Genomic DNA, 144179 nt, shown 5'->3' with positions numbered 1-144179 from the left:
GTGGTTTTTTTCTGCATTTTTATGATTTTCTGTGACCATTGGGCCACTCTGCTGTTTTTTTAAAAAAAATAATCTGGATTTGAATTTCTGTGTTGTGGGTGGCTGGGGGAACAGTTGAGGAGGGGTTTGCAAGAATCTGGGAGCTTGTGTGGTTTTTTTCTGCATTTTTTCTGCATTTTTATGATTTTCTGGGCCACTCTGCTGTTTTTTAAAAAAATTCTGGATTTGAATTTCTGTGTTGTGGATGGCTGGGGGAACAGTTGAGGAGAGGGTTTTTCAGCAAGAGGCAAAGAGTGGAAGAGGAACCTTCTTTGAGTTGTCCCCTAGAGCAGTGTTTCCCAACCCTTTTTGGGCAAAGGCACACTTGTTTGATGAAAAAAATCTCGAGGCACACCACCATTACAGCCCCGTGATGTCAGCGCGCAGCGTCACGCCTGGAGGGACGCACGAAAGTGTAAGTTTCAATTTTTTTCCCTCCCCTCCTGTGTAAAGGGGAATGCACTCTGCTAAGTAAAGGCACTTGCCACAGCAGCGTCAACGTCACAGCACCCACCGGCACCCAAGAGAGAAGGGGTCTCAGCAGCCCTTTTGCCAGGAAGAGGAGCAAGAACGAGAGGAGGAGGAGGAAGAGAAAGAGAGTCCCCCCCCCAAAAAAAACATTCTCCTTTTGATCTTCCTTATTTGCAATTCCTCATTGCAAAACAGCGGTTGATATACAGCTGATTTTTTTGTTATTACAGTCCCCACCCCCTCACCTAGAAAAACACCACCTGTCAATTTTATCATCATCATCATCGTCATTATTATTATTATTATTATTATTATTATTATTATTATTATTCCCCGCCACTCTGGGAGGCTGAAGCCCTTTAAGGCTTCCTTCTGTCCACTCTCTGTGAATTACCTGCCCGGAGCGGGTTTCTGGGGGGGGGCTGCTGCCGGTGTCCTCCCCGTCGAGTCTCGCCTTGCCTGGCGCGTGGCGGCCGCCCTTTCCCACACTCTGCCGGCTGCGCTGCGAAGCCCCGCGGCTCGGCCTGTCAGCGTTACCGGGCTCGGCGGGCGGTAATTCCCAAAGAAAGCTGGCGGCGCTTGAAGAGCTGGCAAGCCCCCATTGGCATGTCTGTTTTCCTCAGCCCTTGGAGAGGATTAAGTTCCCTCCTTCCTGCCGGGGAACCTCCAAGCTTTGGGGGTGGGGGGGGGAGGAGGCAGCAAAGCGAGGCAGGAAGGAGAGCGCGGCTTGGCTCCTCGCCCTCGCCGCCCCGCCTCTCGCCGCCGGACTCGCCCGCCTCCCTCCAGGCAACATCTCGCGGCACACCAGGCAACATCTCGCGGCACACTAGTGTGCCGCGGAACAGTGGTTGGGAAACACTGCCCTAGAGTCTTAGAAAATGTATTGTAGACTTTGTTGATTTTTAAATGTTTTTCTGTCATGTTTAGAAACTTAATTTATTGTTCCTTCAATTTTTGAAATGCTCTTTACAGTATGTGTGACTTTAAAGAGCACTTAATAAACTCTTGTTGTACCAAATTTGGCTTTGCTTGGACTTTTTTTGACCATAGGAACGCATTAATTGTATTTCAATGCATTCCTATGGGATTTGGTGCTTCGCAAGATGAAAAATTCGCTATTAATTAATTTCATCTTGCGAGGCACCACTGTATTAAAGATATTTAATAACGGTCAGGTCTGAAGGCATCTGAAGCCACCACCTTGCTGAAACGATGCAAGTTTTCTGTTTGATCAACTCCTGCGGACCGTGTGTATGCTGCCTTGGGCTCCATGAGGCAAGAGAGGTGGGATACAAATGTAAAAAAAATGAATAAACTGTTTCAAATACTGATGTGCCACACTACTCGCAGAGCGGCTTGCATATGGATAAAAAGGCATCAAGAAATAAATTATACCTAACGTCTGATTTGCATGCAGAAGGTCCCAGGTTCAATCCCCAGCATTTATAGGGTTAAAAAAGACTCCATGTCTGAAATCCTGAAGAGCCCCTGCCAGTCAGTGTTGACAACAGTGAGTTAGATGGACCCAGTGGTCTGACCTAGACAGCGTCTTAAAAAGCAGAGACATTACCTTGCCAACAAAGGTCTGTATAGTTAAAGATATGGTTTTCCCAGTAGTGATGTATGGAAGTGAGAGCTGGACCATCAAGAAGGCTGATTGCCAAAGAATTGATGCTTTTGAATTATGGTGCTGGAGGAGACTCTTGAGAGTCCCATGGACTGCAAGAAGATCAAACCTCTCCATTCTGAAGGAAATCAGCCCTGAGTGCTCACTGGAAGGACAGATCCTGAAGCTGAGGCTCCAATACTTTGGCCACCTCATGAGAAGAGAAGACTCTCTGGAAAAGACCCTGGTGCTAGGAAAGATGGAAGGAACAAGGAGAAGAGGACAACAGAGGACGAGATGGTTAGACAGTGTTCTTGAAGCTACCAGCATGAGTTTGACTAAACTGTGGGAGGCAGTGGAAGACAGAAGTGCCTGGCTTGCTCTGGTCCATGGGGTCACGAAGAGTCAGACACGACTAAACAACTAAACAACAACAACAATGGTCTGACTCAATATAGGACAGCTTTTCATGTTCTTGTGACATGCTGACCAACAAAGTTGCAAATACAATCCCTGATCATGGAGATAGATCTACAGTTACATATAATAGCTAATACCCTCCATGTTCAGAGGCAGTATAGTTGCAAGTAGGGATGGAAGAGACTACAAATTTTAATTTCCTCACTTGCCCATTTTTCCAATCTTAAATTCAGTTCTCCACATTTCTGCAGCAACTTGTGATTTTTTATTTTAAAAAATCCCCATGAAAGTACACCAGCATTTTTGTTCAAATTTCTTCTATTTGTTTGCATGCAATTGTTTTGACTAACATACACAATTTTTGCAAGCAATTTTCCCTAATACAATGCGTTTTTGCATGTTTTTTTCACATTTTTATGCACATTTTCCTCTAATTTTATTGATGATTGATGGATTTTATTTATATACCACCTTTATCTTCTAAGGTGGTGTACATTGTTCTCTTCCCCAGTTCATCCTCACAACAACCCTTTGAGGTAGGTTAGGCTAAGAAATGGTGACTGGCCCAAGGTCACCTAGTGATCTTCATGGCTGAGTGGGGATGAAAACCCTGGTCTCAATGGTCACACTCTAACCATTATGCCACACTGGCATTCTTGGCGCTGTGGGTTAAACCACTGAGCCTAGGACTTGCCGATCGGAAGGTTGGCGGTTCGAATCCCAGTGACAGGGTGAGCTCCCATTGCTTGATCCCTGCTCCTGCCAACCTAGCAGTTTGAAAGCACGTCAAAGTGCAAGTAGATAAATAGGTACCACTCCGGCGGGAAGATAAACGGTGTTTCCGTGTGCTGCTCTGGTTCACCAGAGGCGGCTTAGTCATGCTGGCCACATGACCCGGAAGCTGTATGCCTGCTCCCTCGGCCAGTAAAGCGAGATGAGCGCTGCAACCCCAGAGTCGGCCACGACTGGACCTAATGGTCAGGGGTCCCTTTACCTTTACCTGTTTGGTTGGAGACCTGTATACCAAAATTCAGATAAGTGCAAATTTCAAGGATTTCTGTGTTTCAGTTCTCATATTGTTTTGGAAAGGGAATTTGATAGATTGGCTTCAAATGCAAACCGAATCCTAATTCTCCCCCCTCCCTACCTGCAGGCAACAGCTCCTAGGAACAAAACAAAAAGCTGCACCTTCCTTCCTACTCTCCCTGTGGAAGCATCTTTATGGTACGTTTTGGAAACGCCAGATGGACCTTGGCTGAACCGACAAGGCTTTTTAAATATTCTGATTCTAGGTTTGATATGACCCTGATTTACATGAGGCAAAACTAGTTTTCTTGGGAAATCATGCTGTGAGAAATTACTTTCTCTTTTTGTAACATCTGGAGCACCAGCATTTTTTGACGTTATTTTTTACGTAACAGATTTCAGCAGGTATCTGAGCAGGAATCTGGTAAGATATTTCAGGTAAAGAGAGATACCAGTAATTATAACAAGATTCCATTTTGCCCTGCAGAGACAACTGTTTTCTTAAAAATGGAACAAGACTCTGAAAAGTCTGTGCAAATATTTTCGGATTGAGACCCCTCCATGTGAGAAGTCCAGTCGTTGTTTAATTTTGTAGATGAGGTCATTTAGAGTCCTGTTTTCTTTAAAAGTCAAACTGATGTCATTGAAGAAACATGTCAAGGCAGGAGGCTTTTGTGAGTTCACAAGCGTCACCTCAATTAATTAATGAGACTACAAATTTATGAGGTGATATAAGGCTTAATACAACAAATACAAAGAAAAACTACTTTCTTCCCAAAGGCAAGTGGGGTTTTCATGCTTGGTTTCCGAAGAAGACAACTCTGTCACTCGACACAAATTTAGCCCATGAGTTTGAATTTACCATCTTATTCTAGCCAAATCCCACCGCTCCCTCCCTACTCCACCCAAACATTCTTGTCTGCAGGATCACCCTCCTTTAAGCCATCAGGGTGGGGTGTTGGTCATTAGGGTTCAGACAAAGCACATCTTTTGTCATAACTGAATCTCAGCCCCCATGTGCTCTATACATTTGAAGCAAGATCATACCACTTGAATGTAGGAATGATCGCTGGGTTGTGGAGCACACTCCCGCCCGCGGGCAGCCTCAGCGGCATGCGTGTCTGGTGCGTGACCTTGGGGTGCGGAGCACACTCCCCCTCACAGATTGAATTATTCTGTTTGCAGATTTTATAGTTGTTATATTTTTATAAATATAACCCGTTGCCCATCTTTCTTGTCTTGAGCCTTCTTGTGTGTGTTGGCAATACCTTATGAAGTTACTTGGGAGAAGAAACACTTAAGAATTTTCTTCCCTAGGGGAAATATTGCAGGTTCTTTTAACTAGAAGTGTTCACAAACCTGAAGATTCAGTTTGGATCCCAACCCAGCCATCAAACCTGGCCTGTGGGGATTTATGGAGCTGAGAGCTAAAAAGATTCCTCTTGTCTGGGATAATTCAGCATCCATTTTTTTAAAAAATAATGAAACTTTTTGGTCTTTCACTTGACACTGAGACTTCCACCCCCATATTTTGAAATATGTGGTACCGTTTTGAAAAAAAAAAAAAAACCTTTCTGCCTCAGGCCAATTTAAATGTGATGCTTTTCAAATGCTGTCGTGTGAAATAGCCCCCTGGTCTCTTTATGTTTAAAAGATCCTTATGCCATGCATTAGCCTATATAGGTACAAGATCTGGAAAGGAATTAGCCCATAGGATAAAAATCTTTAACACACTGTTATAGCTACAAACTGAGAAAAATATGACTCTCTTAGGTTCAATATCCCATCTTGTGACGGTACTAGAAACTATAGAACTACAGATTATATCAGAGGAGAAAAACCCTCTCTGTCCACAATCGTTTTAATTTCCCAGCCAGAAGCAACAGAGGTGCAGCAATACATAAAAGAAACAGGAGTGGGAAAACCCATAGTTGTCATCGAAGATTCATTTTACTTTCATGAAAATAGCCAGGATATTTTTGAACTTGCTTCCGTTTCTCAATGATTCTGCAAAAAATAAAATTAAAAAATAGGGCAGACTCATAGAAAACAAACTTTTTAAATTGATTTCAATGCTTTGACTAATGTCGGATATCACTGATGCATTTAGAAATTAAGTACAGTAGTGCAATTTAAATCAGATGGGTCAGGTGGGGTCCACCTAGAGCAGGGGTCTGCAACCCGCGGCTCCGGAGCTGCATGTGGCTCTTTTACACCTTTGCCGTGGCTCCGGGGCGGATACTAGCGAGGGGAGGAGGCGCATTGTGCGCCCCGACACTCCCCACTGTGGCGGGCGCTGTACTGGCTGTGATGTCGCATGGGGGTGGTGCCTGTGTTAGTCACGCACCGTCCCGACGTCACCGTCCCGCCCGTCCGCCCGCTACATTGTAAGGGGCATGTACGCTGGTCACTGTTTTGAAGGGGAGTGAAGAACACACACACAAAAGGTAACTTGTTAATTTAACGTTTATTTCTATGAGGAGGAGTAATTCTGAGGGGTCAAACAAAGAAATAATTAAAAAGTGACAAAAAAGTTATTTTTATAATGACGAGTTTTGCGGCTCCCAGTTTGTTTTTCCTTCGGAAACGGGTCCAAGTGGCTCTTTTTGTCTCAAAGGTTGCAGACCCCTGACCTAGAGCAATCTGGGCTCTCAAAGTGGGGTGGGCAGGTGAGGGAGTGAGGGGGCAGGTGGGCAGGGAGCCATTGGCAGCCTGCTTGTATCGCTTTCTCTCTGACCCAACTCCACGGCATGAATATTTACGGGGTTGCTCAGTTTTGTTTGTTTGGGTTTTCTTTTTTTTAAAAAGTTTGATAGTATAAAGCAGAAATCTTGGTCTAGGTATTTTATATAATGATAATATATAAATTGGTATAGTTATTGTGTGTGTGTGTATACATACCGCAGCGAGTTCAAAGTGCATTGAGTAATTTTCTTTAAAAGTTAAACATAAATCTTCTTTAGATGTTCTCCTCCTCCTTATTGCGCTTCTTAGTTTCCATTTATATTATTTTCTCAAATGCTTCTTAGCTCATTGATTCATTTTAAGAGGGAAATGTCAATCCTGCAGCTAAACTCAGTCCAATTTTATCCATTTTTACCAACACATACATTCAGTCCTTTTTTTCTTTCTTAAAAAATCTTCAGGCGTACTCTCATTTTCCTACTCATATTGAAATACTGCCCCTTGATGAGGCCAAGCTTAGATTCACAAAATGTTTAGGGGTATGTGTACCCCCACATACCCCCAGAAATAAAAGCACTGCATACATAAGCAGGCCAGCATTAATGAAGCACTATCTGTTGTGCTAGTTGCATGATATAGGGTAGTAAATGATGCCCTTTTTTCATACGATTTGGCAAACTACAGTGAGTGCGAGAGAAGAAATATACACCATACCATCTATGCAAGATCAGTTTTTAATAAAACCAAAAGGGAAGAATATCAAGTCATTTACCATGATATAAAGCAGCCTTCATATATCACTGATTCTCCAAACCTAGGCAAAAAATTCAGAAAGAGTACAGAAAACTCTGGCGTCCGAAAAGGAAACCATATTGGATCTTTCACCTGTTCCTTCTGTGGGCGTTAAAGCCAGTCCCAAGTCATCTAACAAAAATAAGCAGTTTCCAACCCTGCCCAGTAAAAGGAAAATTGAAGGAATGCTCAAGAGCGAATTGTGGTCAAGGTCATGAACGTTTAAACAATACCTTTTCCTAAGCAAACTAGTTTGTGGCATTTAAAACTTGCCCATAGCAACCCTGTTCTGATGCCCTCCTGTTTGTAGTGATAAGCACTTGTGCATTTAGCTTTTCTCGGAAAAACTGGGTGGTTCCTAATCTGTGATACACATGATATTCAGGTAATGAGCATTCAATGGCACCTTCTCTGCGTCCACTATTAAAGCTGAGTTTCTGCCTTTGCATAGCTTAGCAGAATTGAGTTTTAATGGAATCCCTTCAAGCAATAGGATGGTGATGGTAACTTAGATGACAGCTGAGGAGTCTGGCCTTAGGAAGAACAACCAGCTATCTTTTTTTCTGTTCATTTATTTAGAAGGGTACAAAACTGATGGGATGGTGTGTGCTGTGGTCTAAACCACAGAGCCTAGGGCTTGCTGATCAGAAGGTTGGCGGTTCGAATCCCCGCAACGGGGTGAGCTCCCGTTGTTTGGTCCCAGCTCCTGCCCACCTAGCAGTTCGAAAGCACATCAGTGCAAGTAGATAAATAGGTACCGCTCCAGCAGGAAGGTAAACGGCGTTTCCGTGCACTGCTCTGGTTTGCCAGAAGTGGCTTAGTCATGCTGGCCACATGACCCGGAAGCTGTCTGCAAACAAACGCCGGCTCCCTCGGACAGTAAAGCAAGATGAGCAACCCCAGAGTCGTTTGCAACTGGACTTAATTGTCAGGGGTACCTTTTCCTTTACAAAACTGATACCAGCAGTTCTGCATAGAATGACCCTCTGTATAGTGACCAGCTGCAAATGGAACTAAAACAAGCTCACTTGTAAATGGCACTGGTTTCCATATACTCAATGCACTCCCTCTATACAGAGAAATACATATATTGGAATATTAATTTAAAACAAAACAGAATACAGTGGTACCTTGGTTCTCAAATGCTGAAAACCTGGAAGTAAGTGTTCTGGATTTCAAACATTTTTCAGAAGCCGAACATCTGATGTGGCTGTCGGCTATTGTTTCCGGGGCGCCTGCACCAATCAGAAGCTGAACCTTGGTTTTCAAACATTTCACAAATCAAATGGACTTCCGGAAAAGATTAAGTTTGGCACTTTTGTTTTTGCTATTTATCTTGCATTTTTGTTTTTGAGGCTTTTTCGGTCAATTTGTTTTTGTGACTTTGTGGAACCCAGTTCAGTTACTGATTTTGATTGTTTGACTGAGGAAATGGATAAAAGCCCCCCATCTAAACTATGACTATCATCGGTGCAGGTAAGGAAAAAAATTGATTTTAATTATTATCACCTACAATACTGTCTTACTTATTTTATAGTACAGTACATTGTTTATTGCTTTCATTTTATGGATCAATGGTCTCGTTAGTCTCTAACGAGAGACTCTCGTTGGTCTCTGTTTTAGGGGTTGTTTTTAAAGGTCTGGAACAGATTAATCCGTTTTGCATTACTTTCTATGGGAAAGCGTGCCTTGGTTTTGGAACGCTTTGGTTTTGGAATGGGCCTCCGGAACGGATTAAGTTTAAGAACCAAGGTACCACTCTACTGAATGATTGAGCATAACTTTTTTAAGTGGTAGGACAGGACTTGAAATGTAAGGTGTGCCACATGGCCTGAGTTGCAGACAGCTTTGTGCTCGGAATCTGATAAATCTGAGTTTTTCTCCAGTGTTTGAGGAGAGATTGAATAAATATACTACACTTTCAACGTCATGATACTAAACAGTTGATTTGCTTACTCTGTAGCATAGGAACGTACACACATCTATATATACACAAATAGAGTCCTCTCACCTCCTTCCCCACCACACTTATGACATCTTATGATAAATACACTTTCAGTTTGTAGGATAATAATATTTTCAAAACTATTTACTAGGGCAAGTTTCCAGTTCTCTGGGAAGGGTCTTACTCAATTCTGTTTCTGGGTCTCTTTCTTCATTCCAAATAAAACAGGACCCACCCACCCCCATTTGTCTTATGTCAAATGATGGGAGACCATAATAAAGCCCTCATTTTGTCTAGGGATCTGGTCTTCTGAATCCTTTCCAGAAATAGATGCATTTTTTCCATTTTATTTGTAATCATATTGGAATGGAGTGTCTTAGAAGGTAAAGGATCTTTCCTTTCCTCAATGACAATGTAAACTTTATACAACCAGGGATTTATTTGCGTGTTCAGACCCAGAGACCTCCCCCCTAAATAAATACACATTTGACTCAAATTTTAGTTTTGGTTTTTGGCAGAATTTAGGCCACAACTTTATTGATTACAGAAAAGTGAGTGGTTGCATAGGCTCTGGTTCGACTAGTTCCCTGCACCCTTGCAGGCAGCGCTGACCCAGGGCACCAGCATAGGTCAGCCAAGGGTGAACACCTGAGGCAGGTGAAAAGCCCGGGAACAGACTCTGTTCACTCCCCAGATGCTCCCCCGGACTCAGGCATGGCCACAACCCTTTTTAGGGGGTTGGCCAAACCAAGTTGAGTCCCTGGATTCCTTCAATGGAATACCCTTCACATAGGGATGGCAAGACCGCTCCCCCATCCCTATCACCTGAACCAGTGCCTATCCGCAACCTTACAAGTTGTGATGATTTTCTATGCGGCAGGTGAAACCCAAATGGTGACAGCCAATCAGCCAAGTGGGGAAAATTCCTGCCGTGCCCCTGTCCCAATGACAGACGACACACGACGGCATGGCAAGGTCAAGCGCACAGCCCTAAATATAGGGAGAGGTGGGTGGGTGTTCTGATGCACAAGCCGAAAGAGGAAGCTCTAGGTCATGCGCATATATAGGTCCCTTGACCCATTAAGACTGCGTCCCATTGGCCAGATTCAACCCAACATCGAGGGACCTACCAATCGGGTGTTGTGGCTGTCCAAGAGACCCACCCACAACCAGGAGGTCAGTCTCTAGGTCTCACCACAACACGTCCCCTCTTTTAGGGAGGACATGATTTATTTATTGGGTGAAGGCAGGAAATCAAGACACATGGAAATATTGGCCTGGGACATTGACAGAACAGAGTAACACAATCAGAACTGTTGTTCTTCTATTAAATAAATAGAGCACTTTTTCATTACCTACAAATTAATATTTCATTGAAGAAATGTAAACACAGACCTCTTCCAAGCCATCCATGTTTTGGCTTTTAAAATAGCACAATTTTAGGTGAAGGCAGGCACTTCTTATATCAATCGTACTCAGCCAAATTCTTCTATGAGCTTGTGTTAACAGGAGTCAGATTGATTTAGCTTAAAATGCAACAACTTCCAACAGCTTGGTTTTGGTTTCTACACTGCGCCCTATCTCTCCATCTTCCATGCAACTAAAGAAGAGGCATTCTTAAATTCAAGGACCAATTCAAGCCAGGCAAAAGTTCTCAAAGCAGGTGTGGATCAGGGCTGGTGAATGGTTGGCCTGGAGACTGAATACAGATACCTGAAGGTCCTGCATTCATCCACAAAGACCCAAGGCTCCGCAGTCTTTTAAAAGGTTGGCAACCAAGTCCCCTCCATTTCCCCCCTCAGCTCACACAAAATCCATCACTGTGGCTTCAATCTAAATTCCACAGTTATCTTGGCTATTTTGTTTCGTCCTTCGTCTTATCCTGCCTCTGGCAAATGAGTCTCTCCTCTCCTCTGCTCCACAGACGTCTTCACTTTGCAAAAATATTCTCTGTATGAAATATTTGGGTTTCTAAACGATTATCATAAATTAGACCACTGTTTTGTTTTCTGCTTCTTTGAAAAGAATGGATCGGCGGTACCTTGATAGTCTTGCCCAAAAGCATTCTTTTCTGTGTACACTTGGGCAACTGTGTTCTATCAAAATGATATCCACTGGTCTCGGCGGAATTCAAACAGAGAAATAGAACAGCGATGCAGAAGAAGATTTAGCACATGTGGACATGATGTTCAGTGAGAGGGTTTTAGCAGTCACACCAGGAAACAGAGATTTCTCATAATTCATGCTAGTGGTATTCTCAATGGAACATAGTCGAAAAAAAGTGGTGTTTATGATAGAAGAGGAGCGGGCACATCACCTGCCTTTTTCTCTCACACTGCAACAAACTTGGCTCCTTGACCATGGCAATGGGAATCCGCTGTGGGAAGCTTCTATTCCCCTAGCCAAAATTTGTCTGGGGGGGGGGTGCGAGCCTTGCTTAACAACTGAGATGCTTACATAGTGTGCGCACAGAGAAGTGGGAATGAAAATATTTGGCTGGGCATGAGGACAACAATTTGTGATTAAAGTCCGTGGAAACCAATGACCCTGAAAATTATAAAGCAACAACTTTCACTATGCACTACGCCTGATCTATTTACAAGACTCAGCGATGATTCCAGGCATTTTGTTTATGGCCTTTGAAGAAAACGAATGCCAAGAAATTCATTACAGGGTTCGCAGAAGGTTAAAACCCAACCACATTTGACAGCTTTCTATAATACAAAATCCAAGGGAAACCATCAAACATAAGGCATTCCCTTTCAACTTGTTCATTCTTCAGCTTTGTGGTCCTCTGTGTTAGTGTTCATACTTTTTGTTTTTCTTTAGTGGGATCATTCCTTTCAGCATGGGGCAGTCAGGACCACAGGAAATGCCACACAAACAGACTGTACAACTCCTAGGAGACTAGATGGAAACTATTGACTGGAGATCTTTGGGGCAAATCTGCCCCATCAAACGAACCATCTGCCACACCTCCAAAATGCCAAACCAGAGGGAAAGCAAGATAGCACAAATGTATGTAACTGTAGAAGCACAAATGTATGTAAGTGTAGAAGGATGGAGTCTTGACATTGTCCCTTACTTCATTGTCAGAGAAGCCACCCCCTAACCTGGACAGCAACTCCAGAAGGATACCATGGTCAATGGTATCGTTGAAATCAAGGAGAATTAAACAGCCCCAGCCAGTATACCTGAAGGAGTGTCTCCACCCCCATCGTTCTGCCCAGACACTGAGGTCCAGCGCTGAGGGTCTTCTGGTGGTTCCCTCACTGCAAGAAGCAAAGCTACAGGGAACCAGGCAGAGGGCCTTCTCGGTAGTGGCACCTGCCCTGTGGAACGCCCTCCCATCAGATGTCAAAGAGATAAACAACTACCTGACATTTAGAACACATCTGAAGGCAGCCCTGTTCAGGGAAGCTTTTAATGTGTGACATTTTAATGTATTTTTAATCTTTGTTGGAAGCCGCCCAGAGTGGCTAGGGAAGCCCAGCCAGATGGGTGGGGTACAAATAAATTATTATTATTATTATTATTATTATTATTATTATTATTATTACAGGGACACATTTCCCCTGTCTCTCTGCCTGTTATTTTTCAACATCTTTATAAACAAACTGGATGACGGAACTAAGAGGATGCTCAGCAAATTTCAGATATGCACCAATCTGAGAGAAGGAGCTAATGCCGCAGAAGACGGAATCGGGATTTTAATTGACCTTTACAGATTGGAAGACTGGGCCAAAGCTGGAAAAAAATGCATTTCAATAGGGACAAATGGTAGATTCTGCACTTAGGTGAACCAAATGCACAAGTATAGGATGGGGGACTCCTGACTTACTAGCAGTGCGTATGGAAATGAACTAGGGGTCTTGGTGGATGAACATGTGTCAACAGTGTGATGCAGCAGCCAAAAAGGGCTACTGTTATTCTAGCCTACATCAACAGAAGTATAGTATCCAGATCAAGGGAAGTAAGAGTCCCACTCTGTTCTGCCTTGGTCAGACCATACTGACCACAATTTAAGAAAGATATTGATGCGGGTGGTGCTGTGGTATAAACCACAGAGCCTAGGACTTGCCGATCAGAAGGTCGGTGGTTCGAATCCCCGCGACGGGGTGAGCTCCCGTTGCTCGGTCCCTGCTCCTGCCAACCTAGCAGTTCAAAAGCACGTGAAAGTGCAAGTAGATAAATAGGTACAGCTCCGGCGGGAAGGTAAACAGTGTTTCTGTGCGCTGCTCTGATTCGCCAGAAGCGGCTTACTCATGCTGGCCACATGACCCGGAAGCTGTACGCCGGCTCCCTCGGCCAGTGAGATGAGCGCCGCAACCCCAGAGTCGGCCACGACTGGACCTAATGATTGGGGGTCCCTTTACCTTTACCTATTGACAAGCTGGAACATGTACATAGGGGGGCAACGTAGATGATCAAGGGTCTGAAAACCAAACCTTATATGGAACTATTGAAGGAGCTGGGGATGTTTAGCCTAGAAAAGAGGAGACTGAGAGGAGATATGATAGCCATCTTGAAATATCTCTGAAGGGCTGTCACATGGAAGAGTGAACATGCGTGTTTTCTCCTGCTGTGGAGGGTAGGACACAAACCAATGGCTTCAAGTTACAAGAAATGAGATTCTGACTAAATATCAGGAAGAACCTTGTGACAGTAAGAGCTATTCAACAGTGGAACAGACTCCCACAAGAGTTGGTGGACTCTCCTTCCTTGGAGGATTTTAAGCAGAGGTCGGATGGCCATCTGTCATGGATGCTTTAGCTGAGATTCCTGCATTGCAGGGGGTTGGACTAGATGACCCTCGGGGTCCCTTCCAACTTTACGATTCTATGATGTGCATTAAAATAATATATTTGTGAAAATAACATGGGAAATGCACAGCAATGGGCACAATTGTGTACAAGAGAGAATGTGTGTGTGCGTTCATGCGTGTATTTTTGTAAAGATTTTTAAAAAATATTTGCCATTTAGAATATTTTTAAAATATTTAAAAAATCATCACCATCATCATTTTATTTGTATGCCGCCTTTTCATAGTTAAAAGATAACAAGATTTACATAATTACCAACATAACAAAAGTTATAAACAATAAACAAAACACATCAAAAGGTACACAACCAAATGGAAAACAATTCCCACACAAATCATAAAATCTAAAATTAAAAATGCAATTTAAAAATATTTGATGTGGAAGTGTGGTAAACTAAGCTGACATTTGGAAAAATCACAAACTGAGAGAAACTGAAACTGACCGATTCCTCCTTGCTACACATGCCACACAGAAAACCGTTAAGCTCTCCAAAACAGAGGCTACAACATATCTGACTAAACATGAGCTATTTTGCAGCATGTGGATGTGTTGGGCATCCATATACCTCAGTCCATAGGTGCCAACTCCCTGAGGCCCTGGTTGCCCGAGCACCCACAAAATTCCCCAGGAGGGGTCCGGGCACCCACAAATTTTGGGGCGAGGGCTATGCGCGCGGCATTGCACCCACATGGTCGCAGGGCCAAGCTGGCACTCCTGCCTCAGTCCTACAAACTTTGCATTGGTAGGTGAAGCACCAGCTGGTCCGAAAGCAGATGAGAAACAAAGCAGAAACGCAATTGGGGTGGCAGAGAAAAAGGAATTTCATGAATTTGGTTTGTTTTCCCCTTTCCCCTGGCCTTGTTTGTGGAACAGTCAGCCTAGTCCTGAAAGCCTGTGGAGTCTCTTGTGCCAAGTTAACTGTCAAAATTTTAGTGGAGAAGCTGGCATCCTTGATGGGAACAATCGAAGGAAAACCACTGAGGAAAATTATTTCCAAATAATCCTGCTGTTGGAATTCTCTAAAGCAGTTCATATTCCCTCACCCATCTGGCATTAACATTTCTGGCTGACCAGTAGCACTTACGATTTCCTGGATTACATTAGAACAAATGATGAAGGAATGAAGAAACCTTGGTAGATCAGACCTGGATTTTGAACACTAATGCCATTATTTACGGATTACACAACCGACAATAATTATTTTAAAAGTGTAGATTAAAGGTTTTCCAATTCCTTGTAAGTAACATGCAATGGAGCTTTTGTTCAGTTTCTGTGACATCCAAGTCTCTGCTTGGTTGCAGTTATCCACATAGAAATAATCTGCATTCCTCCTCTCATTGCTCTTGTTTTTATTTTGTGGGGCCAACAGGGCTGTGCTGTGATTCAGCTTGAAATTTCACAGGGCTAGAAAATTCACCCCAGTGATGAAAATGCAGTTCATTTCTCTTCCTCTCTTTGCTAGAGCAATACTGAATTGATGGCTCACTAGTCCTAATGACTTTAACATCAGAAAGCTTTTCCAGCCACTTCTGCCAACAGCTTCTACTTTCATAGTTAAGCAACCTAGGAGAAATATTTTGAATCTTTGGATACAAATGTGAAACAGAGGAAATGCTTATAAAACATAGCAAACTGAGTCTTTGAATGTTTTAGGTGACATATTTAAGGCTGGAAACAGAGACATGGGTGGCACTGTGGTCTAAACCACTGAGCCTCTCAGGCTTGCTGTTCGTAAGGTCGGCAGTTCGAATTTGCACAGCAGGGTGAGCTCCTGTTGCTTTGTCCCAGCTCCTGCCAACCTAGCAGTTTGAAAGCGAGCAGATAAATAGGAATTGCCGCAACAGGAAGGCAAACGGCGTTTCCATGTGCTCTGGCTTCTGTCTCGGTGTCCCGTTGTGCCAGAAGCAGCTCAGTCATGCTGGCCACATGACCCAGAAAGCTGTCTGCAGACAAACGCTGGCTCCCTTGGCCTGAAGCAAGATGAGTGCCGCACCCCATAGCCAAATCTGACTGGACGTAACTGTCTGGGGGTCCTTTACCTTTTTACTTACAACTAATCCAGAATGCGGCAGCTAGACTGGTGACTGGGAGTGGCCGCCGAGACCACATAACACCGGTCTTGAAAGACCTACATTGGCTCCCAGTACATTTCCGAGCACAATTCAAAGTGTTGGTGCTGACCTTTAAAGCCCTAAAAGGCCTCGGTCCAGTATACCTGAAGGAGCGTCTCCACCCCCATCGTTCTGCCCAGACGCTGAGGTCCAGTGCCGAGGGCCTTCTGGCGGTTCCATCACTGCGAGAAGCCAAGTTACAGGAAACCAGGAAGAGGGCCTTCTTGGTAGTGGCACCCTCCCTGTGGAACGCCCTCCCACCAGATGTCAAAGAGAAAAACAACTACCAGACTTTTAGAAGACATCTGAAGGCAGCCCTCTTTAGGGAAGCTTTTAATGTTTGATGCATTACTGTATTTTAATATATTGTTGGAAGCCGCCCAGAGTGGCTGGGAGTGGCGGGGTATAAATAATAATAATAATAATAATAATAATAATAATAATAATAATAATGGTTATTATTATTATTACATCAATCAATATGTCTTGTTGTGATTGCAGCTTCTATTACACACCCTCGAACACTTGCAAATGAAAACAGAGCCATTCTTGGGACCTTCTGATCGGCCAGCCGAAGAGGCTCAGTGGTTTAGGCCACAGTGCCGCACCTCGCGGATGGGTGTGGACAGCAGAAAGCAGGACATTCTGCCCCATGAAAAAGGCTAGAGTGGTTCTGAGCATGTGTAGAGTACCTTGCCCTTCTCACAAAGAAACTGCAGCTTGTCCAAACATATCTGAAATGGAGGCAGGGAGAGATTTTTTAGGCCAAAGGGCAAGAGTTCCCTGCAGGCTTCAATCATTTTCTTAGAAAGCAGTTTCCAAATGATAGACTTAAATAAAACAGAATAACAATGGGTTGTTTAAATTAAATTATGTACAAGGATGTCTTGGGTTTAATTTGAAATGTTTCTCTCAACATGTTGTAGGCATGGAATTAATTCTCATGCATAAAGAAAGAAAAAATAAAATTAACTATGATTTGTTTCTGTGGTGTGTGTGTGTTTTTTAAAAGAATACTTTGTCACAAAGAACAGGATAATGCAGAACACAGGCAACAGAATGGGGGCAGGAGAATGTAAAGAGTGAATTCTTCAAATAATCTATCCCAGCAGCAAAATGGAATTGTTCATAATGTGTATCAGAACAGTTAGCAGAAAAAGACATTCAACTTCCAAATTGATGGGGGTATTTGCGATTGTGTCTCAGGTCTTCAGTGCACTCTACCTGTAACTGAAGAGAGACAAAATTCAATTCAAGTTGGGTATTGTGCTTTTGTTGTTTGAATCTGCCTCTTTGGACAAAATGGAGGAGTGCGCCTTTGGGAATGAAGTCAAAGTGTTGGAAGGTTACATAATGAAAATATATGATCTGTGTTCTTTTGTTTTCCTTTGATGTTTTCCTTTCCATGTTTCAAGTATGGAGAAATAATAAAATAATAATAAAAAGGGAGAAAACACACACCTGAGTTGATGTAGTCAGGTGAATGTGAGCAGAAACAGGAAAGCTGTTCCATTCATTCCCATACATAATAGGAGACTTCTGCAAAATAAAGTTATAACCAGTTATTGTCATTAATTCCGATTGCTCATTGTTCTTGGGGTTGCAATATAGTACTGAAGTTATCTAATATGCTGACTCCTTCGCACTGTTGGCATCAAAATCTGAATTTCCTGTGGTCAGAAATATGATACGCATCATTAAAAGATCTAAAGCAAAGGTGATATCCACGGAATGAATGAGGCACTTCAGTTTGCTCTTCTGCTCTTTCCATTAAGGCTGAAATAGCTCTACAATGGCAGTGAAAGATACATAAAACATTAATGGATGTTTGGAAAACCCTCCTGATTGGTTCACTGGGAGGGCTGTTCCATCAGATGCTACAGCCCTGAGGGATTTGTGCCCATTTTCATAAAATTTAAATCTGGACCCTACCAGGAATTACTTTCTACCAAGGCGCACTAAAAAATATTAACCCATAATTGCTGTATTTCCAAGTACTAAATATACAGAGCAGCGAGGGGGGAGAACTTCAGGCCTGGGAGCCCTCTCTCTCTGGCCCTTGATGCCTTCCCCAGGTTATACCTCATTCTGAACCATAGCCCTTTCCCCCAGCCCGACCCATCACTATGCAGGAACATACCTTCTTTGAGTGTTTCTGCCTAACTGGACTGTCTTTGAACTCTTGCGCACCTGGACAGAGAACGGCAAGGAGCAGGAGAGTCTGTATATATACCAGTCTACTGTTGTCGTTGGCACTGAGAGACAATGGAGTGCACCTCCTGTGGTGATGTCAGATTGCTGGAGAATCACAGTACCTCCCTTGGGTGCAGAGATTACTGGGTAGATAACTGCTACCTCCCACATTCTTTTGGCTGCTTTGTTGTTGTTGTTATCGTTTAGTCGTTTGGTTGTGTCCAACTCTTCATGACCCCATGGACCAGAGCACGCCAGGCACTCCTGTCTTCCACTGCCTCCCGCAGTTTCGTCAAACTCATGCTGGTAGCTTTGAGAACACTGTCCAACCATCTCATCCTCTGTCGTCCCCTTCTCCTTGTGCCCTCCATCTTTCCCAACATCAGGGTCTTTTCCAGGGAGTCTTCTCTTCTCATGAGGTGGCCAAAGTATTGGAGTCTCAGCTTTAGGATCTGTCCTTCCAGTGAGCACTCAGGGCTAGTTTCCTTAAGAATGGATAGGTTTGATCTTCTTGCAGTCCATGGGACTCTCAAGAGTCTCCTCCAGCACCATATGCAGAATTCATCATGCGAAAGGCTGGGCTGGATAAATCCCTAGCCAGAATTAAGATTGCTGGAAGAAAATCTCAGATATGCAGATGACACAACATCAATGGCAGAAAGTGAGGAGGAATTAAAGAACCTTTTAATGAGGGTGAAAGAGGAGAGCGCAAAATATGGTTTGAAGCTCAACATTAAAAAAATGAAGATCATGGCCACTGGGCCCATCACCTCCTGGCAAATAGAAGGGGAAGAAATGGAGGCAGTGAGAGATTTTACTTTCTTGGGCTCCATGATCACTGCAGATGGTGACAGCAGCCACAAAATTAAAAGACGCCTGCTCCTTGGGAGAAAAGCAATGACAAACCTAGACAGCATCTTAAAAAGCAGAGACATCACCTTGCCGACAAAGTTCCGTATAGTTAAAGCTATGGTTTTCCCAGTAGTGATGTATGGAAGTGAGAGCTGGATCATAAAGAAGGCTGATCGCCGAAGAATTGATGCTTAGCAGCACCAAAACAACTTCCCTGGGTTACCCAGATGACAAGACCCCCCCCCTTTTGGCCTTGCTGATGGGTCCCAAAATCTACCACAGACACCTCACAATCTACCTGTTGGGCATCCCTGTCCTAGATGGGCTATGTTCCCAGGTTGATACGATACGATACAATAATCTTTATTGTCATTGTCCCATCCAGAACAACAAAATTGAAAATATCTACATCAGACATTCAAAAAACAACAAGCCTGCTATCCCAGCTATCCCAGCCTGGTTAGCCCCCTAAAAACTCTGATACCCCATAATTAAATACAATATACTCCCATAGAGACTACCTTACACTGTGTTTAAAACCAAAATTCGCATTTGGATAGAAACTGTTTCTCAGGCGGCTAGTCCTAGTCTTTATAAGCCTGTACCTTCTTCCAGAAGGCAGAAGCTGAAAGAGATAATTTCCGGGGTGCGCACTATCTTGCACTATCTCTGCAGCTTTCTTATGGCACCTGGAAGCATAGATTTGATCCAAGGTAGGAAGAGTGCACCCAATTATTCTCTCCACAGTCTTTACAACCCTGGACAGCATTGTTTTTCCCCTGACCGTGCAGCTCCCAAACCACACACACAGACCGTAAGTTAATACACTCTCAACAGTACAATGGTAAAATACCATCAACAGGTCCTTTGAGAGATTATTTTTCTGAAGGATTCTCATTCTGTGACCCCCATCATAGGAAGTCCCAAACTCACTGGGGATTACAGGCCCATCAGATACTCTCACCTGTTTTAGCCAGCCAGTTGAAGTCATTTTCCAGGGTGTGGCCGCTGCCACATGCTGACAGCTTCTAAGAGCCACAGGTGAAAGCTGAGAGCAGGGTGGGGACCAAAGGCGGACAAACTACCCCAGAAGGAGAAAAATGCACTGGTGATACTACCCCCTCCCTAACACCACATGTTGTTGTTGTTTAGTCGTTTGTCGTGTCCGACTCTTCGTGACCCCCTGGACCAGAGCACGCCAGGCACTTCTGTCTTCCACTGCCTCCCGCAGTTTGTTCAAACTCATGCTGGTAGTTTTGAGAACACTATCCAACCATCTCGTCCTCTGTCGTCCCCTTCTCCTTGTGCCCTCCATCTTTCCCAACATCAGGGTCTTTTCCAGAGAGTCTTCTCTTCTCATGAGGTGGCCAAAGTATTGGAGTCTCAGCTTCGGGATCTGTCCTTCCAGTGAGCACTCAGGGCTGATTTCCTTCAGAATGGAGAGGTTTGATCTTCTTGCAGTCCATGGGACTCTCAAGAGTCTCCTCCAGCACCATAATTCAAAAGCATCCATTCTTTGGCGATCAGCCTTTTTATGGTCCAGCTTTCACTTCCATACATCACCACTGGGAAAACACCACATACACTGTACAAATATAAAATTGATAGATGTTGCGTCACCCACTCAGCTAAATATGACAAGTGGTGTATTGTTGAGGGAGCAGTAGCCATTTTTTAAGGAAGATGTAGTGAATTATCTGCACATTTATCAGAATGGCTTTCGAATCAAAGGAGCTTAAAAACTTAAATTCTGACACAATAGTCTATGTGTTACTAACCATTTCCTGTAGTTTGAAAAGTTTAAATGTTTAAGAGGGAGAACAAAGGACTGCCCCCATGCTTTCCAGTGTTGGGGATAGGTATTGATTTCCAAAGGGAAGAAAGAACTTGCTCACAATCTGTGATTGCCCACCTGCCAATATCCAGATCACTTGTATAGATCAAGTATATCTACGACATACACATTGCACTATATGAAGAATGAAAAAGTCTTGGCTCTCATTTTCATTTAGCAAGTGACCGCAAATGTAAATTTACAAAGAGCCATTGAAAAGAGATGCCCCTCTGCTATTTTCTTTCCAGGCTCTCAAAATTAAATGAAAAGGAGCTGAAACACTTGAAAAATCCTAACTTGAGTTCCCAAGACTGGCTAAAGTTTGCCATCTTGAGGCAAAAAAATAGTATCTTTTTTTAAGCATAGCATTTATAAGCAGAAGTGCTGCTCTCGTAAGAACTTTCTATAGTCTTCAAAAGAAAACGATAATGAAGATTTTCATCATTGTAGATTAAGACAATCTTTGTAAAAATGAGTGTAACTATGGGGGCAGTTCCTGCCCACCCCCAACACAAATCCTGGCTACAACCACGTTTGTAAACTGGATGATGCTGTCTACTTGACTTGAAATATATCAGAGATTTTAATATCATCTTAGAATCATAAGAACTTAACTGATACCTGTGCACAAACAATTTCCATTTCTTCACATTGCCCCATCAACCACAACACTTTTGGGGAGCATGAACCAGACAAACCTCTCCACATTTGCACATCTTTTGAGTTTCTTTTGAGTTTCATAACAATTCACCAGCATTTTAGTTCAAGTACCTCATAATATGGGACGCAGGTGGCGCTGTGGGTTAAACCACAGAGCCTAGGGCTTGCCGATCAGAAGGTCGGCGGTTCGAATCCCCGCGATGGAGTGAGCTCCTGTTGCTCGGTCCCAGCTCCTGCCAACCTAGCAGTTTGAAAGCACGTCAAAGTGCAAGTAGATAAATAGATACCGCTCCAGCGGGAAGGTAAACGGCGTTTCCGTGCGCTGCTCTGGTTCGCCAGAAGCAGCTTAGTCATGCTGGCCACATGACCCGGAAGCTGTACGCCGGCTCCCTCAGCCAATAAAGCGAGATGAGTGCCGCAACCCCAGAGTCGTCCGCAACTGGACCTAACAGTCAGGGGTCTCTTTACCTTTACCTTTACTGTCCTTCATCCACAGATCTCAGGGCAGTTTACAACATAAAATTACAATATGAAAAACTATAAAAGACATTTCCCAAAATAAAATGCATTTTTGTATTTTAGATTCAATAATGGACAGTAGAGGCATTTTTTTTTGCACACATGGAGTACTGCATTGAACAATTCAGAAAGTGTGATTTTTGAAGGACAGTTGCCTTTCCTTTTCTGTATTGTTTCAGGAAGTACCATTTAGGTAGGTTCACCTTTAAATGTGGACCGAACTGAATTTCTCACCAGTCTTTAAAGGAAGTGATAGGAAATAGCACTAAAAAGTGTTTGATAACAACAGGTTGATGCAGCAACATCAACAATAAAAACAACAACAAACAAACCAGCGACGACAACAATATTACTGAGATAGCCAGAAAGGAAAAAAAAGTGCACCTGAGACAAGACGAGCCAGGATCCAACCCCCAGAAAAAGAAGCCCTGTACAGGGATATCTGTGGTGTTTGTTTTATTAGGCTTTTAATGTTATAAAGGAATATGTAAAAATGGATTGTTAACAGGTGATAATCTAAAGTTATAATATATTAAGATAAAAGATTAAGATAAAATCAAAGAGGGAAAGCATTTGCTGAATTAACTAATTGAACTGGAATACAAAAAAGGGAGGTGTGAGGAGGTCAGGAAAGCAAGGAAATGAAGGACAAGATATGGAAAGACTGATCTGTTTTTAACTGTTTTTACCCTGTATTTTCATTTTCTTTCCCCCCCTTTTTTTCCTTCTCTCTTTTTTCTTTTATTTTTGTAATATGTTGAAACTTTAATAAATATCTTTTTTTAAAAAATAGGCTTTTAGATTTGTTAAAACTTGGAAGCTGCCCATAGGGGGATGAGGCAACCCAGTACAAATAATAAAATTATTATCAATTATTACTGTGTCTCTCCCCCCCCCCCCCATTCTCCTTCCCTTGAGGAAAGGCAGCTCTGCAATCCAGGCCCTGTCCTGAAAAGCCCAAATTTATTTATTTTATATAAATTTATGTAATTGGATTTCAAATTTACAAACAATCGTGAAGCAACCTGAAAAGAGATTTTTAATATATATATATATAAATTTATTTAATTTTCTAATTTTCAAAAGATCATCAAGAAAAGCCCAGATTTATTAGTTGGGACATGCTCTGGGAGCCCACAAACCACATGAGATGGCCTTTGCACCTCCCTTTGGGCTCAAGAGGAGACGTGAGGACGTTGGATAGGCTGCTTCGGCAAGGAGTGCAGATAAAGTGCCTCTGGCACTGGAGGCTCCATCAAGGAGTAGCCAAGACCAAGGATCTCTGCCGAATGGGGAGCAAGGAAGCCACGGACAGGGACCCCCTTTTCCCGAGGGAGGGCAGAGAGAACGCGTTGGACTCTGGGTAGGCGATGTGGTCAGCAGCCCAGGTGAGGACCCCTCCCCCCAAAAAGGGGACAGGTGATTCTGCGGCAATGGCCCCGAAGGCATGAAAACGGGCCCTTCTCCATGGGAACAAGCAGGGAGGGGAAAGAGGAGTACCTATCTATCTATCTATCTATCTATCTATTGGTGAGTCCATATCAGAGTCTGTATATCTATGTATTGGTCTGTATATGTGTAGGTGTGTCTCTGTGTGTGTTCCTATCTCCGTACCAGGTATATGTGTGTGTGTATTTTTGTTTTGTTTTGTTTTGGTTTTTTTATTTTAAAAGATTGCTTTATTTCTATTTCTTTTTTTGTTGTTGTTTTTATAATTTGTATCTTATGTTTTTCTTTATTCTCCTTTGTTTGTGAAAATTAATAAAAAGCATTTTTTTAAAAAAAAAAGTGTGTGCGTATTTGTGTGTGTGTGTGTGTGAGTTTACATCTGTGCATCTATGTTTGTACGTCTCTGCAGTGGCCGGCCCCTGCTTTGGGGACTTCTGTTCCACGACAGATCACCATCCTTTTTTTAAAAAAAGAAAAGAAATAGCATATCAGATCTGGATAAAAGGACTGTGCTGGCTGTCCAAGTTCCTTGGAGCCAAGAAACATGCCTGATGCCCAGTGCCTTTTTTCTGGGGGTACGCATACGCCTAAACATTTTGTGAATCTTTGTACTTTTGCCCACTTACTGTATTTACTTTTCCCGATTTGAACTATAAAATGGTGATTTTCTGGAGTCAAAATGAGAATAATCCCTAAACATTTTTTTTTAGGGAAAAAAGCACTGCTGATGTCTATAGTTTCTGCACCCCGCCTTGGGCAAAAGATGCCTGCCTTGTAGAGGGTTGAACTAGATCAGGCATCTCCAACCAGATGTTTTCGACTACAATTCCCATGATCCCTAGCTAACAGGACCAGTGGTCAGGGATGATGGGAATTGTAGTCCAAAACATCAGGAGGGCCAAAGGTTGGGGACGCCTGAACTAGATGACCCTGACCCATCATTCTAGCAACATCCTCGCCAGGTCCTTTTCTGGAGATGAGATGCGGGAAGAACGGAAGCTCTTCCACCGAGGCAGCTCCTGCGCTAGTGACTCTCCAGCTTTGGGATGGGCGAAAGAGGCTGGCCGGCGCCATCTTAGGAGAGGCAGAAAGAATAGGCGGAAGCGGAAACTGCGCGGTCGCCATGTTGGGCCCGAGGGCGCCGTCTTAGGAGAGGCACAAAGGGCGACCGGAAGCGGAAATGGTGCTGCCGCCATGCTGGGCCCAAAGGCGCCATCTTAGGAGAGGCAGAAAGGGCGACTGGAAGCGGAAATGGTGCTGGCGCCATGCTGGGCCCGAAGGCGCCATCTTAGGAGAGGCACAAAGGGCGGCCAGAAGCGGAAATGGCGCTGGCGCCATGTTGGGCCCGAAGGCGCCATCTTAGGAGAGGCACAAACGGCAGCCGGAAGCGGAAATGGTGCTGGCGCCATGCTGGGCCCGAAGGCGCCATCTTAGGAGAGGCAAAAGAGCAGCCGGAGGCGGAAATGGTGCTGGCGCCATGCTGGGCCCGAAGGCGCCATCTTAGGAGAGGCAAGTGCTCTCAGCAAGTGCTGCCTTCCTGGCACTTCTGAGCTCTCCTCTCTCTTCGCAGGGAAGGGTGCCAGTCCCGGGTGCTTCCGCTTCGTGGAAGGGGAGAAGCCCCCTCCAAAAAAAAACCCTTCAGGGAAGAGCCCGGAAGAACGTCCCTTTGGGAGTGACAGGGAGGAAATCTTCCGTGGCTCCCTGCCAGGGAGGATCAGGGTTGAAATGGCAGGTGTGAAAAATGCAAGTTTGGTAGGATTGCTCCATTTCACAACAGAGCCATCGGTTTAAACAGAGTAAAAAGGAAAGACGTGAAATAGAATCCTGGAATGGGCTCCCGCGGGGTCATCTAGTCTGACCCCCGCGATGCAAGAGTCTCAGCAAAAGCATCCGGGGCAGATGGCCGTCCAGCCTCTGCTTCAAAACCTCCCAGGAAGGAGAGTCCGCAAAATGGGCAGGTTGAATGCTTAAATTGTGGAGGAAGAGCCAGTTTTTTTCCAGATATTTTGGGGGGCTAAGTGAACCCCTCAGGTGACCACATCAAATTGTGCCGGGAAATGAATTGGCCAAGGCGGTGGCTGTTTTCAAAGAGTGTTCTCCAGGGTGGTTGGGGGGGGGAATTCAGTGGGGAGGAGGAGACCCATGGCTGCCATCATGAGATGTCTAAATTCAACTAAGAATCAGCGCTCTCTGGCACTAAAAATTTTCTGCTGTACCATTTCGACCACCTTGCAAAGCGCTTCCTTGTCAGGGTAGCTGGAGTGGGAAGGGCACTCACAGGGACACTGAAATATACTCAGAGTCGCAAAGTGATTTCATGCTCTTTATTCAGCTCATAGTGGTGAGGAGGAATGAATAAAAGTCCCCTCAAAGTATCTGCTTTATATACATTATTTACACAATGGGCTGCACATGATTGGCTAATTCCGGAATTCTACTGTAAGCCAATCAGGTTGTGGATTCACTTCTATCTGGAGCAGGATTGGGTAGTTCCTGCCAACCGATCATACTGCTGCATTGTTCTAGGACCAATCAGACTGCTGCATTCTGAATCCTATTGTTCTAGGACCAATCAGATTGCTGCATTTTGGATCCTATTGTTCTAGGACCAATCAGACTGCTGCAGTTTGGATCCTATTCAACTCAGTACATAACAGACACCTTTTAATTTTCCAAATAACGTTTGGACTTTCACATTGACATTGCATCCATGTTTAGGCCTTTGGATGTTTCTGCTCGTTAATTATTTCAATTTAAATGTTGCTGTTTAATTCAAATGCTTTAAATTGTTTTATTATTTCTAGCAAGCCGCTTACAGGTTTTATTGCCATCAAGTGTCAAATACATTTTCTTAAGAAGAAATAAATAAATCCTACCCCACATGTGGGTTTTTTAAAAAAGAAAGAAAGAAACCTCTTTTCTGAGGAACGCGTGCCATAGGGACTCCTTGCTCAGCCAAAGTGTGAAATAAATGACTGCTTTTTTTGGCTACTTGTGCCCAAAAAAGGTAAACGAGACTGAAATAAAGCAGGAATTGAGAAGCACTGGCAGAACTGGGGGTGCACTCCATGGTTTTGGGAGATGTTGATTTCTTGGCCAAAGGAAAAGAAGCCTGTTGCAATTCACACCCGCTTATTAATTGAAGCCTCCTAAAATTAAAATTGTACTCAGCCATGAGAAGGTTTCCCCTCACACACTGTTTTAATTCTACCAATGCCCAGGCCTTTTACAATGTAGGCTTCAGAGTTGTTAGGCGAGCAGAAGGAGAGAGTTGCTCTTATGCGCCAATCTTTACCCAACTGCGTCCCCAACTCCGTACTTCTGTTAGAAGCTGGTGAATGCCCAATTTCAACTAAAGCGTGGTGGGCTAAACATTGGCTCAGGATTTCAGTGTTTGATCTAGGGAAGGGTTTGTACCAACACCTGACCAATGAGGAATTTGTCAGCAAATGGCAGAAAACCATGGCTAAAAAAGCCACCTCTTTGGTCTGTCATCCCCCCCCCCAACTGTATTACCTGGGTTATGAAGGCGCCCAAAAGATGTTAAAGCAAAGATTATGGGATAATACGCACAGTGACTTGCGATCTCAATCACACGCAGTCTGTAGTCCGCTGGCAGTAGGCCATGTCTTTAAATTAACATCTTACATTAAAAACCTGACAGTACCAAACTATCGAAGGCTTTTCACCAAAGCCAGACTAAACGTCTTTCCTTCTGCAGTGTTGGATGGCAGGTTGAGAGGAGTTCCCTACCAGGACAGACTTTGCTCGTGTGCTCAAGACATCGATTCCATAAAACATATTTTATTGCATTGTGCAAAATATGAGCAAGCCAGGGCTGAACTGATACTACCCTTGCTGGTACCTTTCCCAGGAAAATCGGAGGCTCCCTGTGTCAGGTTCCTATTGGAAGACCAGACAAATGCTAGAACATTAGCAGTGGCAAAGTTTTTATTGGTGGTTGCAAGAACAAATAATCCCTATATTCTGAACAAAATGCTTGTTTAACCTGGAGGTAGGCTGTATGAATTGTGTATTGCTTTGTAATGATTTGTTGGGTCTCTGGACCGTAATAAAGATTGATTGATTGATATTTTATTATTTTATTTATTAAATTTATATGCTGCTGTTGATCATAAGATCACAGGGTCGTTCAATGAATGAGATACTGGTGGGCTTCCCAGAAGAGGCACCTGCTTAGCCTTGGTGAGAACAGCAGGCTGGACTAACTAGAGGGCTTTTGGCCAGATCCTGTGGGATTCCTCTTACATTTGGATACCCAAATGAGTCAGAATCTCTTTTCTTATATCTTGAAACCATCTATTTGGGACCCATCCTCTGGAGCAGGAGAAAGCAAGGAACATCACCAATGTGCAGCCTGGACACAAATTGCTCAGCATTAACGGTGACTTCATCAGCGTTGCCCAACAGCTCTCGACGCTCTCCTCAGATGTGATGTCAAGAAGCTATTCCAACACCTTGGCCAATGACTTAACACCTCGCAGATCTTGGAACATTGTATGAAGAACTGTTGGGCAATGGGTGTGCATTTTATGGTCTTGAAAGACAAGTTGGACTCATTTGCTGGGTCACTGAAGGAAAACAACACTGTTGCAATCTTTACACGCATACTAATTAAAGTTTTGCTCATCTTTGCTCTCAGGAAGCCAACAAGTGATCCGAGGGAATCGTGCCAGCAAATCCTACAAAGCAAATACATTATTCTGTTATAACAAAAGAGAAGGCTTATAGATATTTTTAGAACAGATTTACTTTACTCATTTACTCATCTGTGAAAAAACATAAGACCAGGCCAGTTTTTTACCAGGCCGCCAGATGAAGGATAATATAAGGAATGTAATTGATATAATAGAATATCTGAAGGTCAGAAATGACAAGCAAGCGGCATTGATGTTTATAGACTCAGAGAAGGCCTTTGACAATGTTTCATGGACTTTTATGAAAAAGAACTTCGGAGAGTCATTCCTTAGAGGAATTGACGCAATTTATTCCAACCAACAGGCTATGCTGATAGTAAATATTGTAATAACAGAAAAATGCAAAATAACGAAGGGGATGAGACAGGAATGCCCCCTGTTACCATTATTGTTAATTTTAGTTGTAGAGACCTTGGCTAGAAGTATAAGATCAGAGGAAGAAATAAAAGGGATAAAAGCAGGTTACAAAGCATATACACTTAAGGCATTTGCAGATGACCTTGTGGTAACTTTAGAAGACCCTATGGCTAGTATACCAAGGGTCTTGGATCAGATTCTCAAGTTTGGAGAAATAGCAGGTTTAAATTAAATAAAAGTAAAACGAAAGTATTGGTGAAAAATGTGACTGAGCAATATAAAAAAGACTTAACAGAATTGAGAATTGAAAAGAATAGTAAATATTTAGTATGGATAACAGCTAAGAATATGAATATTTTTAAGGATAACTATAATAAAGCAAAATGAGCGCCGCAACCCGAGAGTTGGTCACAAATGGACCTAATGGTCAGGGGTCCCTTTACCTTTACCTTTTATACAAAAGCCTAGAGACAAATAAAGAAAAACTTAAAGATGTGGAGAAGGGTGAACTTATCATTATTGGGAACGATATCGGTAATTAAAATGAATGTACTACCCAAAATGTTATTTTTATTTCAATCAATATCCTTGATCAGCAATGCAGGACACTTCAGAGAATGGCAAAAAGATACTACTAGATTTGTCTGGCAGGAGAAGAAGGCAAGAATAAAGTATAAATTGCTGGTAGATTCTAAGGACAGAGGCGGATTCTCCTACCAGATCTAAGATTATATTATGATGCATCCTGTCTATGCTTGCTAAGGGAATGGATATTATTAAAAAAACACTGATGTTTCAGACCTTGAAGATCATGCTAATAGATATGGTTTGCATGCATATTTGTGGTATGAGAAGGTTAAAGTACATAGAGCTTTCTTAAATCATGTAGTAGGAAAATCGTTTTACAAAGTTTGGGGGAAATATAAAAATCTACTAGAACAAAAAACACCATGGTGGCTGTCCCCACTAGAGGCAATATCTAAAAAAACAAAACAAAAAACTGAATATGAGAAATGACTGGGCAACGTATAAAGAGCTGTTGATGGACGTAGAACACTGATCAAAATTGAAGAGGTTTGAGGATGTAAGAGAATTATTAACTGACTGGTTACAATACCATCAATTAAATGATATATTTAAGATGGACAAGAAGAATAGTGGTTTTTTTTAATGAAGCCCCTAAATTTGAAAAAGAGCTGTTAAAGAACAAAACATAATTACTCTCAAAAATGTATAAACTAATGCTAGAATGGCAAACAAAAGATGAACAGGTCAAATCAGTAATGACACACTGGGCAAGAAACTTTGGGTATAGTGTACTACTTACAGCATGGGAGAAGTTATGTTATAGCATGTTACAGTTTGAAAGAAAACTATGTGAAAATGGTGTACCCTTGGTATTTAACTCCCAGTAAATTAGCAAAAATGTATAAAACAGGGTCAAATATATGTTGGAAATGTAAGGGAAAAGAAGGCATCTTTTATCATATGTGATGGACATGTAAGGTAGTAAAATAATTTTGGGAAATGATATATAATGAATTGGGGAAATAATGTTTAAGAAAACCTTTTCTAAAAAACAAACAAAAAAAACACCCTGAAGCTTTTCTTTAGGAATTCTAGGTGCCGAAATCCTAACAGAGCAGAAAATACTATGTATGCGACCACAGCTGCTCGGATGTTAATGGCCCAGAGATGGAAAGACTACATTCCTCACCAGAGAAGAATGGCAGGTTAAGATGGCAGATTATACTAAAATGGCAAAAGTAACCGGAAGAGTCAGAAACCAGGAGGACCATATTTTTAATAAGGAATGGGGGAAATCTATAATTTATCTTAAAAACCATTGCAAACAGCTAAAATCATTAGTAGGATTGGAATAACACTTGTAGTTTAAGGTTGAATTTTGGATATAATGGAGATGTAAAAGATTTGGATTATTATAAAAGATGGAGGAGGAAATGCTTAACAAAAGGACCCACAAATGGGAGGTGGGAAGTTCAGGAGATGCTTGGGAATCTTGTTTTTTATGTTGGTTGTTGGATATTGGATTGTAAAACTTTAAACTGAAAAACTAAATTTTTTATTTTTGAAAAGATATATGGAAATAAATGTTTCCTAAAAAAATTAAAATGTAATGTTCCATCTGAACAGATCAGCTGGAGAAGCTATTATGAAGGATTCCCATGGAGAGAAGGGAGTACTACCCATAAACCCTTCTTCCTTTACAGCAGATCACCCAGCATGCAAAGTGCATGGAAGCACACCACCAAAGGAGAACTTGGAGGTGAAGTACAGCATGCATCCATCCTCCATGTGCACAAACTTCAGCATGGAGAGCCCATGTTCAGCAGCATTAAAAAGATAAAGGTAAAGGACTCCTGACAGTTAAGTCCAGTTGCAAAAGACTCTGGGGTTGTGGCGCTCATCTCGCTTTACTGGCCGAGGTAGCTGACGTTTGTCCGCAGACAGTTTTTCCGGGTCATGTAACCAGCATGACTAAGCCGCTTCCGGCGAAACCAGAGCAGTGCACGGAAACGCCGTTTACCTTCCCGCCGGAGCGGTACCTATTTATCTACTTGCACTTTGACGTGCTTTCGAATTGCTAGGTTGGCAGGAGCAGGGACCGAGCAACGGGAGCTCACCCCGTTACAGGGATTCGAACCGCCGACCTTCTGATCAGCAAGCTCTAGGCTCAGTGGTTTAGACCACAGCGCCACCCGCGGTTCCCGAAGCAGCATTAAATCAGCTTAAATCCAAGTGCTTTGGCTTAGCAAAGGTTCAGACCAGGTGAACTCCTGTTTGACTCAGTATGTCACAACAGAGCTGATTATATGCACATCTAAGAGCTCCCATAGAGTGAACTTCATCCACTGCAGATGGAAGCATAGCTCTGCCCCAATCCTTTCTGCACATGCCTATTTTCAGCTAGAGCAGACTTCAAAATTTCCACAAGAGAAAATTCCTGAGAAATGTAGAGGGAAGCCACCCCTGATTAAGTGAGTCTCACAAATATGCCTACATTTATGACTTTGTTGCCCTTAAAGCATAGTTCAAAGAAAAGTTGGGGATTTTTCTAGACGTTCCTTAGAACATCTGACAAATGGAAAGTTAAAACAGCAGAATATCTCAGGAAAGGGAAGCTTACATGTCCCTAGAAGCTTTGGCTCAGTCCCCCTTCTCTGCAAGGCACAAATCTAAAAAGTTCTGTACATGGTGAATAGGGATGGGCAAATTTGTCAATTTCCCTAATGGACACCATCTTTTGAATCTAGTAAAATGGAGCCAGATGGGACAACACAGAAAGTAAACAATAAAATGTAATGACCTAGTGCACTTTGGTCTTGGGGTGAACTGTTTTAACGTGTCTTATTTTTGCAACTAATGGCACTAAGAAGCAGTTAGCTCAATATTTTTAAAGTTTGTCCTATTATCATAGAATCCTAGAATTCTCCATCCAAGTAATGCATAGATTTGGGGGAAGTGTGACTAAAAACGAGTATATTTGTGAAAGTAGCATTATACTAGGGAAAAATGATTTGTAAAAATGTGTTTATTAGGGGAAATTACATACAAAAAAAATGTACATAAGGAGAAATAATTTTCACTAAATTCACAACTGATATGGAAATGGGGAGAACTGAACTAAATATTAGAAAAATGAGAAACTGAAATAAACCAAAACTGACTATATGGAGATGCAGCTGGAACAGAATAGGGATGGAACAATCTCATTTTTCCAATCTTAAATTTGGTTCTCCACCTTTTTGCAGCAATTTGCAAATTTTCTTTTTAAAAATCCGTATGTAAATTCTGCAACAGTTTAGTGTGACTATTACTGCTAATTTCTCCTAATAAACACTTTTGTATGTAGTTTTGACCAGTGCATACATGTTTACAAACAATTGAGATATATGCATTTTTGTAAACATTTGCCAGTTGGGGAATTGCATTGCAAAATTCAGACAAGTGTGGTTATTGAAGGATGACTGTATTCTGGTTATCTTATTGTTTTAGAAAGTGTGAATTTAATGAATTCAGCTTTAAATATGAACAGAATCCAAATTCTGCCCCATCACTAGTGCAGAATGAGACAGCTAGCCTGTTAAGTGGTGTATCTTAAGGGATGTAACTCCTAATTATACAAGACAAATTAATGCATAGATTAATTGTAGATAAAGCTATTGAGGTAGTCGGAGCCCACAAAGAATCCAAAAAGCAAATGCAAGTAGCATACAGGTATCAGGTGATACACACTGTAAAACAAGGCAGGGTATTAGCCACAGAAGCGTAAAAAGAAAGATGCATATGTTACAACATACAAGAAAAATTGAATGTCCAGCGCTAGAGTTGATATGCAGGAAGTGTCAGAAAGAAAATACCTGCTCAAGAGCATGCAGTTCATTTACCTTATTCAAAGAGAAAGTAAAGCAAAGGGCATGTAATGCCATACAGTAAAGCATTTCTAAGATGATGTCAGTGACTCAGCTGCAACACTATGCCTATTTACAGCACGTAGGCAGGAATTCAGAAAGGGGAGATATTTGTTACAATTCACAGAGAACACAAGGAAGTAATGATGACGTTTAAGACAGGTACTGTATAAAAAGCAAACTCCCCAGTAAGAGAGAATACATGAGAATAGCCACAAACATGGAATCTTGTCTCTATCAGATAAACTAATGGGAAACAGCACCAAATACGGTATACCATTCATAACATAGTGTTTCAGAAAAATGGTCCTCCACATAGGCATCTTCCAAAGAAAAGTGCACAAAATCTTAGAAAAGACTTGGTGATATCACTGACTTCCTACTACACATAAATTCCAGCAAGTCTCACAATCAAGATAAACAGAGAACAATGTTAAGTCAAACGCCAATAAAATAGAAACTTCTGTGGAACAGGTGATAATACTTTTATTCATTCTAGAATTGGAAGCACTATGCCAGACACAAAGTAGAAGTAGGTTTTTGTTTGTTTTTAAAGGCACGCTAAAGGTACTGTCCACCCACCTGGAACTTATCCTAGGGATTATGACCTATTTGCCAAGAGTCACACTCAGATTGGCAGCCTTCACAGAATAACAGCAGGCCTGTCCAGTTTCTCAGTAGAAAGCTTAAATCTGTTAAAAAAGTAAAGGAAACATTTTGTCCCCAAAAGTCACAAATCATGAGAAGATGAATCAGAGCAAAAGAGAAGAGAGATGAAAAACACAAAATACCTGTAGGGACAGAAATGCAAGATCACCTACAACTCTTGGAAGATACTTCAAAGTTTCTAATGGGACGACACCTCAAGTCATAAATAGTATACAGAACGTAACAATGTTAAAGCACAATCTAATACATCACATGTATATGGATACATCAATGTATCCATTCTTAAGGAAATCAGCCCTGAGTGCTCACTGGAAGGACAGATCGTGAAGCTGAGGCTCCAATACTTTGGCCACCTCATGAGAAGAGAAGACTCCCTGGAAAAGACCCTGATGTTGGAAAAGATGGAGGGCACAAGGAGAAGGGGACAACAGAGGCCGAGATGGTTGGACAGTGTTCTCGAAGCTACAAACATGAGTCTGACCAAACTGCGGGAGGCAGTGGAAGACAGGGGGGCCTGGCGTGCTCTGGTCCATGGGGTCACGAAGAGTCGGACACGACTAAACGACTTGTTTACCGGCAAGCCACTCCAGTATCCCTGCCAAGAAAACTCCATGGACTAAACGACTAAACAACAACAAAATACATCACACTTAAATGTCAGAAAACAGAGGTGACTCTGGTGCCTTAGAACCAGAAGACAATGGTCAGAACCCCCATTGGAACCATACAAGGAGCAAAGGTACACTCAATAAGCACAGGTAATATCTTTTTTAGACAACACAGCAATTAAGTAGAAGCCCTAAAAGGTAAAGGTACCCCTGACTGTTAGGTCCAGTCGTGGACAACTCTGGGGTTGCGGCACTCATCTTGCTCTATAGGCCAAGGAAGCCGGCATTTGTCTGTAGACAGTTTACGGGTCATATGGCCAGCATGACTAAGCCGCTTCTGGCAAAACCAGAGCAGCGCATGGAAACGCCATTTACCTTCCTGCCGGAGTGGTACCTATTTATCTACTTGCACTTTGACATGCTTTCGAACTGCTAGGTGGCCAGGAGCAGGGACCAAACAATAGGAGCTCACCCCATCGTGGGGATTCGAACTGCTGACCTTCCAATCGGCAAGCCCTAGGCTCTGTGGTTTAGACCACAAGGTCCCTAGTTGAAGCCCTATACATTCCAAATAAGGGAGATATTTCAAGCCCCAAAATTGAAGGACTAGGATACAAACTGCTAATGTAAACAGAGACACCACCAGAAACATGCTGCTCCTTTCCTGTTAATAGAGACATGTATGCCGCACAGTGAATTAATAGTACTCTATCTCCTCAAGTGCCATCCAGACTCCCTGCTCTTCCATTGGCTATCTGTGATCCTAAGCTGCATTCCGCTGTTAATAAAAACCAGTTGCCATTACAGACACACATGTAGAGTCTGGCAAAGCCACTTCCGACGTAGAAGGAGGTGGGGTTGCGGGCTTCACCCTCCCACCATGCGCGCGGGGGCTGGCTCTCAGCCTCTGCGCGATTGAGGGAATCCCGATCGCATCATCCCCTGGCCAGCCAATCAGCTGGCCTGGGGGATGTGGCCTGCTCCATTTAACACAGGGGCGGTCTGGGATATCCCTCTTTGCCACTTCCAGCTGCTCCAGTTTCCCACCCTCCCGCCCTTTAAGGTTTTTTCGTCTTTGACCTTGCTATGGACCTCGGTTGGTCGCCGTTAAGGGGCCTGGTAGGAATTTTTCCACTTGGCAAATTGGCACCAGCCACTTGGTTTCTCGCCTACCTCGTAGCAAATCATCACAAATTCCTTGGTATTGGCGGTTAGGCATTGGTATTGCTATTGTTTTGTAGATGGAAGAGGGGAGGAAGCGCCATCACCTGCCCCGCATATTGAAGGGTAGTCCGATAAAGGATTCCGGGAGGCGTGGCCCTGTCCAAAGCCTATGGAGGTGAGGACCTAAGGCACTCCCCCGAGCGGTGACCCTGGGGGAGTTCCTAGTTGATGTGCATTAGCAGGACTCCCCCTACTGGGGGTTAACCCTTCCCAGACTTCAAGCAAACAGGCTGAAGCAGGATAGTCGGTTAGGACCAATGCCTAAGCCAATACCGCTCATCACCTGTAATAAGCAATAAAGTTGTGGCCATATTTAGCCCATTAACCTTAAATATCTGTGTCATGTGTCTTTATTTCCACTGGGGGGAGGTGGGAACTCGCCACGCAATGAAGACCCCTCGGAGGAATTAATTAACAGCATCTCGGTAATTGCTGCCACCGTGTCTCTGGGTCCTTGCTGGCATCAGTTCAGTGTCCACAGGATCTCGCTGTTGCTGGATGCCATAACGCAGTTCTTAAAGTGGTGCAAAGGGTGGGTCACCCAGATACCTTCACAACCCACTCCTTCACTAAGTAGAACAAGGGAGGAAAGTTTCATGCCACCCTAACTTGTTCCTTACTATGGGGTGGCAGGGACAGGAAGGCACCCCCTTCCTGTTTTAATTCTCTATAAGGACCAGGCGTAATGCATGAGAAGTTATGCAAACCCAACCCAACCCAGATAAATTAGAGGAGCACTTCCAAGCAGATCCTGATTATTTTAGTGGGACATTTTCATGTAAACTTCCCAGTAGATTGATGGGAAGGTGAGACTGCTGTTTGGATTTTCCTGTCCAGGCACCAATATTTTTAAAATCAAACCCAGTGAAAGCACATGTGTGTGTAACTCTGTGTGTGTGTGTGTGTGTGTGTGTGTGTGTGAGAGAGAGAGAGAGAGAGAGAGAGAGAGGCAGGCTTTGTAAACCAGGCATGGCCAAACTTGGCTCTCCAGCTGTTTTGGGACTACAATTCCCATCATCCCTGACCACTGGTCCTGTTAGCTAGGGATGATGGAAGTTGTAGTCCCAAAACATCTGGAGGGCCAAGTTTGGCCATGTCTGTACTAAACAGACATCTATGAGTATCTCTCCTTCATTGTTCCTATTTAGGGAGAAGCAGCATACTTCATTTTTGCTTGATGCTTCTTTGTCAAGTGCTATGTACATTGATGGCACTATGCTGATCAATAATAACAATCCGGAAATCTCTTACAAAGAGGCATCTCATGGACTCCTCCTCCCTGCAAAGTATTGGTGTGTTTCAGTTTCCACTCAACTGAGAGATAGAAGTCAGTGATCTCTGACTTGCCTCCGCTGCTTTTCTTTGTGCTCTGTTTCCCTCCCTCCTCTCCCCACCTGGCTGAGGAGTCTCTGTTTCCTCACTAGACTCTGTACTCTGAAGCAGACCAATCAGCTTGTGGCTCTCCTAACTTCCTGTCTTTCCCAGCTCAGGAAGGTGTGCTCATTTGTACTCACCTGAACAAGTTAGACACAGACAAAAATACCTCCAGCCTCGGGGAAACCAGGAGAAAAAACTTTAGCCTGGCCCCAGGAGCAGCAGCGAGGATCCACACCAGATCTACGGGAAAAGACCCTTTCAAAGTTCAAGATGTGACACCAGTCAGGTAAGGGAATTTGATCTTGTCTCTAAGTTACGATACAAGGAGGGAAAGTCTGCTCTGTTGCAACATTCCTGGGAGAAGAATAGGAGAGAAAGAGAAAGAGGGAGAGAGGCTCCCGTGGGGCCTTGTACAGGAATTCCAGCTGAGCTGTGTCACATTTAATCAAGACTGTAATGGGGTCTGACAGGCAATTTCGGGAGAAGAAAAGGACCCACCATTTTAAAATGTAGAGTGAAGTTCATTCCTTTTTTTTAATTATGCTATCGAGTGACTAATAACTCTGGACTTGGGTTTGATCTTTGTTGTTGTGGATATATCCTGTAAAGGTCTTATGGGCGTGCTGGATTTGTTTCTTAGCGTTCCCCTCTGCCAGGGGCATCAGGTGGGTCCTCGTCTCCAGTGGCGTAGCGTGGGGGGTGCAGGGGGGGCCGGCCGCACCGGGCGCAACATCTGGGGGTTAGGGTTAGGGGGCGCAAATCCACGGGTTAGGGGACGCAAATTACTTGCCTTGCCCCGGGTGCTGACAACCCATGCTACGCCACTGCTCGTCTCATCTACCTTGAAGAAAACTGGCAGTCGGGAATAAGTCACAACCTTTGTCTTTCCGTGTAGTAGCTACACAGCTTGAGCTCAGCCTCTTGCTAGTAAAGATTTTTAACAAGAAAGGAGTCGGATCTAATGATAAACAAGTTTCCTGGGACTAATGCAGTGTTTGAAAAGTTTGTGTCCGGTAGTTGCTAAGTAGATCTCTTGTCAGCCTCTTGTCCGTAGACAGGACCTGAAGTTGAGGCCTGCCTGATCCCCACATCAAAGTGGATTTCTTCCCACTGGGCAGCAGCTTCTGGTCCCAACTGAAGGGGCTGCTGAGGACAACAGCTTCAGGTCAAATGGACTGCCTGAACTCTGGACTTCTTCCCTTGCTTCATTTGTGAACGTCTTATGACTTTTATGGTATGCAAAGGTGATTACTGCAGTGACAAAGAGGCAAAGGGGTTCGTCTCACCCCATATACTCACAACCACCGCGAGATAAACATAAAGTGCAGTTTTATGGTTTCTAAGGTATTCTGGTTTCAAAGAATGGATCCCCAAGCCACCGTGGAAGAGAGAGATCCGTGTGCTTGACCTTTGTTGGCTGTTGAAGTATAGAGATACAAGCATTTGATAGGTGACATCTGAAGGGGCCATTCAGAAAGAATAGCTTTGGGGGAAGCCCAGGATGTTCGGCAGCTGAATTGCACCAAGGTGTTGGAGGGCCATTCCAGAAATTTAAGCTTGATCCAGCAAGAGAGAATTGAGTGTGCAGGCATTGCGCATCTGTATTTTGAAATTCATCCAGGTTCTCTTAAATTGAAAAATGCATCTGGCGACGCAGGCAGATACGTTTTTCTCCGATCGATGGCCAGTAGCTGTAACCAACGCACAAAACCAGTGATTAATTGCAGCCAGTGTATATTATTTTTAGCACTAAATATGAACTTTTCATTCACTTCCCCTGTAGAATTCATGCCATCATGGCTGATGAGTGATACAAGGCATCACTTTGTGCCTGTCATTTTGTGAGTTTTAGAAAACGTGTGTGTGTATATATATATATGGGTTCCACCTGAACTGGATACACACACAATAGCGAGTTGCTGCATGTGCAGTGCTTGACATTAAGAATACAGTAGTGTGCATGTGCAGGTCCTACATGTGATCTAATAATAATAATAATAATAATAATAATAATAATAATAATAATAATAATAATAATTTATTATTTATACCCTGCCCATCTGGCTGAGTTTCCCCAGCCACTCTGGGCGGCTTCCAATCAAGTGTTAAAAACAATACAGCATTAAATATTAAAAACTTCCCTAAACAGGGCTGCCTTCAGATGTCTTGTAAAAAGAAGATAGCTGCTTATTTCCTTCACATATGAAGGGAGGGCATTCCACAGGGCGGGCGCCACTACCAAGAAGGCCCTCTGCCTGGTTCCCTGTAACCTCACTTCTCGCAATGGGGGAACCGCCAGAAGGCCCTCGGCGCTGGATCTCAGTGTCTGGGCTGAACGATGGGGGTGGAGATGCTCCTTCAGGTATACAGGACCAAGGCCTGTATCTGTTAGAGGGAGACCCAATCTAGTTACCTTCAGTGAACATCTCTCCTGGTAAAAAGAAAAGAAATGGCAAAGTTAAGTCCAGTTGTCTACCACAGCATAAAGAGTCCTCCACCCATCATACGTAGATGGGATATGATGCTTTGGGACTCAGTTGACTGGACATAATTTATTGGTTGGCCCTTTGTCAAAACTAAATGGGTAACCCAGTTATAGATAGCATGGTTCATCCTTCAGTAATGGCCTTGGTGGGAACTAAAAACACTGAGATAACCAAAAGGTTGCAGATGTTTGCACCAGTTGTTTATCAAATTATGTAAGGCATTCTTCAATTTAAAATGTTTTATTTTTGTTACCATGCATTACTGATCCAATTTTGTCATGTTATCTTACATGGCAAAATGTGTTAATTGACTGATGTGTATTTAGCAAATTACGTCATTCTCTGTAACATGTTGTAGCACCTCCTCTGTTTAAGCATCACGGTGTCCTACATTTCTCCTTTCCTACACGGTGTCATTAGCTGCTGGGGGCAGAATAGCACCCAGTGTTCTGAGAGGGCAGAGGGAACACCCTGATGCAGGTCTAGAATCATAGAATCATAGAATCATAGAGTTGGAAGAGACCACAAGGGCCATCGAGTCCAACCCCCTGCCAAGCAGGAAACACCATCAGAGCACTCCTGACATATGGTTGTCAAGCCTCTGCTTAAAGACCTCCAAAGGAGGAGACTCCACCACACTCCTTGGCAGCAAATTCCACTGTCAAACAGCTCTTACTGTCAGGAAGTTCTTCCTAATGTTTAGGTGGAATCTTCTTTCTTGTAGTTTGGATCCATTGCTCCGTGTCCGCTTCTCTGGAGCAGCAGAAAACAACCTTTCTCCCTCCTCTATGTGACATCCTTTTATATATTTGAACATGGCTATCATATCACCCCTTAACCTCCTCTTCTCCAGGCTAAACATGCCCAGCTCCCTTAGCCGTTCCTCATAAGGCATCGTTTCCAGGCCTTTGACCATTTTGGTTGCCCTCCTCTGGACATGTTCCAGTTTGTCAGTGTCCTTCTTGAACTGTGGTGCCCAGAACTGGACACAGTACTCCAGGTGAGGTCTGACCAGAGCAGAATACAGTGGCACTATTACTTCCCTTGATCTAGATGCTATACTCCTATTGATGCAGCCCAGAATTGCATTGGCTTTTTTAGCTGCCGCGTCACACTGTTGGCTCATGCCAAGTTTGTGGTCAACCAAGACTCCTATGTTTACAGGAAACGTGGACTGGCCCTGAAATGTGTAGTACCAGCCTGAGTAAATTTACTTATATTTGCCACAGGCCTTGGCGATAAATCCTACCATTTCTTTCATTCCTATGTCCCCCATAATAAAATGCATTTCTGCTCGTATTCAGGTTCAGTTCATAGCTGTGCTTCATTCCATATTTATTGCAATAGGAAAGAATTTCCCCTCCATCATGTCTAGTACAAATGTCCTAATACGATATTCTGCGTTCCCCCATCTTGGCTCTATATCAGTGACTGCAGCTAGTTGCATATTAAGGTCCCCCAAGCCACCCCTAAATAAATCACAATTCACACAGAATGTTTGTTTTTGGCATAAATTTGGCTGTATTAAAATACATAAATGTGAGTGGTTGCTTAGGCATTGGTTCCGAGATCTGTCCCCGCCCCAGGACAGAACTGACTTCCGGATTCCAGCGAAAGACAGTAAGGGAAAACAATATTGGGGAGAGCATGGAGCCAGGCACCAGACCCTCACCCCCACCAGTGGCGTAGCGTGGGGGGTGCAGGGGGGGCCGGCCGCACCGGGCGCAACATCTGGGGGTTAGGGTTAGGGGGCGCAAATCCATGTGTTAGGGGGCGCAAATCCATGGGATAGGGGGCGCAAATTACTTGCCTTGCCCTGGGTGCTGAAAACCCACGCTACGCCACTGACCCCCACTCATGCTCCCTGGGGCTTGCACAGCCCTAAGCCCCCTGCAGGGGTATGGACGAAAGAATGGAAAGCCCCTGGATTCCTTTAACGGAATTCCCTTTCCGCAGCAGCATTGGAGGGGCAGGCACCGCCAATCCTTACCCCTCCACCAACCAGTTTTTAAACCAATGCCTAACCGCAACCTTACAAGTTGTGATGTAGGCAAAAACCAAATGGCACCAGCCAATCAGCCAAATGGACAAAATTCCTACCAGGCCCCTGCCCCAAAAGCAGACAACCCCATGACAGGCATAGCAAAGTCAACGCAAGAGCCCTAAATTAGGGAGGGTGGGCGGGTGATCCGATGCACACAGCAAAAGAGCCCAGTCAGTGCTGCGTGACCTAATTATATAACCTTTGGTCTGTCCCCCTAAATGGCAACACCAAGATTTCCCCAGTAACCCAACCGCCCAATCACTGCGGATGGTCATCCAAACTATCCTGCCCAGCAACAGAGGGGTGGCCTGTCAGACCCCACCACAACACGTGCTCTCTATGAAGGAGAACACGCTATGAAGGAGAACACGCTTTGCAGAACATGTGGCATCAGGTTATCCCATGTCAGTCTTCTTCAACTTTGGGTTCCCAGAGATTGGAATGCAACTCCCACAATGCCCAGCCAGTTGAGGCAATGAACAAGAGTTGTAGTCCAACAGCATGTGGAGACCCAGAGTTGAATTACACTGTCCTAGATCCTCCTCCCCCAACTTGGGACCCATCAGATGTTTTGAACTCCTGCTCCTCATCAGCCCCACCCAGCTTGGTTGTGGATGGAGAGAGGGAGCCAAGCGTAGGGCTGCCATTTTTGTTCCATGCAGATCTGCACAATCTGTGGCTGGACAGCCTGAATGCGGTTCATTAGCAGTGTGCTGTGGCTTGCTGGCTATTTGACATTGACCTTTTTAAATACAGTACTGTCCCGGGAGATTTCTGAACTCATCGATTCCTAATGCCTTGCAGTGGGCTTGGTGCGTCACAAGTTGCACAAGCCAGGTTTTTAGCCTAGCATCTACTTTGGTCCTCAGAGCTGCTTTTCAGGCATTTAAGGTCTGAAACTTGACCTGCACCAAGAGTACAGTGGTGCCTCGCGAGTCGAAAAGAATCCGTTCTGTGATTCTCTTCGTCTAGCGGTTTTTTCATCTTGCGAAGCAAGCCCACTGATGGATTAGCGGATTAGCGCTATTAGCGCTATTAGCGGCTTTTAGCGGCTTATCTGCTGATCGGATCAGCTGATAAGCGGCTTAGCGGCTTAGAAAAAAGGGGGGAGGGGAAAAAACCAGCAGGAACTCGCAAGACATTGTCGTCTTGCAAAGCAAGCCCATAGGAAATTCGTTTTGCGAAGCACCTCCAAAACGGAAAACTCTTTTGTCTAGCGAGTTTTCCGTCTTGCGAGGCATTCGTCTTGCGGGGCACCACTGTATAGAACTACTTCTATACTAATTACTTCATGCTGCGACTGGGATATTGTATCCCAGTATCATGCTGCAACTGGGATATTGTTCCTCCATATCAACCCCTCATTTTCCCCCCAACCTCCCTAGCATATCAGGGAAAAGGTTAGACTGCAGTTCTTTTCCATCACATGAAATCTCCAATGTATTTTCTGTCTCTTTCTCTCTCGTTACACAGGCCTTGTGAGAGCTACTACAGCATTGTTGTTGTTGTTGTTGTTAAATTTGTATACCGTTCTTCATTCGAAGATCTCAGGCAGTTCACAGCATAAAAATACAAGAAAAAAACACAAAATACGTGTTGTGTCAAAAATCAAAATGCACCTGCTGGTCTAAGAAGGTTGGCAACTCATGCTCCTCTCCAGTGATGTTTTGCAACTTGCAAATTCTCTTTTGTATTCCAGGAAGGTTTCTCTGAATAAACAGGCTGCTTAATGCTCCTATCACTTTTGGTTGGCTTCACAACCAATACTGCAGTCTTTCTAACCCCAACGCACATTTCTAATTCACGTGCTGCTGGGGTGAAAGATCTGAAGCTGCAGCCAATCCATTTGTCTCATTCACACATTACATTTTAAGTGTTCATGTACAACATCCTAGGTGTAAGCCTAAACTGCAATGTTTGGAGTAGTAACTCTTTAGTCGGTGGCTCTTGTCCTCCAAACTGAATGAGCCAAACTTACCAGACAATCGTACACAAGACATGAATCCCTTTGCTCCAAAAAGGATGCCTGTCTTGGGTTGAAGATATTGCTGTGGATAAATTGAGGTATATAAGCAAGAATACAGCTAATATAAAGACTTAAACTGCAAAAGGAGTGTATTTTTAACTTTGCAACAAAATTGAATATTTTTGCATTTCACTGAAAATTGTGTTACCCATAGGTTGCCCCTGATTTCTTGGCTAGTCTATTTTAACAGAAAGCGGAAGTCCTCAGTGATTTCAGTCCTCTGCACTCTTAATTTGAGAGTAAGTCCTATCGAAGTTGATGACTCTTCTTTCCAAGTAGAAAAACTATACTTCACTTTGCTTCCATTCACTACTTAGGAAAATTAGAGCAAGGAATGAATCCTGGTAGATATTTATCTTTGCAGAGAAATACTGCTTCATTTTCTTTTTAAAAAAATCCTTTAGAAGCCTCTGAATGCATGAACAGGATAGGAATGAAACAGGGTGTCTCCAGATTGTCACTATTTTGCGGGAGGGAGTTAAACACATACTGTAAGTTTGGGTCAGCACATCTGACTCAAGGGCTCTGTCATCCAAGTACAACGCCCACTTTAAAAAAAGAACCTGACTTTTCGAAGTTTGGAAAGTGATCAGGAAATGCACTGAAAAGTGTGGGATAAAGGAATGATTAATAGGAAGACATATAAACACCTTGCAAGCAAATTACGATTAATACAGGATGAACGCTCATAGTTTGTATAACCTCATCACAAACAAATGAGAATGAGTGCTCAATAAATAGATTGTTAGGGGGAACCCATGGTTGCTAATGAATAGCCCTTACTACATTGCCCAAAGGTGAAGGCAGACTGGTGGAGCAGTGGCTATAGCTGGGAAGCGCCCTCACTGGGTTCAGTGAAAACGTAATGTTTTCACCTCTGGCGCATGGTTTGAAGAACTCCGCTGTGCAGCTTTCGGTTTGTCTCCATGGCAAAAAGCTGGATATGGATGTTTCTCATTAGTTGCTAGTGTTTTTCATGACAACAGAGCCAACCTCCAATACTTGAAAGTTTAAAAATTAAATATAATTACCAGTCAAAACACAACCCAGCCGGTTGGACGGGTTATAAATAATAAATTGTTACTGTTTTGTTATTATAATTATATTATAACCCAAGTCCAAAACATTCGGTTCAGCAAGTATGACCCTCAAAGGCTCTTGAGGCCATGTTCAATGCTTGCCTGAGTGGATTGCCATAGCCTAGGCTTCCTCAACCTCGGCCCTCCAGATGTTTTTGGCCTACAATTCCCATGATCCCTAGCTAGCAGGACCAGTGGTCAGGGATGATGGGAATTGTAGTCTCAAAAGATCTGGAGGGCCGAGGTTGAGGAAACCTGTCATAGCCTCAGCCTTTATTCTATCTTGTCATTCTACTTAAGGCTGCCATCTGCCTGGGAAAAACTAACCTGACCTAAATTTTACGTGTTCATTTATGTAAATATATGTCTTTGAGAAACTATCACTCAGTCTGTAATTTGCCATTATTAAGGAAGGCGCTGGAGTGGGTGGTGTTTTGTTAACTCTTGAGTTAACTTTGAATCTGGCTTCCATCATGGCTTTGAGACAGAAACTGCCTTGGCAGATGATTTAAACTGGGGAATGGATGGGAGGAATGTTCTCCTTGACTTCTCAATGGTTTCCAGTACCATTGTGTTCTCCTTCCAGAATATCTCTCTGGGATGAGGCTTGAGGGCACCGTACTGCAGTAGATCTAATTCAGTGTGGATGAAGGTTCTCAAGAACCTTTCTTTCCTTTCTTGGCTACTGGCCTTTGGAGTGCCTCAAGGCTCAACTGACCCTCCAAACATTTCAACACCTACATGAAACCAGAGGGCAAAGTCACCAGAAGGTATGACCTCCTGATAATAAATATGCAGATAACTATCTACCTCTCTTTTTCACCATGGTGGAAATCTTAATCTAGGCAAGATGTATGTACTGTAGACCAGGAAATCTGCCGATCTGGATGTGGTTGCCGGCCCCTAAAGAGCCAAGGACGGGGTTTGGGAGATCTCTGCATTATCTTTGGGATGTCAGGTGGTATCAAAGGCCAGAAGCACTTTTATCAACCCTAGTTGTTTTGCTAGCTGCAGCCTTATTTTGAGAAGGCAGATCTTACCTCAGTGATTTACCCAGGCTACATTACTGCAATGGGTTAATCATGGGACTCCCCTTTTAAATAATTAGGGAACTTCAATTGGTGCAGAATGTGGCCACTATAATGCTTGTAGAAACTAGACATTTGGATTATATTTCACCCAGTCTGTGCGTGGCTGCCTGTTTAATTCTGGCCCAGTTTAAGGTCTTGGTTTTATGCTTTAAACAATTTGGGAGTGGGTTATTTGAAGGATCACTTGCACCCATATGAACCTCCTCTTATTTTAAGGCTGGCTAACTATTTTATAATGTTAATGAGATTGTATTAAACAATTGGTATATTATTTTTATATGATGATGTAGTGAACCACCTTGTGAGAGAAGATTCCCGAAAAGCGAGTTTAAAAAATAAAATAAAAATGGAACAAATGAAGTTGTAAGTAGGCCATTTCTCAGTAAAAATGTGATGCTTAAAATAGTTAATAAAGGGGTGATTCCAACCAGCAAAGCCAGTTTAAAACTAGTCTAACAACCTGGGGTAAGTACATGGAATAAGGGTGTAGTCATACATGCACCCGAATGTTCTTTAGACAGACAGATTAATCTCTTCCGATTCAACTATGTAAGGTCACGCTATACAATGTCATAGTGCATAGAACTTGGGGACAGTTCTGGAGGACTCATCTCTATGGCTGGCACTCACAAGGTTGTAGAGGTGCATATTCAGATGTATAAAATATTGTGGCAAAATGAAGAAGTCATGCGTTTTCTGGATGTGGTCTCCTCCTCCACTTGTCAGTAGCATTGCAAAATCGTAATTCATGAGTTAGCACCTTTTTGCGGTTGCACTGGTGGTCTTGTAGAAGACGACCAGGACCACTAGGTCCTGTAGAAGAGAATTACATTATAAATATAGAGCCACCTTCTCTAATTTTCCAGTGGAGGCAGGGAAAGCTAAGGGTTTCTACTAGCTAGAGTTGAGAGGGGTTTGCTGTCAGAATTCTCACTTGCAGATTCCAGTGTAAAATATCAACTGGATTTTCTCTGAACATTTCCTTAATATTAGATACCTGCATTTGCAACTGACGTTATATTTTTTCATATTATGGAAGATTGCTGCCACCTCTCCACAGAGCCTCTCCAGATTCCTCACTAATCACAGTTCCAAGGGTACCCCTTCTAGGCAGCAGCCTCTCTACTTTATTTCTTGTTATACACCTGCCTCTCTCTGTCTCTCTTGCATCTTCCTTTCTGGGTGCCTTTAAGAGATTCTGCCCTCCCAGGATGCCTACCTCGCTTGAGAAGGTGGACCCAGCAGCTGGCAGGTGTGCCATTTGCTGAGAGTGCCACCCACCCTTTCCTCCTCTGCTCTGGTACTCCTCTCTATGGAAGATACACCAGTTTGGCTGTCAGGATATGTGTGCGAAGAGAGAGATGTGTGCAACTAATGTATCGAAAGCCCAGTGTGGGCAGTGGGAGAGTGCCTCTTCAGAGGTGAAGGCAAGCTGTTGGAGAGTTACAGCACCTGCTATGGCTGTAGCATCCGATATGGAAGAGCAGGCATAGGCAAACTTGGTCCTCCAGACATTTTGGGACTACAACTCCCATCATCCCCCTGACCACTGGTCCTGTTAGCTAAGGATGATGGGAGTTGTAGTCCCAAAACATCTGTAGGGCCAAGTTTGCCTATGCCTGTGAGAAAGACATGTTCTGTTGCTGCTGAGGCAGATGAAGGTGTTCAGCTGTGCTGCTACAGGTGCACCATGGCATTCTCTCTGCACTCCTTCCACAGTCCTAGCTCTGGGCTTTTGCCTCCCTTCTCCTCAAGGGACTTGAAATTGTCCATAGTTGCCACAGGATGGCAGAGTAAATATGAACAGTGGTTATACAATTTTGTTGTGGCAAAAGTTTTTGAATATCGATATCTTATGTCATGGAACATTAAAGCAGCATCTAATAATGAAATGAGAATAAAACATATCCATGGACCTGCAATCCTGAAGGCCTCTTGCTAATATAGACTCACTCTGGAGTAATTATCTTTTTGAGTAAACATGGCTGAATTTTTAAAAGGCAAATAAATAAAAAAGTAACCTGATGCAAATGAATAAAATCTAGCCAATAAGCAAAACAGTAAGCAGATGATAACCATATACCCCAAAATCTGAATATTTCAGCTTGAATAGGATAAGCATCTCATTGATCATTACTTAAAAGTCCATCCTAAGTCATTCTGCTGAATACTGTTTTGGGACAACTTAATAGCTGAATAACGTTTCAGTAGTTTGAAGGGACGGATGCCCTCAAAATACTTCAGACTTATGGAACTTCTGGAGAGCAGGGAAGTAACAAATGAGGGGAGAGGCCCAAAACACACTCCTACTTTTGACTAGCAAATACAATTTCATACGTTATGCAAAATAAGGTGGAAATATGCAAGTATCTGTATAATTGATACAAGATGCAAACTCCATCTTTTCTTAGCGCAGAACCCGAGTAATCTTGGCACATTTTTGTTTTATTTATTATTTTCCTTTTTACTTAACAAAATATAAATAACACTTACTAGGACAAAATACCTCTGAGCACTTTATAGCCATGCAGGACACACAGTTCTGCTGTGTGCTCAGATGGACGCATGAATTTTAAAATGTTAACAATGCAAGTCTCTCACAAGCATTGTTTATAAAGTTTTACATCTTGCATTGGAGGGACAAACAATTCTAAGCTGGAAACCTCTTCTTGAGTTAGCAATAGTCAGTAGTTGTGTCTGGAAAGGCACATGCTCTTAAAATCATGCGCCTAACTTTTGTGGCTAAGTGAACACAAGTGAAATAGACTTGCTTCAGTGTCTGAATAAACTGTAGGCCTACTTTTTTTTCCTTTAGACAATCTTAGCCTACCACCAAGAGCTGTCCAACTTGTTTACAAAAGCCAATCAAAATTTATGAGGTCTTGACTTAATTAACAGGCATGGTCTAAGAACCTCAGCTATAGAAACACGACACTGATGGTTGCTAAAAATGAAACCACTGCATACACTTGCAGAGTTGCAAAGGAATAAGGCAGTAATTAAATCTTAGCAATTACACTGCATTTCATTTTATATGAGCACATTCTTGCAACTTCGCACGAACAGCAGATGTCCCTCTCCCCATTAGTAAAGTGGTAAATGAGCTGACCTTTTCATACCTCCCCCAGCCAAATGATAAAATAAAGGGGACTCTTAACATACTTCTGTTGTGTCTCCCCCCTCACACTAGGCTTCATTGCCTGAGCCCGCTCTTTCTACTTGCCCTCCCACCATTACATATTGCTGAAATCTCTTCTCCACTTGTTGCCTGAACCTATTAAGGGACCCCCTGACCATTAGGTCCAGTCGTGACCGACTCTGGGGTTGTGGTGCTCATCTCGCTTTATTGGCCGAGGGAGCCGGTGTACAGCTTATGGGTCATGTGGCCAGCATGACTAAGCTGCTTCTGGCGAACCAGAGCAGCACACGGAAACGCCGTTTACCTTCCCGCCAGAGCGGTACCTATTTATCTATTTGCACTTTGAGGTGCTTTCAAACTGCTAGGTTGGCAGGAGCAGGGACCGAGCAATGGGAGCTCACCCCGTTGCAGGGATTTGAACCACCGACCTTCTGATCGGCAAGTCCTAGGCTCCGTGGTTTAACCCACAGCGCCACCTGCGTCTCAGAACCTATTAAGCAACATTAAACATAAATTTGCTTTTCCCACGATTGCAAAAGATTCCCACTGAGCACATACTCCATGTCATGCACAGTCAGCACTAAGAGTAGAGTGATGTTTAGGCTGATAACTTCCCCATATTGCCTGATGAGATTCAACTACTTTGCAGAGGCGCTTTCATCTCCAGTGAAGTATCAATGCCCAGTGATAGGCATCTCTTTTCAGCCAGGCAGGCAGTATCTACCTGGTTCCCATGATCTCAAGCACATGCACACATACGCAGACAAGGAAAAGGTGGTTTTATAGGTATGGAATATGGTAGGGTGCTTTTTGCAAATGTGGCTAAGGATGGTTCAAAGCTCAGTGGTTAAAACCTTGACTCTACTGTGAGCATAATGGACAGCCTTTAGAGAATCATTCTTCTTTCACCCCACCCCATCCCCACCCCCTGCAATAGTGTCATTTGTGAGCTGGGATCAGTCGTGCCAAAAATCAGATGAAGTCAATACAAAATCACATTTCAATCTGCCTTCTGGATTCAAAATCGCTCCCAGTACCTCAACGTCATTGAAGTCCCCCATCCCCAGCTCAGAAACCTTCATGCCAAGTTTGGTGGCGGTATATACTGCCCCATGCCCACAGGTTTCAGGGTGGTTCACATGATAAAATCAGAATTTAAACCACAAGGTATATAATCAAAATAAAAACAAGAACAACTGAATGACCACCACCACCCCATGTCAAAAAATGGGTGAAGTCACACAAGAGTGATGTTTCCATCTTGAATCAAAATGGTGGCAGGCTTCCAAATATCAACAAAGATCACCACCCCTACCTTGGGAACCTTCCTGCCAATTCATATCTTGAAAGGCAGTCAAACCTATAGAGAACAAATGTACAAACCAATTTCCAAAATATATTCAATATGTTGCCCGTAAAACTCAAGTAAAAGCGTTCCACCAAGCCACCACCAAGCAATGGCTTTAAAAGAGGATTAGACAAATTCATGGAGGAGAAAGAGCTACCTTCAAATACCTGTTGCAACAGGCAGCTGCATGCCCACTGCGAGATCAAGAGGCTGCACCAAATGGGCCATGGGCCTGATCCACCAGGCTCTAGATCGTATGCTCTATCTGGGTGAATTATCACATTTTCCTGGATTAAAAAACATAAACAGTCGTATGTTCCCGTATTCACCAAGGAGATGCCACTTCCCAAAACCAAAGTGCAAACTCAAGGTAAATTTGAGCAAACTGTGCACCACAAATAGGAAACGGAGGAACATTTGTGACATAAAAAACTAGTTGTGTGGAATGAATGAACTGGCAGCAACTCTCGAGTCTCTTGGGTCCTTCCCTGTCATGCTGCAACTTGAGTCTCTTGTACTTGGAGGTGCTGGGGGAATTTGAATCTGAGACACCAAAGCATGTTTGTGGCCCTTTAAAGAAAGGGTATTTATGGTATTTTTTTTAATTAGATTTATGTACCACCCGTCATAGGGATGCGGGTGGTGCTGTGGGTTAAACCACAGAGCCTAGGGCTTGCCGATCAAAAGGTTGGCGGTTCAAATCCCCGCAACGGGGTGAGCTCCCGTTGCTCGGTCCCTGCTCCTGCCAACCTAGCAGTTTGAAAGCACATCAAGGGAGGGAGAGAAGGAAGGAGCAAGTGAGGTTTCACAGCTCCTTCCTGGCAAACGACTGCGTCCTCTGCTTCCATCATCTCTCCCTGAAGAACAAACAGCTAGAACCATCTTCAAAGTTTCAGGTTTTAACTGGTTCTGCCCTCATTCACCCATATTCAAGCAGGGCGATACCTTAGCAACGTGTACACAGCCACACACTCACGTTCACACAAATAGCACTTGAGCTTAAGTGCACTATACTTCCTACCTCAGATCGCGTGTGTCTGTGTCAGGGAGGGGTGGGGTGGGGTGAGAATTCATGGTAGAGTACTGACTCGTTGGGATGCGGGTGGCATTGTGGGTTAAACCACAGAGCCTAGGGCTTGCCGATCAGAAGGTCGGTGGTTCAAATCCCCGCAACGGGGTGAGCTCCCGTTGCTCGGTCCCTGCTCCTGCCAACCTAGCAGTTTGAAAGCACATCAAAGTGCAAGTAGATAAATAGGTACCACTTCAGCGGGAAGGTAAACGCCATTTCCGTGGGCTGCCCTGGTTTGCCAGAAACGGCTTAGTCATGCTGGCCACATGATTGTATGCCAGCTCCCTCGGCCAATAAAGCAAGATGAGCGCCGCAACCCCAGAGTCGGTCACGACTTGACCTAATGGTCAGGGGTCCCTTTATCTTTACCTTTTACCACCCTTCATCTAAGGATCACAGGGCAGTATACTGCACAAGGAACTATTTTATGTTTGAAAGAGAGTGGATGCACTTTTGAGAGATCAGTTCCGCTTCTGAGTGGGACCGGGTTACGCTCATGCCGCCAGGCCCCACCCCCACCTCAGCATGGTGCGGGATAGCGTCCCGCTGAGGGTGAGCCAGCCATGCCATTTGCCAGGCGGCCAATCAGGGCGCTGAGGGGGCCCGTGGTGCGATTCTGGCAGCTTCTCTTTCAGCCTCACGCCGCAGATCTCCTGCCCTCCCACCCTCTTTTAGGTAGGGGCACTGGCCTTGCTATGGACTTCAGTTGGCTGCCGTTAAGGGGCCTGGTAGGACTTTTTCCACTTGGCAAATTGGCACCAGCCACTTGGTTTTTGCCTACCACGTAGCTAACGTCACAACTTTGTAAGGTTTGGAGGTTAGCCATTGGAATAGCGATCACCTGTCCCTCCATGCGGAAGGGTATTCCATTAAAGGAATCCAGGAGTATGGATCTCATCCGAAGCCCGGGGAGGGGCTAGGGCCATGCCACGACCCCAGCGGGAGCCCAGGGGATGCTCAAGTCGATCCACATTGGCAGGGCTTCCCCTGCTGGTGGTTTACCCTTACCAGACTCCCGGCAAGGCGGGCAGGAATCAGATATAGTCTGTTGATGCTGAATGCCTAAGCCAATACCGCTCACATTCTGTAACCAATAAAGTGGTGGCCTAAATTTGCCCAATAATATTAACCTAAATTCTGTGTCCTTGTGTCTTTATTCTCCTGGGGTGGCTTGGGGTTCTTAAAGCACAACCAAACCTATACCTTAAGAACTGCAGGTGTATTGTTGGAAACACAATATTCAACCACAGTATAATAATAAATTAAGCCCATTGATTAGTCCCATTGATTGCAGTGGGGAAAGGTGTGAATGTTAACTGTCGCCTGTTGAAATGAGCATAGCTATTGACTGGAGCACTTTTTAGTACAGTGGTACCTCGGGTTAAGTACTTAATTCATTCCGGAGGTCCATAATTAACCTGAAACTGTTCTTAACCTGAAGCACTGCTTTAGCTAATGGGGCTTCCTGCTGCTGCTGTGCCGCTTCTGCACGATTTCTGTTCTCATCCTGAAGCAAAGTTCTTAACCTGAAGCACTATTTCTGGGTTAGCGGAGTCTGTAACCTGAAGCGTATGTAACCTGAAGCGTATGTAACCTGAGGTACCACTGTATATAAAAAGATGGGTAAATAGAAGTTTGCACAACATTTTCCCAATCCAGAGCCCTGGATGCCACCTCGAATTCTGACAGTATTGATAAGCTTGAAAGTTCACCCATTCTTAATGTATGCTATCTTTTCTCTCCTGCATTCACATAGCTATACAGTGGTACCTCGGGTTAAGAACTTAATTCGTTCTGGAGGTCCGTACTTAACCTGAAACTGTTCTTAACCTGAAGCACCGCTTTAGCTAATGGGGCCTCCTGCTGCTGCTGTGCCGCTTCTGCACGATTTCTGTTCTCATCCTGAAGCAAAGTTTTTAACCCGAGGTACTATTTCTGGGTTAGCGGAGTTTGTAACCTGAAGTGTATGTAACCTGAAGCGTATGTAACCCGAGGTACCACTGTACATGAGTTGCTCTGCACATAGGGAGAGATATGCCGAAAGATATACCACAAAGCCAATCCTAGGAGCCCTCAGCCATATGCATTGACACACAGGTGGTGGTTGCCCATAATGGGAGGCTAGTTTGTGCCTCGCGTCTGAGCATCTGGCATGCTCCCAACAAGTAACGCTTCTTGCAGGAGAATGCCGTGTCCCAGGGAGAAGTGATTTACTGGCTATTGCCTGTCAGTTGCAGGAAAGCCTGATCCATATCTACTGGAGAGAGACAAATCTGTCACTTACTGTTTCTCTACATTTCTCATTTTTCCACTCTTAAGTTCAGCAAACTTCCAAATCTATTTGTAAACCTTTATTTGTTTTTGTTTTTTTAAGTCTGCACAAAAATTGTATTCATTTTTCGGTGCCTGTCTCCTCATATTGACATTTTATACACCATTGTGCCTAATATATGCATTTGGGAGAGGGAGCCGCTAAAACAATGCATTCTTATGCATATTGGTTGGCTGTAGAGCTGCGTTATAAAATATGATGGCAAATATGCTTACTGGGAAAGGATGTGCAGATTAGGTTGGTTTGGACTAAAATACAGGCCAAATGCATTTCCCATCCCTGAAGTCCTCTGACAAGCGGTGTGAGGTGGATAGCTAGGAAAATGAGGGACTTCTCGGTGGTGGCACCTTCCTTTTGGAACAATTAGTGATGTTAAATTCTCGAGAAAAATACAAAAGATTATTCTCAGGAATTTAACATCACTAGGAACATCCTCCCCGGGGGAGGGCCACCTAAGACATTCTTCATCTTCTTATTCATTCACTTCATTTACTCAGGCCTTTCAAGTTTGCATTTTTAAAATCAACCCTGCACTTTCAAAAATGTGGTTTTAAACAACTCTTTGTGTGGTTTTATGCTGAGTTGCGCATGGTTTTATTCCGTCTCCGCTGGAAGGAAAGCTTTATGCCGTTGGTTTTTACCGTCTTAATCATTATACTTTGTGTTTTGTTTTGTACGTATGGTGTTTGTTTTTTGCTTTCTAAGCCACCTAGATTATTTTTTGATGATCAGCCAAATACATTTAATAAATCACTATCCTTCCAGCTGTCATGACATAGCATGCCCTGCCCAGAGCCCAGCTGAGGGATGCTGAGGGAGGAGAGAACACCCTGGTCTCTGGCAGGGGTGTTTCAGCCAGAGGGCTGCATTCCATCATGCCCTGCATGCCGCTGGTGGGTGAGGCGAGAGGCAAAGGTGGGCAGAGCAAGGGAAACATCTTTTGCCTTCGTACCATGGGCTGCATTCCAGCCATGCAACAGAGGTGTGCACGCATGTAAACACATACAAACACACACACCGCCACGTGCCTTTCAGCCAAGGAAAAAGCATTGCCACAGCCCAAGGATGCATTCTGCACAGGCAAAAGCACTTGAGCAGGGCCAGAGAGGGGCATGGCCTGAGGAGAGGGGAGTGTGGCTTGGAGAGAGTCGCCAAGGCTGGCTAGAGTTTCTTGAAGGGCTGTACTCACCCATTAGACAGGCGGTTCATCACCCCTGATCTAGGGGGTCCTGTTGGTGGTGCAGGGAGAGTGCATGAAGACTGATTGGTTGTCATGAAGATAATTACTGCTTGAATGCTTCTCCCTAAGTCAGTGGTTGAGGGACACGGGTGGCACTGTGGTCTAAACCACAGAGCCTAAGGCTTGCCGGTCAGAAGGTCGGCAGTTCGAATCCCCGTGACAGGGTGAGCTCCCGTTGCTCCTGCCAACCTAGCAGTTCAAAAGCACATCAAAGTGCAAGTAGATAAATAGGTACCGCTCCGGCCGGAAGGTAAACGGCGTTTCTGTGCGCTGCTCTGCTTCACCAGAAGAGGCTTAGTCATGTTGGCCACATGACCCAGAAGCTGTCTGTGGACAAACGCTGGCTCCCTCGGCCTATAGAGCGAGATGAGCGCGCAACCCCAGAGTCCTCCACAACTAGACCTAGTAGGGGTACCTTTACTCTGGGGTTGCATGCTCATCTCGCTCTATAGGCCGAGGGAGCCAGCGTTTGTCCACCTTTAAGTCAGTGGTTATCGACCTGTGTCTCGTGGCACCCTGGGGTGCCTTGAATGATGGTCAGGGGTGCCGTGGGCAACACTGGCCTCTGTCCCTTTTTCCTGAGAGCCAGTGTGGTGTAGTGGTTAAGAGTGGTAGATTCGTAATCTGGGGAACCGGGTTCGCGTCTCCGCTCCTCCACATGCAGCTGCTGGGTGACCTTGGGCCAGTCACACTTCTGTGAAGTCTCTCAGCCCCACTCACCTCACAGAGTGTTTGTTGTGAGGGAGGAAGGGAAAGGAGACTGTTAGCCACTTTGAGACTCCTTAAAGGGAGTGAAAGGCGGGATATCAAATCCAAACTCTTCTTCTTTTTCTTCTTCTTCCCTCCCTCCTCTGATGCCCTCTCATGTCTCTGCCTCTCAAAGGCTTGCACAGCTGTTTATTGCAGCAGCCCTGGCTATAAGCTCTGCAGGCGAATGGTTGCACTCCATGTTCTCTTTGGGGCAGGGGCAGCTCAGAGACTCAGGGACAGAAGCAGCTGCCCGTCCAGAGGACTCCCAAGAAGAGGGGAGAGGAGTGGAGGCTGAGGGAACACTCCCCAGGGGAGGGTGTTCGAAAAAGGGTGAGAGGCTACCAGCTCTGCAGGCAATGGGTGACATAACCAGGCTTCTGAGCCCCACAGGGGTGCCACAGATAGAATGTACTTGGTAAAGGAAGCCTTGGACCCCAGAAGGTTGAAACCTCTGACCTAAGTGATGCTTGTGACCTCGGTGTTGGCTGCCTGGAGTTTCAGTGTGTGTCGCCTCTGCACAATGCAACAGGCAGTGATGGTGAACAAGACTTGCAAGTCAATGTCAGGCCGCTCATGGCTGGCTTCAGCAGCAGAAACTGACGAATCTCTCAATTTCAGTTTCCCATTTTTCCATTTCTGCATCAGCTGGCTATTTGTTCCTTTTAAAAAAAAAAGTTCACATGAAAATTCGCACACTTTTTGTGCATTTCTGCAAGCAATTTCCCAGCATATAATGCGATATTGTGCATTTTTTCCAGTAATGTGTGTATTTTTGTACAGACTTTCCCTCAATGTATATTTTTTCCACACTTTGGAGAGCTGCACTGCAAAACTGGAAGAAGTCCTACTTTCAAAAGTTCATTTCAGTTTGTGTATTTTGATGAGAAGCACAGATTATATTCAAATTGTGAACTGGGTGACTTTCTGCTCATTCCCTATTCAGTGTGGAAAGTTTCCTATTTACCAACCGATTGTTCTTTTTCCTGTGCTCCCCCCTCCCCCACCGTCTGCTGCAGCCACAAACGTGGAGTGCAGCTCAGTGTGGTGAAATTTCCTGACGCTGATGATGATGTCACAGGAGGAGGAAAAAACCCTCCAAGAATAGAAATGGCATATACTTTTAATGCAACTTACTCATAGCTTGCTGGTGTTTAGACTCGACCTTCGGAGTTGCCCAATGTCCTGGCTTCCGCTCAGGCACAATGAAGGAGTGGCTCAAGAAGGAGCTGTAAGCAAACAGAGCTGGATTCCTTTATTTCCCTGTTCGGATGTGATGCAGGAAGACGGGGGAGAGAACAACTCCGCAACGGTGGCTTCTGAAGATTCTGCTGGCTACGAGCCCTTTCCCAGGCTCCCTCTTGGTTTATCCTGAAGGACCCCCAGGAGCCACACTCACGGATACCTTGCATACAAAACCCCGTGTGCTTGCATCAACTACCAAGCCCCCCTTCCTCTGCCAAGCAGTGGAGTAAGACTGTCTCGCTGATGCAGGCCTGGCCACTAAACCCTTGCTTAGGGGCAAGGGGAAGTCCTCTGGAGTTCTCATAGACCTCATTGTGTGTGTGTGGCTTGTGTGCATTACTGGATTAGAGCAAATGGGATACAAAGGAACAAAGAACAGGATGGATTGCTATTGGAGACGGCCAAAGAAGGTAACAAGTATTTTGAATTACTCGGCTGGGGTCTCAGCTTTTGAGTTAATTGCTTTGTACAGGGTGTGAGTCGCATACTGAAGAACTCTGTGCTTCTTATAGGCATGGGGAACCTCATGTTCAGGAGCAACATGCCTATAAGTATTGCCCACTGATGGAAATACATAAGAAGAGAAGGCCGTATCTCTTGCCTGAGCCTGGTGGTTGTTGCAGACAAACTGTTGAGTTGGATGGACTTTTGGTCTGACCCGGCAAGGCATTAGGACAACTGCTGTAGCACAATGGCTAAGCTATGTTTCATAATACTCAGAAGAAGCCTTTGCTACTTCAATGAAACATTTTGAACCCCTGAATGTGCTTATATACATGATAAGTATAATTTATCATGAGAATTAGCATCATAGTACTCAGAACAAATCCTGGTGCTTTCTGGTCCAGCTATGAACCGGAAAACCCATCATGCAAATCCTACTTCTAGCATAAAAGTTACTAGATAGGCTCAGGTAAGCCTTCCTTGTCTCTGTTTCAGTGTTTATGGGGAAAATAATACAGTGGTATCTCGGGTTACATATGCTTCAGGTTACAGGCTCCGCTAACCCAGAAATAGTGCTTCAGGTTAAGAACTTTGCTTCAGGATGAGAACAGAAATCGTGCTCTGGCGGCGCGACAGCAGCAGCAGGAGGCCCCATTACCTAAAGTGGTGCTTCAGGTTAAGAACAGTTTCAGGTTAAGTACGGACCTCCGGAACAAATTAAGTACTTAACCCGAGGTACCACTGTACTTGCAAGCTTTACAGGGTGCTGTTAAGTGTTGCTGAAATAATGTATGTGAAACATTTTGAACGGATATGGCATGTTTTATTATCCATCCACTTGGTGCTTTTTAACCTGCTGTTTAGTAAGAGAGGTTGCTTTGAGATGGAAAATAAACATTCTCCATCATTTTGCTGAGCAGGGGTAAAGAATTTAGTGAGCAAAATCCAGCTGCCCACAGTACTAGAGGCTAGTGAACAAAGCAGAAACTTATGGTACTTGGCTTGTATACGATTGTGGCTAAGACACTGAGCTATGTCAATTGGAGGAGGTCCATACTTCAAAGCTCACTTCTTCTATAAACTCACTTTACACACTCACTTTTTGCCCCGTGTGTCACATGCACAAGCCTGTGCTTTCCTGGTCCATGTCTGAGTGCTTTCCCCCACCCCTGCCACTTTCCTCAAGGAAAAGCTGCTCTTTACTGCTGAATCGGAACAAGTGGCCATTCAGGTTTTCCGCAGATTGCCATTTGCACTGATTCAGCAGCAATGAGTAAGCTTTTGTGAGGAAAGCAGTGCCTCCCACAAAAAAAGCACTCAGGCAGGGAGCTTTAAAGCACAGATCTGTACCTAGAAATGTGGAGCAAGGCTAAGTGTGCATGAGTTGTTAGAGTAGCTATACTATCTGCCTTGGCCCCCTTCGTGCAATATGGGATTGATAGTGCCCTGCTTTGTAGGAGTGTTGTAATGATTACACTTGAAGCCTTTTGAACACCTGAAGGTGCTCTCTACATGCTAAGTATCACAGTTGGAAGGACTTTTGCTGCTCTTTGGTCCACCAAGTCTGGGTCTCATGCCAGGTTCCTGAGGCAGACAAGACACGGTGTGAGAGTGTATATTGGGCAAGAGGCCTAGCAACTTTCTTCACGCTTCCTTCCAGAAGCATTTTCATGCCAACGAGAGGCCTTGAGCATTCATTGGCTGTCTGAATTAGCAGCTACCAAAGACCATCCCATAAACAGGATGGCTTTGGAGGAGCAGCTCAGATCACCAGCAAGTGTAACTGATGTTGGATCTCTTGAAGCTTCCTAGCAATGGTGATGTAGCTCGTGGGGTCTATATCCCTTCAGTTGGTAATATGTACTGCAGGCATAAGGACTGAGGTCCAGTGCTGAGGGCCATCTGGAGGTTTCCTTGCTGTGAGAAGCCAAGTTACAGGGAACCAGCCAGAGGGCCTTCTCGATAGTTGAACCTGCCCTGTGGAACGCCCTTCCACCAGATGTCAAAGAGAAAAACAACTACCAGACTTTTAGAAGACATTTGAAGGCAGCCCTGTTTAGGGAAGCTTTTAATGTTTAATAGACTATTGTACAGTGGTACCTTGGGTTAAGTACTTAATTCGTTCCGGAGGTCCGTTCTTAACCTGAAACTGTTCTTAACCTGAAGCACCACTTTAGCTAATGGGGCCTCCTGCTGCCACCGCACCGCCGGAGCCCGATTTCTGTTCTTATCCTGAAGCAAAGTTCTTAACCTGAAGCACTATTTCTGGGTTAGCAGAGTGTGTAACCTGAGGCGTATGTAACCCGAAGCATATGTAACCCGAGGTACCACTGTATTTTAATATTCTGTTGGAAGAGTGGCTGAGAAAACACAGCCGGATGGGTGGGGTATAAATAATAAATTACTATTATTATTAGTATCATTATTATTATTATTACTGAGAGTGCTGATAACGTGGAATAGATCTCAGTGGTCACGGATTGAAATTCTATCTCTGGATAGAATTCTATCTCCGGAGAGTGATGTGGGGAGTGTGACCTTGCTAGTTTTTCCTGGCATCTCAGTGGCTTTCAATACCATTGACCATGGTGTCCTTTAAGGAGGTGGGGGTTGTGGGCACTGTACTACAGTGTTTCTTCTGCTACCTCCAGAGCTGCTTCCAGAAAGCAATTGTCTCTTGGTACAATTTCTCCAATTGCACCTTTATAGATATGGCCCTGGTAGGACCCTGGTTGTTGCTGTTGTTTAGTCATTTAGTCGTATCCGACTCTTTGTGACCCCATGGACCAGAGCATGCCAGGCACTCCTGTCTTCCACTGACTCCCACAGTTTGGTCAAACTCATTCTGGTAGCTTTGAGAACACTATCCAACCATCTCCTCCTCTGTCATCCCCTTCTCCTTGTGCCCTCCATCTTTCCCAACATCAGGGTCTTTTCCAGGGAGTCTTCTCTTCTCGTGAGGTGGCCAAAGTATTGGAGCGTCAGCTTCACGATCTGTCCCTCCAGTGAGCACTCAGGGCTGATTTCCTTCAGAATGGAGAGGTTTGATTTTCTTGCAGTCCATGGGACTCTCAAGAGTCTCCTCCAGCACCAGAATTCAAAAGCATCAATTCTTCGGCGATCAGCCTTCTTGATGGTCCAGCTCTCACTTCCATACATCACTACTGGGAAAACCATAGCTTTTAACTATATGGATCGCTTCATGGATCACTGCCTTGCTGTGGCGAAGGGGCTTGAATAACTCAGAGAAGCTATGAACTATGCCAAGCAGGACCCTGGCAGGGATTGATATTACCTGGTTTCCAAACAACTCATTTATCCCTTGCAGCTCTTCACTTCACTCATTGGCTAAAAACACTGATGAATCGTGATCTGTCATTTCCATAGACAGTTCCCACTACCCTGGATCTCCTGCTTTCCTTTCTTCCAGGGCCCAGGATGATACGCCTCTTTTCCATTTCTCCCCCTCAAATCATAATGGCACATATTTTGCTAGTGATCTTTATCCACTTCAGCAGATTCCAACTGCAGCCATGACATGTAAAGAACATGTTTATTGCTGAATTACACACACAAAAGGATTGTCCACGATTGTCCACAAGGCTCCTGATCTATGGAGATTTCACAAGCACAGTTTATCACTACAGGATGACAAGCAGCTGAATGTGTGAAATGCAAAACACGGCATTTGAGGTGACGTGAGGTGATTTGTGACGGCTGAGTCACAAATGCCTAGCCACAGTAACTCAGGTGTCGCTTACTGAAAGAATGGATTACTGCAATGTGCTTGATGTGGGGCTTCCCATGCGCTTGATCAGGCGGCTTCAGTTAGTGAAGAATGCTGCAGCACAATTGCTGACAGGAGTGAGGCCCTGTCACGTATAACACCTGTGCTCAGCACTGGTTGCTGATTTGCTGCCCGGCCAATTTCAAGGTGTTATTACAGTGGTACCTTGGGATGTGAACAGGATCCGTTCCAGAGCCCCATTTGCATCCAGAAGCAAACATAACTAACAATGGCACGTCTGCGCACACACGCATTGCTTTTCGTTGCTTCTGCGCATGCGCGTTACATCATTTTGAGCGTCTGCACATGCGTGAGCGGCAAAACCCAGAAGTAACATGCTCCGTTACTTCTGGGTTGCCGCGGAGCGCAACTTGAAAGTGCTCAACATGAAGCATATTCAACCTGAGGTATGACTGTATTAGCATATGTAATCATAACAACTGGGGACTACTTTACCTACGACATCACATTGTCCCACATGTGCCCACTTGACCTCTTTGATTGGCATTCCTACAAGTGCAACATAAATAGCCATTCTGCATTTGTAAAAGCTTTGGAACTCCCTGCTTATTGAGCAGACGCCTTCCTTCTGCTCTTTTTTTGGTGCCTGCCATAAACATTCTTCCTTAAAGAAGCCTACCCAGATGCATAGAAAGTTGAGGTAATTTTAATGTTTTAGTATTTTCACTTTTGTATGTTTTAAAGTAGGGTTGTATTTTTTTCTTGCTTTCCTTTTTATCTTTATCTTGAAAGGATTTTAAAAATAAATTTAAAAAATCGAGCAATGTATAATGTTTATGAAAGAAAGAAAGGGAACTTATTCACCTGATGCTACAGATAATCATCAAGTGTGTGAACCATTCCGTTGCCAGGGTAGAAAGAAAACTCAAGTCGAGTTTGACCAAATCTGTGTCAGGAAATGGACAAAGTTGAGCCAAAGTCACGTTTTGGTATGTCATCTTGATTCAAAATGGCAGCCAGCATCCCAATGTTGACAGAGTGCTGTGCCCACCTTGGAAACCCTCGTAAGGTGGTGCACTCTCCTTCATTAGAACTTTAAAGCAGTTTGATTGCCATCTGTCATGGATGCTTTGGTTGCATGGCTGGGAGTTGACCTAGATCAGGCATAGGCAATCTCGGCCCTCCAGATGTTTTGGGACTACAACTCCCATCATCCCTAGCTAACAGCACCAGTGGTCAGGGGGATGATGGGAACTGTAGTCTCAAAACATCTGGAGGGCCGAGTTTGCCTATGCCTGACCTACATGACCCTCCGGGTCTCTTCCAACTCTACAGTTCTATGAGTCTATGAATACAGCCTATGGATTCTTCTATGAAGCTTCCATGTCATTGTTGCCACCATGGCCAGAGTTGGCAGAATTGCTGCCAGACTTACTCTTGTCGCCCAGTCAGGCTGAAAGGCCAGTGGTCCAGCTGCCAGGAGATTGTTTCAGGAGGCAGGAAGCAATAGAAGCAGCAGCAAGCTGACAGGACCATTGGTGGGAGAGAAGAGGGGTCCTCACCCTCACCCACTGATGGACAGCAGGCAACAGTGCTTCTGTCAAGAGCATAGTGGAGCAGCTGGGACCCTCTCCAGTGCCATCAGGAGATACCCCAATGGTCTTGTGATGACACACACCCATCCGTGACTAAGCCCTACACTGGTCCTCTGCTGAGCCTCCAGACTGAGAGTAGTCACCAGCCTGATTCTCCACACAAGCGGCAGAGCATGATGTGGGTCTCCTGCAAGGTGGGAATGGATCCCACCATTGATATCTGCCATCACTGCAAGAAGACTTTGAACGGGGGAAGTAGCAGGGCATTACACCACCAACAATTTGCTCCAGCACTTGAAGAGGCTTCACCGGTCAATCTCACTTAGGCCAGAGGGCAGCCATGTCCCAGCTATCAGGCAACAATGGCAAAATAGTGGTAATGCAGCAGATTTCCCCCCCAGCTAGCTCTCAGATTCCCATTCCCAAGAGGCTAAGGTGGCCAACCATGGAATTCAGGAAGCATGAGGTCATGCGGGGGGGGGGGAGAGACCACACAGCTGGGCCTACCTGTCTGGAAATTTGCAGGATTAATCCCCCCCTTGAGGAGCTACAGTTTCCCCAAATGTCATGTACCAATTGCAAAAACCAGCAGTTCATTGTTGTCTTGATTTTCCCAATGAAAGTCAATGGGAGGATTGAATATTTGGATTTCCAAATATTGCTCCTATGCGGGGTCTGAGGCAGGGACCCTTCGAAGCAAGGTGGGGCCCGACCCAGAGCTCTGACCATGAGGCTGCTATTCTTATTCATTGCATTTATATCTTGCCCTTCCCAAAGGAGCCTGGGGCGGCAAGGCAGGGCCGCCTCACACATCCCCCGTTGACATTGTAAGCATACATATTAGGAAGGAAGTGAATCCTACTGAACTCAGTGGAACTTGCTTCTCTGTAAACATTGCTAGGATTGGACTGTAAATTTTCTTTTGGCAGTGCAAGGGAAGGCTTAGATATTCTGTACAATTACTGCGATTGTGCATGTGAAGTGTTTTGAATGCTCTAAAATGTTGCACAAATGCACAAAGTATTATTATCCTCTTTATTGCCTATTAAGCCCTTCATCTTCCTAGGCAACACAGTGCGAGTGGAATGGATGACAGCTGAGCTGTGCTAAGTTTGGTTTTACTCAGTGCTATTTTTCTAGAAAAAGAGGTGCACCGAACTCACCTTGAACACCTCCCTTGTTCTCTTATAATGGCAATGGTGCCCACCTGAGAGATGCTGGAACTTAGTTCCGGCAAGTTCCGGCTGGAAAAAAGCCCTGGTTTTACAGGCCTTCTGGCTGTCAGGTTCACTTTTAGTTCATGACCTGCTCACCATATTTCACTTGCATGAGTGTGAGACTTTTGAACAGGGTAAAATGTTGTCCGATTCAGAAATGAAGCTACACGGCAACCAGCCTGCTTTGAAAACATTTGAATGCAGGTTACCTTTCTCCAAAAAACCCACAAGGGGAATTGCAAGGGTGGAGCTTAGGTAGCGGTGTGGAATGTGAAGTAACAAATACAATATGTGAAACCACACCCTTTGGTTAATGAACTCCAAGGACAGGGTTTGGCTTAAACCGAAAGAAGTGTTGAGGGAGGGAGAGAGGGAGAGAAGGAAGGAACAAGTGAGGTTTCACAGCTCCTTCCTGGCAAACGACTGCGTCCTCTGCTTCCATCATCTCTCCCTGAAGAACAAACAGCTAGAACCATCTTCAAAGTTTCAGGTTTTAACTGGTTCTGCCCTCATTCACCCATATTCAAGCAGGGCGAGACCTTAGCAACGTGTACACAGCCACACACTCACGTTCACACAAATAGCACTTGAGCTTAAGTGCACTATACCTCCGATCGCGTGTGTCTGTGTCAGGGAGGGGTGGGGTGAGAATTCATGGTAGAGTACTGACTCGTTGGGATGCGGGTGGCATTGTGGGTTAAACCACTGAGCCTAGGGCTTGCCGATCAGAAGGTCGGCGGTTCAAATCCCCGTGACGTGGTGAGCTCCCGTTGCTCGGTCCCAGCTCCTGCCAACCTAGCAATTCGAAAGCACATCAAAGTGCAAGTAGATAAATAGGTACCACTCCGGCAGGAAGGTAAACGGCGTTTCCGTGCGCTGCTCTGGTTCGCCAGAAGCGGCTTAGTCATGCTGGCCACATGACCCGGAAGCTGTACGCTGGCTCCCTCAGCCAATAAAGCGAGATGAGCGCCGCAATCCCAGAGTCAGTCGCGACTGGACCTAATGGTCAGGGGTCCCTTTACCTTTACTGACTCGTTAAGAACAATTTCTTGCAATTGAAAAGCAAGCATCCTGGGATGACTCCTAGGCCAGAATCCTTCTCCCTGTAATTCTAGTGTCGGATCGCCCCTTCTTGGGACTAAGATTATTCTGTTTCCCTGACCTTACCCTAACTGTTAATTTGTGCAGTACATTGTTACGAGTTTGAGAGGGTAGGCTCTATTCCTGGATCCAACACAGATTCAATTGCTGGAATAGCCAGGCAGTGATACTAAGCGCTGCAAATCCTCCAACATCCTGCTGAAATTCTGCAACTTTTCATACCATGAATGTTTGGAGTTCTTTTTCGTCTGACTGTGGTTGTGCTATAGTCTCCCTGGACAGCAGTGATGTGCTAGCATTAGGAAACCATGACAGAACAACTAAGACTGTGTCCATTCATGCCGCTTCACATCCACATTCAACTCCAGTGTGGATGAGTCCTAATAAAGCAGAATAAACCCACCACTAAACACACATGTGGTACCCACAATAAACACCATTCCGAGGGCTCATCATTCCGTGTCAATTTGCTGCCCACTCTTCCTCTTTCCCTGTGAGAAAGAGGAGGCGCACAGCAAGCCAGCAAAGACCACTTTGCACAGGGTGCCTGAGAAAGGAGGCGGTGATGCCATGTCTTCCTTTCCAGGAAGTCTAGGGTGAAGTGAAAGCATTGCTTCACTTGCCCTTCTCTGTTTCATGCATGGGACAGAAGATGACTATGGTCTCAGTCCTTTAGCTTTGCACAAGGCTCCGCAAGAGGGGTACAATGAGAGAGACTGAGATGATGGAACAGGGATATAGCCACACACAGAAATCCCAACCCCACCCACTGGGGAACTGGTGGGCTAAGCCAGACGCAGTGGTTTCTCCTTTTCTGGAACTTTTACATATCCTAAAGGTAAAGGTAAAGGGACCCCTGACCATTAGGTCCAGTCGTGACCAACTCTGGGGTTGCGGCACTCATCTCGTTTTATTGGCCGAGGGAGCCGGCGTACAGCTTCCGGGTCATGTGGCCAGCATGACTAAGCCACTTCTGGTGAACCAGAGCAGCACACGGAAACGCCATTTACCTTCCCACCAGAGCGGTACCTATTTATCTATTTGCACTCTGACATGCTTTTGAACTTCTAGGTTGGCAGGAGCAGGGACCGGATAATGGGAGCTCACCCCGTTGCAGGGATTTGAACCGCTGACCTTCTGATTGGCAAGTCCTAGGCTCTGTGGTTTAACCCACAGCGCCACCCGTGTCCCTTTACATATCCTAGGTATCCTTGAAAAAAACTTCAAGGCTAATGTGACAGGAAAAGGGGCCAAGAGGCCAAGAGGTTTATTCTGAGTCCATGACTTGAAATTGCATAGTAGTGCCAGTAAGTTCCTGTTTCCACAGTGCCTAGCAAATGGAAGGTACTTTATGGAAACAACTCCATTTTTTTTTTTAAAAAAAGTCATTCCATGGGGCAGAATATTGTGCTACTGGTACTGGACTGGGGCTTGTGAGGGTGTCGTGTACAATAACTGAAAAAAGAATTCATAAATACCCATCTATGTTAAATCAAAAGTACAGGGAAGAACATAATCAAAGTTACAATACATAGGAGCAGGATAGAGGTTGTCTTTTCCAAACAAACAAAGAGCAGATAATATTTAAAAAAATCAAATTTCACAATTTGGTGGGGGAAGAGAGTTTTGTATATCTGAATTTGACATATAAGAAATTAAACTCCACCAAACAGCATAAAAATGTTGGGTTATGTTCCTTCCTGTTTGTACCTTTGATTTTACATTAATAAAAGTATTTAATGAAAAATAAACACTCATTTATGGATCGTCTAGAAAAATCCTCAGAAAATTCATCTTGTTAAGTTTTACAGGCTAGAGGATTTTGTTTACAAGTTTGTAAAGCACCTCCGGTTTTTGTTAATTAAGCAGCAAAGAAGCTGTTGTTTGTAATGACCGCTCCCCACCTTTTTACAGGTATGTGGGTGCTGCTATGGTCATTGATGGTTGCTGTCGAGGGACCGGGAAGGAATTTCCCTGCATTGGCAGGTTTTGCCTTCCCCGTAGCAAAAATGTCATAACTTTGGTGGTTTCAGGCCTTGGGCAGAATCCTTTAGTCTATCTTCCCCAAATGGGGTGGGGGTGGGGGCGTGAAGCGGTGACCCATACCCCCCTGCAGTGGTGATCCCAGGGTTCCCCATTAAAGGGGTTGTGTGGAAGGGAGTCACTGGCCATATGCTGTTAGGTTATCAGTGCTCTCCCCTGCGTTGTGGCAAAATGGGGGGTGGGCTCTCTGCTTGAACAGACGTTTTCCAGAGCCAGCCCAATCCCCACACAGTTTGGATAACCCTGATGTTCCCCAGATCCCCGGACGGGGGCCGGGAGGGATAAACGCCTAATGCCTAAGCCAAGGTCTCCCTACACCTGAATGTTTTATAAAGTTGTGGCCAATTTTAATCCCATAACATGTTGTCATGAGTCATTATTCCTCCTGGGGGTCAGCTGGGGTCGGGGGGGGGGGTCTTCGCCTGGCCACACAAAAAGAACTCTGCTTTAAACTAACGGTTCAGCTTTGTAAAGATCTTTTAGGTAAAGGTAAAGGGACCCCTGACCGTTAGGTCCAGTCATGACCGACTCTGGGATTGCCGCGGCTCATCTCACTTTATTGGCCGAGGGAGCTGGCATACAGCTTCCAGGTCATGTGGCCAGCAGGACTAAGCCGCTTCTGGCAAACCAGAGCAGCGCACAGAAATGTCGTTTACCTTCCCGCTTACCTTTATCTACTTGCACTTTGATGTGCTTTCAAACTGCTAGGTTGGCAGGAGCAGGGACCGAGCAATGGGAGCTCACCCTGTCACGGGGATTTGAACCGCCGACCTTCTGATCGGCAACTCCTAGGCTCTGTGGTTTAACCCACAGTGCCACCCGCGTCCCTTTTACTCCACCATAATTTCCAGTCACAGTGAAGCATTTTTATAATGCCTTGGATGAAGCTAAGCACGCAAGCAAACAGAAAGGAAGAGTAGTAAAATCTCAGAGTGGTGGGGGGGTTACATTCAGCCTTGTGCTCCCCCTTCCAGTGAAAATAAGCCTGGGCTCTGCTACCCCATTAACTCCCCTCTTGAGCCACATGCCCTTACAGCTGCCTGTGTTGCAAGAGGCTGCAGGAGCAATCCTTGCAGGGTCATTCTCACGAATCATCTTCCTCCAGCTGATTACCCTCATTTTTTCCCTTCTGAATTGCAGTTGACAGGAAAGGGCGGGGGGGGGGGGAGAGAGAGCCAGCCACAGCTTAAAGGGAAAAGTGTGAGTTGTAACACGGTAATTTCCCATTGGTTCCCTATTGTCTTTTATTGTGTTCTAAACGGTGTGCAAAATTAATGGAAGAGTATTCTTTAAAGAAATGTAATAAACAGAAACATTGTGTGTAGAATTTCCTAAGGTTTTAGAACCGCCACCGTTTTCTTATTACCAGTGAGACTTTAAACATGTATAAAATGGGTGTTAGTAAAGTGCAGCTCCCAACCCTTAGGACATGGGTAGGCAAACTAAGGCCTGGGGGCTGGATCCGGCCCAATCGCCTTCTAAATCCGGCCTGCGGACGGTCCGTGAATCAGCGTGTTTTTACATGAGTAGAATGTGTCCTTTTATTTAAAATGCATCTCTGGGTTATTTGTGGGGCATAGGAATGCGTTCATTTTCCCCCCTTCAAAATATAGTCTGGCCCCCCACAAAGTCTGAGGGACAGTGGACCGCCCCCCCTGCTGTAAAGGTTTGCTGACCCCTGCCTTAGGAGGTCATACTGACTGGCATCTATGCTGTTTTGATTTAATCTCAGCTACGACCTAATACTCCAGTATTAAATCAAAGGCTTACACTTCCTTTCTGCAGAACTCTAGCTTGACTCAGCAGCAGCGGCGACAACTTCACCCAGAGCAAAGCTGGGTTTGCCAGTGCAAAAATGGTTACGTTTACTATCCTTTTTCTGTGAAAACAATGATCCCGGGGGCCACTTTGAGGCAATATTGGGCTAGTGTTTTGGACCTGATGGAGTATTAACATCCGGTGATATTTATTTGTTTTACTCCATTTATGAATCATTTCCCATAAAGTATCTCAAATTGATGTCAGAGTTTTCCTGTTGTGTGTTTCCATGGGATCTGCTAGACAATTCTCCTTAAATCTTCTGAATGGTTAGGAAATATCTGAAAGGAGGGGGGGCGTGCCTTTGTCCCCAACCCACCTTGCCATAAGGATGACATAATCTGTGTGAAATGAACCATGCACTACAGTTTTTGAATGAGAGACAGGGCTTATCTGGTCCTGCTAGGTTTTATCTGAATTGACGTTTGCTGTGATTTAGCACCAAAGAATGGGTTTTCTCTGTGAAAGGAGTAGGTCGAGAGGCAAGACCCAAGCTTTCTAGGCATGCGGAAGTGTGGATGAACCCACAGAGAGCTAAGTTTGCATTTTGTAAGCTAACAGCATTTTTGAGTTGCTGGTTGCTTCTGCCTAGAGATCTGATGTGAAGCAGTAGAACTTGGTGTCTTGGAGTGCTTAAACTCTGCTTCCACCTATGCTCAACCTCTTTATTTGTAGACAAATGTTACTAAGCATCATAAACCTCAACTGACCTCTTTCCGAAGGAAACCAAACATGGCGAAGCACTGTGCTTCCTGGAACCTGTCACTGCTTGGGAGAGTCACATAACAGTATATTCAACAGAGAAGCTAAGGCAAACTTGGACATTTTACAAGTTTTGCCTCCTCATGTCTCTGACGGTCTTTTCAAATGAAGTTGGTTTTGCATGAGGAATGTGGATCTGGCCTCCATTTCTGGAGTAGTGCTGAATTCCTGAGAATCAGTGATTAGTGTTGCAGGTCTCTCCTTTCCTAAGGAATGCCTCTTGAGGGTTTTCAATGTCTGGTCATTTCCTAAAAAAATAAGAGCCATGCTAGTTTTGCATCCTCTTTCTACACTAGCCAACCAGGTGCCCACTGGAAGCCAGCAAGCTGGACCTGATTCCCAGCAACTGGCATCTGACAGGATGTAGCCTTCTCCTTCATTCGTTTGTCTAGTCCTCTTTTAAAGCCATCCAAGTTGTGGCTGTTTCTTGTTACCTTGTTGTTGGTGTTGTTATAGGTAAAGGTAAAGGGACCCCTGACCATTAGGTCCAGTCGTAACCGACTCTGGGGTTGCGGTGCTCATCTCGCTTTATTGGCCGAGGGAGCTGGCGTACAGCTTCCGGGTCATGTGGCCGGCATGACTAAGCCACTTCTGGCGAACCAGAGCAGCGCACGGAAACACCGTTTACCTTCCCGCTGGAGTGGTACCTATTTATCTACTTGCACTTTGACGTGCTTTTGAACTGCAAGGTGGGCAGGAGCAGGGACTGAACAACGGGAGCTCACCCCTTTGTGGGGATTCGAACCGCCAACCTTCTGATTGGCAAGTCCTAGGCTCTGTGGTTTAACCCACAGCACCACCCGTGTCCCTGGTGGTGGTGTTATGGCCTCCCCCTAAAATTTTGTTCCAAGACATAATAGACCCATAAATTTTATTCTTTGTTGAGAAAGAGCATGTCTTTGCAAATTTTTCACCATGAAAAACTTCTGATTTCATTGTGCCCTGATGCTGAAAATTTAGGTTTTCTAAACCTAGTTTTTCCACCAAAAAAGCTACATTTATACATTTTTTAAGGCATTTATAAAATCTTTTGTGTGCTGGTGTATTTTTTTCCTGAAATGCTCATCATGTTATTGATCTCTGTGTAAAATTTCAAAGAGATCTGATTATTGGTTATGGAGGGGGAAAAATAAAATGCACACAAGCCCAAGTTCTCAAGAGGGACAGAAACACAGATTTCACGAAACCTTGAAGTGCTATAAAATTAAAACTGTTTGAGATAGAGTGGGGAAATTAAGGAGGGTTCTTTCAAGCATAAGGGAAGGGTGTATACCAAGTTTCATCAAAATGCGAGACGGTGGGTGGCGAATCCCTTGTTTTTTTTGCATTGATTTGATGTGGAATGACCCTTCTGAATAATGCAAGTTGTGTGAATTTACATAATTTATCTGGTTTGGGGGAAGGACAGAGAGCTATGCAAGGCTTGTGGAAGCACCACCCCAACTACTAGAAACTGTAATTCAGCCATCCTTCTGGCTTCTGAGATTTCAATAAATGCTCATGTATGTTTAAGATTTTTTCAAACAAGAAACCTGAGACTGCAGAGCAAGTACCTGATTCTGAAAGAGTTCCATGATTCTTTCATCCTTATTGCTTTTAAGCCAAAGCATCCTGACTGGAGAAAAGATGGGCAGAGACAGACCTTCCTCTCCAGCTGTCTGCAACTCAAGATTGTCATTGAAGGGGTTGAAATAGGTGATCTCCTCCTTAGCCTCTCTGGACCTTTCCTTCCATGGGTGTAAAACGAAGTTAGAATCATTATTCCCAATGCGTTTTTTAAAGTTTGGAATGATGATTCTAAGCTGGGAAGTTACCAGAGAGAAAGGAGCTCACCCTTCTTCTGTTCAGACTTGCAGCTTGTTTTGGCTGGGGAGAAAAATATGTCAAGGAAAGAATCATTGAACTCTGCATAATAGGTAGTTTGAGCCTCAGGTAGTTGGAGTCCACATTCTTTGCTCTCTTTCTTTTCATTTCTTTTTACACACCTGAATGCAAGTTGTCTGCCCACCTTTCCCCTCCGACTTCTCTTCTTCTTCTTCTTCTTCTTCTTCTTCTTCTTCTTCTTCTTCTTCTTCTTCTTCCTGTTGATTAAGTGTGTGGCTGAATGCTTTTAAGTGTAACATTTCCTGGTCAGCCATAGCCTTATAGTAATTCTTCCTCTTCTTCTTCTGATTTTCAGGATGTGCCACTGATGGAGTCTGAAAAAATCAAAGGGGAAGATCCTTTCCCCTCAGCAACCCACAAATTCAATGAATCGTCTAATCCTGCACCAGCCAGAAGGCACCATGATGTCACAGAATTTTTCACCAGGAGCGATGTTTCTGAAGAGAGGGTGGCAGTGAGAGCAGAGGATAAAAAGAACTCTTTTTCTCAAGCCCTGCCACTTCTCTTTGTCATGGAAGAACAGATATGGGGCAGATTCCCTAGCCCTGTGGAAAGAGAGACATCCATGGGACTAGAAAGAGGCCAGAGAGATCCAGAGAATTGGGGAGGATTTTCCGAGCAAGAAAATCTTCTCAATATACAAGAAGTCACTTTGGAGGATAACAAGGAGGCCCCTTTTGATTCCCGTCAGAGAGAACTTGAAGCTGCTCATTCCTTAAGTGATCATGAATCTTCCCTTTTCAGTACAGCAACTCTTGAACAGATCTCAAGTATTCCCAGTGAGGTCGTGGTGGGAGAGATAAAAGGTGAAACCTTTGTTCTTGGATTTCCCCAAGCTCTGAACCCTCGTGATGCATTTTCTCAGACACTGTGTGAGGAAACACATTTAACAGGCACTTTTTCTGCTAGTGAGGAATCAGCCTATGACTGTCCCCTGGTGAGTCATGATGTTTCAGAGCATCACCAGAATGCTGAGCCTTCCAAAGGCAGATCAGATGAAAATCACTCATCGGAACTAGAGCCTCAATATGAACTAGACAAGAGCCATATGCCAAATATGGAAGTCACAGCGGAGATTGATGAGAAGATGTCCCCTAAGACCGAAGGAGCCGGCCAGATACACCCAGATACCTCCATAGTGAATGAAGAGGGGAAAGTAAGAGAGTTAAAGGGACAAAGAGAGGGTGTGAAATCTTCTGCACTTTTCCAGCCAAGTTTTGAATTTTCTAAGGGTGGGGAAATACATTATGATGTGCAACAACCAAAGCCTAAAGAAATTTTGTCTCTGCCAGACTCCAATAGAGTAGACAGTAATTCAGATATAGGAGAAGAAGTGGAAGAATCGGGACAAAATTCATTTATTTGCACTGTCCTCCATCTTGAGGAGGAGGATGGCATAGGAGGAAGCAAGACTCGTTCACTAAAGGAGACGGTGAAAACAAAGCATGCTACTGATTGTGATGAAGCAGAATCATCTCAGGTATCAAAATCATTGGAGTCAGGGCCTGCAGAATTGGACCCACCAGAGTTGGAAGACACTGAACTAAATGAGGAATGCCTGGAATGGAAGGGAATGGAGAAAAAAGTGGAAACAGAGCAGAATAATCTAGAATTGAGACACAAAGGTCAGGAACAACAAGACTGTTGTGTGCAGATAAGTCAAGCATCAAAGCAAGGGGTAGAGAGAGAGAGAACTGCCCCACTAGGTTTAAACGCACTGCAAATGAACGTGGATCTTCCTGATTTAAACAAGAACTGTTCTTTGGTTGAGGCCGAAGCATCTAATTTCACTTTCAAGGAGCTCTCATCTCCAAATCACGGTCCAAAGTCAGTCTGGACACAGGACTCTGGTAACCCACAAATAGCAAAGGCAAGAGCTATGTCGATATCTGAAGGTATCCCAGTGTGTGAGAGCCCAAGGAAACAGGCTCCAACATGCCATGATTCTAGACAACTGGAATCCTCTGGCATCGTTGACCAAGCTGGCCATAATAGCCAAGGCAGTGAGCAACCCCCTGAGGAAGACAGAAGAGCTATTGAAAGAGAGGACAGCGAATATGGTGGTGAAGAGACAAGTGTTATGAGTCTTGATGGTGAAGGAAGACCACCATCCTGTAGATATTTAATAGTAACACCTGATTCACAGATTTATGATTCTCAGCCTGTGGATCACCCTATTGATGGTGAAATCCATATCACTGCCTCATCACTGGGGACCTCAACAGAGGAAGATTCTCTGGAGGAAGGTGCTGGCAAGAGAGCCAGAGATGGTACTATTGTGCCATGTAAAGAATCAGAATCTACACAAGAGCCAGAAAACCAGAATATGCTTAAGCCATGTCAGCTGAACAGAATGGATTGTGGAGAAGTATTGAGCAGTGATGCAGACATATGGGCTTCCAGCAAAAATGACATATCTGGTAAAGACTTATATGAAGTTGCTCAGGGTACTGCTTCTGAGATCCTTCAAAGTATACCATCAGAGGAGGGTCTGTCCAACACAGACAGACAGAGTGTAGAATTCAGCCCTGATCCAGAATCATTCCAGGCACAAGACACTACCATAAGTTATTTGGAAACCCCAATGAGGAGCCTTGAGATTCCAGAAAAGGAAGCAGGAGGAGATACACTTTGCATGGAACAACAAACTTTAATCAGTGAGTCACCATGTTCATTAGTTCTTGAAGAGGGTGGAACAGAAGGTGGCAACACGGAGACCTCAGATGTGGCTCAGCCAGCAAAGCCTTTGACCCCAACACCTGCCTCGGATCAGGCCATTCCTCCAGAGCCTGCTTCCAGCCGCTTAAATCAGCTCATGCCAACTGTGTCAGACTACAGCAACTCTGCTCAGTTTTTAAGCCCTGCACCTAATGCAGACACCCTTCCTCAGCCCCTCACTCCTGCTCTTGCACCCAGTCAACCCAGTCAGCTCCTAGAACAACTGCCCTCTCCCAGTGAAGCTTGCCAGTTTTTAGCCCCAAAGTCCACTGCCGTTAAGGCGCCACAGTCTTCAGTCCCGACACCTGACAATGAACTATTTAATCAGCCCCCAGCGACAGAATGCAATTCCAACCAACATATGCCACATCCACTCCATTCTGATTCGGTGTTTCCTGCCGATCACCCCATTCAACTAGCAAACTCTAGCCAAACCAGGGAATCTGTAGCTCCTGAGTTTAACTCCAATCCCACAGCCTTTGCTCTTAACAGGGACCTTCAGCTTCCACGTCCAGCTTCCAGCTCCAACATACCTCCAGCTCCTGATGGTGATCAGTTTGCCCAACAACCAGTTGAAGCACCAGAGTCTACTCTACCTGTTAACTCTATAGATGGGAGTGGTTGTGTGTTTGTTGCCGACTGCATCTCTCAGACCATATCCTATGCTGCTGAAGCCAAAAAGCTTGCCCAGGCTCCAAACATAGACAGCAGAGTTGAAGAATTCCCTGTTGTACAGTTGGACAATTCAGAAGGGGCAGGTACTTCACAAGGCCAGAAGGGCAGGAATATACACGAAGCATCCAGTCTATTGGAGATACACACAGATGTTGGCATTTCGGGAAACAGTGGGCCAGTGGAAGACTCCTCCTGCAACATTCCTGATACTATGGATATATGCGATGGGAAGTCATCAAATAAATACAGCCTCCATCCCTCAGTAAGGAGTCAGAAAATGTCTGAAGTTGCAGAGGCCAGAAGTCCAATGCAACCTTCACTTATAGCTTTCACCAACCCAATACACTTTTTCCAGCAAGGCCCTCCATCTCCACCAACTATCAGACACCCATGCAGAGAACAGGCTGCCTGTCAAGGGCCACAGTGGTGGCAGCAGTCCCAGAGAGAAGATGCTAAGAGAGATGCAGAGGACACAGTCCCACCTGTGCTTCCCAGAAAGGAAGGCGGAGCCAGGCACCTACCCTTAGAGAAATGTACTAGTTGTCCAAATAAAAGTGCAGACGCAAAAGAACCAACATCCAGTTCAAAGAAGCAGGAAGTGCTAAGCAAACACCGGGCAAAAAGCAAAGACTGGCATCGGCAGGGTTTGAGGAAGATCTCAATACCAACGGACAATGAATTAGGTGAGTGACTTTTAATCCCTGTTCCTTATCAAAATGACAAGAAAAGTGAAAGGAGGTTGCCCCCCGGCCACGCCCCCAGCTGTGCCGATTGGACGGCTGGGGGTTTGACATGGCCGGGAGTACCCATGACGTGGGTGGCATGCCTCCGCCCTCCAGCCAGGTCACTGGGGGGTCCCGGATGCCAGTCCGCAACACCGCCCCCCAGGGAAGGAGAGCAGACCTGTTATAGACTAACATCAGTCTACAGTGGTACCTCGGGTTACATATGCTTCAGGTTACATACACTTCGGGTTACAGACTCCGCTAACCCAGAAATAGTGCTTCAGGTTAAGAACTTTGCTTCAGGATGAGTACAGAAATCGTGCTCCGGCGGTGCGGTGGCAGCAGGAGGCCCCATTAGATAAAGTGGTGCTTCAGGTTAAGAACAGTTTCAGGTTAAGAACGGACCTCCAGAACGAATTAAGTACTTAACCCGAGGTACCACTGTATCTGAAAGCCAGCTCCCAACTTTAAAAGAAATGAGTCCTGCTCATCCAAATATCCGTCTAATCAAGCATCCCATTTACAACAGTTGCCAGCTAGATTTCTGCAGAGCATGTAAGCAACAGACTTTCTCACTATGTCCCAAGCACCTGAAAATCTGAGGTATACGGTCTTTGAACATGGAGGTTCCATTTAGTTACCATGGCTACTGATCATTGATATATCTGTCTTTAGATTTCACTTTTGAAACCGTCTAAGCCATGGGCGGGCCTTTCGCACATCGTATAGCAGTGCTGATGGTCACCACCTTTGGCAGATTCACAGAGGATAGAGTGATCAGTATCAGAGAACTGGAACAGAGAGAGGCTCTGTTGTCCACATGCTCTGCTTTTGGGCTTCCGGCAAGGATCTGGCTAGGCATAGTTGGAAAATGAGATGAACATGATATAACCCAGCAGGGTCATCTTGTGTGCTTAATGCTGGGAACTGGACTTCAGATAAATACAGTGGTACCTCGGTTTTCAAACATAATCTGTTCCGGAAGTCCATTTGAGTTCCGAAACTTTCAAAAACCGAAAGTGGAAGCCTTAATACCGAAAACTCAAAACGGAAGCCACATTTCCTGTTCAAGTTCTGAGGCGCATTCGAAAACCAAGGCACTTCCGGGTTTTCGGCGTTCGAGTTCCGAAATGTTTGTCTACAGAGGCGTTCAAAAACTGAGGTACCGCTGTATCAAGAAAAGCATGAAAAGGAATGCAAGTATGGTCAGAAACTAAAATGATGCTGTGCAGATAGCAGGTAGCGTTTGTGATAATGAACTGGGAAGCCCTTGTGAGTGGTTTGGAACCACGAAAGCCACCTGAATCACATGGGGAGATATTTTGTGCACCATCTTAGTGATGTGGGAATAACTATAGGTCCCAGTGCCACTACAGTGCTATTTACATTGGGCTGTTGTGGACTGCAAGACTCTTGGCAAAATCTGTGCCTCCCATGAAATTAGGAGCAAATGGAACAGAAGGAAGGCTACCACACCTAGTTCAACCCTCTGCAGTGCAGGATCACACCTAAGAGAAGAGATGCAAAACACTGCTCTTGGAGACAGTCGTATTGAGAGCAAAACATATTGCCTTTCCCCCTGTGGGGGACTGACCACTGAAAGGGAACAGACACACCATGTATCTCCGTGCACAGAGACATGTTGTCCTCCCATTGGCTCTTTCCTGCAGTATACAGTGGTACCTTGGTTTAAGAACAGCTTCGTTTATGAACAACTTGGATTAAGAACGCTGCAAACACGGAAGTAGGGGTTTTGGTTTGTGAACTTTGCCTTGGAAGCAGAACATGTTTGCTTCCTGTTGAGTGTGTTCCATTTGTAAATTGGGTCCCCCGCTGCTATGGGAAAGCACACCTTGGTTTAAGAACGCTTTGGTTTAAGAACGGACTTCTGGAAGGGATTAAGTTCGTAAACCAAGGTACCACTGTATAGTCCTTCTCTCCACCTGCTGCAATGAGCTACATTTCCATTTTTGCAGCTGAGAAGTTGTGACTGAATTACAAGCACTTCAGCACGTAATTTTTTTTGGAATAAGGCAACCCCACTATCTTTTCCATTTTCAGAGTTTATAGCATCTCTTATCTCGTCAAAGGAGGAAGCCCCTGCACACAGAGAAAAATCAGACCATTTCGACAGAGCGAAATTTGGGTGAGTCTCTTCCCATAAGCATTTTTGTACTGAGCCACTGGACAGCCTCTTGTGACAGTGGAATTAAATTCCTTCTAGTGCTTTCTGAATGTTCACGCTATGTCACAGGAACTAAGAACCAGTGTGGTATATCAGCAATTACAATGTTGGGTTTCCAATTAGTGAAATGCAGGTTCAAATCATTCCTTGGCTATGAAGCTGACTGGGTGACCTGCCTTGGACAAATAAATTAAGCCCCCCTGAAATACTTAATTGCCTTCACCCCCAGTTCAGGTATGCAAAAAAGCTTCTGCCCACATGGTTCATTCTGGCCCAATGTTTATGCTCAACCCCTCAAGAGATCTGTAAATAAAACATTAGACATGTTGGGAAAGCTTGCTGAGCTTGGATATGGGATTCAGGAGCTCATTGATGCTCACCTCAAAGAAGAGGGGAACCTTACGAGAACCCCAAGTTCTCCAGCGCAAATTAAAATCCACCCTCAAGAACAACAGCTTTGCACAGTTTGAGGAGACCCTGCAAAGGACCGTAAATTAGAGCAACTTAGAGAAGCTCCAGCAGGCTGCTAACCTATTGAACTGCTCAGGGGAAGAGACAGCATCTCTGAACTACACTGCTTGTGGGGGGCTTCAGGAAGTGTTTTGAGGTTCTGCAGGCTCTTTATCCCCCTTGGGCTGCAGATGTGGAACCATAATCTGCAGTGAGGATATTGCAGTTTTGTAAGCCTCCATGAATTCACTGTGGCTGCAAATGACAGCTTTGGGGCTGGGTGGGGCAGGGCGTTAAGTGGTTGAATTCAGATAGCCTGACCTATTTACCAGCCAATTACCCTATTTTAAAAGCTCAGCTTATTTCCAGGTCAATCCAATGTGAGCTGTGGAAAGCTCCCCCTTCTGTATAGGGCAGGGGTGCCCAAACTTTTTCCAAAGAGGGCCAGATTTGATGAAATTAACATGCGTGAGGGCTGACCAAAGTTGTTGGGCTTTTTTTTAGGATTTTACCCCAGGAGATAAACTGCCACAGAGGCCGGATTAAGATTGAGGCCGGATGTGGGGCTATGGCATGTCTAACTTGCCTCACAGAGTTGTTGTAAAGATAAATGTTATGTACTGAAGTTCTCACCCTGGGCCAGCAGGGGGATACTGTAGATAGTTATGTAAATGAAGGATCGAAAGTGACGTTCAGTGATTGGCTAGTTTGTATGCAAATGAAGGATTGAAAGTGATGTTCAGTGATTGGATAGTTTTAGAAAGTTGCAACAGTTACGTTGTTCTGGAGCTCTATATAAGCAGGCTGACTGAGCTCCTCAGTTCAGTTCTGTTCTGGCATCTGAATAAAGAAGAGCTGCTTGAAGAATCGCTGTGTTGTCTGATATGTTCACCCACAACTTAACAATAAATTAACCTGAAGAAATCTGCCAAATGCTCCTTGGAAGAGCAAACTTCCAAGAAGCTTTATCGTGGTTTCTGCCTTGCCATTTTCCTCAGCAAGAGTAGGCAATGTAGGCTATGAACCCAGCTTTAAAATGGTAGCTGTAACTGATGAGATCCAATGCTCAGGTTATACTACCCTCTTTGTAGACCTTATCGATTTTCCTCATATTTGTATACTACTCACATCTTGTTGTTTTCCATTCCCTGAAAGAGAGAAGAAACTACTAGAGACAGCAGAAACCATCAAACGGCGGCGCTCCAAATTAATCAACTCATGTAAGTACTTCCTGCCTAATGAAGTTCTCTCTGTGCTAAAAAACACTCTGCAGGTGCAGAATAATAGCAATAATAATAATAATAATAATAATAAAATTAGTATTTATATCCCGCCTCATCTAGCTGGGTTTCCACAGCCACTCTGGGCAGCTCCCAACAGATTAAAAACAGAAAATAAAATACTAATACTAATACTACTACTAATAATAATTTATTTGTACCCCGCCCATCTGGCTGGGTTTCCCCAGTCACTCTGGGCGGCTTCCAACAAAGATTAAAAATACATTAAAATGTCACACATTAAAAACTTCCCTAAACAGGGCTGCCTTCAGATGTCTTCTAAAAGTCAGATAGTTGTTTATTTCCTTGACATCTGATGGGAGGGTGTTCCACAGGGCGGGCACCACCACCGAGAAGGCCCTCTGCCTGGTTCAAGCCTCTAAATGTGGGCTTCATTAAAATTTTCCCAGGGTTAACAACAGACAGAGTATTTAACTGAGGAACAATGAAAACATAAAAGTTGTGTCTGACGTGAATGTGATTAGAACTAGTAAGATCCATCCTAACCCCATTCCCACCCAGCTAATCCCATCTACCCCCCACTCTAACTGACAAAACTCCCTGCTGTGATTCCATGCTCCCTTCAGTTCCTCCTCCCCACTATTTCATTCTACCCCCTCCAAACATGGTTTGGATGTGACTACATACACATTAAATTATATATGCTTTTACAAAAGTGTGCTCAGACCAGCCATTTATATTTTGGAGGAAGAGCAGTCATAGGTCCCTGTTCTGGAATGTCTTCCTATTATAGATTGGAGCCCTCGTTCAGGTTTCTGGATCCTTCAATGTTATTTTCAACGAAAGAGAGATGGTAAAGAGATCCTAAAGCATTTCAGCGGCAGCAGCGTAGCCTGAGAGGGGATATCAAACGTGAGCCTAAAGCAGAGTGTTATTCTCCCTGCTTTTTCTTCTTTTTGCAGAAAATGGGAGTAGATATAGAAACAACCCTAGCATCTTACTTAATTTATCTCCTTATTTTTGTTCTCAGAGCTGGGTTGGCCTGAGAGAAAAGTGCTGATGCGGGATGGATTTATTTTAAAAAATAAAATAAATCCATAAATTCATTAGTAACAATGAATTGGATGCTAACTGCAGATTCAGCAAGCTTGGCAATTTCAAAAGTTTTAGCTTTGCTTACTAAATACAAGTAAGATAAAAATGCTAAATTAGACCTCTCTCTAGGGCATCTACGGACGCGGGTGGCGCTGTGGGTTAAACCACAGAGCCTAGGACTTGCTGATCAGAAGGTCGGCGGTTCGAATCCCCGCGATGGAGTGAGCTCCCATTGCTCTGTCCCTGCTCCTGCCAACCTAGCAGTTTGAAAGCACGTCAAAGTGCAAGTAGATAAATAGGTACCGCTCCAGCGGGAAGGTAAACGGCGTTTCCGTGCGCTGCTCTGGTTCGCCAGAAGCGGCTTAGTCATGCCGGCCACATGACCCGGAAGCTGTACGCCGGCTCCCTCGGCCAATAAAGCAAGATGAGCGCCGCAACCCTAGAGTCGTCCACGACTGGACCTAATGGTCAGGGGTCCCTTTACCCTTCACCTTTACCTAGGGCATCAAAAAAATATTCAAACACAAACTAAATATCAGCCTATTCTGCACAGGAAAAAATATTTCAGAGAAAACCACATCACTGCAGCAGTCTTCAGAGGGAAAAGGTGATGTTGGGGCTGTGGAACATTTTATTCCCTTATCCAACTGCCCCTTTTGTTGCTAAAGTCTAGTCACCAGATCCCACTTTATACATGAATTGGGAAGTCATGTAAACAACAAACGTGGCTGCCCTCATTATGCCTACTTTGCCCCAGTGTCGTCCAGTGAAATGCTAATAATATATCTATTGCTTAAAGAAAAGCCCCAGGTGTTCTAGAAATTATCTGTTTTGTCAGCCATGGTGAAAGGGTCCATATGGGTCCATATGACCAGCGAATGGAAATTTCAGGCCCCTTCTCAGAATTTTAGCTTTCAGGTTTTAAAAAAAGTCTTACATAGGAATGCCAGAGAATTCTATCAGAAACAGAAATAGGAGAAGAAATGGACACAATTTGCATGTGTGTACAAGGTCAGGAATGGAAACCACACAAATAAATATAAGTGGTCTGAGCTGTTGTTGTATTTTTACTCCACAAGGATGGAGATGCAAATAACTTATGTTTTGGCAGAAGCCAGCCTGCAAATGAATGGAAACCGTGCTGTTTGTGACAAACAGAGATAGGATGCAGGAAAGAATTCTTCCCTTTTGCTCAGAAATGATGTAAAGCTGCAAATACACCTGTTCTATTGACAAGCTGTTGGTACTTATTTTTAAGTATCAGGTAACATTTCTGGGACGCGGGTGGTGCTGTGGGTTAAACCACAGAGCCTAGGGCTTGCCGATCAGAAGGTCGGCGGTTCGAATCCCTGCGACGGGCTGAGCTCCCGTTGCTCGGTCACTGCTCCTGCCAACCTAGCAGTTTGAAAGCACATCAAAGTGCAAGTAGATAAATAGGTACCGCTCCGGCAGGAAGGTAAACGGCGTTTCCGTGCGCTGCTCTGGTTCGCCAGAAGTGGCTTAATCATGCTGGTCACATGACTCGGAAACTGTACGCCAGCTCCCTTGGCCAATAAAGTGAGATGAGCGCCGCAACCCCAAAGTCGGTCACGACTGGACCTAATGGTCAGGGGTCCCTTTACCTTTACCTTAACATTTCCAATGTTATGAAAATTAAACACCATCATTTTACATGTATAAATGGAAGTATATTCTTGCTGGTCCAAGGCCAATAGCAGCAGAAATAGCCTTACCCTTTTCAGAATCTTCCTACTACAGTCGTATCTTGGTTGCTGAATGCCTTGGAACTCGTACGTTTCAGCTCCTGAACAATCGAAAACCGGAAGGGAATGATTCTGAATGATTTTCAGAAGCTGAACATCCTCCGTTGCTTCCGTGGCTTCTGATTGGCTACAGGACGCTCCTGCAGCCAATCAGAAGGTGCGTCTTGGTTTTCGAACAGTTCCAGAAGTCAAACGGACTCCTGGAATGCATTCTGTTTGAGAACCAAGGTACGACTGTACATATCTGTTTCTATCCGGTCATTTCATTTTAATGTTTATTTTTTCTATGTTTATACAACAACATTTGAGTGTAAGTTGTTTAACTTCAGGCTGTTTGGAATTTAAAATACAGTGTGTTTACTGCTTCACACTGACAAATTAAACCTTGTCCCTTCCTCTCCTCAGTGTGCCCTAACCCCACCACAACCACCTCACCACCCGCATAATAGCTCTGGTTGCAGGCCTGGTGCATTGAGTCAGAATTGTTAAGACTTGGTGGTTTTTCTTCACAGCGAAGTTGCTCTACCAGGAATACAGTGATGTTGCGCTGAACAAAGCCATTCAAAGTCAAAAGAGAGCAGATTCCTTGACCGAAGATTTGGAGTATAAATCCACAGACTCCCCAAGGTTACGAAGAAAAAACATCTCCCCTCAGGATTCCTACCTGCAACGCTTGTCCGTCTCATCCTCGACGTCCCTGTGGCAGGACATCCCCATGGTCCGAGAGAGCACTGTGCTACTGAGCATGACCCGTGAGGAGCAGAAGTTGCAGGAGGTAATATAGGAGGAGCACAGCCAGGCATATTTGACTAGAGAGGAGGCTAACTCAATATGGCTAGTGGTAGAACCAGCAGGCCTAGAGGAGGCGAGCTGGAAGATGGAGCGAACCAGACGAATGGGGTAAGAGTCCAAATGGAAAACTGAAGCGAGAGGATGGACAGAGAGCTGCAGAATCAGAATCAGGGAAGTTGGCATGCTGGTTTGAAATAAGCAACTAGCAGCCAACAGGTCTGCAGCATTAATTTACTTTATCAGAGTTCTTTGGGGATTACTCTCGAGATAGACGGATGCCCACAACCAATGCCGTATTTACGTATAAGCTAAACAAGCTATAGCTTAAGGCCCCACTCTCTTAAAGGTAAAGGTAAAGGGACCCCTGACCATTAGGTCCAGTCGTGACCGACTCTGGGGTTGCGGCGCTCATCTCGCTTTACTGGCCGAGGGAGCCGACGTTTGTCCGCAGACAGTTTTTTTGGGTCATGTGGCCAGCATGACTAAGCCGCTTCTGGCGAACCAGAGCAGCGCATGGAAACGCCGTTTACCTTCCCACCGGAGCGGTACCTATTTATCTACTTGCACTTTGACGTGGTTTCGAACTCTCTTAGGGGCTCCCCCAAAAAAATTATTAACCACTCAGCAGTGGATCCAAACATGCCATTAGAGCAGGCATCCCCAAACTTGGGGGACGCGGGTGGCGCTGTGGGTTAAACCACAGAGCCTAGGACTTGCCGATCAGAAGGTCGGTGGTTCGAATCCCCACGATGGGGTGAGCTCCTGTTGCTCGGTCCCTGCTCCTGCCAACCTAGCAGTTCGAAAGCATGTCAAAGTGCGAAATGACTGGCAGAATCCGAGATCAGGGAGAAGAGGCGGTGGAAGAAGACTGGAAGAAATTTAAAGACTACCTGGAGAAATACTGTAAAATTAATGAATGTTGAAGTGATGTTGGATTGAAAATAAGCGGTATTGGTAAAAAGACGAATAAGAATATGTAAATGTAGATTGACAATGGTTGGAAATATATAGTTATAAAAGGTTAAGATAATAAGTAAAGATAAATGATAGAGGGTAAGGATTTGCTGAACTAACTATGTGAGCTGGAATACAGAAAAGGGGTGTGTGAGGAGGTCAGGAAATAAGTAAATGAAAGATATGACATGAAAATATTGACTGTTTTTCTCTTTTTTATTAATTTTCTTCTTTATTGTCTATTTTTGTATTTTTTTCTTTCTCTTTTAATATTGTTATGTTTTTTTTATTTTCTTATCTACAATTTTGTAATTTTTACTGTCTGGAAAAGCTTAATAAATATTATTAAAAAAAACAAAACCAAACCAAAAGCATGCCCAAGTGCAAGTAGATAAATAGGTACCACTCCAGCGGGAAGGTAAACGGCTTTTCCGTGCGCTGCTCTGGTTCTCCAGAAGTGGCTTAGTCATGCTGGCCACATGACCCGGAAGCTGTACGCTGGCTCCCTTGGCCAATAAAGCGAGATGAGCACCACAACCCCAGAGTCGGCCAAGACTGCACCTAATGGTCAGGAGTCCCTTTACCTTACCCCAAACTCGGCCCTCCAGGTGTTTTGGGACTACAACTCCCATGATCCCTAGCTAGCAGGACCAGTGGTCAGGGATGATGGGAGTTGTAGTCCCAAAACATTTGGAGGGCCGAAGGTTGAGGATGCTTGCATTAGAGAGAAACAAGACATTGTACTCCTGATTTTTCTTTGACAGCAGAACCTGCAGTTAGCACTGTCTAAATTCAGAATGCAAACCCCACTGAGGAATGCATTTGGCTCCAAATTTAAACAGTGCCAGTTGCAAACCCCACTGCCAAAGGAACAATTGGAAGCCTGTGGGCCAGTGGGCCTCTGACTGTTTCTTGGCAGCAGGCTTGTATCTAAAGATAAAGGTAAAGGGACCCCTGACCATTAGGTCCAGTCGTGACCGACTCTGGGGTTGCGGCGCTCATCTCGCTTTACTGGCCGAGGGAGCTGGCGTACAGCTTCCGGGTCATGTGGCCAGCATGACAAAGCCGCTTCTGGAGAACCAGAGCAGCGCACCGAAACGCCGTTTACCTTCCCACTGGAGCAGTACCTATTTATCTCCTTGCACTTTGACGTGCGTATCTGGTGCTGTTTAAATTCAGTGCCAAATGCAACCCTCGCTGCTTTGGGCAAGGAATATGTGCCCACCCTATTTTAAGGTGCATGTGAAGAAATGGGGAAATAAGGGGAAATCAAGCTTCTGAAATGGATAGTATTATATGGACTACTGCAGTGCGCTCTGCGTGGGGCTACCTTTGAAGGTGACCCGGAAATCACAACTAATCCAGAATGTGGCTGCTAGACTGGTGACTGGGAGCGGCCGCCGAGACCACATAACACCAGTCCCAAGAGACCTACATTGGCTCCCAGTACATTTCCGAGCACAATTCAAAGTGTTGGTGCTGACCTTTGAAGCCCTAAACAGCCTCGGTTCAGTATAGCTGAAGGAGCATCTCCACCCCCTTCGTCCAGCCCAGACACTGAGGTCCAGCTCCAAGGGCCTTCTGGCTGTTCCCTCACTGCGAGAAGTGAGGTTACAGGGAGCCAGACAGAGGGCCTTCTTGGTGGTGGTGCCCTCCATGTGGAACACCCTCCCATCAGATGTCAAGGAAATAAACAGCTATCTGGCTTTGAGAAGACATCTGAAGGCAGCCCTGTTTAGGGAAGCTTTTAATATTTGATGAACTATTGTATTTTAATATTTTGCTGGAAGCCGCCCAGAGTAGCCAGATGGGCATACAGTAAATAAATAATTATTATTATTATTATTATTATTATTATTATTATTATTATTATTATTATTATTAGATTGCATATATGTGGCTTTCTGAGGGAGGGAGAAGGTTAAAGAGGGGCCATGGGAGAAGTTTTTAAGCTCTTAAAGGACTGTTGTAAATAAAAAGGTAGTTGTGACCAAGTGCCACTCAAATTGGTAGTACTCTAATGCATTGCAAAGCTGTTATTTTCTGTTTAGAGAGCCAGAAATGTTAAGTGTCCACATAGAAAATCAAAGTAAGTCAGTCCTGTCCTAAGAGGGAGCATGAAGTTTTGCACTGACCTCCAGCGTCTCTCTGGGAAAAGGTCACCAAAAGATAAGGCAAAGTAGGAACTCAGCAAACTCATACTCAGAGTAAACCCATTTAAATCAAGAGGCTTACCTTACCCACGGCCCATTAATTTCAGTGGGTCTGCTCCAAGTAAGACTTCGTTGGAGTCAACCCTCTGTTGGAACGAGCAAAGCAAGAAAAAAATCTAGCTATTTACACAGCATCTTAACAAGCAGAGACATCACCTTGCCAACAAAGGTCCGTATAGTTAAAGCTATGGTTTTCCCAGTAGTGATTTATGGAAGTGAGAGCTGGACCATAAAGAAGGCTGATTGCCGAATAATTGATGCTTTTGAATTATGGTGCTGGAGGAGACTCTTGAGAGTCCCATGGACTGCAAGAAGATCAAACCTATCCATTCTTAAGGAAATCAGCCCTGAGTGCTCACTGGAAGGACAGATCGTGAAGCTGAGACTCCAATACTTTGGCCACCTCATGAGAAGCGAAGACTCACTGGAAAAGACCCTGATGTTGGGAAAGATGTTGGGAAACAAGGAGAAGGGGACAACAGAGGACTAGATGGTTGGACAGTGTTCTCGAAGCTAACAGCATGAGTCTGACCAAACTGTGGGAGGCAGTGGAAGACAGGAGTGCCTGGCGTGCTCTGGTCCATGGGGTCACGAAGAGTCGGACACCACTAAATGACTAAACAACAACAATTTACACCATTGCTACCCAAATCGTTTCTTGGAGATGATACACACTGGCTGGTTCTGTAAGAGTTTGGAGGACAGAAGAAGTTCTGCAGGGGCAGCTCAGTGTGGGTAATCTGCATTGGTTAAAGGTGGTTTTCTGGTCTTCAGCTGGACAATTATCCATGTGGCAATTAAATAAATCATGGGTCCAATCAGTCAGGAGACATCTTGTGGCAACAAAGGTGTGACTTCATGATGGCAACCTAATCTTTTCCCATCTTCAGCATCCGCTGAAATCTGAGGCCTCCTCCCTGCGCTGTCCCTTTAACGGCCATCTGCTTATCAAGGTATCTAAAGAAAACAGGAGTGCAAGTCACTTAACACAGATGGAAGGAGACTTTCCCAGCTCGGCTAGGGAGGAGCTGAACGGGCAGGCGGGACTGAGGTGAAACCCAACATCAAAGACGGAAAAGGGGTTGTCAGCACATTTAACTTCACAGAAACTCTCCTCCTAATAAAAAATGAGTGACCTCGTTACTGCAGACACTAACAGTTCCCAGGGGAAACCCTTCAAGGCTGCAGACGGCACTTTTAATATTCTCTCTGCAAACAAATGAGGAAACCTTGGAATTATGTCATTGTTGTTCTTGTTAACAGTGTTGGGTTCTGGTGTGGGGGTGTGAGAGAGGAGGGGGAATTTGTGCAAAATGAATTTAGCTTTTGGTTGACATATGTGTGTGTGTGTATTAAATCTTCCCTGGCCAAGCATCCTATCCAAGAGAATTGTAGAAGGGACCCAAGTGTCTTCTGTTCCAACCCCCAGCAGTGCAGGGATCTCAGCTAAAGCACCCATGATAGATGGCCATCCAACCTCTACTTCAAAATCTCCAAGGAAGGAGAGTCCACAACCTCCTGAAGGCATCCATTCTTCTGTTGAACAGCTCTTACTATCAGAAAGTTATTCCTGGTGTTTAGTCAAAGTCTCCTTTCTTGTAAGCTGAAGTCGCTGGTTTGAGTTCTGTCCTCCAGAGCAGGAGAAAACAAGCTTGCTCCCTCTTCCAGCCCTTGAGATATTTGTTTTTTTAAAAAAATAATGTTTATTAAAGTTTCACAAACAATAAAAAGTTTCAAAGTTTAAACATAAGAACAACTTCAAGAATAAAAACATACAAGAACAAAACATATAAAAAATACACAATAAAAAACAATTAGCAAAAGAAAAGAAGAAAAGAAGGAAGAAAAGAAAGGGAAAAACGAACAACCAAAAAGCAAAACAGAAAATAGATTAATAGATTAATATTTTCATCTCTTATACTTCATTCACTAGTTTCTTGACCTCCTCGCACCTCCCATTTTGTATTCCAGTTCAGATATTAAATTCAGCAAATCCTTACTGTCAGGGCTGCCTCAGGTCTCAGCTCACAAAAGACCAACGCCAGGTTCTTCTTATATACAAGGCTGTTTATTGCAGTTCATTGTTGCTTTCACAACCGAGGCGCGCAGCCCCGCGTCTCTTAGCCTAGACATTTTAAGTCCCCTCTGAATCGGTCCCGCCCCTACACCAGCTTAAGAGGCTTGTGCTAGTCCACCTCTTCCTGTCTTTCCTTTTCCGCAGGGTCTTTCTGCCCCCCTGGGTCCCTTCTCTCCTGCTCTCTCCTGAAGCGGATTCCTCAGATGCCTGTTCCCCCCTCCTTCGTGCTTTGGGGCCAGGCTCCTCCTCCGGGCTCTCTCCATTTCCGCGCGCCTCCACATTTGAACTTGGTGCGCGTTCGCTACCCCTGACCTTCCTCTTGACACTTACACTACTCCCTGTACTACTCTCCGCCTCTTCCGGCAGGACGTTCTGCCCCGATCTCCTTCCCCTGTCTCCTTCCTGCTCTGCTCCGTGTGTCACACTGGGAACTCCACTCTCTTCACTTCGTTCCTGCTGGGAAGCCGGCCCCGATCTCCCACTCCCACTCGGGGTTTCCCTGCTGCTTCCCTGCCCCTGGCATGTCCCCCCTGTGAACCCCCTTGGCCTGACTAGGGGCGCCCCCTTCTGGGAATCCTCCGATTCACTTGAGAGACTCATGGAAGACCTCAAGTCATTGTCCTCCTCTTCCTCACAGTCCTGGGATTCTTCCCCATCGCTCTCCGTCTCCCCCCTCACCTGTGCCTCTGTCCCTGAACCCCTGACACTTACCCTCTAGCATTTATCCTTTATCAATCCCCATTTACATTTTCTTAAAAATCTTTTTACCAATACCACTTCTTTTCAATCAGACATCATTTTAACATTCCTTAATTTTACAGTGCTTCTGCAAGTAGTCTTTAAATTTCTTCCAGTCTTCCTCCACCGACTCTTCTCCCTGGTCACGAATTCTGCCAGTCATTTCTGCCAATTCCATGTAGTCCATCACTTTCATCTGCCATTCTTCCAGTGTGGGTAGCTCCTGGGTCTTCCAATACTTCACGATAAGTAGTCTTGCTGCTGTTGTTGCATACATAAAGAAAGTTCTTGAGATATTTGAGAAGTGCCAGATTTACGTATAAGCTAAACAAGCTATAGCTTAGGGCCCCACTCTCTTGAGGCCCCCCAAAAGATTTAAAGGAAAAAAACCTGGATGTACATTTCCAAAATATAAGATAAAAAACAAATAAATTAAACCTACATACAGCAACAGTGTTTTGTGTTGTGTAGGCTCCTATGATATAATATTTTGTTATGTGCAAATGGCTTTAGATGCCTATTAGGTCCATGAATTACCTCATAGCATATATTCAACACAAAGAAACTGTGACAGTTTGTTGTTGACAGAGGACAGCTGGACATATAAAGGGCCCCATTGCCTTCAGTAGCTTAGGGCCTCATCAAACCTAAATCCAGCCCTGCCCACAACATAACTCACAGGCAACGTAGGATTGCAACCTTTGAATGCACAAGGAAGGGGTGACAAATTGTTTGAAATCATTCAGAAGGGTTGCATGTAAGATGAAAATGAAGGAAAAGATGTTAAGGACCAATAGGCTGGCAAAAACAATCAAACAGGTTTTCCTTTAGGAGTGGATCCAGGAGGAAAGGACAAAAAGGAAAGGAGACAGTGACGGGGAGATGGAGCAAGAGAGCAGCAAATGTTCATTATCCCAAATCTAGGCAGGTGGAAGGATGGAGGTTTCCAAGGTTGACCCCTGAGACATTCATAGCATGTTTGGTTGTGTGGTGCTGAATGTTATGTACTGAAGTTCTCACCCTGGGCCAGCAGGGGGATACTGTAGATAGTTATGCAAATAAGGGATCGAAAGTGTCCTTCAGTGATTGGATAGTTTTAGAAAGTTGTTACAGTTACATTGTACTGGAGCTCTATATAAGCAGGCTGACCGAACCCTTCAGTTCAGTTCAGAGTTCAGTTCTGACCTGTGAATAAAGAAGAGCTGTTTGAAGAATCGCTGTGTCGTCTGATATGTTCACCCACAACTTAACACTGAATACAATTCTTGATCGGCTGGTTTGGATAGACCAGTTCCCGGCCTCTCTTCTGATGGACAATGAAGCGAGAGATACAGTTGCTAGCTGTTTCTCCATCAAGAACATGCAGATACGATCTACTCCCCGTGAGGGTTTTCCTTTCCCGTTTAATTCCATCTCAAATAATTCATTGCTTCTCGAAGTATCCTGTGCTCTAAAGCTTATGTTCTCCACATTATTAACAGGCCAAGTTTGAACTGATTGTATCAGAAGCCTCATACCTGCGGAGCTTAAATGTGGCCGTGGACCACTTCCAGCACTGCCACGAACTCCAAGCTGTCTTAACGAATCAAGATAAACAGTGGCTTTTCTCCCGCCTTCAGGATGTACGTGACGTTAGTGCCAAGTGAGTTCTGGTCTTCCTGTTCTGCTTGTACAGCTATCACACTGGAACCCTGGATGTCTCAAGCCAATGCAATCACTAGATACTTGCCTGTGCCTCATAACCACATAGTACTTTGTGCTAGACTATAGAATGTGGGTGGGCAGAACACTGTCAGCATCAGTTTTTGGAACTGAAATTTGGAATATATATATTCCAAATTTCCTGTTTCCAAATTAATCTGCAACTTTTTTAAAAAAAGCCAAATGAAAATTCATATATGAATGCATATTTTATTTTTTATTTATTTATTTATATGGCCATTTATAAACTGCCAACTCGTAAAAATATTATGGCAGTGTATAATAAGATAATTAGAGCGTTTAAAATGCAGACTAAAACTGAATCGAATTAATTATTTTAAAATGCTTGTTGAAACCAACATTTTCAGCAGGCAGCAAAATACTAGAATTGGAGGTGCCTGTCTGCTTTCAACAGAACCAGCATTCCAAATGACTGTTCATGAAATACGCATTTCTAAAAATATTTCAATGCACATTTTATCATAAAATGCACGCGTTTAATACCTTTTGAGCTGATAACACTAAAGCTAGAGAAGTGCAAAATGCCCAGGGCAGCTATACTGCAATCCACACATTAGTCCATAAATTCCTCAAGCCTGCCTACTATGCACACATTCAGGCTGATATTTCTATTATCACATACAAATAATTAGCCATGACGTAGGAAATACTTCCTGTCATTTTGGAGTAAAACCTGGATTCTGGTCTCCATGTTTATGTAGCCCTGAAAAAAAACAACACGACGACACAACTAAAAGTTTTGTTAGTATTTAATGTTGTAACATTGTTTAACATTGTGTTTTGATTTTTTATCTGGTTGCACATTTGCCTAGAATGCTGTTCAGCAGATGAATAGAATAGAAATGACTGAAGGGTTTGTCCGTGCTTCTACTTGTCCCCTGTCTAGAAAGCACAGGTCTGAGCAGTTTTCCCCTTGCCCTGCTCCTTTTCCAGGGAAAGCCTGCTTTTTGGTGCCAAATCAGAGCAAACACCAATCCAAGTGAACACTAAAAAGTAGTTTTCCCTGGGGCAATAAGCCCTAAATCTTTATATGATCACCCAAGCAAGGTGCAACAAGCACTCCTCCCTTGGTCTCCCAGAACCAGAAGAGTTATGCAGTGAGAGGAGCAAAGACAGTCATGCAGGCACAGTCTCAGATTGCTTGGGGGAAACCCTGGCGATGAGGGGACTTAGGCAGCTGTGGGGAGGCTTTCAGCCTCAGCAACTGCTTCATGGGGGAAAGACCTGTCAGAAATGAGTTGCTGTGCTCATTAGGCCTCACACTCCTGTGCAGATCCTGTTGCTGCTAATAAGGAGTTAACTGCAACTTGCTTGGGTGATTTACTCCAAGCTCACTCCTGTCACACAATGAGTAAGAATTTCCCTGCATCTTGCATGCAGGTATAGTTATTTTGATAGAGAAGGAGAAAGGTTAAAAAGTTGGGGGAAGTGCTGTAATTCTGGTCACCATGTCTCATTATTCTCTTCTGGGGGGTTCCTGCAGCTTCCTATTTGACCTGGAGGAGAAGCTTGAGGAGAACATGTTCACCTTCAATGTGTGTGATGTGGCTCTGAGGCATGCACCAGAATTCCGGAGGGTTTACCTGCCGTATGTGACAAACCAGACGTACCAGGAGCAGACCTTTCGGCGACTACTGTAAGAAACCTAAATATGCCCCCTTTCCTGTATTTTTATCCTCTTTGTAACACCCCACAAAATGTCCTTTGTGGCATATCTACATCACAGACAAGTTGTCTCCTCTCTTGGGAACTATCGCTCTGAAAAGGGGTGGGGTGATAAGGCTCTCTAGCAGACAATGCTCAAGGTTCTGCAGGGGAACCCAGGACAGTTAAACTGGAACAAAACCTCATCTAGAGGTGGACAGTTAGGAGAGATCCACACCACACATTTAAAGCACATCTAATAAACATTCAGTAGGGACGCGGGTGGCGCTGTGGGTTAAACCACAGAGCCTAGGACTTGCTGATCAGAAGGTCGGCGGTTCAAATCCCCGTGACCGGGTGAGCTCCCGTTGCTCGGTCCCAGCTCCTGCCAACCTAGCAGTTCGAAAGGACATCAAAGTGCAAGTAGATAAATAGGTACTGCTCCGGCGGGAAGGTAAACGGTCTTTCCGTACACTGCTCTGGTTCACCAGAAGCGGCTTAGTCATGCTGGCCACATGACCCGGAAGCTGTACGCCGGCTCCCTTGGCCAATAAAGCAAGATGAGCGCCGCAACCCCAGAGTTGGCCACAACTGGACCTAATGGTCAGGGGTCCCTTTACCTTTACTTAATACACATTCAAAGCATATGATTCCTCCCAAAGAATCCTGGGAACTGTAGCTGCCCCCCTCACAGAGCTATAGTTCCCAAGACACTTAACAGAAGAGCCCTATTTCAATGGGCCACACCTGATTCAGTTCGTAAGTGTTTAAGATACCCAAAACAGATGTTGGTACATGATTTAGTTCAGGTTCCAGGTTAGAGGAAGCGCTGGGCCATTCCAATCTCATATAGATTTTATAGATAAATTCGCCTATAAAGAGGCAAATTCCAGGGGAAATGATGTTTGCTGCAATTGGCCAATGGATCCTGGCCCTTCCAAGGAGATTCCAGGGTATTGTCAGAGGAATGGCAATCAACTAAGATGCATCGTTTAGTTGTGTCCGACTCTTCGTGACCCCATGGACCAGAGCACGCCAGGCACTCCTGGCCTCCACTGCCTCCCGCAGTTTGGTCAAACTCATGCTGGTAGCTTTGAGAACACTGTCCAACCATCTCGTCCTCTGTCGTCCCCTTCTCCTTGTGCCCTCCATCTTTCCCAACATCAGGGTCTTTACCAGGGAGTCTTCTCTTCTCATGAGGTGGCCAAAGTACTGGAGCCTCAGCTTCAGGATCTATCCTTCCAGTGAGCACTCAGGGCTGATTTCCTTGAGAATGGATAGGTTTGATCTTCTTGCAGTCCATGGGACTCTCAAGAGTCTCCTCCAGCACCATAATTCAAAAGCATCAGTTCTTCAGCGATCAGCCTTCTTTATGGTCCAGCTCTCACTTCCATACATCCCTACCGGGAAAATCATAGCTTTTACTATACGGACCTTTGTTGGCAAGGGGATGTCTCTGCTTTTTAAGATGCTGTCTAGGTTTGTCATTCTAGCGCAATTTAAATAGAATGAAAGCCCCAAAGAGGTTGATGCATAATAGTCAGCATTTTGTTTTATTTTTCTTACTTTATTTGGGACATTTTCACACCGTTCTTCAGCCAGCCAGAGAGGCTTACATAAAGTGGATAAAAACAGTAGGAAGCAGGAAAACAATAAAAACAAATAAGAACAAATAATCAGCAGTGAAACCAAGATCTTTCTTTTGAACTGCCCTGAGATCTCGTGATGAAGGGTGGTATATAAATAAATAAGAGGTCTAAAAAGGCCTCACACACATAAGCTCTAAAAATAAAGATAAAAAAAGATTAATATCCCTCCCAACACCACCCCAGCCCAAGATTCTGTTCAGCCCAGTGGCGTAGCGTGGATTGTTAGCACCCGGGGCAAGGCAAGTAATTTGCGCCCCCTAACCCCTAACCTGCCGCCGCTGCCAGCTTCTTCTTGCTGCTGCCTGGTCCGGTCTGGTGTGGTTCTCTCCCGCGCTCAGCGCTGCGCTGGGCGGCCGCTGCACTGTCCCTCCCCCAGATAGTCCCTCGCTCTCTCTCCGCACCGCACGCCTGGCACCCACCCCCTCCACAGTGGGCGGCCACCCAGCGGCTCGGATCGGATTCGCACAGCCAGCACTGCAGTGAGAGAGAGTGAGTGAGCCAGGTAGGGGCAGAGAGATGGGAGTGCGAGCGCCCCCCCCCCAGATGTTGCGCCCGGTGCGGCCGGCCCCCCCTGCACCCCCACGCTACACCACTGGTTCAGCCTCCCAGGCCAGGTGGGAAAGGCCCACAAGGCAGGGAGCAACTCTTCAGGACTCACTGCCAAGATGGTCTCTGAACTTTTCAGCAGCCTCAGCTTTTCTAGTTGGGAGTCAATCTAATCTGCCGCCTCTTCTCTCTGGCAGGAATGATGTCCCTGCCTTCCAACAGGTTTTGGAGAGACTAGAAAGTGATCCTGTTTGCCAGCGCCTCTCTCTCAAATCCTTCCTCATCCTCCCGTTCCAGCGCATCACAAGACTTAAACTCCTTCTCCAGGTAAAAGTGTTGGGGACCCAGGACTCGCCTTTCCTTGGGCTGGCCAGCCTCATAATTAAATCGACAGTTTTCCTGGCAATAAAAATGTACGCAGCAGGAAAGGAATTGGTGCCCACTTCTTTATTGCAAAGATATTTGCCATTTACATCATAATAATATTAATAATTTATTATTTATACCCCGCCCATCTGGCTGGGCTTCCCCAGCCACTCTGGGCGGCTTCCAAAAGAATATTAAAATACTGTGATACATCAAACATTAAAAGCTTCCCTAAACAGGGCTGACTTCAGGTGTCTTCTAAAAGTCTGGTAGTTGTTGTTCTCTTTGACATCTGGTGGGAGGGCGTTCCACAGGGAGGGCGCCACTACCGAGAAGGCCCTCTGCCTGGTTCCCTGTAACTTGGCTTCTCGCAGTGAGGGAACTGCCAGAAGGCCCTCGGCGCTGGACCTCAGTGTCCCGGCAGAATGTTGGGGGTGGAGACGCTCCTTCAGGTATACTGGACCGAGGCCGTTTAGGGCTTTAAAGGTCAGCACCAACACTTTGAATTGTGCTCGGAAACGTACATGCATGCAATGGCAGCAAACCAGAGCTTTGCCATGTAGAAGTGTGACTCAGTCCAAAAGGTATTTTCCAGGAGCTTCTGTTTGAAGTTGTTTTTGTGGAGGTGGCAGGAATTTTAACCTCCTGTATTTTCCAAACCTGTGCTCTGCCATTCCGCACTCACCTCTTCCCCAGGAGCATGGCTTAATTCCAATATTTATACCAGGCATAGGCAAACTCAGCCCTCCAGCTGTTTTGGGACTACAATTCCCATCATCCCTGACCACTGGTCCTGCTAGCTAGGGAATATGAGAGTTGTAGGCCAAAAACATCTGGAGGGCCAAGTTTGCCTGTGCCTGATTTATACCCATTTCTTTTGGACTCTGGGAAGTTTTAGGAGGAGTGCTGAAACTTGGTCCATGGAAGCACAACTTCAAAGGGAGTTTGAAAAACTTGTTTCTCAAATAAGTTTAAAAACTGGAACCCCTGAAAGGTCCTGCCGCCTTCCCTTAGTTCTCTGTTATCAGCCTAAAGGTGTGGAGCACATAGTATCTGTGGCAAGAAAACTTTCTGGCAAATCTCTGTGGGGGGTGGAAGTTGAGGGATTGACCAACACCTTCTCTCAAAATTGTCCCCTATAAAAACTAGCTGCTGACCAGAGGGATCACCTTTAATTTACCACTGCCTGAAAATAAATCCATAAATTAGTCAAGTATTTAATCTCTTACCAAAAACCCTTTGCTTCCCTCCTGCAGAACATACTGAAGAGAACTCGGCCCGGTGCCGATGAAGAGGTGCAGGCCACTCAAGCATATGATGCACTTGAGAAGGTAAAGGGTGTTGAAACCCATTCTTCAGCTCTCTCACCACTTCTGGCTGTCTCACACAAATGGTTCGAAAGTTTTCTCAGCTCTTCCGGGCCACAAATTCCCAGTAGCTAGAAGCTGAGGTACCCATGCTGTTGTTTTCTGAGACACATGAGATATGAATTCCTTAGATACCCGAGCGACTTCTCTTCCCCTATTAATTAAAAACATGCAGCAAATAATGGTCTGGAAGTGGCTCCAAGTGGCTACAATGATGTGCAGTAATGCATGCATGTAACCCAACACTGTGGTTTGGATGCACAATGTATCCATTCACTGTGTGAATCAACTGTGTTTTTACTGAGCCAATGCCATCTAGTGAGATTCTGGGGTGAGGGGTGATTTGAACCTGGGTCTCCTCAGTCTTAAGTCCAGCACTCTGGCCAAGACACAACTGGCAGTAGAATATTCTGAAGTTATATGTTCTATAAAGGTAAAGGGACCCCTGACCATTAGGTCCAGTCATGGCCAACTCTGGGGTTGCGGCGCTCATCTCGCTTTATTGGCCATGGGAGCTGGCGCACAGCTTCTGGGTCATGTGGCCAGCATGACTAAGTCGCTTCTGACAAACCAGAGCAGCGCACGGAAACACTGTTTACCTTCCCGCCGGAGTGGTACCTATTTATCTACTTGCACTTTGATGTGCTTTCGAACTGCTAGGTGGGCAGGAGCTGGGACTGAGCAACGGGAGCTCACCCCGTCGCGGGGATTCGAACTGCTGACCTTCTGATCAGCAAGCCCTAGGCTCTGTGGTTTAGACCACAGCGCCACCCACATCCGTATATGTTCGATATTTAACCACAAATGTTTGAGTATTCCCCTCTAAATAGAGGGTGCCTGGTAAAGTTTAGACCCAAAGGGATGTAACTTCCAGCATGGGTAATGAGACCCAGATGCGTATCTTGAACGCTAAAGAAATCTAGCTGGTGAGCCTTTTCCTGAAAAAGTGGTTGATCCAAAGTACAGTCCTTTTGCGTCCGCCCCGTTTAGGGTCCATTTTGTTGAATGTCCACAGCAAACCCGGAAGTACCGGAACAGGTTACTTCCAGGTTTGCCACTTGCACACTTGCAGAAGTGCTAAATCGTGCTTCGCGCTTTGTCGAGCGTCCCTTTCGTCGTGCGTCTAGGGCTCCGGAACGGATCCCGGACACAAAAGGAGGTACAACTGTAACCAGTTCCCTCAACATCAAGCCCTAACCACAAAAGGAACAGTTCTGTCTATGTAACCTCTCCCTTAAGATCGGTCTCTGCCTGCACTGTTGCTTTTCGTCATTAGTGAGGCCACACACAGATGGACCGAGTCATCTGTGTCCCCTTGTGGAACTGCGTCATCCCAAGCCCCATGCCTCCTGCCCTACAGCTATGAGGTACCCCAGTGGTTTCTCTGCTATGCTGGAAGAAGCTTACTCAGGTTTATCATTTAGAGAAAAAAGAGGCCCATGGGTACTTTACACATGTAAACAGTGGATCTGAAATTAGCTTAACTCAGCCAGAGAATTGGTCTAGCCAATTGAAGATTCTTGCATTTTTCTAAAAAGTTGCTCCTGCCAAAACCAGGTGGCTTGATTCCATTCTCTGCCTCCTAAACCCATACCCTGTCACCCTTTCCGCTTTGAGAGGGGGACACCCCCCCCCCATTTTTTCCAACACTTCCCCACCCTAATAGCATTTTCTTTTCCGCAGCTCATCAAAGATTGCAATGAAAATGTCCAGCGTATGAGGAGTACCGAGGAGCTAATCTACTTGAGTAAAAATATGGAGTTTGAATGCAAGGTAAACATCCATTCAGGGGGTTATAGCTTCCCCCGTCTGACACTGTACTGCAACCACCTGCTTTATTCATGCATAGATAAGCCCTGCATAGTGCTGATGATGCCATGGTCGCGGGTTTGATCCCCCTATGGGTGCAATTTCTGCTTTGAAGGGGGTTGGGCTAGATAATACTCAGGGTCCCTTCCAACTCTGTGATTTCATGACCAGAGCTAATCTACTAGTGAACTGCCCTGGTCACCAAGAGGGCCTTCATCTTATCCCTATCTTGCAGGAGGGACAGGAGAACCTGTGTCCTTTCTGATGTTGTTGGGCATACAGCTCCCTAACCTTTGGCTATGCTGGCTGGAGCTGAGGGACTCTTCCAACTCTATGATTCTATGATTCTAAGGTGCCAAGGAGTGTGGTGGAGTCTCCTTCTTTGGCGGTCTTTAAGCAGAGGCTTGACAACCATATGTCAGGAGTGCTCTGATGGTGTTTCCTGCTTGGCAGGGGGTTGGACTCGATGGCCCTTGTGGTCTCTTCCAACTCTATGATTCTATTCTATGACCACAGGTTCCCCAATGCAGTCTTATAGGCAAGGTTGCCCTCACTGTGATGCTATTGGGCTAAGTACAGTATCCTTCATGCCATCAGGCAACAGTTGGGCGATCTGTGTGCAGAGCGATGTGTGACCCGTCTACTGGCCACATCCACCGTCCAATGTGTAGGCTAGAATAGTAATTTTATCAACTTTCTAGCTTCAGAGAAACCTCCCCACATGGATACCAGGAAGCCCTTGCTTCTCTGCCACCCCACCCCCTGGAAAGTATTCTAGGCCACACACGCAACTCTGTTAATGAAGGGTGCCAATGCCCCTTGAGCCTCATTGCTACTTCTTGGAGACAAGGAGCACACCCAGAACTCACACACACCTGCCAATTGCAGGGGAAAGCAGTTGTGGGTGGGAAGGTCTTTCAGGAGAGCTTGGCTGCCTGTTGAGAACCCACCCCCCAATAGCTTCCAAGCAATCTGGCTTTCTCACAAAACAAACTGGAAACCACATTCAGAGGACAGAAGAGTGCACCTCACAGCTCATTACGACCAAGTCTGGCTTCTGCCTTTCCAAAGCTGACCATCCCTATAGCTGACCTTTCCAAACTGACCATCCCATCGCCCAGGACATTCTATACATGATCTCAAAGTAGTTGTAATATTACGAAAGAATTTCAGAAATAGACTGGAAAGAGAAGTTGCTGAATTACAACTTATTACCAAACTTTAAACCATGGAGAGACCTGGTCTGAATAGAGACATTGGATTCTTATCTCATTATACATGATAAAGCTATTTTTGGCCATCTCACCCTTTGCTTTTCCCTATAAGACCCATTGCAGTCATTCACAGTCGTCAACTGGTTTACCACACCTATCAGCCAATCACCCATTCCCACCACCCTTCTGAGTAATACCCCTCCCCACCCTCTCACTGGTGACTTCTGTTTCAGTGTATCTGGAGAAGTGTGCCTGCACACGAAAGCTCATATGAATAACAAACGTAGTTGGTCTCTAAGATGCTACTGGAAGGAATTTTTTTATTTTGTTTCATCCCTAGAGTGGTATTCTTTCATCATCCATCCCATATGCAACTCCTTTTCAGTGGAGTATTCTACAGGCTCACAGAACAATCTGGAAAATGGCATTTTCTTCCACTAGCCTTTCCTTCCACTAGCCACTGCCCCCTAGCACCGGAGATGGGATAAGAAATCTTCTCCACCTCTTTGCAGGGAGAAGAGAGCAGCTCTCAAAACTTGTGCCTTGAAGCACTGGAGTTACAATGAGACCTTTGGGCCTCACCTAGAGCAATTATTCTTGCACTTGCAGATTTTCCCACTCATCTCACAGTCACGGCGGCTGGTAAAACGTGGGGAACTCACAGCGCTGGAGTACAACTTGAGCTTGAAGTGGAAACTGACCACCCGACCAATCTACCTGCACCTCTTTAATGACTACCTGCTCCTATCTCGGCCCAGAGAGTAAGTGCTGGGGGAAGGGTTCCATTACTCCATCTTTCACTCAACATTTTTCCTTCAGCAATCGTAACATCCTAGTTATGCAAACGAGGTGGGTCAATTCCTTTCCTTTCTGTTTCCTTTCCTTTTAGTAACACATAAATAATTTCTGGAAACGTCTGGAAATTTATGAAGTTAATAAAATAAAATAAACATTATCATATTCCTAGCCCCCACCCCCACTTTTACAAGTCCAAATATGTATAAATATTCAGTATAAGAAAGTTTTTGTTAAATTCTCCCCCCACAAAAATACTTACTTGACACTCAGTCTTCTTTTTATTTATACAATTTCAGATTAATTTAAACAATCACATGATTGCAGCAAGAGAAATGGATGGAAGAGGTTATGTTATAGTAGCCTGGCATAATTTTAGATGGTTTTGCATTCAGGTGGCACATTTTTAAAAAATGGGACTTTATGTGAATTTAGGGAAGGTATACATTTTTCCATCTTCCATCACTAAAATGTATTGTTGTGTTATGCATGAAGAGCAGGGGGCACAACAATACATTTTAGTGATGGAAGGTATGCATTCTCCTGGGCATAGTCGGCCAATTGGTGCAAAAGAAAGACAGAACGTTTTTTATGTACGCCACAACAGCAGCAAGAATACTAATCGCTAAGTATTGGAAGACACAAGATCTACCCACTCTGGAAGAATGGCAGATGAAGGTGATTGACTACATGGAACTGGCTGAGATGACCGGCAGAATCCGAGACCAGGGAGAAGAGTCGGTGAAAGAAGACTGGAAGAAATTTAAAGACTACTTAAAGAAATATTGTAAAATTAATGAATGTTAGAAAGATGTTGGATAGAAATTAAGCGGTTTCCAGCTGGAATGCTTTAGGAGATATGAAAAAAAAGGATTATAAATGGGTAAAAATTTTATGGTAAGGATTTGCTGAGCTAACAAACTGAACTGGAATACAAAGAAGGGAAGTATGAGGAGGTTGGAGGAAATAAGGGTATGGAAGTTATGTTATTGAAAATTAATGTGTGTTTTTAACTGCTTATTATTTTGCATGTTTATTTTTCATTTTTTCTTATATTTAAATTTTTTTTCTCAATAAATATCTTTTTTTAAAAAAAAAGAAGAAGAAGAAGAAGAGGGGGCAACCACTCATAATTTGCTAGGGCGCAAAATACCCTTATGCCAGCAATGGCAAGGAGTCTTCTTTCTTACACATTAAAACCAAGCTTTTAAAATGCCCCCTTTTTCTTTTCTTTCTCTATCTCCTGCAGGAACGGGCGCTTTATTGTATTTGATTTTGCTGCTTCCTCAAATGTGCGTGGAGAGAAGTGTGAAATGAAACTGCACGGCTCAAGCAAAAACCTTTTCCGCCTCTTCCTGCTGCAGAACAATCAGGGGAAAAAAGTGGAGTTCCTCTTCCGTACAGAAACACAGTAAGCAAAAGCCAAATGTTTTTGCATTGGAGTACTCCCAGCACCACACATTCCTTAGTTTAACTTTCAGAGTGATGATAAGGATGAGGTGATGCCTTGTGCAATCACGTATTTACTAAAAGCAACACAGAACTTTCTTTTTTTTATTACATGAGGTATATCAGTTTTATTCCATGTATTAACAGTCTTACCAGCAGGATTGCAGCAAGGTGAGAAACCTTCCAAGTCTGAAGGGAAGGGCTTGCAAGCTCAGCTCTGCATCCAGGTGAGGGTTGACCTTGTTTGCTACCTCCTGCTGGAATTGCCAGCTTCTTTTTGCCTTTTCCGCAACTTACTTATTGTTGCATTTATATTCTCCCTCGCCTCAAAAGAAGCTCAAAAGAATGGTAAAAAGGGTATGATCCAGCATTTTGTAATATCTGCATTCATTTACAGATTTAGCATAGGCAGAAGCATAGTTTAAACACTCCAACCGATAGCTGAACATCACCCACAGCTGCCACACTGAAATTAATGAACGTTAGGTCCATTAAGTTTAGTGGCAGCAAAAGGGCTGTGAAAATTTGTGTCCTAGGCTTTTTAGACTCGTCTACCCACGTACTAAGGGACACAGGTGGCGCTGTGGGTTAAAGTACAGAGCCTAGGACTTGCCGATCAGAAGGTTGTGGTTTGAATCCCCGCGACGGGGTGAGCTCCCATTGCTCGGTCCCAGCTCCTGCCAACCTAGCAGTTCGAAAGCATGTCAAAGTGCAAGTAGATAAATAGGTACCGCTCTGGCGGGAAGGTAAACGGTGTTTCTGTGCGCTGCTCTGGTTCGCCAGAAGCAGCTTAGTCATGCTGGCCACATGACCCAGAAGCTGTACGCCAGCTCCCTCAGCCAATAAAGCGAGATGAGTGCCGCAACCCCAGAGTCGGTCACGACTGGACCTAATGGTCAGGGGTCCCTTTATCTTTACTTTACCCACATACTATCTGAAACCCAAGGGGCTCATTGATTACCCAATGTGAAGTATGTGGCATTATTTTCAGCTCTCCTGCCCCACTGCTGATCCCTTCTTCCAAGTCATTCTCCAATCCTTCTCCCGGTGCCCACTCATCAGAATCCAGCTAGTCCCTGACATGTAGATGATAATAATAATAATAATAATAATAATAATATTTATATCTCGCCCTCCCCAGCCGAAGCCAGGCTCAGAGCGGCTAACAACAGTAAAAGTTACAGATAGGTAGCCGTGTTGGTCTGCCATAGTCAAAATAAAAAAATTCCTTCCAGTAGCACCTTAAAGACCAACTAAGTTAGTTTTGGTATGAGCTTTCGTGTGCATGCAGAAGTGTGAATGCACACGAAAGCTCATACCAAAAACTAACTTAGTTGGTCTTTAAGGTGCTACTGGAAGGAGTTTTTTTTATTTTAACAGTAAAAGTAACACAGTTTACATAAAATCACAATCAATTAATTGAAATACATTCTAAAATCAATTCATTCTAAAATCAAGTCAGAGTCAAATTAATGGCAACCATTGGGCTAGAGTTCTATGAGATTACAGAAGGAGAGAGGGGGTCAGACTGTGCCTTGGCCAAAGGCCTGGTGGAACAGCTCTGTCTTGCAGGCCCTGAGGAAAGATGCCAAGTTCCACAGGGCCCTAGATATCCAGTCACCCCTTCTTACATAGCAGGGGGCACCATTTTGTGGTTCACCTCAGGTGCCCAAACATATTGAGCTGGCTCTGCCAAAAACAGTGGCTTCCTTAAAAGCCATTAGTTAGTTAGTTAGTTAGTTAGTTAGTTAGTTAGCTGTGAGCATGACTCATGGTGTGCCACAAGTAAAGGGAGCAAAGTATACTACTACACATCTTGACATTTCACCAGCAACTGCTGCGTACAACCTGGAATGCCTCTCTCCTCAGTACTTCTCACTTTTCTCCCCTCTGCCCCAGGAGTGAGAAGCTGAGGTGGATTTCTGCTCTTATGCCCCAGCAAGCTGAACCTGACCTTTTGGATGACCCTGGTAAGATTGCCCAAGGCATAGACTGCAAAGGGCTAGCTCACATAATACGGGTATTACGTATATACAATAGCAAGCAAATACCGACAGTATCAACAATCAGATGCTTGCTCAAAGCATTTCTGTTTCCTCGGGTGTTTCTAGAAGTGTGACTCCAACTCTTATATTTATTCGTGATTAGTTTTACACTGATTTTTCATTGTTTAATATTTTATTGTGCTTTTTGTACTGCCTACCACTTGGATATACCAAATGGTATTTAAATCTGTTCAGTGAAATACAGTACACATTGATCCTGGGCACTTACTCCTGCTGCTGGTTCTTTATTAACACTGCAGCAGCATGAAATATATATATATATATATATATATATATATATATATATATATATATATATTAAAATGTCCAATAGCACCTTAGAGACCAACTAAGTTTGTTCTTGGTATAAGCTTCCATGTGCATGCACAATTCTTCAGATACACTGAAACGGAAGTCACCAGACCCTTCTATATTGTGGGAGGGTGGGGTGGGGTTTTTTCAGTAGGAGATGGGTGGTTGACTCTTTTTCATTGTGCCCATCACATTACTTTACATATAAAGAACTAAAACCAGAAATATGTGCATTCCTTCAATCAAGGGTGAGAATTTTTACTGGATATGTAGTTAAATTAAGTTGAGACTCAGTTTACATTGCACATACAAATCTCAAAATTGAAGAACCAGGAATGGTATAGAAAGTTTTATTCAAAATAAAAAAGAGATGCGTGTACATTTGCCCAAGCTATACTGACGAATTCAGTATTTTATTTTTTTCAAGTACATTTTAGGTTTCTTTGCTTGCTTGTTTTGAAAAAAGAACAACCCAACACATTTGAATGGTTAACAAGAACAACAACAACACACAATCACGATATTCTTTCTCCCCAAGCTCTCTTAGACAAACTTCAGGTTCAGTGTGTGAGGTCATATAAAGCCCGAGAGAATGATGAGCTGGCGCTGGAGAAAGCAGATATAATTATGGTCCTGCAGCAAAGTAGCGACGGTAAGTGGATTTGGCAATGTTGTGGCAAGGTGCTGTGAGGGGCATGAAAGAGACGGGGCAGTTGGGAGCTGAAAATGTCATGGGGTGACTACGACCTGGAAGGTGGTTTCCTTTGGAACTAGGAAATGGCTTACATCGTTGAAAAATTAAAAATGGAAAATACTGCTTTCCTTGTGTCTAAGCTGATTTTCACCCAGCGGTGCAAAAGCCTGTGCTGACATGGCAGCTCCCCCCACCCCCGGTCCACCTCAAGTGGGAAAGCAGGGATAGAATTTGACATCAGGGAAACAGCCTGTGGGGAAAGGGTTAAACACCCTTCCTGTCACTGCTGCAATCAAATGAGAGCTGCCCATGTATTAAAAGTAATAACAGACACAGGAGAAACATCACCCATCCATATAGCTTGATCCAGATATTACTTCATTTGATAGCATGTGAAATAATAATAATAATAATAATAATAATAATAATAATAATTATTATTATTATTATTATTATTATTATTATTATTATTATTATTTATACTGCGCCCATCTGGCTACGCTTCCCCAGCCACTCTGGGCGGCTTCCAAAAAAATATTGAAATACATCAAAAATTAAAAGCTTCCCTAAACAGGGCTGCCTTCAGATGTCTTCTAAAAGTCTGGTAGTTGTTCTTGTCTTTGACATCTGGTGGGAGGGCGTTCCACAGGGAGGGCGCCACTACCGAGAAGGCCCTCTGCCTGGTTCCCTGTAACTTGGCAGTGAGGGAACCGCCAGAAGGCCCTCAGAGCTGGATCTCAGTGTCCGGGTAGAACGATGGGGGTGGAGATGCTCCTTCAGATATACTGGACCACGACCGTTTAGGCTTTAAAGGTCAGCACCAACACTTTGAATTGTGCTCGGAAACGTACTGGGAGCCAATGTAGGTCTTTCAAGACCGGTGTTATATGGTCTCGGCGGCTGCTCCCAGTCACCAGTCTAATCTCCCCATAGATGGTGTTTTGCTCCTTTTTCAGACGAGAATAGATAAGAGACAGAGAATGGGAGCTTTCTTCTGAATTGCCCTGGTCCACACAAACTGCATGAAGACAGAGTTACCACTCTGTTACCACTAACTTATCACTGTTCACACATAAGCACTTGCCAGCCTTCTGTTTGGTCCTGCCATGAACTTGACCACACTTTGTCAGAAAACCGAGAAGCAAAGGAGTACAGTCGTACCTCGTGTTGCGTAACCTCTAAGTTATTGAATCTTCGGGTTACGGCCGCGGCAAACCCGGAAGTGGGTTTGCTGCTCGTGCATGCGCAGAAGCGTTTTGTGGCACCGCGTGAATGCGCAGAAGTGGTCCTCCAGTTACTGAATTTTCAGGATATGGCCGGGCCTCCGGAACGGATCCTGTTCGTAACTGGAGGTACCACTGTATTCAATTCCACTCAGTACTTGTTAGGATGGTAAAGAAGACCAGCTAAAACACACTTAACTGTTCAGTGTATATCATGTATTATAGATTTTTATTCTTGTCGCTGCGGAGCTTAACAATGTGCCTTTTTGGTGGTGAGAAAGACCACAGAGAAAGCAGGAGAGGACAAAGAATCAAGGGTGGCGAGTGATTAAATGTGAACAAATGCCAGTAACAGATATGCAACCCAGTCTTCTGTTTGTTTTGGAACTAAGTTCTACTTAGTGTAACAACCTTAGATTGGTTAGAGTTGGAGATGAGGATTCAGAGGTCCGCACTCATCAGAAATCTAGCCAAGGCAGGAAATTCTTAAAATTTCACATTGGCACCTCAGAGGATGGTGCAGTCAGTCAGTTCTGAGACCTAAACTACACCAGAATAAGCTCTCTCACTCTGGGGCGATCTCATCTTACCAAGAGTTAAGGACTTGCTGCACATTAGGTACAAATGTGGTTGTATCACGCAGATGGCTAGCCTATCAGGGTAAATTGTAGACCAGGCTTCCTCAACCTCAGCCCTCCAGATGTTTTTGGCCTACAACTCCCATGATCCCTAGCTAGCAGGACCCAGTGGTCAGGGATGATGGGAATTGTAGTCTCAAAACATCTGGAGGGCCGAGGTTGAAGAAGCCTCTGCAGCAACTCACTAAATGGTTCTCTGAATGTTTCACCCATTGTGTCTGCTCCCTCTGCAGGGTGGTTTGAAGGAGTGAAACTCTCCGATGGGGAAAGAGGCTGGTTCCCTTCCGATCACGTGGAAATAATCTCCAGCAAGCAAGCGCGCCAGATGAATCTGAAGGAGGAACAGCGTGTGAAGTATGCAAAACAACAAGTCTTTCATAAGAGATAGGGTCCTGTTTTCCCCGAAAGAGAAACACTTTAAAGCTCGTCTCCATTGTGGCTCCTTAACCCAACAGTACATTGCTGTATTTGGTTTTCTGGAAGAGAAACCTCCTTTGACGCCATCAACAAATGTTTAACCAATACAGGACACAGTACGTACCAAAGAAATGAAAACTGACTTGGTGGAAAGATTCTCTTCCTGTTCATCACCAGAGGAGGAAAAAGAGAAGAAGAAAAACTGCATTAGCTTTGGCTTGATGGTTTCAAATAAGAAATACAGTTGGAAACTGGATATTAGGACTTCTGGGAACCAATTATTGACACTGCCGTTGTTCCAATGCATGAACTCCTCGCTTGGGGCCTTTGCTTCAGTTTCTGCTCTGCCAAATGAGGCTATGACTTACCTCACAGAAAGGTGTGAAGCTAATAATGTTCCCAAATGCTTTGAAGCCTTCCCCAAAAGAAGATGCTAGAGAAAAGCAAAAATATATTTTATATGTATTGTCATGGAAATTGGCTTTTCTGTTTGAAATACTTCATTTATTTTAATTGCCACGTACTTCTTACCAAATAAGATATGATACATATATATGAATTCAAGGGAGCCAGGTTCCCCTGAACTCTGCTTTACAAAAAAGTTTGCCAGCCTTTCCTGGTCTGCTCCTGTGCTTTTAACAGTAAATTGACACACACAAATTCAGCAGGTGAAAGCATTTCACACCTTTTGTCTCCATGTCAGAAAAGCTTCACCTGCTACTAATTTCTGCAAGTCAGTGTGTAATTAAAGGAACAGGAGAAGAAATCCAGAGAAAATCTATACAGGGAAATGGACTAAGAATGCAGGGAGAAGGAAGACATATTTGCCATTAACACCTCCCTTTCTTCTGGAGCCACTTCTTTAGTTGGATAACATTTTTTTCCCTTATTCTCAGCTTGAAGTTTATGCTCAGAAAGTGCTTGTGGCCAGCCCAAGAGCCTTAGGAATGCACAAACTCATTACAAAGAGAAGGCAATGGGTCAGATTGCTGGGGGGCTCCAGCAGGGACAACTGATAAATGACTGCTTGGTGCCTGGCAGTAGGTACTGCATCTTCTAAGGGCAGAGGGTACATGCTTTCTGTGCAGATGGTCCCAGATTCCATCCCTGCTATTTACAAGTAGCATACGATGGGAAAGGTGCACACCTGAGACCCATTGACAGCAAGGGCACAGGGGGGGCAGAGGGCCTGGGCGCACAATTTTGAGGGGCGTGCCTCTCCAGCCCACTTTTTAAACTCTGGAGATGAGCCACAGCACCTTTCCACATCTTAACTCGGAAGCCCAGGGGGAGCTAAACTAACTCGCAGAGGGATTTTTCCTGTACCATCGCCCCGGTGCGGCACAGCCCTGCACTCCTCTCTGCGGGCATTGGGGGGATTCACCCACCAAGGGGCATGTCATCCAGCCGGGTCCCGTCCCCCCCATGCGGGTGCAGGTGGTGCAACACGGGCCCCACTTGGCTCCAGTGGAGGGGGGATCTGCTCCAGCAACTTCAGTGAAGGGGGTTGGGCTGTCACGGCAGGCTCCATTTACCCCCTCTGCATCCTGCACCCCCTGACGCGCATGCCTGCCCCAAGCACCAGCAACCTACGCTATGCCACTGGTTGACAGTCATGATAGATGCACTGGATACGCAAATAGGAAGCTCCCTTAAACTGTGTTCCTCTGGAAGTGCCATCAGCTGTGGAGACCATGCAAGACATAACTCAGGATGTAAAGCAATGTTCTTTATCAGCAGCCATTCAAGATATTGCTGTATAAGAAAGAAGGTAGCAATGACTGGGAAAGGCTTAATGTGTGTAACTGTATATTCTGTTTTTGTAATGGCCTGATCAAGCGCACCTTAGACCACTGAAATCAAAGGGCATAGGCCTGGTTAAATCCACATAGGATTGTCCCCTGAGGCTGCTTAATCTGCCTTCAGAAAAAAACAGATTCTTCCTAGTATAAATATTTGACAGTCAGATACACAGGGGCGAGACTTACAATCCAAAAACACATTATGCCCGAACTATAAATATTGCAAATGTGCAGTTGCTTTCCTCAGAGGCGGCTTAAAAAGGATGGTGGTACCAACAAATTTAAACAGGTTTTTCCACAATTGGCTTTTGCAAACATTTTAAAGATCTCTTCATTATACAAAAGTTGGTGGAACTGAAGCTCAAATTGCAAATTACTTGGAGTTCTGTGATTCTTCCTCCCATGTTGCTTTTCTTAAGCCAAAGCAGCCAATAAGTCTGAGTACAAGAAGGGAACACAGAGGAAATCGCTTTATTATTTTGCCTCTGGTTATTTTTCAGCTCAGAATGGCCCTGCCCAACCTACTTTTTCATCTGCTGGGGAAAAGCAACAGGACCCCATAGCTTTCCCCCATGGGGAAAAGCAATGACAGTTTTTTTTGGGGGGGGGGAACAATGATAGTTATAGTGGAACAAACCAATACAACCCTATATTGCATTTTGCAAACATGACCTTAGTGTCAGGAAGCCTCTTTCCTCAAACAATGGGAGTCAGTGGATTAGTGATACGCACTACCTCTTGACCCCAGAACGAGAAATGGGGTGACCTGATGCAGAGCTGGAGCTACGGGGGGTGGGGGTGGGGGGCTAGCCAGGTTTTTTGCCCCAAGTGAAGCCTCCAGAGGGGCATCATTGAGGCTCCCGGCCTGCGCATGTGTGTACGCAAACATGCATGGGGGGTGCAAAACTGGGTGTTTGACCCAGGTAAAGTCTAATTCAGGGGTCGGCAACCTTTTTCAGCCATGGGCCGGTCCACCGTCCCTCAGGCTTTGTGTGGGGCTGGACTACATTTTTTTCGGGGGGAGAATGAATTCCTAGGCCCCACAAATAACCCAGAGATGCAATTTAAATAAAAGCACACATTCTACTCATGTAAAAACACCAGGCAGGCCCCACAAATAACCCAGAGATGCATTTTAAATAAAAGGACACATTCTTTTCATGTAAAAACATGCTGATTCATGGACTGTCCACAGGCCAGATTGAGAAGGTGATTGGGCCGCATCCTGCCCCCAGGGCCTTAGGTTGCCCACCCCTGGTCTAATTTCACCCCTCTCAGATGCAGCACTTTCAGCAGTTATGTTAAATGATAAGTGGTGGCTTCTTAAACTATTAACAGCGCCCAAGCCCTATCCGAGTTGGTATCTGGTCAGGGGAGTTAGCAAACTGTGAACTGGGGGAAAATCCTCACTACAGAGAAGTTTCGTTGAAAGAAGAAGGTGGAATTTACTTTAAAAGGAGGGAGGCTGCTTAGGAAAGAACATACATGGAGATAAATGGTGTCCAGCCTGCTTCTGCCAGCTTTGAGATTGCTATGTTTTTTCATGTTGCTTTCCAAAACACACTCTGTTGGAAACTGCCCTCCCAAGTATTTGAGATTCTGCCCCAGAATTGGAGCCAATCCAGGCAGGATGGCAGCAGTTCCACATGCTCCAATACTAAATATTTTAATTGCTTTTTTTAATGCTGAACATTTTCCTTATCAGAGAAAAAAATGGTGAAGAAAAGTCTCATAACCTTACAAACTTTGGTGGGGTCCTAAGCTACTGAAGGTCATGGGGCCCTTTATATGTCCAGCTGTCCTTTGTCAACAACAAATTGTCACTGTTTTTTGTGTTGAATATATGCTATATGGTAATTTATAGACCTACATGCCATGCAACCAGTCCATGCAGAATGTAGGCACCCTATACAGTCATACCTCGGGTTACAGACACTTCAGGTTGCGGGTTTTTTGGGGTTACAGACCGCCGAAATCCGGAAGTACCGGAACGGGTTACTTCCGGGTTTCGGCAGTCGTGCATGCGCAGAAGCGCCGAGTCGCAACCCATGCATGCGCAGAAGCGCAGCTGCAGGTTGTGAATGCTGCGGGTTGCAAACATGCATCCCGCATGGATCACATTCACAACCCGAGTGTCCACTGTATATAGAAATGAGCAAACCAGTGATATTTTAGGGAGCAGGCTAATTACTCACACATTACTCACACCATAGGAGCAGTGGCGTAGCGTGGGGGGTGCAGGGGGGGGCCGGCTGCACCGGGCGCAACATCTGGGGGTTAGGGTTAGGGGGCGCAAATCCATGGGTTAGGGGGCGCAAATCCACGGGTTAGGGGGCACAAATTACTTGCCTTGCCCCGGGTGCTGCCAACCCACGCTACGCCACTGCATAGGAGCCTACACAACACAAAACACTGTTGCTGTATGTATGTTTTATTTTATTTGTTATTTATCTTCTATTTTGGAAATGTACATCCAGGGGTTTTTTTACCTTTAGTTTTTTGGGAGCCCCCAAGAGAGTGGTCACTGGTGCCCTGTATATCTATAGGTAAATCCGGCACAGACTCTGGCGAGCCGGCTTCGGAATCAACGCATGTGGGGTGCCCCGCCGCTTCCTCCCGCCGCGCAGGTGCCCTTGATGAGCTTGCCTGGCGTCGGCGCGCGGGGCGGTTTACAAAGCTCCCTGCGCTGCAGCGACGGCGGCCGCGCCCGAGGCGGAAGATGGAAGGGCGCGCCCAGCTGGAGGCAGCGGCGGCCGCTCCGCCGCCCCAGGACGCGGGTAAAGTGGGGGCCATGGAAGCCGGGGTGGGCAAGGGGCAGCAGCCCTCCGGGACCTTCTCCCGCCGCCCTTTCGGCGTCCCTGGGGAGGAGAGGACTCGCCGGCGCGCTAGAAGCTCCCGCGCACTTGGCTCTTATTTGCCATCTTTAATTGCCAATAGAAGAATGTAATGGCCCAATTATGCCCGCGTTAATATTAGCCCCGAGGGGAGCGCACCTGTTGCTGCGTTTGGGGACCTCCTCTGCACAAAGGGGGACCCGCTCCAATTCCTTCTTAGACACGCTCTAGTTAAGGACGTGGTAAATCACTTCTCCCCCACCCCAAGGCAGCCTCCAGAAAGCCCAGTTCTGGAGCAAGCTCTACTTTGCGCGTTGTAGCCTCGAACTCCGGCGTCTTGGAAGGACGTTCCTTTTCTCGTCCCAAGGAGCTAGTTCCTCGCTCTGCAAAGGAGCGAAACAAACAATTTCCTCCATAGGTAGCTCCGGCAGGGCGGTTCATTCACTGAGTGCCACGGAATTTTGTTTCTATCGCTGGTTTCTGTATTAAAACTTGCACGGGAGTAAATCTCACTGATCACAGTGGATCTTGATTCTGAGTAAACCTTCGCGGAAACTGGCTTGCACAGCTTTGGAAATTACTGTAAGGAAAAGTCTGGCACCTTGCTGGGTGGGGTTTCATGGTAAGGGGAAGGAGCCCCAGAGGGCGGTATCCCATTCAGTTTTACCTGGAGTAGATCTTTTGAAATCAATGGGCCTCACTTGGTTATTAATTTCAGTGTGTCTCCTCTGAGTAAGACTTGGGTGAATGCAACCTATAGTTTTATTTTGCTAGGTCTTAGGCACAGCACAAAAGCTATGCTTATGGATCTAAGGCTTGTGGGGTCAGGAAAAATAAGGGGTGGGGTGGTTCTAATTCATGTTCTTTGGGTACCTGGCCTGAAAATGAAAGAAAAGAAAGACACTCTGCCTGTTCAGTGTCCCCCACTTCTCTTACATTGGTTGGCTGGTGGCGCACCTTTAAAAGAGAGGAAAAAAGAGCGTCCTCACTCAACAGGCAGCACTTATTTTTTATTTTCTGTTTCACATGTGAACTGTTTCACATAGGGACACGGGTGGCGCTGTGGGTAAAACCTCAGTGCCTAGGGCTTGCCGATCGCCTGGTCGGCGGTTCGAATCCCCGCGGTGGGGTGAGCTCCCGTCGTTCGGTCCCAGCTCCTGCCCACCTAGCAGTTCGAAAGCACCCCTAAGTGCAAGTAGATAAATAGGTACCGCTTTATAGCGGGAAGGTAAACGGCGTTTCCGTGTGCTGCACTGGTGCTGGCTCGCCAGAGCAGCTTCGTCGCGCTGGCCACGTGACCCGGAAGTGTCTCCGGACAGCGCTGGGCCCCGGCCTCTTAAGTGAGATGGGCGCACAACCCTAGAGTCGGACACGACTGGCCCGTACGGGCAGGGGTACCTTTACCTTTACCTTTAACTTCACATGTGAAAACATCAGAATGACTTGAAACCACCTCAGTCCTGTTAAGTGGGGTGAGAATCAAGGCCAAACTCGATGTTAGGGCCAGCCATCCACATCTCTTCCACACCACTTCCTTCGCATAGCAGGGACTTGGAAGGCTGTTTGCATGAAAAGGAGTGCAAGGGAAGAGAAGCAAATCTTGACCTGAACTTTGTTCATTTCCGGTATCACAACTGGGTTGGGAGAAGGCTGCTCAAAGGAAAAGTGAGGGAGGGGTGGTTTTCACTCCCCCCACCCCTGTTTACTCTTTTTCATCTAGGCAGTAGATTCTATGACCCCTTTCCTGTTTTATATGTGAACAGAAAGATGGGCATGCCTATCAAGCCTAGTTTGGCCCCAAATTCCAGGCTGATGCTCATGGTGACACTGAATCCTTAACATGTTTTGCATGTGGCATGTGGACCTGTGATGAATTGGCCTTATGTATGTACCACCAATTCACAGGAACAAAGCTTTTATCCACTGTCATGGTCCTGGCATGTGGTGGTGCCTGTGCATGCTGAGTCCAACACCAGAGGCAGTTTAAAGTATCAACTGCACCCTCATGGATGGTCTGAGTTGTGGCGTCACAAAGTTCAGGGATAGGTCTTCCCTTTCCCCCATGTTAAGAAGTATAGCATTAGCTCAATCGGTCCCCAAAATGGCCTGAAAACACACAATGCAGGTTTCAGATAAGCAGATCTGGCCTTGAATGCTACCTGGGAATCAGATGTAAGCCCTTGGGGGATATATATATATATATATATATTTGCTTTCGTAGATTTTCACGGGTACAGGAATGTAGGTTTTGGTGTCTTCGGGTGTCTTCCCGTGTAAGAGTTGGGGTGTCTAGGCGACGTTTCGACGAGGTCTCACTCGTCATCTTCAGGCTGGTGCTTTCGGCTTCTAGTTACTAGAACAGAGCAGGATCTCAGTGTTTGAGTTCCTATAAATACTGTTGAGGGGGTGTGGTGTATGGCCTCCAACGTTCTGGGCAGATAGGAAGTTCCTAGGTTAATGTGCCTTTTCTTCTTTTGTTCATTAATTACTTGAGGGATATCTTGAGTGATTACTTGAGTGATATTCTGAGTACCACTTAGGAGGGTCATTAGGTGTGGATTAGTTGCTAAAGCTTTCGTGTCTTGACCTCTTGACCTTGTGAAGAGTTTTTCTGAGAAGATGGCTGTACTGCACTTAGTTGTGCTCTGGCTTGGCTTCGTGTATAGGGGCGAGCTGTGGTTTTGTGCCCTGTGCCAGCCAGATCTGTGTAGGGATTGCAGGGGGGTGCAGCATCCGGAGGTGCCACTATGGTTTGGCTACTGGATGGTGTCTGTAATTTATCTGTGGAGAGGGTCTGGGTTTGGGTCTGGTGTGGTTGATTGGAGATGGCGTTCTGTGTGCCTCTGGTTCTGGTGTCGGTTTTTGTGGGGAGGGCTAATTTCCAGATGTCTGGCAGGCGGGACGTGTCGTCACGCTTGTTCATGTTGTGAGGGTGTTTCTCTATCTCGATGGCTTCCATGATTATTCTCTTGTGGTGATGTTCCATGTTAAAGAGCAATTTGGAATCTGCAAAATTAATTTCGTGTCCTGTTTCTTTCATGTGTTGGTAAAGAGAGGAAGTTTTTTCTTCTTTTTTGACGGCATTCTTGTGTTCTGCGATACGTGCATTTATTCGTCTGTTTGTTTGTCCAATGTACGTGGCTGGGCAGACTTTGCAGGGTATTTCATAGACCCCTTGGTTTTCTAACTGGATTTTATCTTTTGGGTTTCTGAGGATATTGGCTATTTTTTGGTTGGTGCAAAAGGCTGTTTTGATATTGTGTTTATGGAGGATTTTGCTAATTTTATCTGTAGTGCCCTTGATATAAGGAAGGAGGGCCATGCCATTGTTTTCTTCTGTGTCTTGGTTTTTTGGGGGTGTTTCTTTTTGGATTAGCTTCGTAACCCTGTTTTGCTGGTATCCGTTGGCGATTAACACATTTGAGAGATTCTGTAACTCAGTTGTCAAGTGGTCTTTGTCAGCCAGGCGTTTGGTTCTGGAGATGAGAGTCTTGGCTACGGAGTTTATTTGTGCAGGGTGGTGGTGTGATTGTGCATGTAAGTAGCGGTTGGTGTGTGTTTTTTTCCGGTAGATAGTGTGTCCTAGGGAGCCATCAGGTTTTTTGTAGATTAGGACGTCAAGGAAGGGAAGTTGGTTGTAAAAATAGCCAATATCCTCAGAAACCCAAAAGATAAAATCCAGTTAGAAAACCAAGGGGTCTATGAAATACCCTGCAAAGTCTGCCCAGCCACGTACATTGGACAAACAAACAGACGAATAAATGCACGTATCGCAGAACACAAGAATGCCGTCAAAAAAGAAGAAAAAACTTCCTCTCTTTACCAACACATGAAAGAAACAGGACACGAAATTAATTTTGCAGATTCCAAATTGCTCTTTAACATGGAACATCACCACAAGAGAATAATCATGGAAGCCATCGAGATAGAGAAACACCCTCACAACATGAACAAGCGTGACGACACGTCCCGCCTGCCAGACATCTGGAAATTAGCCCTCCCCACAAAAACCGACACCAGAACCAGAGGCACACAGAACGCCATCTCCAATCAACCACACCAGACCCAAACCCAGACCCTCTCCACAGATAAATTACAGACACCATCCAGTAGCCAAACCATAGTGGCACCTCCGGATGCTGCACCCCCCTGCAATCCCTACACAGATCTGGCTGGCACAGGGCACAAAACCACAGCTCGCCCCTATACACGAAGCCAAGCCAGAGCACAACTAAGTGCAGTACAGCCATCTTCTCAGAAAAACTCTTCACAAGGTCAAGAGGTCAAGACACGAAAGCTTTAGCAACTAATCCACACCTAATGACCCTCCTAAGTGGTACTCAGAATATCACTCAAGTAATCACTCAAGATATCCCTCAAGTAATTAATGAACAAAAGAAGAAAAGGCACATTAACCTAGGAACTTCCTATCTGCCCAGAACGTTGGAGGCCATACACCACACCCCCTCAACAGTATTTATAGGAACTCAAACACTGAGATCCTGCTCTGTTCTAGTAACTAGAAGCCGAAAGCACCAGCCTGAAGATGACGAGTGAGACCTCGTCGAAACGTCGCCTAGACACCCCAACTCTTACACGGGAAGACACCCGAAGACACCAAAACCTACATATATATATATATATATATATATATGTAGGTTTTGGTGTCTTCGGGTGTCTTCCCGTGTAAGAGTTGGGGTGTCTAGGCGACGTTTATATATATATAAAATATTTATTAACTTTTCACAGGTTGTACAGAAAAAACAAAAATACAAAAATAAAAACACATATAATTCCATTCACTTATTTTCTTTTAACTTACTTCTCAGACCTCCTCATACCTTCCCTTTTTGTATTCCAATTCAAATTATTCATTCAGCAAATCCTTACCATTAATTTTCACTTAATTTCCCACCTTTCTTTCTCCCCCCCCCAATTATCTTAATCATTACAGCTGATAACCACTTAAATTCTAACCAACATCATTCTAACATTCACTAATTTTGTAATATTTCCGCCCTTGGGAAATATAGGCTCATACGCTGTCAATGTAAATCTAAGGTACAATGCGCTATAAAATACTCTCTCCTTACTTTTATGAGCTCTTCAAGAGGAAAAACTGGGTGTATGCAGGGGGTATTAAATGACTTGCCTTGCAAGTTCAAACCAAAGGTCAGTGTTCTGTTTCCAGCTGTGGTAACCCAGATACAAGCAGTACATGAAATGATGGCCATCATTTGTTTGACCCAAGTATCTGGTGCTTGGAGGCATACATTGAGGTAGTTATTGTGCATGAAAGCCCTTGACAGAGTATTCCTCCGTGGACTTGTCTTGTGGTTGGTTGCTTGCTTGCTTGCTTGCTTGGTTTTAAGCCATCTAGGTTTAATAGATGTCTAAGACAGTCATTAAGCGGTTGTGACAGTTAAGAGGTCATTAAGAGGTTGTGAAAAAAGTGACCATTTGCAAAATTAAAGCGGAAAGGAAACAAACCACTACACTGATAAAGGTGGAAGAGGAGTGGGGCAGGGGCTGAGCAGGAAGGTGTCCCATGACATGACTTTTCATGAAGGTTGTACATCTTTTGTAAGGAAGCTGCTTTTTCAGTACTAAACACTTAAGAAATAAGGACAGAGGTCTCCACAGGTCATAATAATAGATGGAGAACGTGTAAGCTACTTGTGATGTATATTAGAACAAATTACACAAAACCAGGACATGGCTTTTTATGTCACGGGAAGCTGTTTTGACTTTTGCACATTGGAAATGCATTAGTTCATATTTCCCCCTGGGAAGCTGTTGGTTTAACCCTTCATTCCCAAGTGAAACAGCCATTTCTGCTCCCATTCAGCCTGCATTATTTTTACCCTTCACTTTATGTCTTGCATTGCTGTCTTTCCACAGTTAAAACTTAGACTGCAAACTTCTTGAGCAGGGACCTGTCTTACTTTTGTATCTCGCTTTCTTGAATAACAATTTCAGTTCATTTGCTTTGCAGTGTGCATGGAGGAGTTTGCGGGTCAAGAGGGGAAGGGACTTAGAGAGCCGCTGTTGTGCACAGATGAAAATGGGAACCTTGAGAGTGAGGTTGGAGCCAGAAGTAGTGTGGTGTCCGTTCTCCACACCGTCATTATGGAAGAAAAGATGGGGCAGATCCTGGCGAAAGAAAGGGAGAATGATGTTGCAAAGCAAGAGCAGGCAGGGGACTGTTACATAGGACAAGGCGCAGGGTCCTCGGCTCCACATTCGTCAGCTTTGGATAGTCACCAGCTCAATTTTGTCACTATATACAGGCACCTGCCAAACTATGCCAGCAATATAAACCCTGATCCCCCTATTCCAGAAGCTGAACTGAACCAAGAATTCATTAATCAGCCAAAGCCACAAATCCCAGCAGAAGTATCCTGCCTTAAAGTTTCGGAAAAGGGGAATGTGAAAAGAAGAAGCAATGCTGTTTTCACTGCTGGTTCTCTGAGAGCATCTTCGGCTGCTTTGGAGGAACAGAGTCAGGGTGTGAGCGAAAACCTGGGCAATGCTATGCGCAGATCGGCCAGATGCGCTGCAGCCAGCTGTGTGGGTCAGCAGTCCTCCAGAGCCTCTTCATTCCAGACAGCCAAGGGCAAGCAGGAGGGCACCAATGAGAAGAAAGAACCACCAAAAGCTCCAGTGGAGCCTGCTCCACCTGCCCAGAAGAAGACACGCACGTTCTACAGTGCTGGTAAGCGATTAAGAGCTGATTCACCCCTCTTCATGGTCCCTTCTCAGCCCTCAGTGCTACAGTGTTAACTGCTCCTGGATCCTGTTACAGTTACTTACTTGCACACTTTGCTGGGGAGCAGGGAAGGATTATGAGTTGGTAAAGGTTGCCTCCTAAACCACCAGCACCCATTTGAAGTCCCTCAAGGCTCCCGTGTTACCAACAGCAGCAGCTTCTTTTTTTGCTGGGTCTGAATGCAGTGACCCAACCAAAAAGTGAATTGTACCAAGTGTTTATTACAGCTTGACTACAGGCAGAGTAAGCAATGCTTAGCCCTGCTCAGTACAGCACAATGGCTAGTACGTTCAGTAGCACCTTCACCAGTCTCTGTCTTTGCTGAGGTTGGTGGAGGAGAGTTTCCAAGCCACTTTTATATCTTTCTCTCGTAAACATTCTCATGGCCCCCATGACCAGACACCAGAGCTCCTTGGACAGGTCGCTGAGCTTTGAAGCCCAGCTAACAGCAGCCCAGGACTAAACAATAGATAAGAAATTGGCTCCCTGGCCAGCTGGTGCCCTGTCCTAAGATAAGTGTTACAACATCTCTTAACTCCTTGCAATGCCGTTCTGCAATTCCATTATAGATCCTCCTTCAGATTTCTTAATTCCAGAATATTCCTTCCTTTCAGGTAGCTGAGAGCCCATCAGTTTGGAACTGAAACTGGGCCACTCAAAAATCAGTTAGAGATCTCTACATACCTGCTTGGTATACAGAAATATGTAGTAGTTGATGAGTTAAAAGAAAATACATTTAAAAAACCCAGACATGAAAGCTTCCAGAACCTTTGAAATGTTGAGGGAACAACAATAAGAAAATTGTAGATAAATTTAATTGCCTAAATAGGTTGGTATGCTTGCAGGGTGGCATGCTTCTGCCCATTCATAGCTATACAGTCGTACCTCAGGTTACATACACTTCAGGTTACATACGCTTCAGGTTACAGACTCTGCTAACCCAGAAATATTACCTCGGATTAAGAACTTTGCTTCAGGATGAGAACAGAAATCGTGCTGCAGCGGCACAGCAGCAGTGGGAGGCCCCATTAGCTAAAGTGGTGCTTCAGGTTAAGAACGGACCTCCGGAACGAATTAAGTACTTAACCTGAGGTACCACTGTACTAACATTTCTCTGCTGTGTTTCCTGTGAGCAGCTCTTACAAGTGCCCCCAGGGTGGGGGCAAAAAGATCTGAAGGAACTGCAAGTCAAGCAGGCTACGTAGATCTTAGAATGATGGCTGGTATCCAACTATGGTTTACTCAGAGTAGACTCCTTGAAATTAACAAATCTAAATTAGCAATTGTTATTAATTGTAATGGGCTTACTCTGAGTATGACCAGCACTGAATGTAGCCCGTTATCTGTGGTTGACATCCAGGGGATGTTGAAGTGAAATGTGCACTGGGTATGAGATTTTAAAAACTCCTGTAATGTCACTTCCATAGCTATATGGCAATAAGGTGATTAGGCTCAGAGCTGGTAGTTAGCCCCAGCCTCAGCCCTTTAGCATTATGTAGGAAGACTGGCTCTAGCCCTGAACAGAAGCCCTCCTGTTAGAGACCATGGGTGTGCTGCAAGATTTTGATGTATTTGTATTTTGACGTATAGGAGTGTTGATACAAATATTTTAAGGGTTTTATACTATTCCTCCCCACTCTGAACTTTTCCTCTTCTCCCTTTTGCATTCCCCCTTTTTATTCTTCATTTAATGATACCCTCCTTCCCAGAACAGCTAGAGGAGCTGGAGAGAACGTTCCACGAGGACCATTATCCGGACAGCGAGAAGCGTCGCGAAATTGCTGCTGCTATCAGCGTGACCCCACAGCGTGTTATGGTGAGTCTTCCCTGCTGAACAACAAACATGGGGGGAGGGGGGTTGATAGTAAAAATAGCCCACTGGGAAAGGATTATTCTGCTGTTGGGATTGCATTTACAATTCCTCCCTCCCCCCCTGTTGGCCCGGGGTCAGCAACTCCGGTCTACCGTCCCTCAGACCATGTGGTGGGCTGGACTATATTTTGGGGGGGAATGAACAATTTCCTAGGTCCCACAAATAACCCAGAGATGCATTTTAAATAAAAGGACACATTCTACTCATGTAAAAACACCAGGCAGGCCCCACAAATAACCCAGAGATGCATTTTAAATAAAAGGACACATTCTACTCATGTAAACACACGCTGATTCCCGGACCATCCGCGGGCCGGATTGTGAAGGCGATTGGGCCAGATCCGGCCCCCGGACCTTAGTTTGCCAACCCCTGCTGTTAGCCTTTCTGTAGCAGGGGGTGAATAGCAGTTGAATCACAACTGTGTTTCATTCAGATTGGGCCAGCATCCAAATTGCAATTGATGCTCCATCACATATACCGCCACCCCCCTACTGTATCTTTGGTAGCAGCTTTTTATATATAAAATGCCAAAGCCGGCTGCAGTCTAGGGTGGACCAGTAGCAGTGGGGAAAAGGACAGAGCAACCTCTGGCAATTCCCCACTCAATTTGCCCTTCTCCAGCTGCTTCTTACCAGGAGAGTGGGGCATGTAGCTTGAGGAAGGAGAGATAATAATAATAATAATAATAATAATAATAATAATAATAATAATAATAATTAATAATATAATTCTGGGCGGCTTCCACAAAGACCAAAAATACACTAATATGTCATACATTAAAAACTTCCCTTAAGATGTCTTCTGAATGTCAGGTAGTTGTTTATCTCTTTGACATCTGATGGGAGGGCATTCCACAGGGCGGGTGCCACTACCGAGAAGGCCCTCTGCCTGGTTCCCTGTAGCTTTGCTTCTTGCAATGAGGGAACCGCCAGAAGGCCCTCAGCACTGGACCTCAGTGGCAGAATGATGGAGGTGGAGATGCTCCTTCAGGTGTACTGGGCCGAGGCAGTTTAGGGCTTTTAAGGTCAGCACCAATACTTTGAAAAGCATCAAGCAGATTGCAGCTTCAGTCCTTGCTTGGCTTTTAAAATGGGATGGTTGGTGGTGGATATTTTTGCGGTGCCTTTTGATTTCTCTGTGTTGTGAAAGGGGGTTCTGTGATCTGGTGAAGAGCATTAACTTGCCACAAGACCTCTCATTTTATGGTGAGTTTGGTGTTCATACGGTTTACAAAGAAGTTGGAAATGTGGAGTTTGTTTTGTTTCACTGAGGATTCCTCTCCCCTTTGTTAGATCTGGTTCCAGAATCGCAGAGCCAAGTGGAGGAAAACAGAGAAATTGACGGTGAAAAGTAGCAAGAAATGTTCAGTCGCAACATTGGCTTTGTCAATAGGCCGTCAACAAAGTTCTCAGGGGTGAGAAGCCTCCACAACTCAGGTTGAAGATGGATGGTAGTTTTTTTAAGAGAACAGAAAGTTCCTTACATCCTAAAATATTCTTTTGTCACGTGGGTTTTCCAAGGTTTTGGAACTACAGAAACTTGCAGAGCCTGTTTCTTTGGGAGCAAAATTGACATAAGTGACATCACACTATGATCTAGGAGGAATCTCTCAGGTCACTTTTAGCAGTTTGGCAAAAATGCGTGCCAGTCTCCAGGATGAAGCTGATATGAATGACGGGCGTTTATTTTCTCTCACAGCCTTTTTCTTAATTTCATACTTTCTGTTAATGGTGCTGGAATACAAAAATGTCTGTAGCCAGAAGTCTAAATTCTAGGTACCCAAATACAATTCAGTTTCTAAAGAGTATTTGGGATTTTAAATTGCAAATATGTTTTAAAATACAGGTTTTTGTGAGTTACAGAAGATATAACTAAAAGGTATAGGTGTTTAAACAACAGACAAAATGTGTGATGAGAGGAAGTTGACAAAAAATGCTTTTCCCCATCAGTTCCTTTCCAAATTTATGATGCACCCCCCTTTAAAATAGAACTGCCTTATGAGTTACGCTAAGTGATTTTTCTCTCTGGAAATTGTGTGAAATTAAAATAAGCTTTCTTAAAGCAACTCTTATGGAATACAACAAATCCTTGCTTTTATACTGCCTCCCCCCCCCCAAATTTATTTCCCCCAACTCCTGCCAGTATTATAGGGGTGTGGCTTTGGATTCCTGTACAGCTTTTTATCAATTCCCATGTTTCCTGTTTCCTGTATCCTTCTCCTTATTGCCTCTCTTCCCCCTTCCCCAATGCCTCATAATAATAATAATAATAATAATAATAATAATAATAATAATAATAATAATAATTTTATTATTTCTACCCCACCCATCTGGCTGGGTTTCCCCAGCCACTCTGGGCAGTTTTCAACAGAACATTAAAAGCAGAATAAATCTTCAAATATTAAAAGCTTCCCTAAACAGGGCTGCCTTCAGATGTCTTCTAAAAGTTGGATAGTTGTTTATTTCTTTGACATCTGATGGGAGGGCATTCCACAGGGCGGGCGCCACTACCGAGAAGGCCCTCTGCCTGGTTCCAAACATCCTCTCAGCAGAGCAGCCCTGAAATATGATAAATTTTGCCTCGACAGCTGTGATATTTGGGTTTGAATTGGAGGGGGGGCATTTGACAGATCAGCCAACCAAGCTAAAGAGAGCAAACGAATATTCTTGTTCTGTAATGGAGCTGCAAAGGCATTATCTTAGTAAAGAAGGCGACAGAATCTCTTTTCCTCAGAAGACAAGGAAATGGAAAGTGAAGCAGCATTGAGGGGAAGGTTTGCATTTTGCCTTCTGCCCATTCCTCCAGTGTGGTGTAGTGGTTAAGAGCGGTGGACTCATAATCTGGTGAACTGGGTTCGATTCCCCACTCCTCCATATGCAGCTGCTGGGTGACCTTGGGCTAGTCACACTTCTCTGAAGCCTCTCAGCCTCACTCACAGAGTGTTTGTTGTGGGGGAGGAAGGGAAAGGAGAATGTTAGCTGCCTTGAGACTCCTTCGGGTAGTGATAAAGCAGGATATCAAATCCAAACTCTTCTTCTTCTTCCTCCTGATCATGCTGTTAAACTTTGCTTTCAGTATAACTCTGCTGCCTGCACCCCCCGTATCTGACATGGAGCACGATCAGCCTGCTGCACTCATGATGGATGCCGCACCTGATGCCAACTATTCTAACATGCTCAGTGGGTCGGCTGTGCCACTGGCTGCCTCCTCAGGTGAGATCTGTTCAGCTTGTGGCACTGGTGACTTGGGTAGGGTTGGCCCTTGCCTCACTCCCTGTTTCCCTACTTTACTTCCTCTCTCAGTGGAAAGTCTATTTCTCCCACTGTGCAGCACTAAACCGAGGCCTTTATCTTCATGGGATAAACACAAGATTGTTCCGTTCACATTTTAAGGTGCGCACGTAAAACAGCTTTGGCATTTTTGAAAAAGGCCGTAAGACAGCTTGTAAACGGAGGATTCTTGTGTCTCATTCCTTGGAATACAGCAGAGAAAGACTGATGTTGGAGCACACCTGTGACTGTTTTTCCCCATCGACTTTCCACAATTGCAATGCTTTTGTTGTTGTTTAGTTGTTTAGTCGTGTCTGACTCTTTGTGACCCCATGGACCAGAGCACGCCAGGCACTCCTGTCTTCCACTGCCTCCCGCAGTTTGGCCAAACTCATGCTGGTAGCTTCGAGAACACTGTCCCACCATCTCGTCCTCTGTCATCCCCTTCTCCTTGTGCCCTCCATCTTCCCCAGCATCAGGGTCTTTTCCAGGGAGTCTTCTCTGCTTTTAGAAAGGAAATATCTAGTCTTCATGTTTGACCTGTTATGCAACTCTGCTCACTGGAAAGAAAGCATGGCTTTCATTTAATATAGGGAAACCTGCGACCCTTCTTGAGTTGTTGGACTTCCTCTCCGAGCAGGTCCTGTGGTTGGGGGTGGTGAGAGCATCATCAGGAGGGCTACAGGTGCCCCCCCAGGTTAAAACCTCCCGTGATTCCTTGCTTGTGGATTCCTTGCTTGCATTGTGCCTCACTGAGACAAAGACTGATTCCAGAATGCTTCCCTTGATTTTTCAAATCTTGCAGCCAGGACTGTAAAATTTGCTTTCACTGTGTAAGAGCAAACAAAAATACTCATCAGTTTCACCTGGATCCAATCTGGTTCCAATTAGACAATCAGACAGTGGGTAAGAGACTTAGAATGAAAAGGCTACTTGAGAGAGGCGGCGGAAACCCTTGTTGACTCTGAGTTGAAAGTTAACCGGCTGCATCTACAAAGTAACTCAATGAGATTTTCTTCACTGGTGAAGGCAAAAATGAGTTCCTGGCTTTCTTTCATATTCCTTTGGAAATAACTCAGTAGATAATCTCAGGATTGTGAGTTTGAGCCCCACATTGGACAAAAGATTCCTGCAATGCCAGGGGGTTGGACTAGATGACCCTCGTGGTCCCTTCTAACTCGACTGTTCCTTTTTTTAATATAATTTTTTATTAGTTTTTGTTAACATATCATTTTCAATAGTAATTAAACATACTTTTACATCTTATTCAAATTTTTTACTTCCATCAATCCTGTCTGAAAATTTCCCAATCTAATCTCTTACTATGCATTTCTTATCTTCCCTATTACATTTCAAACTCATAATCAATATCTCTATCTTTTTCTACTTTGTAACACTTCGTATATTTCTCCTTACAAAACTTCTTGTAGTCCTATTAGCGTAATTTGTTGACTACAGTTGCTCTTCAAATAATTCATATACTTCTTCCAATCTTCTGTAAATCTCTGGTCCCGCAGGTTTTGAAACCTTCCTGTCATTTTGTCCAATTCTGCATAGTCCATTAATTTAATCTCGACTGTTCCTGGGTAGTCAAATGCCAGGTAGCTGCTCCCTCCAGAGTCCTAAAGGAAAGTGGCTTTCACTGCCCCCCTTCATGTAAAGCATTTTTAAGGGGAACTTACCTGAGACTCATGCCTGGCAAGAGTGAGAGTCCTTGGAGCAAACTGAAGGTGTGAGTGAAAGCGCTCTCCTCTTCTTCCTTTCAGCCGAGGATCAGCAGCTGGAGTGGGAGATGCAGACTGAGAAATAGGAGCCGGCCAACTAGGAGGCAAATTGGCTCAGGGTTTCCAAGTGCCTTGAGGACAGCATTGAAAGGGATGTTCAGAGAGGGGTGGGAAGAGAGAGAGCCAAAGCAAAAAATCTCTGAGGGAATGTGGGACTTGGAAGCACTGGCTGTCTTTACCTGTCCAGGTGAGAGCTGGGAGGGCAGCCTGCCACACGGGAGAGAAGGGTGGCTTCTGTTCAGTATAAAGGTAAAGGGACCCCTGACCATTAGGTCCAGTTGTGGACGACTCTTGGGTTGCGGCGCTCATCTCACTTTATTGGCCTTGGGAGCCGACGTACAGCTTCCGGGTCATGTGGCCAGCATGACTAAGCCGCTTCTGGCAAACCAGAGCAGCGCACGGAAATGCCGTTTACCTTCCCGCCAGAGTGGTACCTATTTATCTACTTGCACTTTGATGTGCTTTCGAACTGCTAGGTTGGCAGGAGCAGGGACTGAGCAACGGTTGCTCACCCGACGCGGGGATTTGAACTGCCGACCTTCTGATCGGCAAGTCCTAGGCTCTGTGTTTTAACCCACAGCGCCACCCGCGTCCATCTGTTCAGTATAGTGCTAGCTAATAGTGTGCTTCCGTAGAATGTCCTTTGGCGCAGTGACATCACCCCCCCTTGCAGTTTTGTGTACTGCCAGCAGCTTATCTGTATTGTTTGATAAATTTTCCCTAGGGATTGTTTCCTTTTCTCTTAGTCCCTAGGCTAGCCACCTTTCAGGCTGGTGAACTGCATTGGGCTCGATAGATCACAAGTTGTGCAAATCTGACCCAGAGAATGGAAAACTTAGCAGCTCCTTCCTTCACCTGGTCCCTGCCAATTCTCAGTTCAGCAGCTGGGGCAGAGAGAAGCTCCTCTGCTCCTTGTCTTAGGGCAGCAAGCAGGGCTGGGAGGAAACGCCTTTTGCGAAGCAAGTCTCAGAACTCTCTGTTGTAGTGTCAGTAACAACCAGAAGATGGTGATCTTACACAGGCTTTTAAGGACGGGCTTTCCTAGTGATCTGGGAAAAACAAGTGTTGGATAGGTAGCAACCTTTCCAAGTCATGTATTCTTGGATGGTGCTGATTATTTGGAACCGATCTAAATAATTTTGAGAAAGCAACAGGTTTTGTTTCCTGGTAGTTGATTTACATCAGGGCAGGGGGGATGCTTCCTTGGACTTCCTAGAGGGTTTTTGACCACAGTATTATTCTGGATCAGTTGCGTAGGTTGGGCTTACAAGACAGATTTTCAGTGACTCCAGTAGCTGGATGAGTATCTTCAGAAAGTACTGCTGTGGGACACTGTTCCCACCCCATGGCCGTTGGCTTAAGGCAGGGTAGGCAGCCCAAGGGCCAGATGTGGCCAAATCGCCTTCTCAATCTGGCCTTCTCAATGCATCTCTGGGTTATTTGTGAATGAGCTGAGGTTAAATTCAGAGAAGTTGTAGGTTGGGAGATTGTTTGCTCCATAAAGTGGCTTACAGTTGATCTTAGTTTGGATTGCTTCAAATATTTAAATATTTGCTTCAAATATTTAAATATTTGCTATCTTACTCTTGAGCCAAAAAAAGGCTTCAAGTGTTGCCATACAGATTATTTCAGGAAAGAAAGAAAGACCGGGTCCCCAGATTTCGAATATGAAAAAACATGACATGGGAGGAAAATAGATTGGGAGGGTAGAGGAGATAAACACATGCATGCGCTTAAGTTCCTACTTAGAAAAATATGGAACGCAGAATAGAAAAGAACAGGTCACCAGAGAGAGTTCACCAGAATAGTGATTGGAAAACACTGCCCCAGACTAGCATGGTGATTGAGGCTGAGCATCATCTGCAGTGTGCAGAAAACAACAACAACAACAACAACAACAACAACAACAACAACAACAACAACAACAACACACCAATTTAGCTGGGGTTTCCCACCCACTCTGGGTGGCTCCCAACAGAATATTAAAAGCACAATAAAACATCAAACATTAAAAACTTCCCTATACAGGGCTGCCTTCAGATGTCTTCTAAACGTCACTTGTTTATTTCCTTGACATCTGCTGGGAGGGTGCTCCACAGGGTGGGCACCACTACCGAGAAGGCCCTCTGCCTGGTTCCCTGTAACTTGGCTTCTCGCAGTGAGGGAACCGCCAGAAGGCCCTTGGAGATGGACCTCAGTGTGTTGGCTGAACAATGGGGGTGGAGACGCTCCTTCAGGTATACTGGACCGAGGCTGCTTAGGGATTTAAAAGTCAGCACCAACACTTTTAACTGTGCTCAGAAACGTACTGGGAGCCAATGTAGGTCTGTCAAGACCAGTGTTATATGGTCTCGGTGGCCACTCCCAGTCACCAGTCTAGCTGCTGCATTCTGGACTAGTTGCAGTTTCTGGGTCACCTTCAAAGGTAGCCCCACATAGAGCGCATTGCAGTAGTCCAAGTGAGAGATAACTAGAGCATGCATCACTCTGCCGAGACAGTCCGTGGGCAGGTAGGGTCTTAGCCTGTGTACCAGGTGGAGCTGGTAGACAGCTGCCCTGGACACAGAATTGACCTGCACCTCCATGGGCAGCTGTGAGTCCAAAATGACTCCCAGGCTGCGCACCTGGTCCTTCAGGGGCACAATTACCTCATTCAGGACCAAGCAGGGTGTTACTTCAAGGCCAGGGAAAAGTCAATCAGCCAACAAAGTGAAAACAGCCCTACCCCAATGCACACATAAAATGAGCTTCAGACCAAACATGCCACTGGTCTGCCTCAAAAATAAAGGGATGGGGAGCAAAACCTGGCCTCCATGGCCCAGGTCACACTACTGCCTTTGCGCAAGGTAGCCATCTGGGCAAGAGAACGGGAGGCACCAGACTGAATACCCATGCACAGAGCGGACTCCCCCCCCCCCCATTTTCTTGGTATCAGTAGCAGCAGCCTCAACCAGTTCTAAGGCTGCCTCTCTCCATCTCCAGCAAAGCTCTATGTACCGTGTTTTTCGCCCTATAAGATGTACCTGACCATAAGACGCACCTAGTTTTAGAGGAGGAGAACAAGAAAAAAAAATTCTCTCCCTCTCTGTGCAGCGCCTCTCCAGCAAAGCGAAGTCAGAATAGCAAGATGTCTTGGAATTGCAATATGGACAAAATATTATGTTGTATTCTGTGGGTTCGAACAACATTGTCACCTTCCACTGAATGACTCTCATTTTAATCAATTGTAAGGCTATTAAAGAGTCTCACAAGAGGGGCAGAAATGGTTCCCAAAAGCTGAAATAGTAATTTTTGCTCAGTTTGAACTCTGTGTTGAACTCCAGTTTTGCAGAGTAATAAGGAAGGTTCTAATGGCGGGGGGGGGGGGAGTTTAACAATTTTTGTAAAGCAGTTTAATGTGCTTGTGGAGTACTTTTGACCCCCTAATACTATTTGCAGCGATATTAAGAAAAGCGAATAGTTTGCCTATTATTGCAATAGTAAAAATATTGGTTCTTTCCCCTCTCTGCTCTTTTAAAAGAAAAGGTGGTTTATGCATCTGTCAGTATGATAGGAACTATTATAGGAGCTACCTTATGTTCTTAGTTTTTCAGTTTTCTCATTCACTTCCATGGAGACAGTATTGACACCCAAACCAGTAAGAGCTGGTTGTTGTTTCTACGAGATTTAGGGTATGCAGTAATTTACCCCTCATCGTTGCTGGGGAGCACCTGGACTGTGGTATTGTAGAAGGCTGACACAGAAGTTTTGTGTTTTTCTTGGTGCTGTCAGGATGGCACCTGTTGAAGGAAAGATAACTGGATCCCCATAGGTGTCAACTGTGAATTTACTCTGTGCCCTGTCTCTGTCAGGCTCATTGTTCCCCTTCCCTGCTGTGATGAAACTTGCACCCAGTATCGGGGAAACCTCTTCTGTGCTGGGGCAGGTGAAGTGTCACTGACGTCAGACAGATGTAATTGTGGAACCACACAAGCAACTCCAGAGGAATCCGGACTCTCCCACAATCCCGTTTGCTCTTCTGGAGAAGGGTGTGATGTGACTCACGTTCCCTTTGACTTGTTTTGACACGATCTCCTAGGCTGTGCAGCAGCATATGCAATTAACAAACTGGAAAGGTGGTTCTTAAACTGAAGGTGAAACAAGCCAGGATGCTTGTTCTCAGTACGATGCCTGAGGGTCACACCACACATTATGCAGAGGCAAACGTAGATTTGTTGCTGAGGGTTCACACCGCGGGGAACTGAATTCAACAGTGGCTCCCAGGTGATGTTGATGCATGATACAAGTGTGTCATTCCTGCACGATAAAGGTAAAGGTAAAGGGACCCCTGACCATTAGGTCCAGTGGTGGCCGACTTTGGGGTTGCAGCGCTCATCTCTCTTTACTGGCCGAGGGAGCCGGCATACAGCTTCCGGGTCATGTGGCCAGCATGACTAAGCCGCTTCTGGCGAACCAGAGCAGCACACAGAAACGCCGTTTACCTTCCCGCTGGAGTGGTACCTTTTTATCTACTTGCACTTTGATGTGCTTTCGAACTGCTAGGTTGGCAGGAGCAGGGACCGAGCAACGGGAGCTCACCCCGTCATGGGGATTCGAACCACCGACCTTCTGATCAGCAAGTCCTAGGCTCTGTGGTTTAACCCACAGTGCCACCCGCGTCCTTCTTGCATGATACGCATGCTCAGAAAGACCTGTTTGTCACATCCACACATTGAGGAGTAGGCTTTAAAGAGCTTGGGTGCATACCTGGAAAATGTAATGTGAACTTGAGAACAACTGTCCTAGGAAGGAGGCAACAGCATTGTATCAAACCTGCAAACCCTTTTTCCAGATTCCATCATCTTTTGACTCTCTTCCCTTGCACTCTTCCACCCCTGAATCTTCTGTTTGCTTTCCACTTGGGGCCCTCAGCCCTGCTGTCAACCTCTCTTCTATAACATGTTCTTCCTTTTTCCTTTGCAGTCGACTCTGCTGCTGGCAGAACAACCACATATGACTCCGCCCAGACGAAAGACATCTCCCAGGGCATGTTCAGTTCCTTCAAGAAAGAAATCTTTCCTCCCGTTCCAAGTCCTCCACCCATTCGTAGAGCCAGCCTCCCATTCAGCATGGTGTTTAACCCAAACAACCACATTGTTCCACTGATGCTGGATACCCCCAGCAGTGAATATAGTCCTTCTAGCCAGGAAAGTAGCTGCAGTGAGGTCTTTGCCTACAGCATCCAGAACCAAAGGTAAGAGAAGTGAGCCTGGTGGGAGTCAGGTGAAGGCACCTCCCCTCAGAGTTCATCTAGATTAATTTGCCACCCAAGATAAAAAGGCTAAGTTGTATTCCCATAGCTGTTGGCTTTCTTCCTGTCCCACAAAATTGGTTGTCTTTATTTGCGTTCCAAATTTACCATCCACTGTGAGTGCATCATCTATGAGCGGATGAACTTTGCAGGACTTTCTTACCCCCACCCACCAGGCATTTGAATTTCTTATTTTGGTCACAGACCAGTTCCAGCCCACATACAATATCAAGGAAGTCATAAAACACGATAGGGATACATTTGAATTTGCAATTAGGTATAACAGGGACAATACAGATATAGCAACAGTTAAAAAATCTATAAATTAAAACTTAGTCACTAACATATAACCTAAAATTATCATTTAAGGCCTTAATCATTATGATAGCACAGCTTGTTCCCTAAGTTTTTTGGCAATCACACAGAATTTAGCTACCCTTAACATGATCTCAGGATCCTTGTCCTCTACCAGGGATTTTAGACATTGAAGTTCGGACCCATTTGGAGATTTTTGTATAGCAGGGATGATAAATGCCAAGCGTATATCCCCGTAGAAACAGCAGCGTAACAAGACATGAGAGACAGTTTCTACCTCCATCAAGCCGCAGGGGCAGACTCGTTCCGTGTATGGTTTACCCTCGAATCTGCCCTGCGACAAGGCAGATGGCAGCTCGTTGAATCTAGTGAGCGTAAATGACTGTCGTTATTTAGGTATTCGTAATTTTGACAACTAATTTGCTGGGGTAAATCCTCTCCCATTATCTTTTATTGCTGGGTGTTTATTCATCTCGCTCACGTGGCATTGCAGTTCCACATCCCAAATTCATTGGCGGATTATTGCTCTAGCTTTCTCATAACCTACAGCTATCAGGGCCTGTGGGGGAAACCAAGGTGTTTGGCTTCCAAGGTATGACTGTCTATTGGAACATGTGCTTCCCCCCTGCCAAAGAAACCCCAGTTATTTGTCCTCATATCTTGTGGAGTGGGTTAAAATTCTTAACAATGACTTGTGAACTGTTTCTTTCCTCCAGCGTCGACGCTCCTGTGCATTGCAGTTACCCTGAACAGCTGGAACCTACTGCTAACCTAGAGACCCCATATTACCAGCCTGCGGTTTACCAGTTCAGCCAGTATCCTCAGCACCAGGTGTCCCACTTGCACCATGGCCCAGTTCACCTTGCTGGCACTGCATTTTCCAGTGTCGGCCTCACGCCAGCTGTGCCTGGTAAATCCACCACAGCTTTTCTCCCCATGCCTAGCAACGGGGGACTTGTAACCTATGGAGCAACAGAAGCTTCTCAGGGGTACCTGCAGAACCACGCAGGAGGACAGCTCCTAATACAGCCACCAGCCGGGAACTCGGGTGAGTACCTCAAATGGAATTCCGCCCAACGTAATTGATTCCTTATTAAGGGAGAGATGCCATTGGAGGCGCTGTCAGCAGTTGACCGGATTGAACACTGTCGGAAGGTCCTGAGGCTCAGAGGGGGCCCTCGCCAGCATTCTGGGTGAGGTGGCTGCACCTCTGCCAGCATTTATTTATTTCCCAAAAGATATTTATTAAAGTTTTTAAAATATAACAATGGGAAAAAAAGAAACAAAATACAACATAAAAACAGTTAAAAAACAAATAATTTTCCATAACATATCTTCCTTACGCTTATTTCCCCAGACCTCCTCATACCTCCCTTCTTTGTATTCCACTTCAATTTGTTAGTTCAGCAAATCCTTTTACCCATTTATAAACCTTTTTCTTTCGTATCTCCTAAAGCATTACAGCTGGAAACCCCTTAGTTTCTATCCAACATCCTTCTAACATTCATTAATTTTACAATGTTTCTGTAAATAGTCTTTAAATTTCTTCCAGTCTTCTTTCACCAACTCTTCTCCCTGGTCTTGGATTCTGCCAGTCATTTCTGCCAATTCCATGTACGTAGTCGATCACCTGCATCTGCTATTCTTCCAGAGTGGGTAGATCTTGTGTCTTCCAATACTTTGCAATGCGTATTCTTGCTGCTGTTGTAGCATACATAAAAAAAGTTCTGTCCTTCTTTGGCACCAATTGGCCGACAATGCCCAGGAGAAAGGCCTCTGGTTTCTTCAGGAAGGTATATTTAAATACCTTTTTCAGTTCATTATATATCATTTCCCAGAAAGCCTTAATCTTTGGGCACGTCCACCAAAGGTGAAAGAATGTACCTTCCGTTTCTTTACATTTCCAACATTTGTTATTGGGCAAACCACTGCCAGCATTTAACACAGCAGTTACAAAAGGCTTTTTAAATGTGGAACTTTTTATTTTTTTATTCTTTTATTTTATTTTATTTATTATTAGAAAATTTTTATTTACAAACAAACAAACACATAGACACGAAACAAAATTCATATTACCCTACCACCTTAAATTACAGACATTAAAACATCCTTGTGACTTCTCTCCACCGTCCCTCACCCTCCTATATAATATAATATAATATTTCACATTGCAATTTTCATCTAAATTTATATTTCTTAACTCTTTTAACTTACTGTTTATTTTAACCAGCTTTACCAACATTAATCCAAACACATCAACATGTTAGTTTTTGAGCTGTGCACGGACATATAATCTTCAGACAATTTCCATTGTATTTTTATTTTTGGGTTTGATTGGTACCTTATTACTGCAGTTAATCCTGCCAATTCTATAAATTCAATTAGTTTATCCAGTCATCCTTTATGGATATATATTTTAAATGTGGAACTTTTAAAAAAGGGTCTTTCTGTAGCAAACTGCAGAAGCGGTGCAGGCCTTCTTCTAGCACACCCAAATTTTTATTCAAAGGATTAGCATGACTTAAACTGTTGCTCGTGGTAAAGGTAAAGGGACTGCTGACCATTAGGTCCGGTTGTGGCCGACTCTGGGGTTGCGGCGCTCATCTCGCTCTATAGGCCGAGGGAGCCGGCGTACAGCTTCTGTGTCATGTGGCCAGCATGACTAAGCTGCTTCTGGCGAAACCAGAGCAGCGCACGAAAATGCCATTTACCTTCCCGCCAGAGTGGTACCTATTTATCTACTTGCACTTTGATGTGCTTTCGAACTGCTAGGTTGGCAGGAGCTGTGACTGAGCAATAGGAGCTCACCCCGTAGTGGGGATTTGAACTGCCAACCTTCTGATCGGCAAGCCCTAGGCTCTGTGGTTTAACCCACAGCGCCACCCGCCTCCCTGTTGCTCGTGGTAAAAACACTTAAAAATCCCACAGTGGCTGAAACAGCATAAAGGAATTCTTTCTTTTCTCTCCCCCCCCCTCTGCCTTTCTCTTCTCCTTTTTTCGCTTCTGCCTTCACCCAGGCTATATCCCTGCATTTCAGACTGTGCCTTGGAATGAATTGTGTATGCAAGGAGTTCCATTTTCCAATCAGCTTTGCTCACAAATGCAGTTTTCCGGCTCAGGAGGGGGATGTTACTCAGCTGAGCAGGCGCAGCACCTTCAGAACCAGAGTGGGCCTCCCAGTCCTTGTCTGCTGCAGCTGCCCAAAACAGAAGGCTCAGGATATGCTGCTCTCTTGCTCTCTACTGAGCAAATGACAGATCTAAATTCAAACCTGGATCACCAGTCACAGACACAACACATGGCACTACTTGAAGAGGACTCTGATATGGACAAAATCCCCAAAGAGGAAGACAATATTTCTGGTGAGTCCTAGTCATGTGGTCATCACGAGGTAGTCTGGAATGAAGCATTAAAATGAAGGCGCAACACTAGGTGTGATGGTGTGAGAGCTGTGGTTGCATCTCCCGATGGTTGGTTGGTTTATTTAAAGAGCAAAATGGTAGTGGAGCCATTCAGAATTAGGCTGTGGAAGAGGTGGGTGGATAGGAAATGGTTTTGAACTTGTTTTTTGAGTTGTTGGGAACAGAACTGAGGTGCTCACAGCACACCTCAAGGAGGTCTCGATGATGCTTACAACCTCCGCTTCACTGTTGTCCCAAGAGTGAAATAAAAACCCATCTTGTGGAAATGGGAGGTGAAGCAGCCAGTGAAAGGAAAACTAGAAGGTAGCAAGGTAAACTGCTGTTGGGGCCAAAGGCCACCCCCTTTGGGCCACCCCATACCTCCCTCAAAGGATGGAGTGTTGACCCCCCAGCAGCACTTTTCCTGGACCCTCAGGAGAGAACCTTCGGTTGCCTGTCACTCCATTCCACCTTGCAAGGAAGGGTCAGGGGCTTGCAGTCCCCCTTGATCCTCCCTCACATGAGCTTGTAAGGGCAGGTGAGTATGTTTTTAGCATTTTTCTTGAGTGTTGGGAAAAGCCCAAGCTCCTTTTTGCAAGCTGTTTTTGAGACAAAACATGAGGGTTCCTACTCATCCACAGTAGCAAAGTTGGTTTCTGGAAGCAAAGGAGTCCCAGGTGGAAAGCTTTTGAGTGGCAAGGAGGGCTATCCTTGTGCCCCACAAAGGAGAAGTTGTGGACTGAAAGACCAGGATCCTCCACAGTTCCACCAAGTGAAATCCCAAATTGTCCTATTTTAGATGCATAAGGATTCAAGGCATTTGTTCGTTTATGGCATTTAGTCCTCAATTCTCTTGGGTATCCGGGATTGTGCTGCCCATACAGAAGGCCTTCTAGGAAGGAGCTGAAATGTTCTTGTTGGCTTGAGGCTCTGGGCAGAAAGTTGCACCTCCCGGTCAGCTAGATAGTCCCCCCCCCCCGCCATCCCTCTGAAATCCTTTAAGTGTGGTTCCTCAAATCCATGCTGATAGGCCATTCTTGCTTGGAGCTCCCACCACCTCTGATCCACAAATGGGATTGTGTTGATGCTCCAAACCACCCCACCCCAGAATCTTCTGTCAATTCTTTCTTTATGTGCTCTGAAAATGTGGGTTATATGGAAAAAGTGTACCAGTGACAGCAAGCAGCCATAGTCAGCTGAGGAATACAGTCATACCTCGGGTTACAGACGCTTCAGGTTGCATTTTCTCGGGTTACAGACCTGCCGAAACCCAGAAGTACCGGAACGGGTTACTTCCGGGTTTTGGCGGTCACGCATGCACAGAAGCGCTAGATTACGCTTTGCACATGCGCAGAAGTGCCAAATTGCAACCCACGCGTGCACAGACATGCCGCTGCAGGTTGCGAACACTGCAGGTTGTGAACGTGCATCCCACACAGATCATGTTCGCAACCCGAGCGTCCACTGTACTAATATTAGAGTCAGTGATAATACCAAGGTAATACCCCAAGTTTAACTGAAAGTTCCCAAAAGTAAATGTTGCCTTTTTTGGGATTTTCCTTTGTAGTAAGGGTTAGGCACAGTAACATTTTCTATGTGGTTGGAGTTCCAACTACACATAATGTCATTGCATAATTCAGGTTTAAGCTATGTGTTTCTTTATAAGCTGCGCCATGATCAAATATAGCAAGGGATGGTGCTAAAGGGGCATGTTTAAAGGGCTACAAAAATGATGCTCCTAGTAGCTGTAAGAGAGCCTTTTCTGCTTAAACTACTTCCCTTCTTCTCATGGGGGAAAACAGTAGAGCTGAAGCTCTGAAATGAGCTGATAAGCAAATGCTTCCTTTGGTGGCCAGTTCCCAAACAGCCAACTTCTCATTGTAGGTCACTCTATTGTATGCTGGTGACCCCACAAGGTTCCCATGACCCGAGATGAAATGAGTCACTGTTCCCCCTTCTGGAACTGCTGTTCTAGATACTCAATTCCTGCTCCGGACGACCCCTTTACCATTCTGGCCTGGTGGTGATAACGCGGGTGGAGGGCTCTAGACTCAAGAAGGCTAGTATATGCCACAAGAGGACTCTGATATCTGGCAACATTTTGGAAATAAGAAACACAACTCTCTGGTGGCTAGCAAAAGTGATTTTTGCAAGGTTTTTTTTTTTTTTTAACCTCTACCTCCTTTCCTAGACAATGACTTCACAGGATTATTCTGATCTTTATCTTTCCAGATTTTCCCGAAGACAGCAAGAACTGACTCAGAACTGACTCAGGCTTCCTCGTGGAAAACAAGGGGGTTGAGAGAGAAAAAAAATATTATGACTTTTGTTGTTTTTAAACCTTCTCTTGGAGATAAACAGAAAAGAATGTACTTTGTGAAATTCAGAACCCCAAAAGACTAAAAAGAGGAAATAACAGGATTGGCTTGTTATTATTTAATTTATTATTATTGCTCTGCTGAGGAAGGAAGCAGTGAAACATCTTTCAATAAAACAAATTCAGCCCTTTGTTTTGCGTGGAAGATGACTTTTTGTTTTTGATACATCCAAATTTGTCTTCGTCCCTGATGAGTAGGATTCTTGCAGTTGTCAATCTGCTATAGGGAGCCTTTCATGACCCGCCTACTCTTTTTTCCCCCTTTGTAAACCTTTATAAACAGAGGTTATCACTCTGTCCCCCAAGTCCTCCACAAGTTTCACAAGTCTCCACCAGGCCCTCCAAGAGTCCTCTTCCCTGAGTTCCCTTGGTGTCTTCATCTTTGTTAGTTTTTCTAATTAGAATTTTGCCCCACTAAATCATTGGAGCTCGTGGCTTACTGCCCATTCTGGCAGCTCTGAGTCTTATGTTCCAAACAGAGCACAAGGGGGAATTGACCTTGCTTTCTTTTCTTCAACATTTTATTTTCATTGATATACAGCTAAAGATATACAAAAGTTTACACCCTAAACCAAGTATCTTTTGACAACATACCAGAACAAAAGAAAAGGAAATCTAATCTAAACAGAAACAGGAGCAAAGGAAAGGGAGATGAAGAAGAAAAACAGAAGAAAGAAAAAGTAAAGGGAAAAATGAAGACTTCTGACTCTCTGTCAGCTAAATACAGTAACTTGTCCAAAGTATTCACTCAAATCAACATCCAACTATTCTGTTTTCTACAAGCCAATGTTTTTTCAATCTTCAGATCCAGATATTGCAAGTTTGTTTTCTTTTTCATGCAAAAAGTCCATGAGAAGTTTCCAGTCCTTAATAAATGTCAATATGTTTCAGGCAGCCCCCTAAGAAAATCCAGGGCTGCAATACTTTATTGGTACTCTTTTGCTATCATCTGCCAGCACCTTACTCATTCCTGAAAACCTTAATCCAGCCTCCATGGTGGATTCCTGAGGTCCAGAAGAGGAGAAGGAAGAATGGATTAGGTACTGCTCTGGACTGATGGGCCCTTAATTTCTAGCCAGTCGCTTTGCCAATATTTTTGGCTTAAACGTCAATTGCTCCATTTGTCACTTCAGCTCATGGCACCAGAAACAGCTTGCTTGTTGCTTGGGTTAACTTCCTGTTTAAAACAGCAGAGAAAGAGCAGATTTGGTGTTATCTTCTGGAAGGACATTTCCTCGGTCAAATGTTATCAGACAGAGACCGTTGGATATTGCTGTTGATTAATATATCCTGTGGCAACATTATTATTATTATTTAAACCCATTACAAACGAGTCATATGCCAGTGAATTAAAGTTAAATGAACATGTTTAATTACTTGTTCTTTCTCAGTTTCAGCTTAGATAGGATTTATGCCCCATTGGATGAAATGGCTACAAAAGCTGGCCTCCATGGGGTGTAAGTCTCAGATGTTTTGAATAGTAGCAAAAGGAGTAGTATTTCATCCTTAAAAATACATAGGGTGTGTTTGTATGACTCTGTCCAGACTAGGACCTGCCAGTTCCACATCCTGCTGATACAGGTGCGCTAAATGTTAAGACACAAATATTTCTATGCATAACATTTCCTCCTCTCGGGAAAAGTTAAATATCTGTATTTCAAACTTTTTCTATTCCTAATTTCCCTGGTTCTGTTCTCTCTGCCCCGCCATTCATTTTGCCAAACCCTCCATGTCATTTATGAAGTGTGCGTGCACACGAAAGCTCATACCAATACCTAACTTAGTTGGTCTCTAAGGTGCTAATGGAAGAAATTTTTTAATTGATTTTTATTTTTATTTTGTTTCGACTATGGCAGACCAACACGGCTACCTACCTGTAACTATTTACATCTCTTGTTTGCCCTGTTGCGATTGGGCATCCCATACAGCTTGCCAAATCCCTAGAAATCCCACCACTTCCATTTCTCTCAAATTACATAAACTATTGGTCCATGCTGTTTCCAAGGGCTTTTCAAAAAAATCAACCAATCAACATGTAGATATAATTGAAAATCTGGCACTGCTACTCTGCCTTCTTTCTTATGTCCCCAGAGTTTATTCTCTCAAACAAAATGATTCATTTTTGTCTGCCAACCCTTTGTGTCTTTCCTGAAACTGCAGAAGGGTTATGCTACAAATGATAGATTTAGGACAGACCATTGGGAGAAATCTTCCATCTTGCTCCTTAGCTGATCCTAATCATATCTTTTAAAATCTTCATTAAAATGAGTAAAGTAGTTGCTTTGTCAAAATGTCTATATTAGGCAAAATTGCATATAAATGTGTTCATTAGGAGAAATTTGCACTAAGATACTGAGGAAATTTCTGGAATACCTTGTGGTTTTTTGTTTTAAATTCCAAACTCACATGGAAACGTGGAAAATGAAATTGTGAGTGGAAAAATGAGAAACTGGAAAGGACAGATGTGCCCACTCATAATCCCAGGGGAGTAGATATGGTAGAAATGCAGGCTACTATACTAAGGTTGGGACGCGGGTGGCGCTGTGGGTAAAAGCCTCAGCGCCTAGGGCTTGCCGATCGTCAGGTCGGCGGTTCGAATCCCCGCGGCGGGGTGCGCTCCCGCTGCTCGGTCCCAGCGCCTGCCAACCTAGCAGTTCGAAAGCACCCCTAAGTGCAAGTAGATAAATAGGTACCGCTTACCAGCGGGAAGGTAAACGGAGTTCCATGTGCTGCGCTGGCTCACCAGATGCAGCTTTGTCACGCTGGCCATGTGACCCGGAAGTGTCTCCGGACAGCGCTGGCCCACGGCCTATAGAGTGAGATGGGCGCACAAACCCCAGAGTCTGTCAACACTGGCCCGTAACGAGCAGGGGTACCTTTACCTTTATACTAAGGTTACTTCCCACTTAGTTCCCATTGATTTCAAAGGGATTTAAGCCATGATTAATTTCATAGAATCATAGAATTATAGAGTTGGAAGAGACCACAAGGGCCATCGAGTCCAACCCCCTGCCAAGCAGGAAACACCATCAGAGCACTCCTGACATATGGTTGTCAAGCCTCTGCTTAAAGACCTCCAAAGTAGGAGACTCCACCACACTCCTTGGCAGCAAATTCCACTGTCAAACAGCTCTTACTGTCAGGAAGTTCTTCCTAATGTTTAGGTGGAATCTTCTTTCTTGTAGTTTGGATCCATTGCTCCGTGTCCGCTTCTCTGGAGCAGCAGAAAACAACCTTTCTGCCTCCTCTATGTGACATCCTTTTATATATTTGAACATGGCTATCATATAACCCCTTAACCTCCTCTTCTCCAGGCTAAACATGTCCAGCTCCCTTAGCCGTTCCTCATAAGGCATCGTTTCCAGGCCTTTGACCATTTTGGTTGCCCTCCTCTGGACACGTTCCAGTTTGTCAGTGTCCTTCTTGAACTGTGGTGCCCAGAACTGGACACAGTACTCCATGTGAGGTCTGACCAGAGCAGAATACAGTGGCACTATTACTTCCCTTGATCTAGATGCTATACTCCTATTGATGCAGCCCAGAATTGCATTGGCTTTTTTAGCTGCTGCTAATTTTAATGGCAGCTAAATTAAGCTAAATAGACCCAGTCTGTTTTCTGTAACATGTAGTTTGCGCATGTTCAAATCCGTATGGAAGAGAAAACCAGGAAAAGGATACAGATTCAAGTCGTGAAATCTCTGCTGTTTTAGTGGAAGCTGTGCATTGCTGCTTTGGGCTTACAGTGCCCAAGTGGGACTTATACACAAGGGATTTTAAGATAACAAAAGCGATGAGTGGAGAATATATTTCCCAAGACTCTGACAGTTCCTCCTATGATGTCAATCCATGTTTGTTCGCACAAAACTTCTCCTTTTTGAAAGCACCTTTCTGCTTTTGCATTACGCCACAGTAACCGCAGGATATAAGCAAGCCCTCTCAACTCTGTGCAATCAAAAGGGAGATCTAGTCATGTTCATGTGTGTGAACTGTCTCCGTCAAAATTTCCTCCCTCGTGCACTGAAATTTCCCTTTTCGGAGCCAAAGATTTTCCCCTGCAGACTTAGGTGAATATCATCAGAACCAGGGTTTTAATACTAGGGAAATGCAAATAATAGTTACAGAAAAAATGAGTAGGTACAACCCTCACCAGTGTATGTCAGTAATTAACTTTGCAGTGCACACCAGAAAAATAAAAAGAAGCATAACACACCTCACTCAGAATTTATTATAAATATTTCCATGCCATCTTTCAGGACATACCACATCATGTGTAAATAACACATTTGAATTAAATCATCTCATTCCAATGAATACAGTGGTACCTCGGGTTAAGTACTTAATTCGTTCCGGAGGTCTGTTCTTAACCTGAAACTATTCTTAACCTGAAGCACCACTTTAGCTAATGGTGCCTCCCGCTGCTTCCGCCCCACCGGAGCACAATTCCTGTTCTCATCCTGAAGCAAAGTTCTTAACCCGAGGTACTATTTCTGGGTTAGCAGAGTCTGTAACCTGAAGCGTCTGTAACCCGAGGTACCACTGTAAATCATCTCATTCCCATAAATTGTTTCCCCATCACGGAGAGCACGTGTTGCAGTGAGATCATCAGGACTGGTCTCACTGTGTGGGTGGGAGCGATTGGATAGCCGCAACGACCTGATTGGTGGTCCCTCAGTTGCTGGCCAGATCTGGCCAATGGGGAATTTTGTGTATTAACCAAGGGACCTTTATATACCACTGCACGTTGCGTAGAGCGTTCTCTTTTGCTTCGTGTGCCGGATCACCCACCCAACCTCCCTATATTTAGGGTCTTGCTATGACCTTGCTGTGCTGTCGTGGGTCGTCTGCTTTTGGGACAGGGGCCCGGTAGGAATTTTCCCATTTGGCAGCTTGGCTGGTGCCACTTCGGTTTCGCCTGCCGCGTAGCAAATTGTCACAGCTTTGTAAGGTTTGGCGGTTAGGCATTGGTTCAAGGTGGAGGGGAGGGGAGGTTGTCACACCTGCCCCTCCCAATATGTGACAGGGAATTCCATTAAAGGAATCCAGGGGCTCGCCATGCTTTTGTCCGATCCCCTTCCAGGGGTTAGGGCAGTCTTCCTCAACCTTGGCCCTCCAGATGTTTTGAGATTACAGGTCCCATCATCCCTGACCACTGGTCCTGCTAGCTAGGGATCATGGGAGTTTTAGGCCAAAAACATCTGGAGGGCCGAGGTTGAGGAAGCCTGGCTTAGGGTCACGCCAGAGCACCTGGGATCATTTGGGGTGAGGTTGCGTCTGTGGTAGGACCAACGCTCCCCTTACTGACTTCTGCCGGAGTCCAGTTGTCAGTGCTGCCCTGCCGGAGGTGTAGATGCAGCTGGTCAAACCAATGTCTAAGCAAACAACTCACATTCTGTAATCAATAAAGTTGTGGCCAAAATTATGCCAATAACCTTAATCTGATATTGGTGTCAACTGTGTCTTTCTTTGGGAGGTCTTGGGGGTCTTCACACGCAAAACTAAACCATTCAAACAGCAGTCTAAAGCATTTAATGGCCCAGCACAACACGCATGTCAAACCAATGTGTGTATGTATATATCCATGCATGCATGTGTGTATTCCCCTCCTGGATAGCTCGGAAGGTTAGAGTGTGGTGCCAATCATGCCAAGGTTGCAGGTTCGATCCCCGCATGGGACAGCTGCATGTTCCTTAATTGCAGGCGGCTGGACTAGTGATCCTCAGGGTAAATTCCAACTCTACAATTGTATGTACAGTGGTACCTCGGGTTACATACGCTTCAGGTTGCAGACTCCACTAACCCAGAAATATTACCTTGGGTTAAGAACTTTGCTTCAGGATAAGAACAGAAATCGGGCTCTGGCGGCACGGCAGCAGCAGGAGGCCCTATTAGCAAAAGTGGTGCTTCAGGTTAAGAACAGTTTCAGGTTAAGAACGGACCTCAAGAACGAATTAAGTACTTAACCCAAGCTACCACTGTACGGGCTGGAGGATAAGGGCCAAGAATCTGATGTTTGAAGTGATGGCTGTGTGGGTGGACATCATAATTGAGCTCTGAATGCAATTTCTTCCTTTGTCATTCATATATTTTCAGTTGAAATGGCCCACACATTGAGATCATCTGCTGGTAAAAAAGTAAAAGTAAAGGACCCCTGACAGTTAAGTCCAGTTGCGAACGACTCTGGGGTTGTGGCGCTCATCTCACTTTACAGGCTGAGGGAGCCGGCATTTGTCCACAGACAGTTTTTCTGGATCATGACTAAGCTGCTTCTGGTGCAACGGAACACCAAAACCAGAGCAGTGTACGGAAACGCCGTTTACCTTCCCGCTGGAGTGGTACCTATTTATCTACTTGCACTTTGACGTGCTTTTGAACTGCTAGGTGGGCAGGAGCAGGGACAGAGCAATGGGAGCCCACCCCGTCGTGGTGCTCTCCTCCAAATGCCCCGGCCAGCTCAGGTAAGGCAAGTGAAAAACTTGGGAGAGGGCCTTTTCAGTTGCAGCACCCATGTCTGCAACTCTCTCCACAGGGAGGTTCTGCTGTTATCTGTTTAGTGCCTTTGGTCTCCTCCAATTTGTCTAATTTGTTTTTCTGCTGTTTTTCACTGCTGTTTTTGTTTTATGTCATGATTATGTCTCCCCCCCCTCATTTATTATGTTAATTGTCATTACCTTGGGAACTGTTCTTGAAGGGTGGTGTAGAAGTTTTCAAACAAATGAATTTGGGGGCCACTGTGTGGTTCCCAGTGTGCCACGATAAGGAAATCAAATCACTTCAAATCACAGAGGAGGCTGCTCACTGTCTCTGCATGATGCTTTGCTCTGGCCCTGCATTGCCTCCACTCAGCTTTATCCCTGCATCTGGTGCGAGGAATCGGTCACTCATCCCCCTAAGCAAAACCACAGGAAAATTGCTCATGCTCAGGCAAGTCGGCCTGTTGCATCTCTGCATGGATAACTGCCCAGGCTGTGCCTCCCTTCTTATGCCTGGGTTTCTCTGAGAGAGGTTCTTTCCAACCTTACTCTTACAGTGCCACACTCTAAAAGTAAACTTTTGTTTTTCTTATTGTTTTTCTTTTCTTTTTTTTTAGAAGTTTTTATTGGATTTTACAAAATATAGAAAAAATGCAAAGACAGGAGCAAGAAAAAAAAATAGAAACACAAATACATACTACAAAATACAACAACACACACATTAAGCACAAAAGGTACAAAATACATACGTTAAAAACTAATAACAAAAAGAAAAGCACATATAAGAAAAAACACAAAAATTCCTTCTTTCTTAATTTTAGATCTTAAATTCACATATTCTCCTGACTTCCTCGCGTCCCCCGTTCTTGTATCCCTTTTCAAAATTAGTTCAGCAAATTCATAGCCCATTAATTTACCTATTGTTGGTTTAATCTTAAATTTTATCTTGTTGCTAGAACCCCCACAAATTCATTTCAATGTCATCAACATTCAGAAATTTTACAATGTTTCTGCAAATAGATTTTAAATTTCCCCCAATCTTCTTCCACTTGCTCTTCTCCCTGGTCTCAGATTCTGCCAGTCATCTCCGCCATCTCCATGTAGTCAATTAGTTGCATCTGCCAGTCTTCCACGGTGGATAAATCTTCTGTCTTCCAATGTTTTGCAATAAGGATTCTTGCTGCTGCTGTAGCGTACATAAAAAAAGTTC

General features: G+C 44.8%; 2 protein-coding genes across 3 annotated transcripts; both read left to right on the top strand.

Annotated features, from left to right (window-relative positions):
- The first annotated feature begins 36923 nt into the window (after nucleotides 1-36923).
- Nucleotides 36924-107262, top strand: ARHGEF5 (Rho guanine nucleotide exchange factor 5). 2 transcript variants are annotated; one of them, XM_081191524.1, is made up of 15 exons: nucleotides 36924-37097; nucleotides 71565-75345; nucleotides 77449-77533; nucleotides 79178-79242; nucleotides 82634-82896; nucleotides 90377-90537; nucleotides 92101-92253; nucleotides 94654-94783; nucleotides 96079-96153; nucleotides 97873-97962; nucleotides 99822-99973; nucleotides 101257-101418; nucleotides 103356-103426; nucleotides 104352-104465; nucleotides 106602-107262. In XM_081191524.1, exons 2-15 carry the CDS (start codon nucleotides 71577-71579, stop codon nucleotides 106754-106756), a joined length of 5445 nt encoding a protein of 1814 aa, XP_081047650.1. In that variant the 5' UTR covers nucleotides 36924-37097; nucleotides 71565-71576; the 3' UTR covers nucleotides 106757-107262. The 2 variants fall into 2 exon arrangements, with proteins under 2 accessions (XP_081047650.1, XP_081047649.1); XM_081191523.1 differs by lacking the exon at nucleotides 36924-37097 and adding an exon at nucleotides 56541-57067.
- Nucleotides 107263-111306: 4044 nt separating this feature from the next.
- NOBOX (NOBOX oogenesis homeobox) lies at nucleotides 111307-136631 on the top strand (the record flags this gene model as incomplete). Its single annotated transcript, XM_081192406.1, has 9 exons — nucleotides 111307-111364; nucleotides 117417-118136; nucleotides 119900-120006; nucleotides 121356-121477; nucleotides 123139-123275; nucleotides 130079-130349; nucleotides 131438-131769; nucleotides 133739-134083; nucleotides 136355-136631. The coding sequence occupies 9 exons, from the start codon at nucleotides 111307-111309 to the stop codon at nucleotides 136378-136380; spliced, it is 2118 nt and encodes a 705-aa protein (XP_081048532.1). The 3' UTR covers nucleotides 136381-136631.
- Nucleotides 136632-144179: the final 7548 nt, after the last annotated feature.

This window comes from Podarcis bocagei (genome assembly GCF_964188305.1).
Source record: "Podarcis bocagei genome assembly, chromosome: 4".
NCBI lineage: Eukaryota > Metazoa > Chordata > Lepidosauria > Squamata > Lacertidae > Podarcis > Podarcis bocagei.
Note: the sequence above shows the minus strand (reverse complement) of the source record. Positions and strands in the feature narration are given on the sequence as shown.

What these genes read in the sequence shown, in the direction of transcription:
- ARHGEF5 (XM_081191523.1), top strand. Translation starts at nt 57,011, where the DNA reads ATGGGATACAAAGGAACAAAGAACAGGATGGATTGCTATTGGAGACGG. An exon ending in CATATGATGCACTTGAGAAG is followed by an intron (nt 96,154 to 97,872) that starts GTAAAGGGTGTT and finishes TCTTTTCCGCAG; the next exon opens with CTCATCAAAGATTGCAATGA. An exon ending in ATATGGAGTTTGAATGCAAG is followed by an intron (nt 97,963 to 99,821) that starts GTAAACATCCAT and finishes TTGCACTTGCAG; the next exon opens with ATTTTCCCACTCATCTCACA.